Here is a 144,179-nt window from a genome sequence, read left to right as displayed (position 1 = left end):
GGTTTGGGGTGCAGGGGATTGTGCATTTCATGGCACATAACCCCAAACCCTAATGAGTAGTGGCTCATTCCTGGATCTTTTAACTGTTTAACTTGAAATTGTTGGGAGCTGGTCCCCTTTGCAACTCAGAGACCTTGGAAGAGCTTTCACATAGGGTCAGAGGAAGTATTTTTTCCTCTGATTTGGAATTCATCCCCTCCCCCAGACTTTTTCGCATCAAAGTAATCAGAGCCTAAAAGCATATAGGATCTTGGACAGGAGTGGGAACTTAAGGTCTAGATCAGGAGTGTCAAACATAAGGCCCAGGGGCTGAATGCAGCCCCCCCCCCCAGAAGCTTTTTATCTGGCCCTCAGGCTCTCAGCTGCTGAGCAGTGCTGAGGTGTTACCATTGAAACAGTGTCCCACATGAAAATCGGGCTTTCCCTTATCTTGAAATATGAGCAAGATTTGCATATTTCCTCTTCTGTCATTTGCAGTTAATGAACTTCTATATCAAGGTGCTGATTTATGGCCATCAGCTGCTTAATGATGTCACTTTCTGCTTAATGACATCACTTCTGGCCCTCAGCAAGAGCCCTGAATGCTAACTTCAGCCCTCTGTCTGAAATGAGTTTGGCACCCCTGGTCTAGATTCTAATTCCTACCTTCAGGATGCTATACATTCTTGGTAATTGGTCAGGTTACTTTTCAACCCAGCTCAATTCTCATTTTCCTCCCCCCCCCCCCAAACTGAGGTCCTCAACATTCCAGGTCTCCTGAAGACCAAGCTCAGTCTTCATGGGACCATTTGGTTGTGTTTTTTCCTATTTTAATTTTGAAACACATGTTGTTGTTTTTCTCCAGACTTAGAGAAGTTGCCAAGTACAGTATGCCAAACCTCCTATCTCATCCATAAGTGGTACCATTTTGCTGATCTGCTGACAGGGTAGCCCAGTTTGCTATCATATAAGTGGGACATACTGTGAAATATTGCACAGTATTCTCAGGGCTTTTTGTGCCTCCTCTCCACTTGGAGGGCCGGCAGGTGCTCCAGCAGTGCCACCCAGTGTTAAGTAGTATCGGGGCAAGGGGAGGCATCCCAGGGCAGGGGGAGGGCAGGTCAGGGTGAGGAACCAGGGTTAGAGGGGAGTGGGACCAACAGAGAGCTCTGCCAGATCTTGAACTCCATATCGGGCTGGAAGGCCTGACATAGAGTCTCTCAACTCTGCAAAATAGGCGGTGCAGACTTGAGAAGCCCCATTGCGGGGCTTTTCCAGGGGAAGGGGATGAAAGTCCCCCTCAAGGAGACCTCTGGTGGCTGCTGTGGGGCTGCAGGATGCTGCAGTAGCTGCTTTGGTGCCACTGTACCAGGCGGTGCCACCACCTTAAGGATTGGGCTGCCCAACCTGTATCTGTACAATAAGAGAGTTATTTTTGCTTTAAAATATTATGATAGAATAGATGACTGCAAGGTAGAAAATAAATAAGAAAATTAAAGTATTTTTGGCAAATTGGAAATATACTCATCCACAATGCCTAAAAGTAAAAATATCTAAGTTAGTCAATGAAATTTCAGTAGATCTTCAAGAAGACTTCGGGGCAGTAAATGTAGTAGAAATAGAAAGAAGTTATATATGTATAAGAAGTTACATATATCCTTAGTTCCAGCCAGTCTCCTTCTTCTTTTCTCCTCATTTCAGGAAAAGGATAGATAGATAGATAGATAGATAGATAGATAGATAGATAGATAGATAGATAGATAGATAGATAGATAGATAGATAGATAGATTCCATGTGTGATAGAATTGTCCATGTTCAAAACAAAGGGGCAAGAGCAATATAGGTCTTCATAGGATAGCAGAAAATCATTTCATCTTGGCATTACAGTATTGTTGAGATATATGAAACACTATATTTTGAAGAAAAATGTTTAGATGCAAATGTAGTGATTGCATCATGTATGCTGTAAATCATTTAATTCCATGTGTCCTACCCTTGAGTAGCTGAAAAGTCATGGTATGTTATGCCTTTGAATAAACTAATGGCATATAGAAACTTATAGGGGGGAGAATTATAGGATGCTTTCTCTACTTTGAGCAATTGCTTGCTTTTATACAGTTTTGGAGTACTACCACACTAAGTGAAAAAGTAAAAGTTCTGAAACTGGTATAACATATCTGAATTTTTATTTGTTTTTCTCCATTCAGTTTTTGATGTGATTTTTATTTTGATGATGATTGTTCCGATTTCTTATTTTGTATTTTATTTCTTTTAAGAAATTTAATAATTTTATGAAAAGAACTACAGCTGTATAGAAGTACAGGTAATTAACCATTATCCAGTCATCCCAAATCTGAACTCTTCCAAAATCTGGATATTTTTGTCCAACCCTTGTTTTCTATAGTGTGAACACTAGAAGGTCTTGCGCTCATTCCCATGTATAGTGCAGGTACAGACTGTAGGTTCTATTCTGTGCTCTGTGCTTTGTGCTTTGGCATCCTTTAGTCTCGGAAGACTCTGATATCGCGCACATGGTGGTTCTGGAACAGTGTCCTCTCCAGTGCGCGAAGCCTGGGTAAAGTAGGTATGGAGGATAGGCTGTTACCCATGCAGCAAATCCCCCCTCTCCATGTCACTGAAATGGTCCAATGGAAAGGCAGAAGCCAATACGGTTGGTTCCAGCGGCGTCGCAGGAGTTGCCAGAACGTGACTGTGTTCAGCCATGAACTGCCTCAGGGACTCTGGCTCTGAATTTTGCCTTGAGGTTGACTCCTGAAGCCTTTTCCTAACTAGATGTAGCCACAAGGCAGTGGAGGTTTGGGATCAGAGTTTTCCTTCTCTCAGATGAGCTGCCTTCCCAGGCTGACGAATCCCATCTACCTGGTGGCTGTTTAGTCGCCTCTTACAACAAGTACAGCCAAACTGAGGGCCTATTCTTATCCCCAACCCCCAGGGGAATGTGCTTTGTACTTGTACAGATATTGTTGAAATATGTCAAAGAAGCCAAAAGACACCCATACCAGTAATACTAAAAAGAGGAAGTATTTCTCATTATATTTATGCAATTATTCCACAAACCATATAAATTAGGGCTAGGTGAACAGGTGGCATGCAGGGCTAATTAAAGGACATATGGAGATGATTTTAATAAGAAATTCTTCGGAAGAGCTGATATGCAGCTGGTATGTACGTAACAGCAAGCTCTAATTCAGTAACCGAAAGCTGCCACAGCACAATAGGAGAGTTTTCCTTCTGTTTCCTAAATCCACCAAATGGATTATCTAATCATTTACGGATATTTATACTCACCTCTCTTGCCTCCTGTAAGCTTTCTGGGCAAAGCTGAGGCTCTTCTGACCTACTGAACTTGCTAATAATAATATATCTGCTCAGCAGACAGGCAAACTCTTATAGTTTCTTTGACGGCAAAGTTAATTCATTATAGAGGAAGGACTGTCTGAATCCTATTACTGCTGTGAACAGATATTCACCATCTTGTGCCCTCTCCACCATAATAAGTGTTTTTTATTTTATTTTAAAATATATAAAGGTCTGTTAAACAGCAGGAAAACTCCTATGAAAAGATCATTGGATTTATTACCTGTCTACTTTTTTCTTCTTCTTTCCCATTTCTATTTTTCTCATAACAAAGAGCAGATGTGTAGGGACATTTTCAAACTTGATTTGAAGAATCCGTTCTGATTAGTGGAGGCATCCTCAGGAAGTGGCATTCTATTAATGTATTTCTCACCTTCTACAACAGGGGTGTCAAAATCATTTCATACTGTGGGCCGAAAAGCTTTTATGTTGCCTGCCGAGGGCTGGAAGTGACACCATTAAGCAGGAAGTGATTCAGTAGATGATGACCAGAAATAAGGAATCTGTCCTTATGTAGGAATTCATTAGATGCAAATGACAGATGTGAAAATATGCAGATCTTGACCATATTTTCAAGGTATTGGGTTCAAGGAGAACCCAATAATCACGTGGGCTTCCCCTCTACTGAGGCATCTCTTTGCAGTGATGAGCATCAGGTGCTCTGCGAAGATGCACCTCAGCAGTGCTGCTGAAAGTGCAGCCCATGTGATAATTGTCTCTCCTAGCGCCTTGGCAACATCTCCCTTTCTTACTCCTTATGGTCTCAGCCTCCCTCCTTAGTGCCCCTTGCCTTCTTATTCCACCCCTTCCTCCCAGCGCCTCAGCAGAAGCAGCGCTGCTAAAAGCACTGGGAGAGAGCACAATTATCATGTGGGCCAGATAAAAAGCTTCCATGGGCTGCATTTGTTTATTTATACAGGTATTTATATACCGCCTTTCTTTGATCATCAGATTGCTCCTCAGACTTTAATCCAAGGCGGTTTACATAGGCAGGCTGTTCTAAACCCCTATAGGGATTTTTACAATTGAATAGTTCTAGTCTTTCATAGAACTCCTTGTTCTAGCTGGATTCCTTCCCAGTCTGGCCTCTCTCTGGACCTTCGCCTCCCACGCTCCACTTGACGGCAACTCCTCTCTGCCACCGAGGGTCAGCTCATCAGTATATCAGCGTGTCTTCAGTTCTCGGGTACTTCTGGTTGTTTCGAACTGGCAGCTTCCGATCTTCAGGCATACAAGGCGGCAGCTCTACCAACTGAGCCAGACCTCCTGCCCCATTTGGCCTGCAAGCCTTATGCCTGAAACCCCTCTCTACAACATCCTCTCTCTCTCTCTCTCTCTCTCTCTCTCTCTCTCTCTCTCTCTCTCTCTCTCTCTCTCTGCATATTCTTACTGGGTTATGGCTAAAATTGCCACTGACATTTTGCCAGACACAAAGTTTGGTGAAAATTTGGATATTCCTTCACAGGCAAAGCATTTGAAGCATGTTGAGGGAAAGCAAAAGAGCTTCCCTAAGACTGCTGATTTATCTGTAACTGATGGACAGCCCAATCCTATGCATGTCTAGTCAGAAGTAAGTCCCATTATAGTCAATAGGGCTTATTTGCAGGTAAGTCTGGATAGGATTGCAGCATTAGTAGGTTCTAATCAACAAAAAACTCATGCTATATTAAATGTGTTGGACTTTAAGATGCCCACAAGATTCTTTGTTGGTTTTGTTCCATAGGAACCCCTATGGAATTTTACCGGGAGGTTTAGCATAGGATTTGGTTGATACCAAAAAATCATCTACAGCAAAATTCAAACCAAATTTGAAACTTTGTCTTTTGACAAAATATCTGAGCTATTTATTTATTTATGTATTTATTTATTTGAGTTTCCAGAAGAACAGCAGAATTTTGCTCATTCCTAGAACTTGCACATTCCAAGAACTGGGGCTGGTCTGGTCATTTTTCAAAAAAGTTTTTTAAAAAGAAATCAGAATGTTTACTTGAGGTGGATTTTTAGTTTTGTTCTAGGGACAAACTAGGCATGAATGTAATTAAGACTATAGCCTTGGTATGCTGTTTTTTGTTCCTGTAAATATAATGCCCCCCTTCAATTCAGAATGGTATCACAGTGGGGTATAAAGTGGTTTTAATTCTATCCTTTTTTTGTGGTGGCTCCTATCTGACAGTCCAATCCTGAACTGCCCGGGTTGCGTGGCTGCAGTGGTGCAGAGAACGGCCACCACCACATCCTGTGCACCTCAGCCTGCTGCAGGAAGCACCTCGGGAGAAGGGAAGCAACCCCACAATGTGGCTACTCACTCTACTGCTGACCAAAAAGTTGGCGGTGAGGGAAGAGCGTTCGTATAGGGCGCCGAGCCCTACGTGCAGGATCCGGTGGAGCTGAGCTCCACTGGACCCACCTCTTGCCTCCCTGCTCCCTCTCCCCAGCATGCTTCCCACCCGCCATCTCTCTGCCCTCCCTATGCCTCCCCCCTCACTGGAACACCTCCTCCCCGCCCCCCTCCCCACCCTCGCTTTCTGTGCCGCGGTTCGGCAGTCCCATGAGACCACAGAGCAGCGGCGGACGGGCACTCGCCCGGCACTAGCCCAGCGCCGGCCAGCACTGTACTAGCACGGGCATTGCCCTGGCAGCAAGTCTCACAGATGTGCCTTATGGCACGTTTACGGCAGTGTGCTCTGGCAGAAAGCCAGAGTGTTGAGCTCAGGATTGGGCTCTGAATCTGCTACGCTGCACATGCTCTTTGCTCTGGAAAAAAATGTTTTCCATTGGTGTCATGTGATCACCTGAAAAACTAATGACACAATCCTATTTGGCTGCCATACCAATAGGACACCAATGCTGGCGTGACATCTGTCATATCCTAAGCCCATCCAGGCAATGTCGTGCCAGTGCACCCTTCCCAGTAATCTGGTAGAGACCTTCCCAGTAATGCTGACAGGATCCATGGAATCCACAACACAGTCCATTACCCATATAGCAGCATGTGGTGCTGATATGTCATAAGTGCAACACCAGCAAGTCTTTGGGGTGATATTGTCACGTCATTGGGGTGACGTCCATGCATCATTGGTGAGATGTTCAAGGAGCCAATCGCTGCATCCACTTAGCTCCACTGGCAGCAGTCCAAAAAGTGCCAGCAGGGTGAACTGAGCAGGGAGTGCATGGCCAATCCAGGGCCAATGAGCAGCCACCACTGAGAGGACTACCCAAGGACTCGTCAAGCACTAGGAATGAGCAACACAGCAATAGGCACCACTGCCGACATAGGAGCTGGGTAAGATGGATTTGAGTCCACCTATGGGACTTACCCTCACCAGCAAGGCACTTATTTTTTTTGCATGCCTGGCCAGAAACAGCCATGGCAAGGACAAAAGACAAGGGAGAGGCAGGACTAGTGCATATACCAGCTACTCCACAGAGCTGTTCTCACACCACTCAGCCACAGCAAGAGACAAAGTGCACTTCATCTGGTTTTTAACACCTTGCCTCTCCACAATCAGGCACACTGGACTGGGAGGCTGTAGCACATGAACCTATCAGAGGCAACACTGCATGGGACAATCATTGGGCTGGCATGTCTACTGGAGCAGCAACCTGCCCAACTAGTCATACCCACGCATACCCCAGGTTCTTTGTTTCATCTCTATCTCCCTGTGGAATTGCTACCAGCATGCTGCCCTCTCTGTCCCCCTGCCCCATTAACTAATAACAGCAGGGAAGTGGGAGGTCATGTCCATAGAGGAGTGTCTTCCCCCCTGCCCACACCTTGGAGCTCAAGGAGTATGGATGCTACAGACCTTGAGAGCAGAGCACACCCTTCCCCACAGAGTCCAGCCCTGAGATCATCTGAGATAAGAAACAACTGTAATGGAAAGAAGAGGTCCCTGTTTCTTAATAAAGAGACAACAAATGTGATCAGCTCAAAGTTTATATTGCATTACATTAATAAAGATCTGCAAACAAAAGACAGATAAGAAACAACACTAACAGGAAGGGCTTGTGTGGTGCCACAGTACTGTAAATATAGGGTATGCTTTTATCTGTGGTTTCGGTCTCTGTGGGGGGAAGGGAATGGATAGGGGAGGATGCCTGTATACAAAAAATGTTAGTACCAAAAATTTCCCTTTATATCTATATACAGCTATAGAGAGAGATTATATAATGCACAAAAACAACCACAGGTCTTACATAAAACACATGAGAGATGTCACAATAGCAACTGTGTGAATGAACCTAATCAAGATTTCAAGGGAATGGGTCACACTCAGTCCCAGACAGACCACAAAGCCTGGAGGTTTGCTGAATCCTTATTGGGTTGACCTATATTAATCAGCCCCTACATTGAGAGTTGAAAGTGGCAACCTTCACTTCTGCCTCGACTATGTATTTAAAACAGCCATAAAATCCAACAGGCGAAGGCAGAGTTATTTCAAAGAACTGAATACAATCACAATGCATTTTGAATATGTACTTGAGATTAGGGGAGAGAAAATATTGATATGGACCTATATATGGAAACCAAAGATATGGGAGAATCCTATGTAAAACACTGTACAACATGTCCCCTGTGCCTCCCCCACACCCAGTATCACACCCATGCTACCATGCAGGCTACCTGCTTGTTGCATTCCTGTGTTTCCGTGTTAAGTGAGAAAAGAAAAGAAAGTAAAGAAAAATGAAGGTGATGAGCATGGACAGAGGGGGAGAACTGCTGATAAGTTAACCCATGGATATGAGATCCGATGGCATCCATCTTGCCAGAGGGTTTGGCTCCTTTTGGAGCCAGTTGGTAGCAATGTTTTCTGTACCTAATGAAGAGCACAAGCTGAAAATATGTTGGAACTGTTATCTGATTCTACTTAGTATGCTTGTCTCTTATGTTTGCTGTTTTTGGTTTGCAGTACTACCTTTGGTTTGCTTCAAAAATATTTTAGAAGCATCAGAACATAACAGCAAGGTTGATGGTGATTTCATCTTCTGCTTCAGATGTTAATTTGAAGTTGTGTGGTTGCCAGCTCCTGTGTCTTTTAAAATGGTTATATTTTTATCTTAGCAGCTAGCAGAGAATTATGCAATTCATGACTTGTCATGAGTTTTATCACATTTGTTTCAAAGTCTGCCGAATAAGTAACTCACAGGAGTAGACCTTTTGATCCAGCCAAAAGATCTTCATGACCTCTGTGACAACTTGTGCAAAAGGTAGGATTGCAAGGTCAGGCCCTCCGGGTTGCCTGTTTCTGTGTACCAGTATCTAATGCCATCAGCAGAATCTTAAATTCATCTTTAGAATTCTCTTGGGAATCACAGTTCTTCTCTAGAAAAGGGATAATGTGAGGTTTCTTCTTTCAAAATTGCAAAATCAATAACAAAATAGTTGGTATCCACTGAGGTCTATAATGCAAAAACTAATCCACAGTCCAGGTAAGATAAAGTACTTGGATTTAGACTCTGAAACCAATGGAACTAAAATCAGCTTTAAGCCAAAGCATTTCAGCTGAAGAGAATGGTGGATCAGGCTGACTGTCAGCCATTGTGCTTAGCTTTAAGACACACACACACTCCTTAATGCTAAGCACATACGCACAGACTCTTCAGAAAGACCTGCACACTTTTAAAAAGTATTGCTTCTGTAGTACTTATTGTCCATTATCCATAGGCAGAGTGCACACAAAACATTTAGCAGAAGGCGTAACAAACTTAACACATAACACAGTAGGTTTGCCAACTAACTGTTCCAAGTATTTTTCATTCAGGCCTCTGGCTAGCATAGGCATAGGGAGATCTAAACAGCACTGTTATTAATCTCAGAATTAATCAGAAGAATTTCTGAACATGGTATTAATAGTTAGTGTTTGTTCTGTGTTTCTCAAGTATTCAAACTGTTTTACATTCTGTTTCTCACAAATTGTTTACAACAGCAGTGTAAGGGAGTTCAGTATTGGAAACAGCAACCTTGGATCATGTCCTCCCTCTTCTGGTGGGGGGGGGGAAACAAATGTGTAATGAAGGCCACACATATATCATATCATCCTGTTAAGTATTTCCTTTCCTCAGTGTAATTGGTTGCCACTGTAGACCAAGGAAGCTTACAATGTGATAACATCATCTCACATGTTTCCTTAATTACAAGTCATGGAGTGAGCACAGGAACTTGATATGGGGTTGCTGATTAGTGATATATATATCAGTATATCTCCAGGGACATTCCGTAGTGCTCCTGTGAGTGTGCTGAGATGCCCAAAGGCATTGCAATGGGAACCGCTAGGTAATAAATATTACAATGTGTATATAGAGGAGGATATTGGAAGGGAGAAAGAGAAAGTGCATTACAGTGCCATCAACTCTGAATATTATTTCAGAGGTGAGCAATAATTAAACCCTAATTAAAAAGGCACATTTGTAATCTGTCATAATTTAAGATGAGTTAATTGCACAGACCAATTGGTACAATATTCTCAACCTAATTGGCCTTTTCAGCCACACTAGACGCTGTTCCAGAACCACCATTCAGAGCACGATACCATAGTCTTTCAGGACTGAAGGTTGCCAACGGTGTATTACTCTGTAATTCTATAATTCCGCTAATCTAAAATGGGTTTTGATTCATTGCAACTATGGCTGTAACGTCTTCGAAACGAGGAGATCATTTCACTTGCTCTTCCCTGCCCCCTAGAAAGATCTGGATATGGTCTCAAGATGGAGGATAAATGAAATATTTTCCTGATACTACATTTGATCTTTGCCAAAGGCTGAGGTTCTTTTTATCCTATATCTAACTCCATGTAATGGGATTCTTCCTGAACTAGTAGTGATTAATTAGGTCAAATTAGCTACACATATGTTGCTACTAGTTCTATTTTAAGTGTAAAGTTTAAGATCAGAAACTCTTTCATCTAAGGCTCCAGTGCAGCTCTCAGAGATTACAAACTCTGCATGTCTCACATTTGTAGCCATCCATCTCCAAAACCTTTCAGCTGGATTCCTATTTATTTATTTTGCTTTCAAGTTTTCCCTGTCCACCCAAACAATTTACATAAACCCACTTAATGCTCTTTTACATTAGTCTCCACCGTTACTATAAATGAATGAGCTGGGGATTCAGCTTAGGAACAAGCAACTTAATTCTTATCTTGTCTCATTCTTCCTTCCTCCTTTAAATGTGGGTGTATGATAGAACCAGAATAAACCAGGAAGTGTCATTGCACACAACAAAAATAAGTGCATTTTTTTCTTTAAGCTAATACACATGCAAAGGGTAATGCATCACAACTAACTGTTTATAATCATGTCTGGTTCTTCCCCCCCCCCCTAGAGTGGCAGTTCTCAGACTGTGGGTCCAAGACCCACCAGTGGGTCATGACCCAATTACGGTGGTTCACAAAACTGGCAGGGTAGATTAAGCTATGTGCATCAAGGATTAGACAAGCTGCTATTTGGGGGGGGGGGCGGAGCACTGCTGCCCAATCATCATTACAGTCTCACCCCATGGCATTTATAAATTAGGCAGCAGCCTCTAGAGCCTCTCAAAAGTTTGAGAACACTGCCCTAGGGTATTTGTAATATGCGTACAGGTGTGTCCCCTTATACATGGTGGTTCCATTCCGCAACCCCCTGAGAATAGCTGAAATTGCAGTTGTGGGCGAACGCCAACCCCTGTAGTCCAGGAGAGGAGTCTGAGCTCAGACTGAGCACTACAATAGAAAAAGCACAACTTTCGGTTTCATGAAAGGGCACTCCTGCTTTATAAGGCATTAAAAATGTCACTTTTGGTTTATCTGTGAAACCAGAAGTTCCGTTTTTTCTATTGTAGAGCCGAGTCTGAGCCCTGTAGAGGCCAGAGATGGATGTCCCCGGCCTCTGCTGAGCTCAGACTCTCCTCCAGAGGTGAGAGGAGTGAGTTCCCCTTGCTTCTGGAGGGGGTGTGCTCAGGGTTGGGCGCACGAGGGGGGCCAGGACCCGATCCGCAGATAACCCCTGTTCTTTTAAAAACAGGGAAACAGTTTAATTTCTGCTTATAGCACGATGGTAAAAGCAGCTGCAAAACTCAGACAGTATTTGTGTTCCTACATATGTCATGTGTACACACACACACACACACACACACACACACACACACACACACACACAGTAATTCATATGGAACCAAATTGGAGAATTAGCAATACTTGTAGAGCGAGAGGTCAAATTCATCAGTGTCTGACGGTTTTGGGATCACTGACATAGGTGAGTGGTGGAAACAAACCCAAAGTACCTCAAAATTAGGCTACCAGTAACCACAAGACTGAGCTTTTTCAAAAGAATTTTGTTAACTTTGACAAAGCTTTAACTTTGTTAAAGAATATAAGCAAGCAAGAAAAAGACATTTACTTTCAGTTGCTTTGCTTATGAAACCAGTCACAGAGCTTTATGCTGGTGCAAGTACAAGAAACACTTGTGAATAGTTGTGTTAGTTAAGCAGGAGTTAGCTGGAGAATGTGACTGATTGAGCCTGAGCTAAACTGGGTCACCGCCCCCCCCCCCCCATCAGCCAACAGAAGAAGGCAATTTAGCAGGAAATTTTAAAATACATGCACAAGAATAGAGGCTTTTTTTGAGGGGCGGGGGAGACTGAAGGAGAGATTACCAATCCTATTCTGTTAGTCAGGTTTTGAGTGCAAAGTCCTTCTAAGCAGCAAGGGCAGGACTACAAGATTCCAGTTTCCAGGGAAGAAAAATGCAACATAAAGCTGCTCCTTTGAGCCAGGGAGCCAGCTCCTCCGAGGGTGACGGCAGCTACCAGACACAGCAAGAAGCTTCCATAGGACAATGTTGCCAAGCAGAAATGTGGAGGCTTTCAGCAAGGAAGAAAGTGCTATCAACATGGAAGGAATCTCTTCAGAGAAGAGACGATAAAACACACAGCAGGATGGGCGCTTTGGCAAATGGCAAGATGCAGACATTGCTTGGCAGCACAGACACTTCCCCAAGAAAGGTGACCAAAGATGAAGGAGGTTACTCCTAGGAAAGAGACATCCATGTCCACGGACACTTTCAGAGATTTTAGACATGACAATGTTCTGCTTCCAGAGCAGAGGTAGTTAGAGAACTTGGCACAAACAAAAGGATTTCTGAGTGGACAAAGGCATTTGGAGTTTCTCTTTGGTTATGCAGCATAGATAACCTGGACTTGATTGAGTCTGAGCATGTCCTTCCAGGACCAAAGTCTGTGTTGCGCCCCAATCAGAGAAGTTCCTGAAGGACAAAAGTCATGGCTGCACCCAGGCTCTGTTTATTGATGGGAGAGGCTTCTTTACATAGGAATCAGAAAAGATTGTTCAGGTGGCCTGGTGGTTATGGATTGCTTGCTGCCCTGGCAGGGAGACTGTGCTGTTCCAAACAGGAGTTGGAGGCTCGGTATGGTGGAATGAGCTCCAGTGCATGAAAACTGTGCACGGGGAAAAGCCCTCCTGCCCGCCCTGGCCCTCTTATCACTGTTTGTGGAGGCATTTCAGCCTCCAAATTCAGAGGTGACTGGAAATCATCGTCGTCAGTCACTTCCAGGAGCTGTGCACTGCAAAGGCAGTGCGCAGGGATGTTGCAGGTCCCAGGAGTTTGGGAACCGCTGCCTTAGAGGAAAGGAGACATGCAGACACCCCACAGGCTACAGTCTTACCTCCCCCTTAATGGTCCCTAACTAGCATGACCTCACCCCTTGCAGAGTGAAATCCAGGGATGTGCCAGAGTCACAGTGCAGTCTTGAGTCCCAAGTCTCCACCCCCCCTTGACTCACTCATGGGTTATAATGGGAGGCCATTGTGACTCGTCCAGGGCCTTTTTAGGGTCATTTTGCCTCAAGTCCTTCAGAAAAGCAAGTCAAGCCACAAGTCAGGCGTGACTCTGCAGAAAAAACAGAGGTGCTGGTGGGGGTGTGGGGTGATGGAGTTCTCATTTGACACTGCCCTGATGTTCCCATCCCATCCGCCATTAGCTATGTGTTGAAGTCCTTCACTTTAAATAAGCCACAAATTTGGAAGGCATCACAAGGAAATACCTCTCCCCCTGTTTTGCCCACCTCCTTAGCCTCATTTCTGGGCTATCCAGGCATTTTCCTATCACAAGAATCCCCTCCCCCCATCCATTGGGCTCCTTTTCCCCTCCTTTGTCCAGAGGAAAAAATCAGGTCATCCATTCGGCCAAACAAGCATCCATTTCTTCTGAGATGGACAACTGAGCCCACTCCCCCATGTCCTGGCTGCCCATGCCTTCTTCTGGTTCCTCCTACCACCCCTGTACAGCCTCCCTCCTCCCCTCCATCTCCAGCCCTCACCTCACCTCCTGGAGCCAACCTACCCTCTTCTAACCAAGTCTGCTTGTACTGGTTTGGATGCTGGCTTCCAGATCTCCAAAGAGGTCTTTTGGAAGCGGGGGGGAAAAAGTAAGCAAGCACACTCACATGAGTGTGTGAAGCCCAAAATGATGAGTCTTCATGACTAGAATATCTATGAATCATGACTCTTTTTGGGTAAAAATCCTGAATTGTGAGTCAGTGCTCAAGTCAGTGACATGTGTGACTCAAGTTCCCATGAGTCTCAGGAAAATATGTGTTTTTGTGACTTAAGTTGAGTCTGCCCATTCCAAGTGCCCATTCCTGGTGAAATCTTGCCTAGCTCCCAGAACTGCCAGCCAGAAACCAAAATGGGGTAAGGCTAGACCACATGTATTGGGGAAAAGAGGACATTTATAACAACACGAAGAGTGAAAAGTGTGCAAGCTGAAAGTTAACTCCTACACACTGCTGTGTGTGCACTCTAGCACTTTATGTAAACCATCCTCTAATTATGAAGACATTGCCCTAGGAATCTTTAATGGAAGAGGACGGGGCACCTTTCTGGACTGCAGGCAATAATAATAATAATATACAGGTATTTATATACCGCCTTTCTTGGTCTTTATTCAAGACTTTATTCAAGGCGGTTTACATAGGCAGGCTTATTACATCCCCTTAGGGATTTTTACAATTTGAAAGAATGTTCTATCTTACAAGAACCACAACATTCAGGTGTTACTTTCTTGATCTGGTTTCACATTCTGGCCTCCATCCTCCCACGCTCAGAGCAGATGGAATAATTCGGCTCAGCTTGTCAGCTGCTTCAAGGTCACATGGTGCCGGTGGCCTTGAACTGGCGACCTTTGGATGTTATCTTCAGGCAAATGGAGGCTCTACCCTCTAGACTAGACCTCCTGCCCTCCTGCAAGAAACTCACAATGGGCTCCGTCCTTGCACACACGTCCTTGCTGGGCTGGGGAATGGCATCAGCTGATGTAGATTTTCCTTATCAAGATCATCAGTGCTCCAGCATGGGGGGCCAGAGGGAGAGGAAATGGGGATAGAGAATGGGGTCAGAGAGCACAGGCAGGGAAGCTGGTGAAGGTGAAAAGCAACAGCTCTACAAACAGATGCATAAATCACTGTGTCTCAGCTCCTACGCTCACAATGCCACAGGGATTTTAGTCCATGGTGAGCTTACAGCTACTTTCAAGGTTGACCTGAATGTCCATTGACCAGAGAAGCTCTTGTCTTATCCCTCAAACAGAAATGCACCTCAGAGCTCCATAAGGTTAAGTGCTATTTTTGCTCCTTTGTAATCCTGATTAGCCAGGCAGACCTGGAGACCAATGGTGCTTTAAATATTCTAAGTAAGTGGGAGAAAGGTCATCCATCAGCTTTATTTCAAAGGCATTTGGTGACACGAAAGGGTGATTTCCTTTCTGAAGGGATTTTGTCTTTTAAAAAAAAGGAAATACAAGAGAAGAGGCAGCAGCAAGAAATAATATTAATGAGGAATTCAAGCATTTACGTTTTGAAAAACACATATTTTGATGGTTTAATTGCACTTCCCCTGTTGGTAAATTGTATTATTAGCAGTCTATGTATAAGAAATACTGCATTCGTATATAGATACTGTCATAGAAAGTTGCCTGCCAATAAGTATTGCAACATGACATTTGGAAGTGGCAGGGCAAGACTTCCATAAAGATTTCAAGGTCTGTTCTGGACTGTATTAGATAATAAATTGGGGGCGGGGGGGAGAGGAAATAGCAGACTTTAAGAGCATTTTTCATGGCTACTTTTCATATGTCATCATAAATGTTTTTGACATAGTCAGTACATGGACCCCTCTGATTGCTTTTTGCAATAGCCACTCAGTGTTTAAAAACTGTGAATCGGCCAGAGTATTGCTGAGGAATAATCATATTTAGCTTTAAACAGAGCTGGAAGGGGATACGTTCTAGCTGGTGATTCTGTATCTTTGCCAGTACGATATCTCAAGCCATGATTCTATAGGCTGGAGCTGCAGAAGCATTATACTAGAATTGCAGTTAAACAGAAGTGTACGCATGTGTAGGATCAATATAACAAACTAATGGTTAAAATAATGGAAAAATAGACATACTTAACACATAAAGAATAAGGGAGAACCTCTTAAGGGACATTTCAATTTCAAAATAGTGAAATTCAAAACAAATTTCAGGTTCTTCCCAAGGAGAAACATCTAACCATTTTCAAGGGAAGTCAAAGAAGTTTCTATATGACAAGTAACCATCAGCCCAATTGTAACCAATTTTCCAGGGCTGGTGCAGCCGCGCCAATAGGGTGTGTGCTGCATTCTGTGGTGGGTGGCAGTCCCAAAGACCTCTTCAAGGTAAGGGAACATTTGTTCTCTTGCCCAGGGGTAAGCCCCTGTGAGCCTGGTGGGTCAACTCAGACCTGCACCGGTTCTGTAGCAGGCACAAGTCTGAATTGACCTGGAAAAGCAGACCAGGCCCAGGAAGGGGGTCAGGATTTGGTGTGCACTGCCATCACTGAACCCGCTCCCCCTTCCTGGGCCTGATCCACCCTCCTCTTTGCTTCCATCATCATCCAGTTCCACCCACCCCTCCCCATTCTGCCCTCCCCCTGCCTTTTCTCTGCCCCGTTCTACCCCCTGCACTGCCTTACCTGTGTGTGCCAAATCCGATGCCCCTTCCTGGTCCTGATCCACCAACATATGGCAATGTGGACTTGCTCCAGCAATTTCACTGGCGCAAGTCCAAGTTGCCCCATTGTGGCTGCTGGAGTATATCCCTGGACACGGGGACAAATGTCTCCTTAACCTGAGGAGATCTCCTGCAGCCAAAATTCCCACACAGGATGCAGTGTAGCCCACTCCAGGGAGAATTGGTCTGCCCGTCTATGATCTATGCCCGTCTAGGTGGCGGGCTGAGATTTTTTTGCTCCAGTTCTACAAAACCAGTTTCTTAATCAATGTATGTCCTACTCTTTGTATTGTTATGTATGTACAGTGGAATACATCTTTGCCAATATTTTGCTACACCCAATCTGCTGTTTAATTAAACACGGTAAGGAAACCAACACTATACAATAACTCTTAGGGACAAACCAGTCTGATTTTTTTAATTAGATTTGCTTAAGTAAGCGATTCAGCTGGCATTTTTATGAGAAAGGACAAAGAAATGGCTTTAGAGAAAAAATGCTTTTTAAAATCCAAATAACCAAAAACCACCCTAGCAATAAACTGAATCAAGACAGGAGTGCCTGCAACACTGCAAAAGTGGTGAATATGTGTTTCCACCTGTGCTGCAATAGGAATGAAAGTCTCTGCCTAAAATGCCTCACACCCAGGGCCTCACACCCAGGGGATCCTGGGATTTGGGGTACAGCATTGACCAGGCTTATTGGGTTTTTATCATTGCCTAGTGTGACCTGTGGTTGTGCTGCAAAGGTACAACAAGGAAAAATCAATAATCTCTTTGAGGAACCCCAAATAAGTTTCTCAAGAATGCCAGGATTTCCCAGAAGATGTTTTGAAAAGCATTATTCTTTCACAATACCTTTGTTGTTTCAAAACCAGCCTATCTGAATATGGTCTGAATAACCTGAATAAATGACTAGTTCACATTGGTCTCTGGCTTTTTAAGCAACTCAGGGGTTTTTTTAAGGTTGTGGGCCTTAATAAGGTCACAAAGTACTGCTGGAAGCAAGTGATAAACCTACACAGGAAGGGTCATTATCCTAGCTTATTCCAGTTCTAGAAATATCTGAAAATATACTAGGGTAATGACTTGACCTCTAAACCATTTGGTGTGAGAACTATGATTTTCAAAGCACTAATCTCAAGAGTTCTGTTCTCCCCCAATTTGAATAATTTTTGCTCACACCAATATCTGGTTTTACGCTGAGGCCCATCACCTGCTCTGATGTCGGTTGTTGCCACTTCCTGTGTAGGTTTATCACTTGCTTCCAGCAGTACTTTGTGACCTTATTAAGGCCCACAACCTTAAAAAAACCCCTGAGTTGCTTAAAAAGCCAGAGACCAATGTGAACTAGTCATTTATTCAGGTTATTCAGACCATATTCAGATAGGCTGGTTTTGAAACAACAAAGGTATTGTGAAAGACTAATGCTGTGTATATTTCAAGGTACTACTAAATATGATTCTGCTTCTTATTTTGAGATCACTGAGGCCTGTTCATACCCATCTTTTGGGCATCAGGAAGGGTATTAATTTTTGGCCCAATAAACTCCCACCTGGAGTGTACTGATCCAATGAATTTTTTGTACATTTCATTTGGGGATGTTCATGTTAGTTTTCATGTTTTTCTTAGAGCCAATTCTGTTGTTGTTCCTCCCCCCCCCCCCCGCACTGATGCAATGCACTGAAATGGTTACCACTGCATCCTGCAGGGGGCAGTTGCAGAGGTCTCCTCTGGGTAAGGAAACTATGATGCAATTCAAGATGGTGACACATGAGAGAGCCAGGAAGGTCACCATGAAAGAAGGGATCTGTAACCACAGTAAGTTTGGGAACTGCTGGGTTACCCAGGAAATGATCAGAATATGTTTAGTACCTTAAAAACAGCTGCCAATATCTTCAAAATGATGACCCTCCTAGCCCCAGGAAATGAGAATACCATCAAAATGACCACTATCTTCTAAATGGCAGCCGCTAATAGCTTCAGAATGGCCATGGATGCTGCAGATAGTTGAGAATAGACAGCAAATTATACAAGGTTAAGTCACAGTCTTGCCCCATCAAATAAGTGAATTGGCAGGAACAGAGTATGCATATACTAAGGATTGACTTTATGATAAATTGTGCTAAATATTTTCAACTAGCTCGTATACCAATGACCTGCTTCTTCAGACACAAGAAAATCACACATCCTGTCTTCCCCTGACAGACAATGATACTCCTATACATGGGTCATGGTAAAGTACAGGTTTTGAAGGCAAAGTATGGCAAAGACCCTCAAGTGAAACCTGGAGAGCTGCTGTCAAGTCAGAGTGGACTTGAGTTCAGTGAACCAATGGTCTGACTCAGTAGAAGGCAGCTTCATAATATGAGCATCATTTCCATTCAAAGGATTCCTCTGTCATTACTTCCCCATTCCCAAAAGTATACTGCTTTCGTCCAGGAAAACAGAAAGAATAGGGTGGGATTGGCAAAGAAGGCTGGCTAAATCCATTTCAAGTCACACCTGAAAGCGAAGAGATCTTAATCTGACTTGAAATGGGGTGAGGCTTTTTAATGGTGGGAGTTCCTCTTTCAGACTTGTAAATTTGCTTTCATGCTTCCTGTGTACAACAGTCACTCTAGAAAGGCTCTATTAGGAAAAAGTAATTATTCAAAGGGCAAAACAGTAAGGTGTACATCACTGAATTGTGGTATATGGAAATGATTTTTCCTTGTGATCCTAGGAACTCTATACCTGGAAAAAAACAGTGTGAAACTGAAGTTGAGTTTTATTGAAGGGACAGCAGTATTTTACACAAGATCCCCTAATAAGATTCAAAATCATATTAGGATTTGTGGTGTGGCAGTACCACAAAGACTGAGAAGCTTGGGGTGAGCACAGTGGATAATCTATGATATCATTTGAAAGAAAGCAATTTGTTTGAGGAAGTTAAGTGGGAATCTAAAGTTAGCTCAGAAAGTGGTACAGGCTTCTCATAAATAAATCTAAGTTGTCAGGCAGCCACTTCTGAAATGAAGGCTTGATGTCAAAACCTCATTAGGTTTTTCATTCTCAGAAAACAAACCAAACAATTGTGCAGCTGGTAAAGCCCTACTTAAGTCACCCTTATTCCCATCGTAGCACCTCCAAGGCATTCAAAAATGAGATGAGGTCTTCAAATCACAATACTGAAATCTGTTTTCTGAGCACAACCCTGTCAATTCGACTTCTTTAGCATGCACTTTTTCCACTGAATGCACTTCCATGCATAGGAATGGAGAACAGGATTAGAGGCTCTGTCACTGTGTGAATGCAAAGTTTTACCCTTTAGAATTATGCAATGGTCTTCAAACTTCATCCCATTGGAAACCCTTTTCCATATCTGTTGAGAGATCACTGTATAATTGCTTAGAATGCCCTGCACATTGCAAAAGAGAAAGGGCAACACCCCAGGTCAAGGAACTGGGGTGCTGGCTCAGAGCCATCAACAGGCCCAACAGCCCTTGAGGCCCTTGTGAAAAAAAGATGGTGGACAACAATGATTGTTCCAAGCCACTGCCACTAATGCTGCCCCCAACAAAAATTGTTAAATATATTTAATGTACCTAACAGCCGGATCCCAAAGGATCTCCTCTATGGAGAACTCGTGCAAGGAAAGCGCCCTACAGGTAGACCACAGCTGCGATACAAGGACATCTGCAAGAGGGATCTGAAGGCCTTAGGAGTGGACCTCAACAAGTGGGAAACCCTGGCCTCTGAGCGGCCCGCTTGGAGGCAGGCTGTGCAGCACGGCCTTTCCCAGTTTGAAGAGACACTTGGCCAACAGACTGAGGCAAAGAGGGAAGGCCCATAGCCAGGGAGACAGACCAGGGACAGACTGCACTTGCTCCCGGTGTGGAAGGGATTGTCACTCCCGAATCGGCCTTTTCAGCCACACCAGACACTGTTACAGAACCACCATTCAGAGCGCGATACCATAGTCTTTCGAGACTGAAGGTTGCCAACAACAACCTAACAGTCCAATCCATTCTTGTGGAGTACATTGCGAATGCAGAAGGCACTTCCACTGTTGCAAAATGGCCACTGACAGTGCACTGAGTGTTCCTTCTGGAGCCGCTTTTAGGGCAGCAGTGGGGGTAGGGAGGGCAGATTGGGACCAGAAAGGGGCAGGTTCAGTGGCAGCAACACCTGCCAAATCTAACCCCCCTTCCCAGGCTCGATTTGCCTTCATAGGTCCACATGGATTTGTTCACGTAGATTCAAATCATCCCACGAGGCCAAGAGGGGCTTAGCTTGGGGCAGGAGAACAAATGTTTCCTTGCCCCAAGGAGGCCTCCAAAGGCCAAAACGTCCCCTGCAGGATGCATCAGATGCCACTGCATTGCTGTGCAATGAGTTCCAAAGGATTGGGCTGCCAGATTGATACTGAAGGATGCTGATCAAACTGTCTTTCAGGGAAACTTTGCAGCCATTAGTGATCTTTTCATTGTGGAATGCCTGAGATGCTTCTCAAGAACCACAGAATTCTGTGAAACACAGTATGGGAAGCACTGGAATGATCCGATACAGCTGGATTTTTAAAAACTCATACCCTGCATGACCAAAGTTACCTCCCTACCAAGTTTTTACTAGTTTTATCTGATGTACTTTTATCTTCCTTTTGTGCATTCCTGTCACAACAGCTGAATGTTGTTTGTTATTTTCCATGTTAAGATTACATCCATATGGGAGACTTTCTGTTTGTCTTAATCAGGTTGTGACCCACAAATGTAATGCAGGGGAGCAGGGAAAAGGAAGTATGATGTAGTGTGTAGTTTCTCTTGTCAAGGCTGCATATTTGCTACCTTGTGCACCCCTAAAACAGCTCTGGATTATCTCCAAATGCTATACAGATGGGGTAGGGCAGTGGTTCCCAACTTGGGGTATGTGCACCCCCAGGCGTACTTGCCAGGGGTACTCAAAAAAGAATTGAATAATGGCGGGAAAAGGCAGGTCTGTATTAGAATGCCTTGCAGGGGTGGCATTCTTGCCAGGCAGGAAGGAAGGCAGCTAGTTGGTTATGAAAGCCCCACTAACTGCTAGTTTCTGGTCATCAAATTGTGTATTATCAGATATGGATCAGTAGTTGAAAACATAAATTTGAAATAACAGTAACTATATTAATTGCAAACATTTAGCTAATGTGAGGGGTACAATTTATGGCAATGGGCTGCCAAGGGGTACGCAAGTGAAAAGAACATTGGAAACCATTGGGATAGGGCATCAATCCAATCATTGCCCCGGTGTCTTTTGGGCCAGTGCATTTTGGGTATGCCAAGTGAAGAGACCCAACAGGCTGCCCCAACCTCTGTGAAGGTGGCTTAAGGCCACCACATACATTGTTCTGTCATAATGCTGTGCATTTCCTATTATGGAATTTGATATTAGTAGGTTGGTAATCTGCAGTGTAGCTGGGGGGGATCCGGTGATGGGTGACACAATGACACCCCATGCATCATTGCATGGCCCCCATGCCTGCACAGACAACCTCTCCTCCACATATGTGTGACTCTGGCCATGGAAACAGCTCAATTTGGAGCCATGCAGGAGCCAGGATAGGCAGGAGGGCTCCTTTTCTGGTGCTTCTGTGTACCAAAATGTAGGTGCTTGCTCTCACCCCCTTTGTGGAGGTGGCGGAAACTCGCCTCTCCACCATGGAGGGGGGCAATGGACCCCTCCGGCCCCGTCCTAGCTATGCTACTGTTGGTAATGTAAAGGATCAGTAGTCACCATTTTCCACTATGGGATCTGGCTGTTAGCAAAGCCATTTGTATTGGATGTTATTGTGCTAGAACTCTGCTGAACTTAGAGGATGTACAAACCCCAACTTTCTTGTTGGGCAACGTTACTGCTAGCTAGGTTGTGTGCTAATGAATGGGTGAATGCAGATTGCCCAGAGGTACAGCAGAGCTATTTGAACATGGGAAAAGCAGAGTATATATGCAGTAGCCTGCAAATATTTATTGAGGAAAGGTCCACCACTTCCTGTGAAGATGTTTGTTATCTAAACAAGTCAATTTACATTATCAAGTAGCATAAATTATTCAGACATTATAGTGAGGATGAAACTAAGGGCATATCTTACCACACACACACACACACACACACACACACACACACACACACACACACACACACCCTAGCTTGGCTGTCATTGTACATTCCAGAGAACCCTGGAAACTATAGTTCTTTGAGGGGGACTGACTGGGGAGTCTCTTGACAGAAAAATCTCAGCACCCTCATCAACTAACCAACCTACAATCCCCAGAATTAGCATGATCATGGGGGTGGGGGGAGCCATGACAGTTATAATGATATCAAACTGACATTGTTTACTGTCAACATCCCTGAGAAGAATGCTGTTTCTCATTGCCTTTCCATTAGCATCAATGATAGCCTGACATGCAAAGCTTCTGCACCTTAAAAAATGGAATAAAGTGAATACAATCAGATCTCCCAAGGTATCCAGAAATGAAGACATAAATGGAAAGTGCAGGAAAATCAGAAAATCCTCTTGGAAACTGCCTAAGGGCTTGCTGCTTAGATCTCGGATCACAAGGCTTTTTGCTCCCACAGCAGAAAATTTAATCCTCTTTTAAAGTGATAAAATGGAAACTAACTAACATGCCTGCAAGTTGGCATGGCTGACATTCTTTCCCTTCCTTCCACCCCCAGATCATTTGCTTTAAAATATCACCAGGTGTCTGGAAACCTTCCTCTGGATATCATACAAGGCTTGTTGACAGAAATCCATGACAGATGGCACACAACCGAAAAAGAGGGAATGAGCAAAACTTTTGAGAGATAACAACTAGTTAAAATAAAGCAAGAAGTGGCCAACTTCTGGCATCCTGATCCTAATAGGAGCCTAATAAATCCCGTCACATGAAAGGAAACCCACCGCAGCTGGCATAGTTAGTGCAATTAGGAATGTGTCTTGGTAGAAGAAGGGAGAATGAGCTAAAGTGTAGCTTCTCTAAGCAACTTTGCAAATGATATGCTATTTGCATATGCTTGCTACTTTTTCAGTCACCCAGATCAACCCAGCAAGCCACCTGTGTGTGGAACTCCTCAAGACTTCAAATACAGTTCTGTATTAATAAAATTACCCTTTGGCTCACATGCAACAGAATGAAGTAGTGGAATGGACTGCAACACTTTCCACTGTTGCTGAGAATCACACATGAGGCTAGTTGATGCGGGGCAGATTGTGAGGGATCTAACAGAGGCAGTGGATTTGGGGTGTCCTGTACCCTGAGTCCCCAGCTTTTGCCACCACCCAGTGGCGGGCCTGGAGGGGGGACAAGAACCCCAGGCCCCATCCTGCTGTGCCCCCACTGCGACTGCCTCCACCCGCCATGCCTGCCCATTGGAGCCATTTCTCTGGCAGGTGAAGCCCCACTGTGGCACCCCACAGTGTGCGAAAAGCCTTTGGAGGCTTCTAGCACGATCTTAAAGGGTAGTTCCGGTTTTGTCAGGCAATCAGAAGAACCCTTTAAGATGGCACCAGAAGCCTCAGTAGGCTTTTTGAGTAGTGTGGAGTATTGCGTGAGGCTCCATTATGTTTGGATAGGTATCTCCTGGGGGGGGGGCACATGATGCAAGGGGGCAGCATGTCGTAGACCTGTGCTGCAGGGTGCCAGGTGGACAGGTCCATTAATGTCACCACCTCCCTCCAACCCACCACCAATGCAAGCCACAATTATTTGCACAAGTGAGAAACAGATCATTCCCCTCCTCTCAAACTGTGGTCAAATCTAGAAGTGCAGGACTTCTGGTTTTATTTCAAGGACAGCACAAACAAGGGGGCTCCTTCATTCATACTGTCCCTGTAAATAAAACCAGAAGTTTCACCCTTCCAGGTTTGATTCATTGAGTGAGGACCATGGCAAGAGTTTGGGCAAGTATTTTCTGTTTGTTTTTTTTGTTTTTGCAGTGTAGACGCATCGGAGGCATCAGGAGACATTCCAGGTCGCACTGCCCCTGCAATCTCATAAGAATTGAATGCTCTTCAGAGCATGTTAGAAACTCCCTACAGATAGAAGACCAGCACAGCTGGCAAAGGCCTGGGCCAGAATTTTTGACGTTTGTGTTCTAGGTTTCTATTTGCTGGGATGGGGGGGGGGAGTTCTGCATGGATACAGTCCACCTCATCATTCTACCGTATCATTTTGCTGAAGGTGTAGATCCCCGCTTCACATCATGCTTGTTCTCATTGAGATATTACGCCTGTGTGTGGACTATACCATTTCATTGTGCAAGGGTAGGGGTAATCAAACAATGGACTGTTCCTCCATATTTAAAAAAATAAAATCCCTGCTCAAAGCTAAGCAGCAAGTCTGGGAGACAGTTATGCTAAGTCCCCCCATCTCCCGATAAGCTCATTTTTCATAAGCATGGCAAGTTTGAAGTCTGGGAATTCAATTCGGTGGGTCTCTATCTACAGACTGAATGAGAACTAAGCCACATCCTGTCCTGAATGAGAGTGTTGAGAGTGATGAGGTTTGTGATCTCCTGATCTGTGTGCTGTGTCAGTTAAATATATTTTACATTTAATTTTCTTTTTTTCTGAGAAGAAAACCTTTTAAATAAATGATATTTATTTTTAAAGACTATCTACACACACACACACACACACAGAGAGAGAGAGAGAGAGAGAGAGAGAGAGAGAGAATGTACGAACAATACAGGTTTTTAAACAATGCACCTCTCTCGCCATTTGGGGGGAGGAACAGGGGTGGAGCTGTGCTCTGCCAGATCCTGAATTCCATGTCAGGCCAGAAGGTCTGACACAAAGGGCACAATCCTAACCAGGTCTCTCAGAAATAAGTCCTATTTTGTTCAGTGGGGCTTACTCTCAGGTAAGTGTGGTTAGGATTGCAGCCAAAGTCTCTCAAGCTTGTGCTTGCAAAATACAGACAGGAGAAGCCCCATTGTGGGGCTTGGAGCTTTACCTCAGAGGGAAGATGTTCCCTTCCCCCAAGGAGACCTCTGGCAGCCTCAGAAGTCCGCCTGATACAGTGGTAGCCATTTTGGCATCTGCTGGTTTCAGGATTGGGCTTTTAGAACCGAAGGGATCAGCTGGATCATATCATTATGATATATGGAACTTGTGATTCTCCAAGCAGAACACAGCTCCCCAGCCATGTATTTGGCCTGCTTGACAACCATGACCACCCTTTTCACAGCTCTAGGCAGGCAGTAAAAACAGAAGGTTTATGAAGTCCCTGGTAGGACATTGTTCATGCTTCTGGGCCATAATATATGGTGAAGTCCCTGATTCAAATCATACCCAAGATATGAACATACTGCATTATTCTCTCTCAGGCTGAGACCTCTTATGTCCAATATTGCATAGTTTATGGCTTACTGGATAGGGCTGTTATAAGATTACTGAGATCATGTACATGAAGTGCTTCAAACAACACAGGCCTACAAAATTGAGGGTCAGAAAAGATTTTCCAAACTTTATGGTGGTTTGATATGAATTTGGGGTGCTGATTCCAAAAATGGCATCCATTTTGCCCTATCATGTCTAGTTTTGGAGATATAGTATAGCCTCATTAGTGAATGGTTCAAGCAGCTTCCTCATGAGGAAGCCATGGTGTAGGCTTCCTCATGAGGAAGCTGCTTGAACTATTCACTAAAGAGGCTATACTATATCTCCAAAACCAGACATGATAGGGCAAAATGGATGCCATTTTTGGAATCAGCACCCCAAATATACCCAAGAATTGGTGTAACATTTAAGGAAGCAAAATGTGTGTTGGCTTGTGCAATTAGAAAAATCTGTACTATCACAGTGAGGAAGAGATTTTTCTACTTTTTACTGTATGGGGATTTTTTCAGGAGGGTGAATATTCAAACATGCTACCCTCCTCCCTGCCTGCAGTGCAAAGTGAGACAAACCAGGAACAGTTTCACCCTGTGATTTACTGTTTGAACAGATGGGTTACCAGGATTATCACCTATTTGTCACCAGGTTTCCACAGGGAATTAAAATACTTGACTTGCCACACACAACTATGCATGTCTACTCAGAAGTAAGTCTCATTGACTTTAATGGGACTTACTCCCAGGTAAGTGTGTATTGGACTGCAGCATCAATGCAGAGACCCCCTCCCCCCCCCCCAGTTTATGAACTCTGGATTCCACTGATGGATTCAAATAATTAATACTCTCTCTTTGTTGGGTTCTTGGGATTTTTTGAGTTGCATGTGGACTGCATTCAAAGTCTCCATTCTTTTGCCACAGCATAGCCAAGCACAGGTGGTTTGGTGCATGGTTTGAAGTGGTGGTAGCAAGGAATGGAAAGGAGATAGGAGGATGGTAATAAATTCAATGATGCTTTTGATTCTGCAAGTGAAATCCACTTAAGGCTTGATGTTGTGTCTGTCTACATTGCATCCCAGTCTTTACCCTTCCCTTAAGCATATCAGAAGGCAGAACATCTCTCCTCTACCAGCAAGGCTGAGAGTCCGCAAGGCAGTAAACTTGAACTGGGTTGGCTGTAATTAGACTCATCTGGCACTGATTATCCAGTTTCAGGCAATGTAAAGTTCCAAAGAGCTGGAGCCAGTCAGTAGAGAGGCCAATTTCTTCAGGACCTGGGACAGTTCCCAGACAAGACCTAGGGTCAAACAGGTTATTTTTCCAACATGAAAATGGACCAGTGCAAGTGACAGCACTTAGCAGTTCACATGATCATTCTATAGCACAAAGAAGGTGGTATTTAACTAGAGAGACAAATCATCCCCCCCCCCCAAGTCAAACCATGCACCAAATCCACTAGGCTACAGCCTTTATAGCTGTTTAATTCCTACCCTCCACACTTTTCTGAGAGAGAGAGAGAGAGAGAGAGAGAGAGAGAGAGAGAGAGAGAGAGAGAGAGAGAGAGCAGCATGTCTCATCAAAAGCATTTTAGTACCAATCAGAGCTGCTATAAATGATATGAAAAAGCACATTATGTTGTGCCAATTCTATAGCCTATTAACAATTAAGCAGAGTGAGCTGCTCCCATCAAAATTTGCTTGCAAGACTCTGCTTGTTCTGTTAAACTCCCCTGTGCTTTAATGTTTTGACAATGGCACCATTGTCACTTTGACAAATAGCAAGGTACGGGGGGGGGGGGAACACCCTGAGCTAAAAGTAGCAGAAAATCAGTAAAAGAACTGGTTACCCAACATCTCTATAAGGAAGAGCTGAAGCCAAGACAATCAGATGAGTGGGTGTTTGGATGAGCAGTTATCTAGGTTATATCACCTGCATACTGTGAACAACTCCAGTAGCCAGATAACCTCTGCAGGGGAGCAGAATGCCTCATTTGGAAACTCTAAGTATTGGATGTTGGGCCATACATTAATATGGATAAGAAGCTACCATAGTTTGGGCTTCCTCCAGGAATAGGCGACTGGTGGGTCACTGGGCCAAATCAAACCCTATGGGAATTATTGCTTGGTTCTCCCCCTCTACACTATTCCATACTCTTCTTGCCAGAAACAGTACTGATCTAAAAGGCATTTCAACATGAGGACTAGCATCTTCATAGTGAGGGTATCTCTTGTTCTGAGTTTCCCTATTCATCCCCCAGTTATAGGAAGTCAGAGTGGGAGAACTCAGTGCATAATGGCCTCAACACATGAAGTGACTTCCACCTCATAACAGGGCCGAGAGGTGAAAAACTGACTATAAAGATGTCAGTTTCTGTGTTTAAAATAATGTCTTGACTGGCCTGGGCACAGAATAAGAGGGGAGGAGGCAACTGCAAGACAAGGGAAGGAGGGAGGGGGGTAGTGGACTCTTCAAGGTAAGAATATTTGTTCTTTTATCTCAGAGCTGCATTGGTGGAAAGTTGGATAGGATTGGGCCGGCCCTAATATCCATACAACATCTTAACCGTTTGCTCTTTATAGCTGCGCATATTTCTTAACTAGGCCAAGTGAAAGCTTGCATGCCTTCTGATTCTTCCTTTCACTTTCATCGTGGTGCAGTGAGCTCCAGTGAGACTCAAAACCCCCCAAAAATTACCCCCCCCCCCCGCAAAAAAAAAAAAACATTTCCACATAAAGATCCCTGCTGCCATCAACTGCATGGAAAAAAGTAAGGGGGTAATTCCTCACATCTAGTCCCTGGAGTTACATCTGTTTCCCCAGACACTGGTGCCTGGCAGATAAGTGTGTGAGCAATTTTAAAGCTTGCATAGATGAGAGAGAGAGAGAGAGAGAGAGAGAGAGAGAGAGAGAGAGAGAGAGAGAGAGAGTTTCTAGCTGGGGCTAAGGTAGTGGGGGGGGAGAGAATCGTTTGCTTCTACTTAAGTTCTGCTTGTATATGTCCAAAGACAACGAATATTACAAAGGCATGGAAGTCTCCATTGCTACCTAGAAGGCATTTTAATGTGGAACACATCTCATGGGAATGCTGTTAATAGAGAATAGCATGCGGAAGAGAGTCATTTTAATACCTGGCCTCTCTTGCCTTCATTTTGGTCCTGCTTGATGAGCTTGCTGCTGTTGTGCTTTGCATTCCAGAGCTTGGCAACAGCCAGAAGCATCCTCTCATAGGCAGCAGTCCTGCAGGAGTTCCTGTCATGCCTTCACTATACAAGAGGCAGAGTCAGCAGCAAACACTGCAGGATGTTTGTTTGTGAGGCAATAGGGGAACGCTTCACATTGGGAATGCAGCAAGGGGCCTCTCAAAAGTGGGTTATGTGAGGTAAGGATAGTTTTAGCTCTACTTCATTGCCCTTGTTTTTGGGAAATGCCCTGTCAGGGCCAGGTTGAGGCTGGGGACAGCTGGGCCGAGAGTGTAGGGCTTCAAGTGTATGTTCTCCAGTGTCCCTGAGTTGGATTGTGAAGCAACATGTCTGCACATGAATGTTAAAGGCACTTGTGGGGTAAAGGAATGTAAGCCTATCCCAAGTTCTACTGGTCAACTGACGTAAGGGCAGAGTGGATGGGCTGAGAGGGCCATGTCCTTGCATGGTCCTCTAGACCAGCATTTCTCAACCAGTGGTATTCATACCATTGGTGGTACTTGAGGTGGTGTCCGGTGGTATGTGGGGGACCCCCAAAGCCCCGCAACCAACAACATGACAAGCATTGTTAGAAGGTTTGGCAGGCAGAGCTCCAGCATGCACTTTTCATGTGCTCAAGAAAGTTCTCCCATCCACCCCAAACCTCTTACCAGTGTTTGTTGCATCATGTCTGACCTCCCAATCTTGAAGTAACTGGTGATGACATCATCACCAGTTACTTCCTGTAGTACTTTCAATAGGTGGACCATGCAAAGTGGTATGGTGGGGGACAAATGAAGAAATGCTGCTCTAGTCTCCCACCTTCCCATGGATGAGGGTGGGGTAGACATCACTGGTGCATAATCTATTTAAGCCTCTTTGGTTTTAAATGACCTCTAAGCATCCTGAAGAGATTGGACCCTCTTGACTTTCCTTTTCAACTTCCTTTTAACTAATCCTCTTATCTTGGTGAAGTTTCCTCTTTTGAAGTTAAAAGTGACTGTGTTTGACTTTCTGGGAAACTCATTGCTTTGCATACATACTGACTTTGACAGCATTGTGGTCACTGATGCTGAGAGATTTAATAGTACTTACATTACACACCAGATTCCGGCCCCACTCAGGAATAAGTAAAAGGGTGGTTCCCCTTGAGTTGCTTCCATAACTGGTTAAGATACTGTCACAGCTAGAAACTTGGTCTCTTTGTCACAATTTGAACGTAGTTTATGGGTTTCCTGTCAGATTATTGTGAATAAGGCTTTAAGGGATGCCTTATCAGGCTCTGAGAAAAGAATGTCAGCATTCCTTAATGATCGGCTGATGTTTCTGCAGTAGAAACTAATTGTTAGGAAATGGTTTCTGGATACAGAGATCTTTCTAGAATGTTTGGAATAGGAAAGTCATCAGAGTTTGGGGAAGATGAGACCACTCCCTCCAGCCAAAGGAAGGGGGCAGTAGTGTGAGAGTTTGTAAATGAGGAAAAGTAATTTCCAGTTTGGGATGAAGAGAAATAAACAGAACTTGATGTATTGAGAAAGCTGGAGACTAGAAGCACTTTGGAGGGAGAAGAATCTGATGTGAGGAAGGAGAAATGCTGCTCAGTAAGAAGGCACATGCTGCATGCGTTCACTGGATGCTCTTCTTGGATATTTACAAATAAAACAAACATAACTCAAAATCATTACTTTCTAATCTTCTCTCCTCTAAAAGAACTCAAACCTCAGTCGCTCTACTCCTGAAAACTCTCACTGCTTGGGAAGCAGAGAGTCTGCTGCAAAATATTCACCCAGCCAAAGATAGTTGAAATCACCCATCCTTATTTCTTACTGCACCCTAAGATCACCCTCAGAATTTGAGTCGGGGGCAACTGTATGCCCCCAGCACTAAATTATTTTTAGGGACCTTGTATTTCTACTCACCACGATTCTGTAGAGTTTATTCCTTCAAAGTTTTCTATGTCCTCTTCCAGGTACAGAGCAATACTACTGCCAGCATGTCTTTCCCTGTCTTTTCTGCAGAGTTTATCTTTTAGATCAGTCATTTTCAACCACTGAGCCATGGCACACTGGTGTGCCGCAAGTGGTTCATAGGTGTGCCACAGGAATTTGGGGGAAGGTCATTTATTAGTAGGGCCATGATGGATGTTAGACCCCCCCACCAGCAGAATGGTGTGCCTTATCAATTGTCAAAAATCCAGTGGTGTGCCTTCACAGTTTTGCAGCACAATCCTATATTGTACTGGAACAGGCAGGCCAGGAGGCCCGTGCTGTATCCATCCCAAGACAGGGCCCTGAAGTGGCTCAGCCAGAGGTAAGGGGAAACTCTTCCCCTTACTCCCAGGTAAGCCACTGCAGCCCCAGTGGGTCTGCTCAGACTTGTGCCACCTCTGCGCTGCTCAGGAAAGGGGTTGGGATCTAGCATAAGATCAGCCCCAAGCCCCAAACTTGATGCCCCAAGCCCCAAGCCCCAAACTTGATCAAAGATCTAGCATGGAATCAGCCCCACCTCCTGCTCCCCACCTGCCCGCCCCAGGGACCACCCTCCCCCTGCCCTCCTCCTCCCCTTCCTGGTGCTTGAGCCATGAGCATGTCTGTCTTCTTGGCTTCTACTTCTTCATAATGATGACTTTGGCCCCTTTATCAATTTTACAATTATTGTTCAAATACACAGCTCAGATTTCTGAGCAGCGGAACTGTTGGATTCAATCTTACGTATGACTGTGAAGCTACTTATTCACGCTTTTCAAGGATGCTACAGCTGTTCATCTTAACTTCCTGATACTCTCACCTTAAAGAAGTGTGAAGGATGCACTCAGATAACCATGTGCTGTCAAGCATTCTTAAATGCGGAAGTGTCCTTTGGAAATGCAACAGCAACTGTTATTGGGAAGTCAGAATGCTCGTGATTACTTTTTTCTTCTAGAAATAAGTCAATGAAGCAAATCCCCCTGTTCCAACAGTTTCCAAACTTATTGTGATCATGGCACCCTTCGTTTGCCATGGTCTCTTCTCCCCAACTCTCCCAAGCACTGCTGTTTTGGAGCCCACAAGAATCTCACATGATCCAGAATGGCAGCACCAAGGAGTTCTGTTTAGGAACCACTGCCGTATTCTAATTATGCATTCATATTGCTGCTTGGGAGAAAACTGAAATTTCTCAGGCTGGCTCTGCAGATGATATCCAGTTATTCATTTCAGATGGTCATGCCTACGCTGTCTTCTTGGCATTGGGCTTTACTTTTTGTGAGGAAATCTGAAAGATCACTGCAATTTATATAGAAAGCATTTTGTATATAAATGTTCCAAGTGTCTGCAAGTGCATGAATCTGCGCATCAGACCACCTCTTGTTGCCTAACAAGCCTTTGTATGCCTTTTTATTTTAAGTGCAGGATGTGTGATGCACAGTAGTACATGGTGCTGGGTGTCTGCCAGGAGAACATGACCTGGGCTGGTAACATGAGGTTTCAGAACCCACAGAGTGCTGCACTTTAGCTTGTCAGTGCAATACCCCCTCTCCAAATCAGACTGGCTTTGGAAAAAACTTGCCAGCTACTTGGAAAATAACATTGGGAACCACATTTTGCTTGCACAAAACATTTGACCTTGTGAACACCTCATTTCTCTATATACTTCTCACCCCCTTCTTTTCCCCCTCCATGCTTGCACCAGTATGCACCCCTTCCCTTTTAAGGATTTCCTCTTCCTTCTCTTTTCTAACCTCAGAAAACTGCCTCAGTGACTCCAGTGGGAATCTTCAGGCTGGCATATTATGTATTGTGAATATGATGTATCATGAGTTTGGTTTGATTTTGGTTTAATACTTTTATTGACTGGACTGTTATAAACTTGACACCAAGGACTTTGTAATTGTACTATTTCTTTGTATTGTACATTAGTTGCAAATCTTCCACTGTACATATTTGACTGTTAAGTTAAGTCACTTATAATATTTCCATGTCCCATAATTCCCTGTTGCAGGCCAACCAGTCTGCTACTTCGTGATATCACTGGCTTGCAAAATGACCTTCAGTCATATCCTTCTATTTATTTCCCTCCCTTTCTATTAAGTACACAACAGACAGCTTTTTATGCTTTGCTACCCAAGCCTTTAATTTCTATTTCACCTTTGTGACAAGTGTCCACAGTTCATGACTTCATAAATCAGGAATAGAAGAAGAATAAAACTTAGTGCTTTCCTCTGAGTATGACTTAAAGAACTGCTGGTTCTGACTGTTTCCATACAGTGGTCAATAGATGCTTCCAGGACATCCAGAAAGAGGCTGTGAAGGCAGTAGCCAGTGGCGTCACTAGGATTCGCGTCACCCGGTGCGGGAGGCCTGTGTGTCACCCCATGTAGTGGGCGGGGCAACACCCCACTTGGGCGTGGTGATGTACCATCACCCCGCCGCCACCGGTTTTTTGGCTGTACCTTTTGTTATAACACAGATATTTCAATGTGGTTTGTTTCATTGCATTCTTCATGAAATTACACATTGATTGATATATAACATGATGGTCTTATTCCTCCAAATTCTGATTTTAGTGATTTTGAAAACTTGTAGAGTCTCTCTCACACACACCTGTGTCAACTTACTAACACCTTATGGCAGCAGTTCTCAAACTTTTAGCACTGGGACACACTTTTTAGAATGACACTCTGTCCAGGGCCCATTGGAAGTGATGTCATGGCCAAAAGTGACATCATCAAGCAAATTAAAATAAATAATTATAAATAATTCAATTAAAATAAAATAATTAAATAAGGGGGAGCCAGTCCTGTTCCACCAAGTGAATCTACTCTGAAGTAAGTCCTATAGTGATCAATGGGACTTACTCTCAGGAAAGTGTGGGTAGAATTGCAGCCTGGGAGCCTAAGCCTATGCATGTCTACTCTGAAGTAAGTCCCATAGTGTTCAATGGCGCTTACTCTGTAGTCTGCCTGCAATAACACCCCCCAAAAGAATCAGTGGGATTTCCAGCCCTGCCAGTGCCCAGTTTAAAGTTCTTCTATTTCAGGCACATCAGAATAAAGACCCACCTAGCTTCACAAGTGCAAAATAGATAACTTTCCCCTTACCATTCAAGCCTCTTTTTTTGTTCTTTTTAGGCGGGGGGGGGCTGCCTTCTGGAGCAGATCAGGACCCTTCTGGTGTCCTCACATTCCCCTTTGCCTGGCCTGACCACCAGCCAAGGCACGTCTGCCTACTCACGAGGAAACGCGACTGTGAGGCTGCTTTGCTTTCCATAGGGCTCCATAGACTGGGAGGGAGGCAGCTGGGAGGGAGGTAGTGTTTTTGGGGGCTGCACTCATTGGATGAGGACCATTCTGATGTCCTTGGAGCCTCTCAGCCTGCCTCGACTAAGGCAAGTCTGCCTACTCACGAGTAAATGCCACATGGCTTCATGTGGCTTCATGGCCACATGGCTTCATTTCGGGCTCAGACTCACAGCTGGGAGGGGGGAGCTTCTCTGGTGTTTTTTTGGGGCTGCATTCATTGGATCAGGGCCATTCAGGTGGTGTTGGATTTCTCTCAGCCTGCCCTTTCCAACAGACTATGGCAAGTACACCTACTTGCGAGTAAGCGCGCGATACGGCTCGCTTTCACTTTCCATAGGGCTCCATGCATTTTTTCTTTCCTGTTTTTTGGCCATAACATTTGAACAAAAGGGGCTATTTCAATTCTGTTTTTTGCACTGCACTCCGCTGGCCATTCCGCATTCAACAGTGTATGACATGATGGGGTAGCTCCTAATCCCGCAATGATAGCGCGTCCTCCCCCAGGGCGCGTCACCTCCCCTGGATGACCCCTCCTGGGGTGACCCCTCCTGGTGCGGCCCGCATCGCCCAAGCAATGCCAGTGGCAGTAGCTCTCTCCCATTGTCTCACCCCAACAAGTGGTACTTAGTAGCATCACTCTTTCAATAAATGGGCAGCCCAATCCTATTGGGCCACCCCGCTGGCAGAACAAGTTTTCCATAGCGCTGACTGCCTCATGGTAGTTGTAAATAGCACTCTGGCAGCACACGGAGGCACATGTCTGCCAGAGCAGTAGCGGGAATCTTGGAGCAATCAGCAGATCTACAAAACCTACCAAGGCAGGTAGGACATTGGGGGGAGGCGGGAAGGGGTGGAGGGAGGGTGCAACGGGAACAAGGAAGGGAAGAATGAAGCAGTGATAGGGGGATAGGCAGATTGGGTCTGGGAAGGGGTGAGTTTGGAGGCAACAATGGTAGTCAAATCCTTACTCTCTTCCTGGGCCCAATTTTGCTGGTTCAGGTCTGAGTGGATTCCCACTTACCCTTATTCCTGGGTAAGGAAATGAATGTCCCCTTACCTAGAGGAGACCTCTGCAACTGCCGTCCCACAGGATGCAGCCATAGCCATTTTGGCACCACTGCATCAGTAGGGGGGGAAGTATTGAATTGGTCTTAAAATCAATAAATAAATTCCATACATTAATGATTTGTTGTTTGAAGAAGTACATTCTTTTTTTTGATACTGGAATCAACTGCTAAGTAAGTTCACTGGGTGATTTTGAATTCTAGTATTACCTGAAGAGGAGAGAACGATCTTTCTCCCCACTTTCTTTGCAGCATGCATAATCTTAGAAAACCTCCTCCTGTCCCTGTTCAATTGAGTTATTCAAAGTGTAAAGTCCCAAATGCTTTAATCTTCCCTCAATGAGGTTGCTCCAAGCCCAATGGTTTGGACTGCCCTTTTCTGCATCTTTTTCATCCCTAGCACAATCTTCTTGTTAAGAGAGTGACAAGAATGGTACACAATATTCCAAAAGGGGCTCCACCATAGGTACTTATATGGGCATTGCAATATTGGAATTTTAATTTTCAATCCGTTTCCTAATAATTCCTTATTTTTCTTTTCCCCAGCTGCAGCACATTGACAGCTCTTATCTGTGTACGCACATAGGATTGCAGCCTGAGTTGGTGGTTTTATTCAGCTCTCTGCCATGTCCTCAATCTCTCTTTTCTGGTTCTTTACGAATCACATTTTTATATCACCTTTCCTCCAAAGCTACCCAGTCCTTCCTCCCTTTCATCCACTCAACAGTGCTGTAAAGTGGAATAGACTGAGAGGCAGTAACTGGCCCAAGATCACCCAACAAATTTGTAGCTAAAAAGGATTGGAACCCAGATCACCCTGATTAAATCCAACACACTGGTAACCACTACACCAGATTGGCAGACACCATCGGTTCAGATCCCATCAATGTAGATATGGAGTCATGAGTCAATTACGGAGTCAATACGGAGTCGGTTCACCAGCTTGCAAAATGACCTTCAGTCATATCCTGATAGGATATGTCAGGATATAGTTACTACTGCTACAGAATTTCATTTGCCACCTAGATGCTAATTCATCCAATTTGGAGAAATCCCCTTGGAACTCTTTACAGTCTGCTGGGGGTTTCACAACCTTGTGCTTTGCTCTACAAAAAGCTATTGTCTCTGTGTAGTGTAAGAGTAAATGTTGAAAACTAGTGATGGCATCCGAAAAGTCAATCATGCCATTCACAGAAGTTGAAGACAGAGTGCAATTAGTATTGTTTAAGATAGGAACCTGTTAACATTCCAGTTTAGAAAATATAGGGATTCATAATTCACTAAGTAATAAGTGCTAGATAAAGTGAAACTGGTCTCCTTCATATGGAGCAAAGGGGGACAAGCATATAGAATAGATGGTCCCTTTAGGCCCTAAAAGTCTATGAGAATACACTAACATGCAGAGTGAAATTAACAAAGGTCCTGAGTGCTCACAGCGACCTCTGATGTTACATTTAATTGCTAAATGGCCAGCATCTCTAAATTAGACCCTGGGGAACTAATTATTTATTAAAATTCTGCCAGCTGCAGTGGTCCGACAACAAAGCTGCACATTTCACAAATGCATTCCCAGTGAACAATTTTTTAAGAAAATAATGAACTTGATGCTTTGTTGTTAATCATACTTCTTACATATTTAATAATCTACTTTGCACTTCTATAGTGCCCATTCTCCAAGGATTCCTGGCACTTAATGAATGAAGTCCAGCAAAAGTAGTCCAGTTCAATCCTTCATTTTAAAGTTGAAGCAATCCCATTGAAGCAGAAACTGTTCATATATTTTCATGCCACCTGTTAGGTACTGTAAGGTACCGTTGGGATCCCCAACCAAATAAGGGTGCAATCCAGCCCTTGACTTGGGCAGCACAAGTCATCCTCCTCAGGAGTCAGCTAGGCCGGCGTGCAGAGGCTGGAATAAGCCTCTATGCCAATTGAGGCACTGAGGCTTGGGTCAGCCTGGCTGGGCCGACACAAGGCTCTGAAGTAGGCAGGGAGGGGGCAGGGGAAGGCAGGAGGGAGATGTTCCTGAGCGGGGGAAGGGCGGGGGTGGGCGGCGCCAGGGGCGGGTGGGCTGGAAGCAGGAGGTGGGGCTGCTCCGCTCTCAAGCCGCTCTGCTCTTCTCAGAGGTGGCGAAAGTCTGAGGAGGGGAAAGGGTGCCTTTCCAGAGGCAAGGGGAAAAGTTTCCCCCTGCCTCTGGTTTGAGCTGCTTTGGGACCCTATTATGTGCTGGATACAGCGTAAGCCTCCTGGCTTGCCTGTTCCAACACAGGGTAGGATTGCGCCTTAACAACAGGACCCAGGTTTTGCCGGGTATTTTGCTGGGTACACTGTGGTATTTTGCCAGTAGGTAGAGGTGCTTTAAAATATTTTTGTTTTTTGCTCATTTCATTTTTTTTGTTACAAGAATGTGAAGTGCAGAAAGCAGTTGATGTGATTTTATCCCAAGGGCGCAATTTTATAAATTATAATAGCTTGAAAGTGTACTAGATAGGTGATGTAGGTAACAGATGCTGTCACAATCATTACCCATGCAGCCCCCTCAGTCCAGCCCATCCACCCTACAGTGACCAATGTCTAGAGGTATTAGAAAATGGTTTTCCAATTTCCCAATTGGTTTCCCATTTTCCTTACCTGTATCTGTAATAAATAAATAAAATATTTTTTTTAAAAAAAGAAATTGGTTTTTATTTGGGGGGGGCAGATTTTGTTTTGTTTTATTGTTTGTTTTATTTTTTTTTACAAAAATGAGAAGTGCAGAAAGTGGAGTTACATGTTTTTATTCCAAGGGTGCATGTTTTATAAATTACAATTATAAATTATAACTACTTTAAAAGTGTACTAGGTAGGTGATATAGTTAGTATAGGGTCAGTAGATGCAGCTACAGTCATTACCCATGTACCCCCCTCCACCCCAACCAGTTAACAGTGACCAATATGTAGAGGTGTTAGAAAATGGTTTTATTTTTTCACAGATTTTTTCCCCCCAAAATGAGAAGTGTAGAAAGCGGTGTTAGGTGTTTTTATTTTTTTATCACAAAAAAAGTCATATCTCTACCAATAAGATTGGAAACCCTTGACATCAAATAGTCTGATACCTGAGCATGACCTAGGTCAGCAATTTTCAATATTTTTCATCTCATGGCACACTGAGAAAGCGCTAATATTGTCAAGATACAGCATTAGTTTTTGGCAATTTACAAGGTATACCACACTGCTGGTGGGGGGAGCTCACATCCACCAATGGCAGTAGTAATAAATCAGCTCCCCACAAACTCCGTTGACATGCCTGCAGATCGCTCACAGTACACCAATGTATCACAGCACACTGGTTGAAAATTGCTGACTCAGAGCCCAATCCTGTGGTCCGTGGCACGGCTCCGTGCCACGGACTACAGTTGCAAACATGCTGTAAGGGATGTTTGCGGGGCTTACCACTGGGCTCCTGCCCAGTGCTGGCTGGAGCTGGGCTAGCGCGCGGCGGTTGCCTGGGTTCCATGGCTTGGTGGTCTCCTGGACCTCCGGGCTGCGGAACAGGAGGCAGGGGTGTGGCCAGGGGCATGGGGGAGGCATTCCGGGGAGGGGGGAGGCATGCCAGGAGGCAGGCGGGAGGCGTGTCGGGCGGAGGGAGAGAGGCGGATTCGCGGAGCTGAGCTCCGCAGGATCCAGGGCGCTCGTGCAGGGCTGCGCGCCCTACATGAGTGCCTTTACTTTAGCGCTGACCTTTTGGTCAGCGCTAAAGAGAGTAGCCCCATTGTGGGGCTATTTCCCTTACTCAGGGGAAGGGGAAAAACATCCCCTTCTCCCAAGGAGCCTCCCGCGATAACGCGGGAGGTGCAGGATTTGGTGGGAGCCCTCCACGGAGCCACCAAGCCTGGGCGCTGTGGGCAGCTCAGGATTGGGCTGTCAGATGCTGAGTCAAGGTTGGATTGGTGGCAAAACCACAGGCCAGAGTTCAGCCATTTTGCAGACCCAGGGTGACCAGATGTCGTAACTGCAAAAGAGGACAAGGTACCCTGAAATGTAGGACATCCACTGGTGTAGCTAGAGGGGGCAGCGCACCACGTTTTGCCGGAAGCCTCCCTACAGTGTGCAAGGCAGTGTGTGGAAGTCATTCACCTCTGTTTCCCACCCCCCACCCCCACATGGCTCCAAAGGGGAGGGGAGGAGCCGTCTGATCACCCTGGGCAGACCACAGATCACATCTGATCACCCTGGGCAGACCCAACAGTGGAGCCCAACTCAAGAGCTGTGAGCTTTTCAACACAGTGATTTTTCTTTGTTTTTAAAGCTGGAGGGGAGTTTCCCTTTTCTGCGGAGATTTCCCCCATTGACCAGGCTGTTTTAGTTTCTGAGCAATGAGTTAGGAGGCTTTCTTTCTGTAGTGTTTGAGTGACACCAACTCAGCTGAGAGGTCTGGTAATAAATGGAGGATTCAACATGGTCCTATAAACTTTATGGACCTCTGACACCTGGCTCCTTAAACTGGGATATATAAAAGTCTTCAAAAGTTTATCAATTCACCTGATACAACACAAAATCATTTCCCGTTACAGAACTTGCTGTTGCTTCTTCCTGCTTCCTCAATGATCTATTTGGTGACTGCTGTTACAGTTTGCTGTGCTGCTGTTTGTTTTTTATGTTTTGATGGTTTTTATGAATACATTAGTGTTTTTAAACTTTGATGTGAACTACTGGAAGGGTGGTATATAAAGGTTTTTAAATATCTTCCTGCAAGACACCTGCCTAGGTTTAGAAGTGCTTTCTTGAGAGTCCAGGGGTGTTGTGTAAGCAGCTCTACCCCAAATCCCAAACGTCAAACTGTTCAGGATTGTGATATACCTTTGGCTCTTTCACCCTGCCATATATTTCCTTCCTCACTTCATCAGTTTCTATTGAACTATATAAATCCCACTTTTTGGAGTTTTTCACAACCTCCAGCAAAGAGCTTCACACTGCTTCTGGTCAATTTCAAACTGTGCAGCTCTAAAAGCAGAAGATGTACTAAGACCATCAGCTTTGTCCTCTAAAAAGATATTTTCTTTTTATAACTCTACCATTGATTTTGAGACAGGAGTACACCATATTGAGTCATGGGGGTTGTATGTGCCTGTGTGAATCAGAAGAGAGAGTTAAGATTAGAGTTGCCAATGAATTTTGCCTAAAGCAAAATTTGGATGTTCCACTTCCCGTTAATGTGAAACATACAGGCATGTTGAAAGAAGCAAAAAGAGTTTTGATGTCCTCTTGAGAAACTCTCCACACAGCTAGAAAAGTTAGTAAACCTGAGGCTTGAGTTGCCATCAAATTTCACCAAAAACAAAATGTTATGGTAAATAGGGGATTAAAATAGGAGGGGTTTTTTTGTTTTTTTTTTAAAGAGGGTAGGAAAGAAGAGTTTTTATAGGATGAGCAAAATGACTCACAGCCCAGTCCTATGCATGTTTACTCAGAAGTAAGTATATTTATAGTCAGTGGGGCTATACTCAGCGTCCAATCCTATCCAACTTCCCAGCACTAATGCAGCCACAATGCAGCCCTGAAGCAGTGGTGTAGGAGAAGGTGCAAAGCACTACATTTTTCAGGGAGCACTACATTTTTCGTGGTGTGCAAGTGGCCTCTCCCCTTAGGAGCCATTCCAGGTGGGGGGGAGTAAACGGAGGCATATGCCTGGAATGGCTCCAAAGGGAAGGGGCTGCTTTCACACCGCAGTTGAGGCTCCCTGCAAAACGTAGTGCTTTGCATTCCCTCTAGCTCGCCACTGCTCTAAGGTAAAGGAGCAAACATTCCCTTACCTTGAGGAGGCCTCTGTAACACTTAAACACACGCACCTTTTGGCCTAAAAATTAATCCCATCACATCTTGATTCTAAAGCACCCTGGCTTGTCCAGACAATGTAGGTAGGAGAACATCCTTGTTTACACAATGCAAAGATAAGGGATATGCCTAAAAGAGGTGCCCCAAATAGGGGTGCGCAGAAACAAGACTCTAACTTTCAGGGATGGGAACTCGAGTCAGGTGACTCAACTTGGAGTTGTGAAAATGCACTTTTTTGCTGACTCATGGACACTTGAGTTGTGCATGTGGAAGACTGGGAAAAGCACTCAAGTCAAGGGCCCCGTGATTCGGCACTCATTCCCAAAATGCAGACTGAGTCTGCCTGTATCTCGGTGTGCTTGCTTACTGTTTTTGTAACATGAAAAACCTTGTTGATGACCGTTATGGGATCATCATTCAGATGGGGCGAGCAGCAGGGAAATTCCAGCCAGGAGGCAGGGAAAGGTTGCTTTTTCATCCGACCAGGAGTGGGTAAGGTGGGAGCAACCTCTTTTACCCATTTCTGCTAAGAAGGACAAAAAATGGGTGTTCTGATATTTTCTTTGGTTGAGGTGGGGCAGGAGGAGGAGCCAAGGGGGTTCTTGCCTTACGATTGGCTGGAGAGGCTCAGCATGGGGGAGAAGGCAGGGAAAGAGGGAGGCAGTTCATAGCAATCATGCTTTCCACAGCATGGCTGCTGTGAGCTCCATTGTTACTTAGGGGGAGGAACCCTAATTGAATGACCAGCTGAAGTGGGACTTCTTCTGAGTAGAACTGCAAAAGATTGGGTTGTACTGGTAAGCCTTGCAGCTGTTGTGTGTGACCCTCCTCCCTCTTGCCGCTTCTGTCCCTGCTCTTGCGCAGTCCCTCCCACCCCTGTGTTTTTAAAGGGTGTGACTTGACTCAAGTCCTATAGAGTTGTGAAAGGGCAACTTGACTACTTGGAAAGTGCCCCTATTATGATTCGTTTTCAAGTTGAGTCATGGGGGGCGGAGTCATGACTCGACTCAAGGCGCAACATGCTGAATTTTCCCTGCTAGCTTTAGTTTTAATAGTTGCTTCAGTTTTAGATTTTTTTAAAATCTAGTTTTCCTTTTTCATTTAGTTTCAACTGCTCTCTCTGGGAGTAACTACAGCTCTTCTCAACTTGGTTCTCTATTGCTTCCTTATACCTAAAAGGTGGCTAGTTACTCCTAAGTGGCTCACTAGGGAAGTAACTGGCAGAGAGGCAAAGCAGAGAGATGGGCTATTGCTGGCAGTCATTTGTGATTAGAGGTCACCCATTCCAGGCTTTAAAGAGCATTGGTGGATTGTGACACTTGCCAGAGGAGAGGCAAAATGTGCACAGGACAGGACTAGGCATGAGATAATTTTTTTAAAATTAAGAAAATCGCATTGGTCCAAGGTCCAAAAGGTACCCTTACAATGGAAGTGGTCAACAATGTGTGTACACAGCACCAGGGCCCACTTGGAGCACCAGAAATGGTGAGAGTCTTATATGCTCATAGACTTGGAAGGGGTCTGCAAAGGTCATCTAGTCCACCCCATCTTGTGAGTGTGCACACACCACCTCGACTGACTCAACCCACCCCCTACTTACACATTCTGCTCATATTGTCCCCCTTCCTGTTCATCCTCCATTTTACTAGGTGGGAAGCTAGGCTGGGAGCTAGTGAGGCCTGGACATAGTGAAGAGGATTGTGGTGGCAAGGCAGGTGGGCAAGCAGGTGAATGGATCCTCACAGTTCACTTGGGAAATTTAGAGTCACGGGACTTCACATTTACTTAACTCTGTAAGATGGCACTTGTCTGGGTATGCCACCCTTTGAAGCCCACACTGCTATCATCTCGCTCTCCTTCAAGAGGACAGCCTCAGCATGAGGGTGCATGGGTCAGCCAGTCTCTTAGAGAACAGCAACAGCATCACAAGAGCCAGTCTCTCCTGTAGACACACATCTTCATGAGGTCACAGATGCCAGTCTGTCTCCTTCAGGCAGCTGTTATCAGCATGGGGACAAGTTAGCAGTCTCTCCCTCAATGAAGCAGCAAACAGCAGCATGTGGGCATAACTCTGCTCTCACTAACTGAGCAAGGAAGAAGGTCCAGGCTCTTTCTCACTGAGGGGGCATAAGCAGGAATATGTGAGTGCAGTCTCTTTCCTATTACAGTGAGCAAGAGCAGTGTGTGGGCCTAGTGACCATTTTCTGACTCACTGGAATGGGCAACAATGCATGGGCAGAGAAGCAACAGGCAAGGAAAGAAGAAGTCAAAGACAGGCACTCCCTTTATTACACGAATTCTACTGACAGCAAGGACTCCCGAGTGACATAGCACCAACTGTGGAAAGGAGAATGCAGGTGAGTATAGGGGAAATTAGCAGCTTGCCAATTATAATAGGGCAACACTATCTGTAAAGTGTTGTAATGCCAACTGGCCAATCATAATGATTCTTGCTCTCCCTGCTCCCCTTATCCACTCCCCCTTAAAGTTTGTACATAGTTTTGCCTTCCAACATCATGGCAGGTGGCTGTGATGCAATGCTAAAACTGCAACACTTACAGAAAGATCCTGTACATGTTTACTCAGAAGTAAGCCCCACTGCGGATGTTCAATGGGACATACTCTCAGGTGAGTAGGTACAGGATGGCAGCCCTCATTTATTTTCTGTTTAGTTTTGGTTAATGCAATGACTAAAATGAAATTGATTCATTTTGTAATTCTCATCAGAGTTTTGTTGAAGGCCTGTAATTATCATCAGTTTTTCCATTATTTCATTTTGCAGAGCCCATTGTACTAAGAAATTGGTACACAAGCTTAATTCCAGTAATTCTGTTTGTTCCTAACCTTGCGTGAGCCCATTTCCTTACAGCTTTCATTGCTTCTTGAATCAGAGACTGTGTGCCTTCATTAGCCACATGACTGGTCAAAGTCAACAAGTGTAGCTTTTCCCATTAGTGTATCTCCATGCTTGGAAAGAGTCTATATGTTGAACTCCTGCCTATCATGCAGCTGTTAAAATCACAGAACCTATGGCCTTGATCTAGGTAAAGCTTCTTGTGACTATATCCCACTGAAAGCTGATGGAGCTTTTCAACAAAAATTATACTCTGTTATATTAGGCTAGCCCCTTTGTCTAGCCTAATCACATGGGCTGGTTGAAGTGGATTCAGTCTACCAAGACTTTTCCCCAGGGTGCAGCATCTCCAAACAGGGAAGAAAGGGGAGTGGAAAGGGTATGAGCATGCTATACTAGGCATTACTGCCTGGATCAGTGTGCAGTCACTGGGCAGCCCCTCTGGACTTTGACAAACCTAAAAGTGAGTCAAACCTGTTTTGTTTGCTTTTGTTTCTTGTGGGAGGACTGCTGGAAAAAAGACACAGGGCATATGTACACAACAAAAGCTGCAATCCTATACATACTTACCTGGAAGTAATCCCCACAGGATGTAGTTGGGCATACTTCTGAGTAAACATGTATAGGTGTCTGTCTTGCTACCATGGGGCCCCAGGGCTCCAAATCAGAGCCCCTGCTGGCCCTTCTGGTTTATCCACCTATCAGCCTGCCCAAGTCCCCTCCTGTTAGGTTTCCCTCTTTGCCCAACCTGGTCCTTCAAGGCATTAGAAATTTTCCTTGGGGAGGGGTTGTCACCTGTACTCCATCCTGCAGTCCTCCAGTGGTGTCACTAGAATATGCGTCACCCCATGCAGCGGGCGGGGCAACGCCCCAGGTGGGCATGGTGATGTACCATCGCCCCACCCCCACCGGTTTTTTGGCTGTGCCTTTTGTCAGAGCACAGATATTTCAATGTGGTTTGTTTCATTGCATTCTTCATGAAATTACGCATTGATTGATATATAACATGATGGTCTTATTCCTCCAAATTCTGATTTTAGTGATTATGAAAACTTGTAGAGTCTTTCTCACACCCACACACCCCGTGTCAACTTACTAACAACTTATTGCAGCAATTCTCAAACTTTTAGCACTGGGACCCACTTTTTAGAATGACAATCTGTCCAGGACCCATTGGAAGTGATGTCATGGCCAGAAGTGACATCATCAAACAATTAAAATAAATAATTATAAATAATTAAATTAAAATAATTAAATAAAGGGAAGCCAGTCCTGTTCCACCAAGTGAATCTACTCTGAAGTAAGTCCCATAGTGGTCAATGGGGCTTACTCTCAGGAAAGTGTGGGTAGGATTGCAACCTGTGAGCCCAATCCTATGCATATCTACTCTGAAGTAAGTTCCATAGTGGTCAATGGAACTTACTCTGTAGTCTGCCTGCAATAAAATCCCCTAAAAGAATCAGTGAGATTTCCAGCCCTCCCCAGTGCCCAGTTTAAAGTTCTTCTATTTCAGGCACATCAGAATAAAGACCCTCCTGGCTTCACAAGTGCAAAATAGAAAACATTCCCCTTACCATTCAAGCCTCTTTTTTGTTCTTTTTAGGGGGGTGGGAGGCTGCCTTCTGGAGCAGCTCCATCAGATCAGGACCCTTCTGGTGTCCTCACATTCCATTTTGCCTGGCCTGACCACCAGCCAAGGCACGTCTGCCTACTTGCGAGGAAACACAACTGTGAGGCTGCTTTGCTTTCCATAGGGCTCCATAGACTGGGAGTGAGGAACCTCCTTCTCCGGTGTTTTTGGGGGCTGCACTCATTGGATGAGGACCATTCTGATGTCCTTGGAGCCTCTCAACCTGCCTTGACTAAGGCAAGTTCGCCTACTCATGAGTACATGCGGTCACGTGGCTTTGTTTCGGACTCAGACTTGCAGCTGGGAGGGGACTGGGAACTTTTGAATTGGGAACTTTTGAACGAAAGGAGCAATTTCAATTCTGTTTTTGCACCGCACTCCACTGGCCATTCCACATCCAACGGTGTATGGCATGACGGGCTAGCTGCTGAAGCCATGATGGTAGCATGTCCTCCCCCCAGGGTGCGTCAACCCCCGCGCGTCACCTGCTGTGGCCTGTACCCCCCGCACTCCCCTAGCAACGCCAGTGCAGTCCTCCTCCTGGACTGTTCCTCCTGAGCCTCCCATAGCTCTGTGACCTGGCTGCCCTCCAGTTGGAAACTGTTCTCTTTATTGGCCATGTGAGCTCCACTCACATGCTCCTGTTTCTTCAACCACGAATTGGTGGTCATGCTGGCTCCCTCTCCCACCTAGTAAGTTCATTTTCTGGCAATAGGATTGTGCTGAAACGTAATTAGGACTCTCAACGTCTAACACAAGACAGGCTATACAAAATGTAGCGAGAAAGAATCAAAGATCACAGTAAACTCTGGATCCTTTTAGAATTTCTTATTTTTGAGCCATTGTGGCATTCCTGAGCCACACTTTTGAACTTTTGAGAACTAGCATGACTTTAAACTTTAAAAATAAGGGGAATTCAGATTCCTCTGTTCTCCCTTTCAAAACTAACCCAGCACATTTCACAATACTTAAAAGAAATCAGCTAACATCCTCTTATTCTTAAGACGTTAAGAAATAAAGGAGCCTATTTTGGATTATCAAAAAAGGCATAAGAATGGTCCTGGGAAACATGTGTGTGTTTTATCAAGCTAGTTTCATTGTACACTTTAACTACTGTTCAATGGGAGCTACAAGATGGGGCGGGGGGCGGCAGAGTTGCACCCAGTGGTCTCTCTGCACATTCCTGGCTTTTTGCTTAGAAGAGGTGCTGTGCGCTCTCCTTTTTTGTGATTGTTAAACTAGATGAAAACTTGCACATTTAAATAACTTTCCTTAAGAGTTTCATTACAGAAAATTTCCAATCATCTGCTGTGCCATAGGAGTGTATAGATACAGATCATTATTACCCGTGGCGAGGAGCATAATCCACAGTAAGCTAATTGTTAAGGATGTCTGCGGCTGCATTGAAAGCAGCTGAAAGGAAGCCCTCAAGCAGCCAAGATTCTTTGGAATTGCCAGAGCCGCCTTGCTACTGCTGCAGTGTTTCTGATGCCGCTGCCAACCTAAAAATATTTCCGGTCCTCTCCCCCGCCCCCGGCTGCTCCTTGTAAGGTGTAATTTATCTGCCTTCTGAAGGATGTCATCTTGCACTCCAAAGAGCATAAAGTTATACTCAGAATTGCATACATACAGCGTGGCACTTCCCATTCCACAACATAAATCTTGAGCAATTTGCACCCCAGCACACTCTTCATAAATTACTGGCCCCACTTGCTGTTTACTGTACACCACGTGGGTGGAATATTGGCATTTAATTTCCATCACTTAGTGCATCTCGTGCAAAAGGTCCAAGGCGACGAGCTCAAGGTAATATATCCCGAAACAGCAACTAAGAGAAGCTACTTGAGAGGAAGATTTAATGATCTTGCTATTATTTTCACATCGTGTTTTTCAGTATCAAACGAAAAACTTACTTCTGTTTTTCTTCTCTCCTTCCTCCCCATTTTGCCCTGAAGAAAAAGCGTAATTCACATTGGTTAAGGGCTTGGTTTGTGTGAAGTTGATGCCAAATGTCCCAGACTATGTTCCTTTTCTGCACAATAAATAATTTGCTAGAGAGAGAATCTATGGTAGAGAATCACTGCCAGTCTCTTGTTCTGTAGCCAAAACCATAGAAGAAGAATTTTTGTAGAGAAAAATTCCTGTCTTTTTAAGCAGCCTACATGGAGGAAGGAGTGGGACTGCTGCACTCTGAGCACAGTGATCTGGCTCCCTCACCTTCCTCCAGTGCATGCTTTAAAACAGTGGTTCCCAACCTGTGGTCCAGGAACCACAGGTGGACTATGAGACCCTGTGAGACTGTGAGACCTATAGCTGTGGCTGTAGGTAGTCTGTTCTCCTCCCTCTCTGGTGGTCCAGTGCTTGCTGATGTGCCAGCTGTGGGAGTATCCATTCTCCACCCTTTCTGGTAGTCTGTGGAGGAGTGCTCGCTAGTGAGATGTTTCCGCATGGATCACCAGAGAGCGTAGAGAATGGACCCCCCCCGGAGCTGGCATTTCAAGTGTCTTGCTGAAGGCTCCCCCCCCACCCCGGGCTACCAAATTGAATTTTGTGTGTGTGTGTGGTAGGGATGGAGGGGGTTACATGTGGTCCACAATAATTCCAATGCTTGCCTCAGTGGTCCGCAGACTACTAAATGTTGGTAACCACAGCTTTAAAAGAGCCCAGGTTGCTCTTTTCTCCACATGGGCTCTTTAAACAAAGGAAGAAATGCAGGGTGCACTGGGAGCAATCCTGGCATGCTTCACATTTCCTGCTTTGATCCAAGAGCTCACATGGAAGAAGGAGCCAGGTAAGGTGGGACAGTAGAGCTGGGAGGCAGCAGTGGAGCTACGTGATGCATCAGGCTGCCCAAAAGCTTCAGTTGGCCTTGGCAGCCATAATTAGGAAAAGTGTCGTGGCTGCCACTGAGCATCATCTCCACCTGATGCAGAAATAAAACTGGCTCTACCTGTTACAGTGGGAGCAAGAGTAAGTCGTCCCACAGGAGGACTTTTTTTTGCCTTACAATTTCTGTGTTACCTAAGCTCTGTATGTGACTCCCTGTCTCTCTCCCTTGCTGTGGACACAAATGAACTATGTGAATAGGGTAAGGGGGCTGGTGAAAGAGCACGATCACCAGCCAATCCACCACTTGCATATCATTGATTGGTAGCAAGGTTTGACTGCAGACACAGTTTTAAGTTGTGAATATACTCTGGTGCGGTTACTTTTATTCCAAAAAGAGAACAAGAGCCCAATCAAACCACTGGATTAAAGCCAGATTTTTTTTTTAACTTTGATTAACTCATCTGCCTTAAACCAAAAAGAGAGAGAGAATAGTATATGATTTACTGTTGCTCGTGAATAAAAGAACAGAAGGCTCCCGCATCCTGCTCCTTCTCTCAGAGAGTCAAATGAATATTTACCTCCTGCTAACTTTAAGTTAAAAATGATGTCTTTTAACAAGCACAGCCATGCCATCGCAGTGTATTCTGGCTATTGACTGAAGTGCCAGGGATTTGGCAGTATAACAATGTCAGGTCAGGCTTTTCATCTTAACACAGAGCATAATTCACAGAGGTCCTGTGAGCATGTTTAATTTTGGAACGCAAATTGTCAGCTCTGACCTCTTTCTTCTAGTTCTAAGCAAGCTTGTGGTGGATCCTTTAAAGGACATATTAATCTTAAAAGTAGGCAAGTGCACTTCCTTCCGTTCTTCTCATGATGATATGACTGTCCATTGCTCAGAAGGAGATGCACAGCATGCGCGGGAGCACTACTATAGCCACAGACAAGCTATATAAAATAAATACCATCATTTCTTGAAAGGGAATGTACCAGGGTCTGCCTGGTGAATGTTGAACCCCTGGTGTGTTTTGTTTTGCCAGACTTAATTGAAAGGGAAAATGGAGTTGACCAATGGATCTGCACAAAGGCAAGAACCTTACATTGCTGCTTCACATGGCAGGCTGGGGTGCTTACTCATGAGCAGCCCTAATGGCTCTGGGCTGTGTCTCCTGCTATCCACACTGTTTCCAGTGAAGGATGGGGCTTCAATAACCCTGTGGTTGTGCCTCAGAACTGGCTAAACATTTCATTGGCCATAGGGGTGCGACCCTAAACAGCATACCTGCTGCATTTACGTGTTTTTACCAGGTGACTTGGCTCCATTGTGTAGTCAGTGCCTTCATTGCTAGCAGCAGCCCCCATGGATATGGTCTGTGGGGTGGGATGCACACTAGATGCTGGAGTTGAGTCATGTGCTAACAGCTTGTTTTGTTCTATCAGAGAGAGGGTGGGTTCACCACAAGGATGCTGTTTTCAATTACATCTTTCTGACAAGTGTAATGTGTAGCTTGGCTCTTTAAGAATGTGGGCAAACTGTCCATAAGGGGAAGGCTCAGCCAAAGTCTCTGCTGGGGAAAAAACAGTTGTGGTGTAACACTGGAGAGGATTTAGGATTGGGGTCCATGCTGGGAGCTAGATAGAAAGACCCTAGGAGCTGAACCCTCTCAGTTGCCTATTGTTTTGCCAAATTCCTGTTCCAAGCTTGGTCTAGAGAACTTATGCCCACTTTAAGCTAATTAGTTCCCTTCTTCACTCAAAATAGCCCTAATTCTGCAGAAAGCACTGCTGGGTTCTGTCCCATCACCAGGGTAGCTCGCTTGTTCAACCCGTAGAGTTCCTCCTTGTTTCACTCTCCTGCCATCAGCTTCCGCAGCCAATGCAGCAACACCATGGTTCCCAGCAGCTCCTGGGCATGGAAGCCACACACCAGTCTCCAACACAGTGGCGTCAGTAGGGTTCGCGTCACCTGGTGCGGGATGCCAGCACGTCAACCCCATGCAGTGGGCGGGGCAACACCCCAGGTGGTGGGCGTGGTGATGTACCATCACTCCACCCCCACTGGATTTTTGCCTGTACCTTTTGATAGAACAAAGATAGAACACATTCTGCAAGAAATTACGCATTGATTGATATATAACATGATAGTATTATTCCTCCAAACTGTGATTTTGGTCACTAGTCACCCCCCCCCCGGGGGCCAATTTACTAACACCTTATTGCAGCAGTTCTCAAACTTTTAGCACTGGGACCCACTTTTCAGAATGACAATCTGTCCAAGACACACCAGAAGTGATGTCATGGTGGAAGTGACATAATCAGGCAAATTAAAATAAATAAGTATAAATAAGTAAAATAAAACAAATTAAATAAATAGAAGCCAGCCCTGGTTCACCAACTGAATTTCCTCTGTACCCTGCCTACAATAACACTTCCCCTACAAAACCAGTAAAGTTTTCAGCCCTACCCAGTGCCCAGTTCAATTTAAGAACTTCTGTTTAAACCAGATCACTGTCAGGCTTTGTAAGTCTCAAAAAAGTTCACCTTATCAGCTGAAGTCTCTGTTTTGATCCTTTTTAGTGTGTGTGTGGGGGGGGGGGCTTCCTTCTGGAGCATTTGTTGAGCTCCGGTTCCATCAGATCAGGACCATTCTGGTGGCTTCACATTCCCCTTTGTCTGTCCTGACCACCAGCCAAGGTACGTTTGCTTACTTGTGAGTAAACACATCCATGAAGCTTAGTTTCGCTTTCCATAGGGCTCAATACATTCATCTGCTTGGAAAGAGGGACTTCCTTCTCAGGTGTTTTTGGAGGCTGCATTCATTGGATCTGGATCATTCTGGTGTCGTTGGATTCCTCTCAGCCTGCCCTTTCGGACGGACTAAGGCATGTTCACCTACTCATGATTAAATGCGTGATTCGGCTCGGTTTCACTTTCCATAGGGCTCCATGCATTTTTTGTTCTCTAGTTTTTTGGCCATACCATTTGATAGAAAGGAGATATTTCACTCTGGTTTTTTGCATTGCATTCTGCTGGAAATTCCACACCCAATGGTATATAACATGATGCTATTAGTCCTAACCACCGTGATTTTAGCATGTTACCCCCCCCAGTGAGCGTCACCCCCCCGTGCACGTCATCCGGTGTGGCCCGCACCAGCCGCACCCTCCTAGCGATGCCACTGCTCCAACAGTATCCATTCATTTCATTCATTTAGTCAGTTCACTGCAAGCTCCTTCCTTCTGCTTTCAATCTCTCCGAACGCCTTCCTTCTACACCAGGAGTGGGCAAACTCTGCCCTGCGGGCCATTTGTGACCCTTGGTGACCCACAATATAGCCTGCAGGGAGCCCCCAGTCTCCAATGAGCCTCTGGCCCCTCGGAGACTGTTGGAGCCCATCGCAACTACCAGATGCAAGCCACTGGCTGAGTTAGAGCATGGCCTTTTATAGTCTCCATGTGTTTTCTGCTTTTCCTGGGCATTATTTTAACCCCTTCCCCCAATTGCCTCTGAACAACTTATGTCTCCATGTGTTTCTGGCTTAGTCTGTATGTTTTCACTGTGCAAAAGGTGTGTGGCAAACAGCTCAAAGTTATCATGCGATTCTACATGCCTGTATTGCAGTTCTCATGTTTATTATAAATAAGCTCAGTAAAATTTATTAATTCATATAAATTCAATCTCTAATGTATTCATTTATGTAAATGAATGTAAATTTATTCAAATTTGAAATGTAAATTAATTCTTTTCTTCCCACCCCAACACAGTGTCAGAGAGATGATGTGGCCCTCCTGCCAAAATGTTTGCCCACCCCTATTCGACACCCATGCACTCTCCCTGCTCCATGTGCTGTTTATATCCCTGAGGACTGTGTTGCCTCTAGTGGCTACAGCTGTGCAGTACACTTAAGGCCTAGGCTTTAACCCTTTGTTTCCTGGGCCTGTCTGGGCAAGGGGCCACTGCTGACACCACACCCTATCTCCTTGAGGGATCTTGCGCATTTCCATTACACCTATCTGTTGCTTATCCCAGCTGATTTCAACCTTTCTACTTTCAGGAAACCATTTCTGCAGCAGTTTGTCGGCCAAGGAACCCTTGCCTATCAGCCAGACGGCCCTGCTCTGAGGTTTGTTCTAGTGTACAGTTTTCATTCATACAGTGTGCTGGCTGGCCCAGAAATTTGCTGGGCATTTTGCTTTGTGTGAAATTTCGGAGGTAACCCTCAGGGTGTTCAGAAACTCTGAGTATTTTCATTTTCCTTGTAGAAACTCATTTGGATTCCCTTGGAAACTTTCAGGTGTTGCTTTTTCTTGAGGAAAGAAAATACCTCGCTTCAGAAATTCACTTTGAACATCTGTTTTGAATGTTGCTTTTCAAAATGTTGGTGCCAATCTTACAGAGAACTCCAGCGAGAAGTTCCCACAGGCCTGGCCAGCTTCCCCTGCAACTCTACAGATCACAACAGAAAAACACTAATGGTAGGTAAGCAGTCTTTCAGGGTTGCTTCACTGCCACAGCGGATATTATCATAGAGGAAACCCCAGGCTCCTCCCCTTCTAATAGACAACTGGCCGATTCCTAAGGTTCAAGAAATGCAAAAAAGAGACAAGGATGAGGGTCTATGTTTTGTTAACTGGTAACATACCCACCTAGCTTCATGCCTCCTTCCACCATTATAGCTTAATTTGGTCTGCACATAAAATATTCAGAACCATTTGAAATCCTCGGAGATTCCCAAGCAAGGATTTGACTTTAAAGCATCACCCGCATCTTCTGTACTTCAATATTAGCTTTGAAAGAAGCTTTTTAAAAAAAACACAGGATGGCCAGATTCATTATTCATACCATAAATTGTTTAACAGCAGCTGCACTGTGCCAAGTTCTATATAGTAACGTTTCAGTGGCCTACTTTGTTTGTGGCATATATACTTGCTGCTCTGCTGCGAAAACAAAGTTGAATGATAATTATGCACTTACCAGGTTTAACTGCTGGGAGCATTCGAGGTAAAGAAGAAAGGAAAGGAAGAAAGAATTCCAACAAAATGACAAAGAAAGTTAAAAAACCTCTGAGCAAATGTTTCTGTAAAGAGGATTTTTTTTAATAATCAAGAGTTTGGCAAAACCCAATAATTGAGTTAATAGATGAGGTGCTCTTTGCTTGTTTCTTGCTCTGAATGGGTAGTTAGAGAGCAGCCTTTTGGAGTAGCTGGTGTGGATTCTAAACCTATCTTCTTTTGTCCCTGCCATGGGTGTTTCTGGTCAGTCGTGCAAAAGACAGGTACCTTGCTAATTAGGGCTCAAATCCATTTTATCTGGCCCCTGCATCTTTTAGCAATGAGCTACCAGGACCGTGCTTTGTTTGAGTACTGTCGTGGCTCCGCTTGCAACTTGTTCCCGGAGGTATAATGTTCTGCCCCAGTGCCCAGGGCGGTGATGTCATAATGTCATGTGATGTCATGACATCACTTCTGGGTTCTCCCTGGAGGAGGCAGCGCTCGCAGTGGTGGCTTTGCACCCCCATTCTTTCTCCTATGGGGGAGGAGGAGAAGGCTCTGTCAGTGGCACATGGCCTTCTGGGTCTTGCACTGGTAGCAGCACTCCACAGACTGGCAGAGAGGCTGCCATGATGGTGTACCACATGGATGGTACTGGACCACTAGTTTCCAATCCTGATTGAACCATAAAGGGTGCAATACTAACTAATTTTCCAGCACCAAGGTAAGGACATTGCAGCACCAAGGTAAGGGAAGAAATATTCCTTTACCTTGAGGAGGCCTCCATGACTGCCACCTAACTGCAGAATGCAACACATGCCCCATTAGCACAGTTATGTCAGTGTTGGAAAGTTGGTTAGGATTTGGGCCAAAGTTCACTCGGTAGTTTCTGGGCTATCCTAGTTTTCAAGGCTATTGTCTAGATCAGGAGTGTCCAAAGTTTTTGGCAGGAGGGCCACATTGTCTCTCAGACACTGTGTCAGGGGCTGGGGGGGGAGAATTAATTTAAATTTAAAATTTGAATAAATTTACATAAGTTTACATAATTGAATATATTAAAGATGAACTTATATGAATGAATGAAGGTCTTGCAATAGCTCAAGGCCTATAAAAGGCCTTGCACAAAGCAAGGTTGGCCTGTCCTTTGCTGCCACTACTGCATCACAGATGTGAAACAACAAGCAGTGGAGGGAACCCTCATCCCACAGCTCATGCGAGAGGTCAAACAGTCTCCCTCAAGCTGACAGCAGTTGCATCAGGCCAGTGTGGGCTCCAACAAATCTCTGGAGGGCCAGAGGCTCATTGGAGTCTGGGGGCTCCCTGAGGGCCGCATTGAGAGGCCTCGAGGGCCACAAGTGGCCCCAGGCCAGGGTTTGGGCACCCCTGGTCTAGATCAGGGGTGTCCAAAGTTTTTGGCAGGAGGGCCACATTGTCTCTCTGACGCTGTGTCGGGGGCCGGGCAAAAAAAAAGAATTAATTTACATTTAAAATTTGAATAAATTTGCATAAGTTTACATAAATGAATATATTAAAGATGAACTTATACGAATGAATGAAGGTCTTGCAATAGCTCAAGGCCTATAAAAGGCCTTGCACAAAGCAAGGCTGGCCTTTCCTTTGCTGCCACTGCTGCCTCACAGATGTGAAACAGCAAGCAGTGGAGGGAGCCCTCATTCCACAGCTCATGCAAGAGGTCAAACAGTCACCCTCATCCTGAGAGCAGTTGCATAGGGCCAGCTTGGGCTCCAACAAATCTCCAGAGGGCCAGAGGCTCATTAGAGACTGGGGGCTCCCTGAGGGCCGCATTGAGAGGCCTCGAGGGCCGCAAGTGGCCCCAGGGCTGGGGTTTGGGCACCCCTGGTCTAGATCAACTCCATGTTTGGTGCCGAGAGATTCTTGGAGGATAAATAAAACAGTGATGTATCTTCTCTCTACCATGGCTCCCTTTTGATTTGCTTTTTACTTTGAAAACTGTTTTTTTATTTTAATCTTATGCATATACTAAAATATTCAAACAGATCCACGATATGCAAGTGAATTAAGTATGTGACTAAGAATTTTGAAAACAGACTGAATGAATTCCCATGAGAACATCCTACGCAACAGAGCAGATCTGCTCAGGGAATACTGTCTCTCTTTTGGCAAAAGCATTTCCTAAGAAAAATTTTAAATCTCATTTTCATCAAAGAAGATAAAAAGAAATCTGACCTGGAAAGAGTATCAGATTCTAGTGAGCAATCAGCTGGGCTGTCATTGATAAAATAATTTTTAATCATGTAGTTAAAGGCCTTCTATTCAATAATAGATTAATTTATTAATTGTGCAAATACTTTTTGCATATTCCCACAACTTTAATATAGCTACCCTTTCTGAGGTACTGAAAGAAATGTGATATAATGACAGGAGCACTGACAGAACAACAGTGTCCCAGTCAAATGCATCCATTCTTTTTGTGCCTGGGACATTTGTGTCCTAATATATTAGATGAACCTTTTTTTTATTTTTTAAACACAAAGGTCAGGTTAGGGTTAGGATAAGAGACTTAAGATATATAACATGGGGTTTGTTGTCCAAGTATAGTTTTGTTTCAGCCCAACCTGCCTTGGAGGAAGCAGGCAGGCAGGCCAGTAGGCTGGCCCCACACCCAAGGCAGGTTTAGGGCCAAAACTGGCTTAGCCCAGGGCAAGGGGAATCACTCCCCCTACCCTGGGTAACTCCACAGCAGCCCAATGGGGCTATTTGGATCTGCCCCACCTCAAGAGGAGGGAGCTACCTCAGGCTGCCTGAGAATGGGGATATGTTCTGACCTAAGTGCTGGATCCTGGCTCCGCTGCCCACCTTCCCCCTGCCCTGAAATGCCTGCCTCCCTCCCGCCCTCCCTACACCCCTCCAGGCCCCTGAGCTGGCCTAGCTTAGCCAGCACGGTCTTACCTGCTGGGCTGGCCGAGCTGGTCCTGTGTCAACTTCCCTCCTCTCCTGGTGGCATGAAAGTGTTTTACGGCACTTTTGCAACATCGGTGAGTCGATGCAAGGCATTTGCGCCAGCCCAGGTCCTTTTTTTAGATTGCGCCCTTTGTTGCCCAGTTATAGTGGGATGCAAATAACTGGAACATAATAAAAAAGAAAAAAAAACGTTATGAATGTCCACGGACACCATGACTGGGGTGCATTTGACTAAGACACAATCGTCTAGGATGCAAGTACCCTCGTACCATATGTGATAACTTTTAATAAATATAGTTTAGTGAAGTGTAACTGTTAACTTCTCCTGTTGGATATACTTACTGTAGATGGCTGTGTATCTACGGACAAAACCTGAAGGTTCATTAGCTCATACAGTATATGCCTGCCATCAGAGGAACAGGAAAGGAGGGAGAAGGAAGATGTTGGCACTCTGATTATGTCCCATGCAAGTATCACACCAGGTCCAAGTAGGGATGATGCTAGTATGGGAAGCAGCTATGTTGTCCGCATCTTCCATGTGACTTCAGGATTCCTACATTACTGGAACAATATGGAAGCAGCCATGCCACAGTCAGTCCCCCACAATCGGAGTTTTGAACACCAGATGCCTGCCATCTGCACCCTGGATTCCATGCCAATTGAACCCTGGATTCCATTAGGAATGGACCCAGAACCCTCCAGAATGTGGACCTGATCACAATTTGATCTATTTGGCCTTCTCTTTCACACTGTGAAAACCTTTTCCACCCCACCTTTTTCTCTAACCCTTCAGCGGAAGTGGCATTTGGTGGGCCACTGTGAGATACAGGAAGCTGGACTAGATGGGCCTTGTGCCTGATCCAGCGGGGCTCTTCTTATGTTCTTAGCTCCAGAGGTGGGTGAGGAGGCTTGTCCAGCAGCTGGGTAGATCTCAGTGGTGAGTGTAGGTCATAGGGGAAAAGTTCATGGAGGTATTCACAGGCCCATCTCCAGGAATCAATTCAGATAAGCAAGCAATGATACTGCAAACACTTTTACATCTCATTGGAGAATGCTTTGTATGGTGGGTCATTTAAGTGCCGCTACTCATCATACAGATCTACCTAGTTTCACCGTGTTTTTTTTATTTATTTCAACTTTATTTCCCTTCCTTTCTCCTTCTATCATGATATGTAGCCCATGTAATATGTCTCCCCATTCCTTGGGTGCTGTGATAGAGTGTAGGATTGATATAATACTGCAAGACTCAGGAGTCAAGGATACAGGATTAACTAAACTAAGCAATCTTCAGACAGTTGCATTTAAAGTGCCTCAAAATGGCAGCTGCTCATTTGTGTGAATCAGGACTATATCAATGTGAGTTATGGTTGCCAGATCTTCACCTGAAGAGAACGCTTTTTCTTTAACAATAAAACAACTAAACCAACACGATGTCATGAGAACAAAGACTCATTAATGAGGAATGATGAGGCCTGCTCCAGTGCTTCAACAGTTCATTCCCCTCCTCCTCTCCTGCCTGCTGAAGCAAACAGGACTGTAGTTCATTCAGGCAGTCTGTCTTCTGCTAAAGAGCTGAATGAAGGTGGCCGTGACCCAGGTCTTTAAATCTGTCTCTGAAGACTACCAGCTGCTTGGAGATCACTTCAGCACAGGCTGTCTCTGGGGAGCCGCTCATGTGTCACCCTGGGGAGATTTATGGCAGATGGAAAACTAAACCAAACCAAAATGAAAAAAAAAAAAAAAGAAGTTTGTAAAGGAAAAAGAGGCAAACAGGCCACCCCTTCCTTCTTGATATAGGGATGCATAAAACGAACAGATCTTTGCTGCTTTGGGTAATTTAGTCAGTTGGTGCTAGGGATTAGTGTGCCATGACTCCTAACAGATAATTCAGTAAATGGTAAATGAGAGAGATATGATTGCAAGAATCATGATTAATTGTGCATCTCCTGGAGAGAGACGAAGCCTTTGTGGGGGGGGGGGAAGAATAAAGAAGACCCCTAAAACAAAATGCCAGCTTCATGAATGCTCCGACAAGGTAGATAGTGGAGAAAATATTTGCTGATAATTACTTTATCTTCTAAGGAGAGAGTGCTTTAAGGAGTGTTTTCATTGTAAAGCAAGACCCTTTTTCCGGCCTGCATGTTGATGTAGCAGAAACATATATTTGACTGAAAGTCATGAATATCTATAATCCTCAAGAAGAATGTGAATAGTAATCTAATAAGTTCACTCACTATAATGAGCAGGTTGAGATACAGCTCTTGCTGAGAAATTAAACTGGACAGGAAGGCACCTTCTCCATTTGCAGAAAGAAAATAAGCTGTAAGAGGAAGCCTCTTTTTGATAAGCTTTCCCTACACTGCAGAAATTGCAGAATATCAGCACTTTAAACAGATAAATATTCCACACCTGGCTCCACAGTAAACAAAGCATTGTCTAAGCTTCCCCTTTGATAACTTACTTTTGATGAAATCATTCAGCCACTGCAGAAGGCTTCAAGCATCCCAGTTTGAAAAGATCCACTTATTCTGGCTAACATATTCCCCCCCCCCTTCCAATTCTGGTCAAGATTTCTGGTTGAATCAACAGTTGAGCCAATGGCCCTTAGTTAGCTAGTGAAGAAGCATAAAAACAGAACATCAACAAAGAATAATAACACTGATCTACCTTGCAGGACCAATGTATAATTAGTAATGTAACATACGTGGGTTGCAATTCTACCCTGCGCTGGAACAGGCAAGCCAAGAGGCTTATGCTGTATCCAGCACAGGATAGGGGCCAGAATCGGCTCAGCCAGAGGCAAGGGGAAACTTTGCCCCTGGCCCCGGTGGGTCTCCTTGGACCCATGCTATCCCCGGAGGTGGCGCAAGTTCGAGGAGAGCAGAGCAGCTTCAGCCCTGCCTCCCACTCCCCACCCACCTGCTCGTCTGCCCCTGGGCCCGCCTGCCCTCCCCCTACCCAGGAACGCCTCCCTCTCACCTCCTCCCCACCTCCTCCCTGCCCATCCCAGAACCTTGCATTGACCCAGCTGGGCTGACGCAAGGTTCGCCGTGCAAGCCGCCTCAGAGGCTGGATTCAGCTTTCGTGTGCCAGCATGCCCCCATGCACCAGCGCAGTTTGCTCGTGAGGAGGCACAAATGTACTTTACGGCACATTTGCAACCCCCCTGGGCCGGTGCAAGGGACTTGCACCAGCCCAAGTGCAGCTTAGGATCGAGTTGGTCAAGTGCCTTGAGCACTAAAGCACTGTATAAATACAAAGTGCCCAATTCTTTCCAGCACAGGAGCAGCAGCTCCAAACAGCTACTGCCAGATCTTGTGCTGGATCTGAGCAGGCTTGAAGTTTCCCCTGAGAAAGGGGACATTCACCCCCTTACCCCAAGTGAAGCCCCAGAGTGCTCAACTGGGCTTCTTGAGTCTGCATCAGCTAAATCACTGGGGCAGACTTGAGAAGCCCCTTATTGAGCTTGGAAACCTGATACGGGGGATAGGATTCAGCGGAGGAGGCCTCCACCAGTCTGACCCCCCCTCCTGGGTCAGTCCTCCCCCCTGTTTCACATTCCCCTGCCCTCCCCCACCCAGAAATGACTCCCACTGTCCTCCTGCCACCCTTCCCATGCTGCCTGGCACTTATGTGCTCACCACCAGTGGTTGGGGGTTGATCTGCTGCATCGACGGGGCAGTACAGGCCCCACCACAACCGCTACTTCCTCTCAGGGTGGTGCAATTGTGCCTTATAGCACATTTATGATACCCATTGCTGACGCTGGGGCTGCAGTACAGGCAGTAAAGCAGCCTAGGATCAGGCTGCCCCGAGCATTATTATATGAGCCTTCTTCTACAGTGAAAGCCACAGAAGTATTGTGTCTAGTTAATCTGGTAACACAAACATAGCAAGGAAACATAGGAAGAAGAGCTTGCCTGTGGATTAGTAAAATGTCCATCATAAAACTGCAGCGCACTGGGCCTTGCAGATGTGTAGTTAACAAAGTGCTCTCTTAGACTTGCATCTAGTGAATTTGTTGGACAGGTTCTACATATTGAGTTGTATTCTGAGAAACGGAGTTCTGACTAAGCATCATTGAAACAAATGAGACAAGTTAGTATGACTACTTACCCAAGTCCCATTAATTTCAGTGGTGTTTTCTCAGGAATAGGATTTACTGTTGGACTTTAGTCAATGGAATCTGTGGGTGGGGTCCATTGAGGACCACTGGACATGACCGCAAACACCTTCTGGTTGTGTCTGGAGGTGTTCAGAGGCCTCCAGAGGATGCATATGGCCTCTACGGGCCTCAGAACATCTCCAAGAGGTTTCAGAAAAACTGGAAGTGCCTTTCCAACACTTTCAGGAGGCAGTCTGAGGCCCAGTGGGGTTGCATGAGGCATCCCTAGGCCTCAGAAAGCCTCCCATATGCAACCAGTCACTAAGGTGCTTCCAGCTGCATTTGGGAGGTCAGGTGAGGCCCTCCAGCACGGATTCAGAACCTGCACTGAGTCAAATTTGTGGGTTCCAAACCTTCAGACAAAGAGGGCCCACCTGTACTTTCTTTGGATAAAACCCATTATATATATTTGTTTGCCCTAGTAAGGGCCGAGCCTCCTCAACATATATGCATCTGAAACAACACAGTAGGTAAACCCCAGAGTTTAGTTCAAAGCAAAGATCTCCAGGATAGCAAGATTTAGACCATTTTCTTGTTGGGAACAATTAGGGTTGCCAACCCTGGAAATCCAAAATTCTGGTATCTGAGGCTGAGCAAATAGAGTCAGATAAAATAGCCAACTGTTTTTGTTTTGTTTTGTTTTTGCCAGTCTTCTACAAAACTGTCCATATAAGCTTTAAAAAAAATTGCCTGAAGGTAAAATACGGCATTAAAACCTCACAATTATGGCAACTGGCCTAGAAGCAAAAGCACAACCAGTTCAAGTTTTTTCCCTGGCTGGTTAGCAATCCTAGAAACAGGCAGGTACACCAGTAATACAGTACTTTATAAATAGAAATTAGACCAAGAAGAAATGAAAGAAAATGTATTATTCATTTTTAAATATATGACCCATTTTTCTACGACTAAGACCTTTGAAGCCATTCACAACAAACGAAGCAGCTTTGAAGTAGCGCACAACAAATATTAATACAACACTGAAACCCAGATAAAATACAAATCAATGTAAAACCAATGTTAATGATGGGAAGCAGAAAGTGGAGAGGCAAACGGGGAAGCAAAACTGGTTCCCTAGCTTATTTGTACTTGCAGTGCCCATTTTGCCCCAGCATTGCTTCTCCCAGTGATTACTCTGCACATGCCCGATCTTGTCTGATCTCAGAAGCTAAGCAGGGTCAGGCCTGGTTAGTACTTGGATGGGAGACCGCCTGGGAATACCGGGCGCTGTAGGCTTATACCATAGTCTTTCGAGACTGAAGGTTGCCAACCAAGCACTTGTGGGGCATTTCCCCCCCAGAAGCCTCTTCAGAATGCCTGCATGTGATTCTGTAGTGTCATTTTGAAGAAGGGCTTCTAAGAAATAAAAATGGTTGCCAGCTACTGAAGAAGTTATTGCCACTTCTCCAGTTATCAGAGAAGTTATTGCTCCTTCCAAGCTAGGCCTTAGGAGCTGTGGGGCCCAATTGGAACAATTTTTTGCAGGACCCCAGGTTCACAGCCAAGGTGCTAGAGAGATAAATAAAATTTATTATAGAATTTATATCTTTATGGTAGAATGGAAAGCAAACAAAATATGCTCTTAAAAAGTGCATACTGACCCTTGTGATGTAAGACAGAGTCATTAGGCAAACAATCCATCAATCAGTCTCTCTCCAGGGGCTTAGAAAGGCTTCACTCTGAGCTAGCAACCTCTCCCTTCACCAGAGTGCAGCCCTGGAAAAGAATGGACCAAATGGATCTAAGCACATTTTAATATACAATAGCATACATGTAAGCCTACAAGTAAACAAACAAAATCTATAGATTACTGTTGAAAAGTAAATAAGCTACAAAATGACTTGTTTTAGTGACTATGAAATGGTTTAGTCTGCTTTGCCAGATCCTATCCCCTGTGATAGGCTGCAAAGCCCAACACAGAGGTTCTCCAGTCTGCGCTGCAAAAAGCCAGCAGAGACTCGAGTTGCCCCAATGCGGGGCCTGCACCCCTACTTGGGGAAGGGGGCAAACATCCCCTTCCCCCGAGGAGAACTCCAGCAGCCTCCACAGGGCCACATTACAGCACTTGCCATTTTGGTGCCACTGCACCTGGCAGCCCCGCCAGGGATAGGATTGGGTTGCCCAGCTTTGGGCATAGGGTTGCCCAACTTTGGGATAGGATTAGGGTTGCCCAGCAGCACAGTGATTGAGCCCCAGGGACTGGCAACTCTACCACTCCTGTAAAATATGTTAATAATGGAAAATTTTAATTCAGAACCTGGCTGGGGGTTCTCAACCCATCTCAACCGTTGATCTGAACGATTGCTCTTCACTTTGACGTGACCTCACACAGTGCTGTCACCAAATTTACCAAAAACCTGTCAAGCAAGTTGAGGGTTCCTCATCTAACAAAATGACTGAAGAATTGCAAGAAAATCTCCCCCAAATTATTATAAAGCTAGCAAAATTTCTCAGGAAAGGATCAATATATGCTGATAGCAGTCCTCTGTCCACAAATTTGGTCAGAGAGTGCCACTCCCATTGGGTTTAGTACAGTCATCTTAAACCAAATACATTTGTTCCAAATTCTCTAGAGTTTGGGTGACGGCCGATGGGGGGGGGGATTATGTGCTGTCAATATGTATATGACTCTTGGCAGCCGGAAGGAAAATTAAACACTTCATCACCCTTCATTTTGTTAGATGACTCAGTATAATGTGTGGAAATTGTGAATGCTTGAAATTCTCAACGGACATACCTTATCAGCATTACATTTCCTCTGAACTGTGAAACAATGATTTTAGGAAGCACAGCCAGCACCATTCATTGCGTGCCATTGAAATCTTCCAATAAAAGAAAGAAAGAAAAAATTCTGTTCAAACAGACCCACCGTCTATAGCCTACATACCTTCCTCTCCGAACCAGCCATGCTGCTTTCAGTGCTTTGAAGAAAATGATTTCGTAATTGTGGCCAGGATAAAATGTGCTTATATGTGCTTTTACATTACATGCATGCTGTCTTTCTAATTGCACTTGATTCGAGTTCTGATCTCGGAAGCTAAGCAGGGTCAGGCCTGGTTAGTACTTGGATGGGAGACCGCCTGGGAATACCGGGTGCTGTAGGCTTATACCATAGTCTTTTGAGACTGAAGGTTGCCAACCATTATTTGGTTCGAGTGAAAATTATTGTATCCATCGGTTCAAATGTAATTTCACCTATTGCACAATAAGCCTGGTAAGCCTAACACGTTTGCCACAGAGAAGTCATTTGGATGAGGCTCCTGACTTTTGGAACATTGAAGGCCTTTGTGCTATCAACAAACAAGCCAATTGCTAGGGAGGAGGAACAGCTGAGGAAAGAAGGTGACAGCCAGTAAAAGGGTGCTTGTGTCTGTGGGCCAGAGGCAGCCTGAGCCGAAGGGCACTTTGTTGGAAAGTAGGTATGATGGCAGAACACTAGAGGGCAGTGAATTGTGCAGCAGGCAGATGACTTAGCTACCTGTCTCAGACCATTAATCTTGTCCTCTTTTACCTCTGGGGTGTCCCAGTACCAGAACATCTCCAGTTGCGTCCAAAAGTTATATTGGACTGACCCACAGATTAGCTTATCCGCAGATAAGCTGATACCACAGATTTGGTATCCGCCAGGGATCTGGGAATGGATCTCCTGCAGATACTGAGGACCAATTACGTATTTCAAAACGAAAGTCCCAATGACTTCGGGCCCAATTCTATCCAAATTTTCCAGTGCCAATGGGGCATGCACTGCATCTTGCGGTGCGGCAGTAGTCACAGAGGCCCCCTTAAGGTATGGGAACCTTTGTTCCCTTACCTTAGGGCTGCATTTTGGCTGCACTGATGCTGGAAAATTGGATAGGATTGGGCCCTCATTCACTTGTATTGGAGAACATTCTAGTAGATCATGCTCTTTAATTCAACACTGAATTGAATTAATATTGCTCTAGGCCTGCTTACAGATGCAGAGGCTGATTTTTGCAAGTCTCTAGGAAGCAGGAACTCCATAGCTATGGGATGGCCCCTGAAAAGACTCTGCACATCTCCCCAAGATTCCAATAGCACATGCATGACAGAATCAAGAGGTTAGTGTTCGAACATCAGGGCACTCACCAGCAGTGGCATCACTAGGGAGGTGCAGGGGGTGCGGGCGGGGGGTGACATGCCGGGGGTGCCACGCTAACATCGCGGCTTCAGGAGCTACACCATTGTGCCATACACCGTTGGATGTGGAATGTTCAGTGGAGAGCAATGCAGAAAACAGAATTGAAATTGCTCATTTCCTGCAAAAGTTATGGCCAAAAAACCAGAAAGAAAAATGCATGGAGCCCTATGAAAAGCGAAAGTGAGCTGTATTGCGCGTTTACTCGTGAGTAGGCATACTTGCCACAGTCCTTTGGAAAAGGCAGGCTGAGAGGAATCAAACGACACCTGAATGGTCCAGATCCAATGAATGCAGCCCCCCAAAAACACTGGAGAAGGAGGTGCCGCCTGCTGCGAGTCTATTGAGCCTGAAATGAAGTCACGAGGTTGCATTTACTCGCGAGTAGGCAAACCTACCTTAGTCTGTCAGAAAGGGCAGGCTGAGAGCTCCAACAATGTCAGAATGGTCCTGATCCAATGAATGCAGCCCCCACAGAGGTCCCTGCCTCCCTCCCAGCTGCGAGTCTATGGAGCCGGATGGAAAGCAAAGCAGCCTCACAGTCATGTTTACTTGTGAGTAGGCAGATGTGCCTTGGCTGGTGGTCAGGCCAGGCAAAGGGGAATGTGAGGGCACCAGAATGGTCCCTATCCAATGGAGCTGAACTGCAACAGATGCTCCAGAAGGCAGCCCCCCTCCCCCACTAAAAAGGACAAAAAAAAGAGGCTTGAACTGGTAAGGGGAAAGTTTTCTATTTTGCACTTGTAAAGCCAGGTGGGTCCTACCTACCCATACTTTCCTGTGAGTAAGTCCCATTGACCACAATAGGACTTACTTCAGAGTAGATTCACTTGGTGGCACAGGACTGGCTCCCCTTAATCATTTCTTTTAATTTAATTATTTATAATTATTTATTTTAATTTGCTTGATGATGTCACTTCTGGTCATGACATCACTTCCAATGGGTCCTGGATAGATTGTCATTCTAAAAAGTGGGTCCCAGTGCTAAAAGTTTGAGAACTGCTGCAGTAAGTTGTTAGTAAGTTGACACAGGGGTGTGTGTGTGAGAGAGACTCTACAAGTTTTCAAAATCACTAAAATCAGAGTTTGGAGGAATAAGACCATCATGTTATATATCAATCAATGTGTAATTTCATGCAGAATGCAATGAAACAAACCACATTGAAATATCTGTTTTCTAACAAAAGGTACAGCCAAAAAACCACTGGGGGCGGGGCAATGGTACATCACCATGCCCACCACCTGGGGCGTTGCCCCGCCCACTGCATGGGGTGATGTGCAGGCCTCCCGCACCGGGTGACGCGAATCCTAGTGACGCCACTGCTCACCAGTCAGACAATAATAACCACTGGATTTTTATGTAGGCTTTGTCAGGTTGTTTTGGTGTCCCTAAAATTGTGTAAAGTCAGTGCAGAAGCAGGACAACTTCAGAAGTGGACTTTAAAAAAAAAAAACACAAGTCAATTTCTGTATTTTAAAAACATTTTTTATCCTAGGAACTGGGGTGGGAGGGAGGGAGGGCACTGCTCGGCCATACCCTATGTGTTGGGCTGCAAAGCCCAACATGGAGACTCTGAAGTCTGCACTGGCAAAATAGCCAGTGCAGAGTTAAGAAACCCCAGTGTGGTACTTGGGGCTTTCTTTGGGGGAAGGAGACCTCCAGTGGCCCCAGTGGTGCTGCTGGATGCAGCGGTAGCTATTTTGGCCCCGCTGCAGCCCGTGCCACCACTGGGGATAGGGTTTGCCTGCCCATAAGCAGAATGGGCAGCAGAATCGCTTGAACTAGTTAAACCAGAGCTGCCAAATTCATTTCATACAGTGGGCCAAATAGCATTCACAATTCCTGCTGAGGGCCAGAGGTTACACCATTAAGCAGGAAATAACGTTAAGCAGGCCATTCCCAGAAATAAGCACTTTTTACTCAAGAATTCAGCTGCAAATGACAGAAATAAGCAAATCTTGATCGGATTTTCAAGATATGGGAGAGCCCAATTATCATGCAGACTGCCCTTTCAGCAGTGGCATCCTAGCAGAGCTCAGCAGCTGAGAGCAGCTGATGGTGTCACTGGGAGAATCTGAGGGCTGAATAAAGAACATCAGGGGGCCACATCCAGCTCGCAGACCTTATGATTGACACACCTGAGTTAAACTGTTGTTTCTCTTTTTCCTTCACTTGCCAAGCACATGTAGTTGAATTCACTCAAATAAAGTCCAAGTAAGATGGGGCAAACTGTACAATATGGAGAGAACACAGTGATGTTCACAGTATCATCACTGTGAACAACTAGAGAAGAAATTACAGGTTGAGTCTTGCTGTTCGCAAGAGTTCCGTCACGTGGATGACAAAAATTGCATTAAAGCAAATCCATTTAAAAAACAATGTCCCTTTGCTGGGTGATTTAAAAACAGCCTTGCTGACCTTTGTGATGTAAGACAGAGTCATTAGGCAAACAATCCATCAATCTGTCTCTCTCCAGGCGCTTAGAAAGGCTTCACTCTGAGCTAGCAACCTCTCCCTTCACCCAGAGTGCAGCCCTGGAAAAGAATGCAAAGTGAGAATGCAAAGTGATTATCTTTCTTTCATGTGCTCAGGGTGAAGGGAGGGGTCAGTTGCTTTGAAGCTGTTCTAAGTGCCTGGAGAGAGAATGATTGATCAATTGTCACCTGGCTGCCCTCTCTCCCATTAATGAGGCTATTATTAAACAACTCTTTCTCTTTAATTTAAAGGGCCCTTCTCAGACAAAGTTGAGACAAAACCAACTTAGTCTAGCATAAAACTAAGTTGGTGAAAAATTTGTGGATAATTAGGTTATATCTGTAATGTACGTTTCGGAGGGAATTTTGCAACCCACAGACTCCCTATTTCACCCTGAAGTTTCTCAAGAGTGAGCTCAGTTTGGGCAGATCACAGCACTGTGACAAGGTGTGTGAGCTGAATGTTTCTGATAGCTTTGCCCAAACAAATCAAACAGTATGCGACAGCTTTAAAAAAAAAACAGAAACAAAAAAAATGTGCATGAAGAAAGTTATGCACTGAAGGGTGAAAACTAAGGGAGAAAATCTTATAAGAACTCAACCAATGCACATTTGTTTGCATGATTTAAATTTGATATTTTGACATTTCCACCATCCTACATATTTTGGGCTGTATTCAAATTATGTAGAGACAGCTGCACATCAACAAAAGAGAACAGAGAATTCACAAAAGGGCAATGTGTCGTGTTGGAATTGCATGGAAAGTAGTTTCTCATGAAAAGCTTTGAGAAAGAGTTACAGATATCTTCTAAGTGCACTGGAGGTTTTGCCCAACCCAAAAGTAAATAGCAGAAGGAGTCTAATTATAAGGAGGTGGTTGATTGATGGCACATCTTTCTTGCCTTGCTACCTTCATGAAACTGAGTTATTTTTTGGGGGGAGGGGGGTCTTAAACATATATTTGGAAGAAGCATGTTTTATTTCAACTGTTAATTCTCATAGTACAGTGTAGGGCACAATCTTAGCTCGCCCTTGCACCAGCCCGGGAGAGTCACAAATGTGCCGTAAAGCACATTTGCGCCTCCTCATGAGTCAGCTGGGCTAGTGCAGGGACACATACCGGCCCACAGAGGTTGAATCCAGTCTCCACACCGACTCAGGGAGCTCAGCCGATGCAAGTCTCTGGGGTGGGCGGGGAGGAGGCAGGAGGGAGGCGTTCTGAGGTAGAGGATGATGGGTGGAAGGTGGACCCGGTGGCGGGTGGGCGGGGAGCAGAAGGCGGGGCTGGGACCCAGCTCTTATGACGGATCCCAACCCCAGTTCCCAAGCAGCGTGGAGTGGCTTCAAGCCACTCCGCTTTCCTTGGACTTATGCCACCTCCAGAGGTGGCGCAAGTTCAAGGAGACACATTGGGGCTGCAGTGGTTTACCTGGGATAAGGGGAAGAGTTTCCCCTTACCTCCAGCCGAGCCACTTTGGGGTCCTGTGTTGTGCTGGATACAGCGCAGGCCTCCTGGCCTGCCCGTTCCAGCGCAAGATAGGATTGCTCTGCACATGGCTCAAATTGTAAGCTGATCTTGGTTCAGCTGTAAACACCTTATACATACAAAAGAAAGCCACTATTTCTTAGTTCCATCTGAGATGGGAATAAAAACACACCCCTACCTTACATGGTTGTAGTAAAGATTTCAAAGATAATGCATATAATGTGCTCTGAACACTCCCAAACCAGGGCATCCTCAAGGCCAACTCAATTAGTTGGTTCAAGCAACAGATTGGTGGGGGACACCCATTTCTGTTTGCCTTCTTGCCTCCACTTCTTGCCTTCTTGCCTCCACTCAGTGGCGTAGCTAGGTCATTTGACACCCGGGGCCCATAAATTTTTGTCACCCCATACAACATAATTAATTAATTATTTAATTATTAACTTATATTAATTATTAACTAATTAAATAATTCACATTTATATACCACCCTGCCTCTAAAGCAGCTCAGGGTGGTGTACATGCTTCCTCCTCTTATTTTGTCCTCACAAAATAAGACTGAGAGGTGAGACTGGGAGCTAGTAATAGCCATGACATGAAATGAATAATAATAATGGCCAGAAAACAAATGCAATGAATATTTCCCCACAAGCAGTGGATGAAATTCTGCATCAAATTGTTTATAACGTGATGGTATTATTCCTAAAAGCCAGGATTTCCAGAATTTTGGTCACTAGGGCATCACCTCCCCCAGCTACCTGCTACCTGCTAGGTAGACCAGGGCTCCCAGTTGAACCTGTGGCCTCCATTGATTTACTATGTGGGTAGACTGGGGCTCCCAGTCTGGCCGCTATGTCGGATGCCCCACCCAGTGGGCGCTCGCTTTTCTCCTGACTTTGCTCCCCATTTCAGCAGGTACCCTTAAATTTACATACGTTGAAGGTGTTTGGGTTCATAGAGTTGGACATACCATTTATCATCTTTATAATATGAAATCTGTAATACTCGGAATGGCACATTTGCATAGGATATTTTTCAGGGACTATAATCATTGCATCCAATCCTGCATGCCAGTCAAAAAAAACCCACCTTCTCTTCTGGGGTTCAACTCCCTATATTTCCAGTTTGGCATTTGACAGCAACACAGATCTCTCCTCTGTGAATATGCCCAGAAAATGATCCTGCCCTCATATCATATTTAACTCAGACTCAAAACAAAGCTGTAGCTAATCAGTTACAAACACTTCCAAACAGGATCATTTAGCCAGATTTCTGCTTCTTCAACAAGCCCTTAGCACAGTTAGGGTGCAATCCTAACCCCTTATGTCAGTGCTTTCCAGCCCTGGCAATGCAGCTCTGAGGTCAGGGAACAAACGTTCCCTTACTCTGAGGAGGCCTCCGTGAGTGACACCCAACTGCAGGATGCAGCACACGTCCCATTGGCACCACTATGCCAGTGCTGGAAAGAGCTGACATAAGGGGTTAGGATTGTGCACTTTATGTGGAAAGTCTGCTTTGGAAACTTAATGTGGAAAGCCATTAAGAGACACCCAACCCTATGCATGTCTACTCAAAAGCCAGTCTCCTTATAGTCAGTGGGGGCTTCCTCCCTGGAAAGTGGGGAGAGGGAGCAGCTCCAGAGCAAAGCAGGATCCCTGCCTGTCTACTCAGAAGTCAGTCCCCTAATAGTCAGTGGGGCTTCCTCCCTGGAAAGTGGGGAGAGGAGGCAGCTTCAGAGCCCAGCAGGCCAAGAAGCAATGCCTCCCCCCCACAAATAAATCAGTGAAATTTTCAGCCCTCCCCAGTGCCCACCTTATCTGCTCAAGCCTCTGTTTTATTCTTGGGGGGTGCTGCCACCTGGAGCATCTGTTGAGCTCCACCTTCATGAGATTGGGACCAGGCTGCAAGCCTTGCACTCCTCTGTGCCTAACTTGACGAGGAGCCAAAGCATTCTTGCTTCCTCATGAGTAAACACGACTGCGTGGCTTACTTTGCTTTCCATAGGGCTCCATACATTTGCCTGCTTGGAGGGAGGTCCCTCCTTTTTGGGTGTTTTTTGGGGGTTGTGTTCATCAGATTGGGACCATTCTGGTGTCCTTGGATTCCTCTCAGCCTGCCCTTTCCGAGGCACTAAGGCACGTCCACCTACTCACGAGTAAACATGTGATAAGGGTTGGTTTCATTTTCCATAGGGCTCCATGCAACTTAGTCTAGTTTTATGCAACTTAGTCTAGTCCTGGCTGCTTCTTAACCTTTTCATACTGTTGCTGTTTTTGTGCAGAATCTCATTCTTACAGTTCTCCCTTGGGTCCAGTCATCAATTAACTCTTTCTTAAACTGAACATTTTTAACAACCCCAACATATCTATACTTACACATAGTTAAGCTTAGTTACACTTAGGGCACAATCCTAACCCCTTATGTCAGTGCTTTCCAGTCCTGGCATAGCAGTGCCAATGGGATGTGTGCTGTATCCTGCAGTTGGGTGTCACTCACGGAAGCCTCCTCAAAGTAAGGAAATGTTTGCTGCCTTACCTCGGAGCTGCATTGCCCTTAAGTCAGTGCTGGAAAGCACTGACATAAGGGGTTAGGATTGCGCCCTTTGAGAAAGTGAGCTAAGTTACAGCCCAATCCTACTCAGAAGTAAGTCCCATTAGAATCAATGGGGCTTACTCCCAGTAAAGTGTGAATAGGATTGGGCTGTTAATCCTTACATACAGTTGTAATGTAGAATAATACTTAGATACCTTTTTAGATGGAAAAAGCAGGGGGAACACAGATACACTACAACAGACAACTTGGGCATATGAACAGAATATCCCATTTCAAGAGGGCTGCATTTGTGTTTTATTGTGTTACAATGCCTGAATGAGATGAACATTTTTCATTATGAAAGCCTTCAGCAGACTATTGAAAGTATTACTCTAGGTCTCAGGTATAAATTGCTAAAACCCTGTAAGGTCAGAGCACAAATTATATCAGAGTGAAATGACCTAGAACAAGATAAAGGCAAGTATTTGGGCCTTGGCAGCTTCAAGTACAGTTTATCCAAGATGCTTTATTCATTTATTTTAAAGCTCACACCCTGTGCTTCTACCTATCAAGAGCATCATGGTGGCTGGTGGCAACTACTCTTGTTCTTTTAATTAAAAGTTGGGAATTGGAGTCTGGCAAGCCAGTTTAATGGCCCCAAAGGAGTGGAAGCCAAGAAGAGCTGTCCAAAATAAAAAAGTCCACACACACCACCATGCAAAGACCTCAGGGTTTTATGAATCAGGCAAGACTGGAATCGGAGGTATCCACTTCCTAGGCTGATGCTCGTCACCCAAACTACACACTCCCCAAAGTTAAAAACTTTAGATATTGGATACCAGCACCAGATAAGGATACCAGCACCCTTAGCAGAACTCAAACAAAATTTCTTCAGTTAAAACCTGGTAGGTCAGCGGCAGCCAATTTTTCAGGGAAGTCCATCATCAGAAGCAAGGCTGCTTCATATGTTCAAGTCCAAGGTTCCATCTAAATCCCACTTCAATGGGTGCAGCAGTACACATGCAGTCTAGGGTTACTGGCTTGCAGCCCACACCCCAATCACATATTTTTAACCCCATTCACTGACTTTTGTGATGGCTACGCATATTGCTGGTGCTCTGAGCTGCTTCTTGAATCTCAGAAATATGGGAAAGTAGATGGGGATGTCCCTGTTTCCCCACTGAGGCCTTTTACACCCACACACTCTCTCACCTCCCTGCAACCTTCCCCCCTCCAAGGGCCACCCTGTAAGGCTCTTCAGCACTTGCCTTTCCTGAATAGGTGATCTCAGCCAGATATTTGCGAGGAGGTGTTGCTAAAACAAAGAAGATCAGGAATTCCACTTTGACCTGATGAGCAGTGATGACAGCAGACATGTTTTGAAGAAAATATGTTTGGCCTTAGAATGCACATATAAAACAGCTTTTAATTTCTCACACCAAATGGAGAGACAGCAAGTAGTGCTGAGACCAGATGGCTTTGGGTCTTAATTGGCATATGCAGTTGTTATTCTTGCATATCAGATGGCTCTCCCCTTCACATAATGAATTGCTGTTCCATGGGTTTTGTGTTCTGTGTTACCAGGAACAGAGAACTCTTCTCGAGCCAGCACAATTACTGTTGGGACTGTGAGTATTTATTTACTTCTGACTAGGACTCTCCCCTGAAGCAAATCCTAATGAAGCTAAGCAAAAGCATGTAGCTGAGCAGCTTAAAGCAGATTTAGAAGGGGCAGTGGTTCCTCAGGAGGCTTCTGAATTTTGCCAGTTATCATAGGCAGGTGAAGAACAAACCCTGCACTTGGGATCCCTTCTTGAGCACTGTGGGGTCTAGGAAATGTAGCCTACTTTTTTCTTCTTATTTGCAATTTGGTCCCTACAAAGGCAATCAATTTAAAATTCATCTTCACTTACTTCGGCAGTAGCTTTCCAAGGCCGTAAGTAGTAGCTTTTCCCCATCCTGCCGCTTTTTCCTCCTCTGGAGATGCTCAAACCTTGAACCACTTATAATAATCTCTATAAAATGTTCAAGCAAGTCTGTTCATTACTCCTGAACTGCTTCACTGGGGCAAGCAAAGACCTACCATTTTCAGTCTGCAACGGAAGTGAATGGGCTTGGGGAACACGCAGCCTTTTGTCTGGGAGAGGGCTTCTCCTGCACATGCCACTTTTCCCTAGAAAGGGCGTAATAAGTCTGGTTTCATGTGCTCTAAGGGTAAAGCAGTGCCTTTGTGACATCTGCAACCATTACACCAGTCCCCACTCTCCACTCAAAATGGCCTGCCCAACAACTAATGTACCTTTGAAAGAGGAGGGGCAAAAAGGTGGAAGAAGAGTGGGGATTGCTGTAATGGCTGCTGATGTCACAAAGGCAGATCTAAGACCTCCTAGCTCCCGAAGCAGTGTGCCATATGCTTTTCTTGTCCTTACCAGGTGACGTACCAGCCTCTGGTCCTCCCAGCAGAGGCAAGTAGGGGAAACAGAGGCGAATGCCCCTAACCAACCTGCTGCCTGAGGCGACTGCTTTAGTTGGCCTCATGGATGACCTGGCCTTGGGCATAGCATTTCTCCTAAGTCAAATGATCAAAATGGTGTGCTAAACCTCAGTTGAGGAAAGGGGAAGGTGCTAGAGCCTGAGATAATGGTGAAGATGATGTGGCAAGATAGTCCCAAAAGAGGAGGAAGCAGATTGAAGGGAAAGAAAGGTGAAGCAAGGACAGGTAAGAAGGGAGGTTGTGGCAGCGGTTCCCCACCCACCCATGTGTGCTTCTCAGTAAATCCCTACAACCCTGTCGGGAAGGGGGATACATCTCTATGCAAAGGAGATATTTTGCAAGTGAGCAAACTAGCTCCATGATAAGTTATGTCAGATTACCTATCCTAAGCCACTTTTGGTCCCCATATAGAGAGAAAAGCATGATAAACATACAGTAAATCAAAAGACAGTCAGACATGATGAGGTTTTAACATGGTTTTGGATTCTGTGATTCTATCTAACCAAAAACAGCTCACCAAGCATATATGGTGGTCTATCATGATTTCAGTAAGCCTTTTTCTATCTGCCTTGGATGGTATAAGCAATACAGGACAGCTACAGTACATGGTGGGTGGGTATATTTGGCTTGTTGCAAGGTTGCAAGGCCTGCCGTAATCCTCTGAAAGTAGGTCATATCTTTATATTCCCCAAGGATAAACACTTGACCCTAGGTGCAGCTTTGTAAACGCACTAGAAATCATGTCACTTCTAACACTGGCTGAGTGCGATGTTCTATTTCAGTCATTTCTAAAGTTCTTCATGTTTCAGTCCTTAAAAACAAACAAGAAAAGCTCTGGCTGAGAGTTGACTTCATCATGTCATTGTATCTTGGAGCCTTTTCTCCCACTTACCAATTCTGCCAGAGTTCTGTAGCTGCAGATGGTGTAGATGAGCCAAGATGCAGTAGCATTCCAGATTTTGCACATCCCACATTTCTTATAATCCAAATCAACAAAAGCCTCCACAGTACGTTCTATATTGAGAGAGGGATGTATTTTGGGGGGTGATTAGATATTGCTTTTAGGTGCACATACTTCACAAGCAAGAAAGCCAGTCCTGCCATATCTTTCATACATACATCATTTCCATGTTTTATGGTCGCTTGCTTTACCTAATATTTTAATTTTGAAGTCTTTTTTGTCTAGTACTGAAGTGGCATATTGGCTGTCTCTACTCTCCTGTTTTCTTGGCCATTCTCTGATGCTTCCTATAAACTGATTCTACTTTATTGGCTTTGAGCATCAGTTTCTTGTAAAACATAATGGGATGTGTGATAGGGCATATTCAAAATCTACAAATATATAAAGTTGCTGAGATTGTTTGCATTTCCTATTGAAATAGATCTATACAAAAAAAAATGACACAACCAAGCAAAACCAAGTCTAGTCATATATAACTGCAGTTGCTCACATTTTTTGTGGTCTTTCCCTCTCTCCATCTCTGTCATTTGTTGCCCTTGCTTTTCCATTCCTTTTATCAGGTGTCTCCCCCTACTACTGAAATTTAGATTCTGATCTTCTTGGGGCAGGGATTTTTCTTGGAGGGCAGCTTGCAAAGGACCTGCTGAAACTGTGAGACAGCCATGTTGCTGATGCTGGCTGATAAAATGGACTTAAAATGTTTTTCTCTGCCACTGAAACCAGAAAGGTTGCTGCATAATCCTATGCATGTCTTCTCAGGCCCAAGGACTTACAGTGTAAACCTATGTATATATTGAAAAATGGACATGTTGTAGATCTCAAAGAACTTGTCATATGTCACATATTTTTAAAGTGGGGAAATAAGCACTGTTCAAGCTCCTGATCAGCTGCAGAAATATTTTGATCATTTTAACAAAATGGTCAATAACTCTGCTCCTTGTAGTTCCTGAATTTTGTTACAATATTTTGGCATAACGGTGGCAAAATATAAATAAGCTCTCTCTTAAGCGTCTGCTATGTGTATAACTGACATTTTTCTGCAATGTATAATTATGGCTGCTGTTTTTAATAGAGCAGCAGACAGTATACAAATGGTTCCTATTAAAATAACAAGTACAAGAAAAGATGTATTTCCACCACAGAACCTGTCCATCATGAAACTTCAGAAGTCTTTATGATTTAGTTTTGTATAGGTGCTGGTGTAGTCTGCAGACTCCCATCATTGAAATTTTAAATATACAAATAACTAAATAAAATAAAACTGATGATAATAAAATGGACAAACTGCTAAAAATTGAAATATAAAACACCAATTGAAGCACTCTAACTCACTCATTCTCTCTCTCTCCATACGTACTGTATGTATGATCATTATTTTTAACTGTAGGGTCCCACCCCTGGAGGGGCCTGGAGCAGGCTTGTTCCACCCCCAGGGAGACCTCGGATTGGCTGGAGGGGGTTCCAGCACCCTTGTCCTCCTCCCTAGCAGAGCTGCCAAACCTGGCTTGGGAGCAGGAGCTGTTCACCTCACAGCTCCCTGCTTCACACTGACTGCCTCTCATCCGTGGCTTCCCTGTTTTATGGAGCTAGCCCGCCCCCTTTGGCCCCTCCCCTGCCTCCAGGTGGGGCAGAAAAGGTTTTTCCTGTTCCTGGCTTGCTTCCTTCAGTGTTACTTGTTTGCCTCGCCAGCCTCCCCTGTCTGGTTGGGGTTAGCCAACCTTCTTTGGCCCCCTTAAAGGCAGGGAAGCCTGCTCCAGAGTAAGTTGGGGGTCAGGGCATCTGGGGGGGGCCCACATTAACATATGGCAAAACTCCATCTGTTGCCTTCCTTGTCTGAAGGCTCAGTCCTATACATACTTACCTGGCAGTAAATCCCACTGGAATAAATGGGACTTACTTCTAAGTAGACATACATAGGATTGTCCCTCCTTCTCTCTGACTCCACCCAGTCCCCAGCATTTTGCTACAGAAGCTGGTGGAGACCAGCCCCAGCCTTCCCCTGTACTTCTAACTATTACCACTTCTAAGCAATTCTCACAGCAGTGCTTGCTTGCTGCAGTGACACAGGGAGACAGGAAGTGAGGTGCAGCACTCTGTAGGGCCCCAAGTGCAGAGTCCAGGGTGGACGCCCCAGTTACCTTCCACAAGGGACTGTCCTGCTGACTGGAGTGGACCCTCAGCTAGTGCCCATCTGAGCCAAAATCTGATTTCATCACTGACTCAGATTCTGCATCTCCTTTGAATACTTGAAATTCAGTACATAAAAGCAACACTGCCTAACAACAACAACAAAAAAACTGTTCTGGTGCTTTGAAAGTTAGACCTATTCTGGGATATATTTGGGGTACTGATTCCAAAATTGGCATCAGTTTGGCTGTATCAGCTCAAGTTTTGGAGATATGGCATTCCCACCTTAGATGCTATTGTGAAGACAATCAGTATATAAAGTGGCTATGCCATATCTCCAAAACATGAGCTGACAGGGTGAAACTATGCCGTTTTTGGAATTGGCACCCTAAATATATCCAAAAATAGGTCTAACTTTTAAAACACCCAAACGTGTGTTGGGCAGTGTTATTATTGGTGTGGTTGCAGATAGGAACTCTTACTATCCCAGCAGGCCTATCATTAACTAATGATAATTAGTTAATCATTAGTGAGGTGCAATCCTCACATGCCCCAGGGCCAGTGCAAGTCCCTTGTGTTGACCTGGAGGTGTCACAAATGTGACACTTTTGCGCCACCTCAAGAGTTGGAAGGCTGCCTCTGGTACCATTGCAAGCTGAAAAAGGTATTCTACTTTTCAATAATTTCCATTCTTTTTGCTACTACTTTGGTACCTAACTTGTCAAAAAAGCAGGGACCTGTATAGTGATTTCATTGTCATCACAGATATAAGCAGATGGTTTCAGAATTGACACATTACTCTTGCTGGGTCCTGTATGTTTTAAAATTCAAGAATATTATCTTTCTTTTCTCCATCCAAAGCAAAACAAAAATTCAGTTCTTTTTGTTGTGGGGGACACACACAAATTATTGTAGAAGAGGGATAAGAAAAAAATAACTGGGATAATCCAAATAATGTCAGGAGGGCCTGCTGATATTCACCCAAAGAACACTTTTCCTCCCACATTTGGTACACATGGAGATTTCTGGAAGATATCCCAGAATGCATTGTGCAATCTTGGAATGCCTACCAGAGGGAGAACAGAAATAGCTATATTTTGGCAGATTTTGACTACAGCCCACTTTTGTGGGTTTTGCTGATAATGAGAAGTACTAAAGGTCTGGCAGAGTACATGCCACTATAATGCAAAGGAAATGTAGAAAAGGCTTACAGACTGAAACTTATGAGTATGCACTAGGCAGAAGGTGGAAGTCCTTTGTAGACATAGGCCATGACCCAGAGATGCACACATCAGACCTATATGTATACAGGATGGAATGGATCATATTTATTGTTCTTCTAACAGCTGCCCCTGACATGATTGTTCATATTCTTCTGTGTCATATGACTTAAGCTATGGAAGATCAAACTGTTTTAGAAAAAATTCACCAGATGTACTTGATTGTGAGCCTGCATTAGCATGTAGTCACGTACAGCCGTTTATGAGATTGGAACCTATATGTTTGTTTATTTGTTTGTTTAGAATTTTTTATCATGTCTTTTGGCCCCCAAACGAGTTGTCCCTCGTACAGGTGCCAGTAGCAAGACAGGTGTCCCAATTCTAATTGGCACTTGCCGTGGCAGGTCTCACAATCTGCCAACATATGTGTTGCTCCAGTGTTAAAAAAAGCCGATGTCACTCAGCTGCTCTTTGCTTTCTTGCCATTTCCCACCTCTGTACATGTAGCTGCTTTCTTCTTACGAAGGTTCTGGAACACCAGTTTTGGCCACACAAGGCCCATTTAGGATTGGGCTGTAGGTATATGAAAATGAATGAAATATATGAAGATTTCATTCTGATCAATTCAGCCTAATGTATTTTCCCTTGGAGGGCAATCAAACAATCAACTGAAATGATATGCATTAGGAAACTGTTACTGGGATAAACCAAAGTGAAAATGTAATCATTTGGGGTTTGCTTATATGAGAATAGCAAGGCTTTAAAGATTTAGTATGAAATGCAACAGTGTGATTAGTGCAATGACTTTTATGTCCTAACCTGTAATGGGCAATCAAAGCTAAGCATGTAAATAAATTCTGGACTTATTATCTGCCAAGAAGAAACTAATCAAATAATCATTGTTTTTGCCAGCACAAGTACTACAAAGGACTTGGAAATGAGATATTTATCATTTGCCAATCAGCAAGTGCCCTCTCTAGGATAAGAATTAGCTGTTGTACTATTTATAGGGAATCAGTGAGTGCCATTTAGTTCAGCTAAGACAATACAATTTAATAAACATTAATGAGGTTTTTGAGAATGCTGACTGTGGTTCCTGTGAGTGGCTTGGGATTTACTTTCATGCTCAACAAAGGCCAATGAAAACAAGTTGCAATTAGTAGGAAGATAATGGTGAACCTTGAATTATACTAGGAATTATACTGGAGCAGACCTGCAGTCACCATGTTGAATATTCTTTAGCTAATGCTGTCCAGTGCCACATGTATAGAAAGAGAGGAGTGAAAAATGGTTCTCCTGGATGCTTTGTTTACAAGAGGAGAGTCAAGATAGCAATCTTTTAAACAAATACATACATACCTTGTTTATCATGTACAATTTTGTCTGTTGTATTTATGTGGGTGGTTGCTACAGTTGCCACCACAGTGAAAAGAGAAGTAATGGTGGTCAAGTTTCCCTGAAAGACAGCTCACACATTAAACTGTTCCTGAGTACATTTCTGTATCCAGGAACAATAATTGATAGTCTGTACATGGGTACAGCTCTTCATGCGTTTCATTCAACACAGGTACAATCATGTAGAGCAGGGGTTCCCAAAGTGAGCAAGTTCTCATGAGATCCAAGATGACTACACCCAAATCTCACAAAAGTCAGGTATCACCATCTTGGATATATTGAGATTTGGGCACCACCATCTTAGATCTCACAAGTTCTAATGAGATTTGGGTGTCGCTCTCTTGGATCTAATGGAATTTCACAAGGTCCAAGTTGGCAGTGCCTGGCTGAGCCAGGACAAAAAGGCTGTGTGGATGCCATGACTTACCAGGAAGTTTGGGAAGTTTGGGACTTACCAAACTTACCAGGAAGTTTGGGAAGCACTGGTGTAGAGTTTACATGGACAGTTGATTTGTAAAAATTGGGTAAGAAGGTAATTGGGTAAGAGGCACTTTTTCAAGTGGATGCTCCTTTTTCTAGCAGGGGGAGAGTAACTGGCCCACCTCACCCCAGCAGTGTCTGTTCTAGTGGCTGTCTGCTGGTATTCATTTGCATTTTTTTAGATTGTGAGCCCTTGGGACAGGGAGCCATTTAATTATTTGATTTTTCTCTGTAAACCGCTTTGTGAACTTTTAGTTGAAAAGCGGTATATAAATACTGTTAATAATAATAATAACTCGGGTATAATTATTCACACAGAAATGTGAACTCAGGTACAGCATATGGGGTGAGCAACTAATGTAGATGCGGTTAGGAAAGCAAAAACGATGCTGCTGGAATGGTGTAGGAAAGAGGCACACTCCAGTAGCTCCCACAACACTGTTAACACTGAAAGGCCATCGAGTATAGGAAAACCATATTTTGAAATAGAAAGGTCCCAGGGAAGAGTCTGTACTCAGTGATGTAGCATTCTTGTTGAAACCAACTGGGTGTGAACCAGAGCCTGTATGGGAGATCGCTAAAGAGCTTTGTGTAATTTGCTCTGAAATTTTGTGAGGAAATTAGTGATAGACATAAATAAATACCTCACAATCTGCCATCATAAGCCCCAGACTGGCGGTGCAATAGATGTATGGCCACTGCATGCTTTGGGGCTGTCATGCATGCAATGGCCAGAAACCCTGCATGCATAACAGCAGCTCCCAGATGCCCTGGGTGGTGGGGATGGTTCAGGGGAGGATCATGGGCAATTTGGGAAGGAGGGGGACCAAGCAGGGGTAGACTGGGGAAGTTTGGAGGAGAGTTTAGGTGGCAGCAGTGTACACCAAGATCTGATCTCTGTTTCCCTGTCCCAAATCATCACAAGTCTCCTAGGATTTACACCAACAAAACAGCTGGTGTTGGTCTGAAGACACCCATTGGAGCCAGGTTGCCTATGGAGAGGTAAGTAAGAAAAAGTTCTCTGGGAAGGAAGGGCTGGCATTCCTACTGCTGGGATGCCCCTCCTCCTGGGAGGCAGGATCGGACCTTGATTGACAGATACTCCTGCCACGTTGGGGGGCGTCCCATCCAATCCCCAGTTCTGGTCCTGCCTTCCAGGAGTAAGGACGGACCTCAGTCATGCTCCTGCATGACTTTCACTTTCACTTTGGACTTCAGCAGGAGGGGTAGGTTTTTGTGTCCCCCCTTTCAGGCTACGAGCCAGGCTCACTTGGGACAGTGGCTCCAGAGCCCATTTGGATGCGCTGCTCCCACCACCGCAAACTCGAGGGAGTAGCTGCCAGAGGCAGTGCGGGTGGCATCAGGCCCTCCTGCCCCTGCAGTGAGGCAACAGCAGCAGACCCGCACACAGGAAGCCACAACCAAGCTGAGGATGCCATCTTGGGCCCTCCTCTCTCCCATGCAGGAAGATATTCAACCGCGGCAGCAGTCAGAGGAATGAGCAGCGGGCCCCAGCAGTGCTGCACCCTTCTGGAGGCTCGTCTCCCCAGAGCGGCGGGATGCCTCAACAGCCCCTGCTCCCCCCATAGCGGCAGTGGAGCAGAGGCGGCAATGAAGAGGCATCAAGCGGCGGGCCCCCCCTCAATAGGCGCACCCCCCCACAGCCAACCGTTGTCCACTGCGGACCAGCTGCGACCAAGCAGAGGATGCCATCTTGGGCCCTCCTTCCTTCCACACGGGAGGATATCCAGCTATGGCAGCAGTCAGAGGAATGAGCCATGGGCACCAGCAGCGCTGCGCCCCGCTGGAGGCTCGTCTCCCCAGAGTGGCGGAATGCCTGAACAGCCCCTGCTCCCCCCATAGCGGCAGTGGAGAGGAGGCGGCAACAAGGAGGCGGCAAGTCCCCCCTCACTCGGTGCGCCCCCCTGCAGCCAACCGTTGTCCACTGCGGACCAGGTAAGCCCCAGGCAGGTGCTGCCACCCTCTGCCCCAGCGGTGGGCGTGCACAGAGGGGGAGGGAGCTAGAAGGTCAATGCAGCAGTGCACCAGGCACCTCCACCCGCCAGGCAGTCACGACCTCTTCCCCCTCCCCCAAATGGGCCACGCTCAGTTTTTTTTACCTCAGCTGTTTGGGCTCACAGTGCCTGGTCTGCACCTCTCTGAGGTGGTGGCAGGTTTGAGGAGCAGAGGCAGACCCCTTGATCACCAGGCACTATTGCAGTGTCAGGGGCAAATGGGCATGACTCTCCATCAGCATGCCCAGAGCCTGCCCAATGCTCACAAACACCTGCTCTGTTTTTTTACCTCAGCGGGTGCCATTTTATATCTCAGCAGACAACATTTTCCTCACATGCAGTGAGTAACCCAGTAAGGGGTTTGTTTTCCCACTCTTTTTGCTCAGCCTCTGTTTTTCCCTCATAAACAGTCCTGTGGACAGCCAGATGATTATTCTTCGCCTTGTGGCTCGAGCTTCCAATGGAGGATGGGAGCCAGCAGCCCCAAGGTGGAAGGGGGGACCATCCAGTGGCCCCGTTCAGTGCCCCAGCCACCCCAGGGGACCATGGCTCAACCTCAGACCAGAATGGGACAGACCAGGGGGGGCTGTCCGCCCAGTCTCAAGCTCGGATCCTGGGAGAGGCCAGAAGCCCCAGGCACATAGGGGGAAAGAAAAAGCATCAAAGGACCCCCCACCCTCCTCCTCCACTTCTGACTCCAATAGCCCCGAAAGGAAGCCCCCCCCCCGCAAGTGGCACCCACACCAAAGAGTCAAGCAGGGCTACCTCATCAGATCCCTGGGAGTCACTCATGCAAGACCCATCTGAGGACTCCAGGGAGGAGGGGGAGCTCACAGGCAAGGAGGAGGAACACCCAGAGGAAGGCAGGGGCAAGCTCACCCTGCTGGCTAAGGCAGTGGGCATTTTGGATCTAACCCCGAAAGAGAAACTGAGGCACCTGAAGCCTCAGAGCCTCACAGGCCTAGCTCAAAGTTCCTTCTTCCCCAGAAAACCTCCACCAAGGCAGTGGTTCCTTTTCCTGACCCCTGCAGGCAGGTTCTAGAGGCAGAATGGGCAACACCCACCAGATCCCGGTGCACCCATGTGATCGTAGGGTGGAGAGCACCCTTGAGGGATTTTGAGGCTTCTGCCCTAGCCATTAAGGCTTCGGCTGACAACTCCATCATGTCAAGGGCCCTCATGGCTTGGGTGGAGGACCTATTGGCATCAGATAAGTCCCTGTCTAGACCTACTCGTAACACCCTCAAGAAGATGTCACTAGCAGCGGCCTTCTCAGCAGATGCATTCCTGGAGACCATGCAGTTCAGTGCTAGAGCAGTGGCGGCCAATGTGGTAGCAGCAGAAATGTCTGGCTACGCCACTAGGATGTAGACCAAGGTTCCAAGGCACGCCTGGTAGCTTTCCCCTTCACAGGGTCTAAGCTGTTCGGTCAGGCCCTAGACCCTCTGCTAGTAGAAAGCAGGGACAAATGCAAGGTGCTGCCCATGTCCCACAAGGAGGCCAGCAAGTCAACCAGACTGGGCCAGCCCTGTCATTCACAACACCCAGCCTTCAGGGCCAGAGGCTCATTCAGGGACTCTGCCAACTGCAAGCCCAGGTGGGCCAAGTCTAAATTATTTCCGAAGTCTCGCCCCTCAGCAGGAGAAGTCTCTTCTTCCTCTTCCCACAGGCCTGCCAAGTCCAGCCACTCCACGTGACGGCAGGCCCAGGCAGAGGGTCTCCAGACTGGGGGGTGTCTCCAGAACTTTGCGGCGTACTAGAGCAAGATCACCATGGACACCTGGGTGCTGGAGACATTGTCCAGGGGCTATGCCTTGGAATTCAAGACACAGCCCAGGAACCGCTTCTGGAGGGTCCCATGGTCCAAGGTCCAGGAAAAACACCAGTGATATGCATATTCCTGTGCGCCCGGACCATCACCGCTTCCTGTGCTTCTGTTATGGTTCACGTCATCTACAGTTCCGTGTTCTTCCTTTCAGGCTCACCACAGCGCCACGTGTTCACAAAAGTCCTTGTGACCCTCGTGGCCCACCTACACCTCCAGGGGGTTTTCCTGTATCAGTACTTGGACGACCTTCTCCTGTGGGCCCCCTCCAGGATGTTTGCCCTGAGGGACATCCAGATCAAGGTGGACACCCTTGAGGAAGCAGGGTTCATGATCAACAGGGAGAAGAGCTGCCTGCAGCCGAGTCACCAGCTGGAACACCCGGGCCTGTTCCTGAACACTACGAATGCCACAATTTCCCTGTCCCCGGAGAGACACGAGAAGATGTGGCAGCTTCTGGAAGCGCTCCTCTCTGCACAGCAACAGGACATGTTGGCACTGGCCAGGCTACTGGGCATGATGGTGTCTTGTCAGGACATTATCCCATGGGCATGCTTCCATGCCAGAGCGCTCCAGAGATTCCTCCGTAGCTTCCAGTAGGAGAGAGGACAACTCCCACTTCAAGACTTCCATTCCTCCGGAGGTCAGGAAGGAGCTGGAGTGGTGGCAGAGCTACTCCCATCTGGCAGCAGGCTCTGCTTTCCCCAACCCGTAATGGACAGTGATCACCACAGACGCCAGCCTTTTGGGCTGGGGAGCCCACACCAAGGGGACAGTGGCTCAAGGGACCTGGTCCAGGGAGGAGTTCCGCAGGCACATCAATCTCCTGGAGCTCAGAGCCATCCATCTGGCACTGGACAAGTTCTCTCATCTGATCCAGGGCCACCAGGTCCTGGTGAAAACAGATAACGTGACCGCCATGGCCTATGTGAACAAGCAAGGAAGCTTGTGGTCTACATCTCTCCACAGAGAGGCAGTGGCCATCATCACTTGGGCCGAAGCACACCTTGAAGCCATACGGGTGGAGCACGTGGCTGGGATAGACAATTCCATAGTGGACTGGCTAAGCAGGTGTCAGATCCTGGAGACGGAGTGCCAACTAAACCCGCGAGTCTTCACCCTGGTGAGTAAGAGATTCGGGTCGTCACTCGTGGACCTCTTTGCCACAAGGGAGACATGCAGCTCCAAAGGTTCTTCTCAAGGGGCCCTCAAGAAGGAGCAGAGGCCATAGATGCTCTACGCAGACCCTGACCGCAGGGTCTGTTGTATGCCTTCCCACCAGTACTGCTACTGCAGAGACTCCTCAACAGAGTCAAGCAACTCGGGCAGAGATCATTCTGAGCGCCCTGAGGTGGCCCAGATGACCATGGTTCCCAGAGCTCCTACGCCTGTCAACGCAGAACCATTGGACCCTTCTGCTACAGCAGGACCTTCTGCTCCAGGGTCCCACTGTCCACCCTCAGCCACACCTCTTCAATCTGACAGCATGGAGCTTGAGCAAGGCCTGTTAGCCAAGTTGGTTTATTCTGACAGGGTCACGGCCACCATGTTGGCCTCACGGAAGGCCTCCACTAAGAAGGTGTACCAGTCCACCTGGTGCACCTTTACCAGATGAGCGGAGGCTAGGGGGGGTCAGAGTGGTGAGAGCTAAGGTGAAGCACATTTTGGCTTTCCTTCAGGAGGGCCTGGACAAGGGGCTGTTCACCAAGTTCACCAACACTATCAGAAGGCAGGTGGTGGCCTTAGGCAGCATCCTGGGAGTGGGCTTAGGGGAATCCCTCTCATCCCACCCTCACGTTCGCAGGTTCCTGCGGGGGGTTGTGCTCCTGTCCACAGGTTCCCCAGCTGGGATCTGAACAAGGTCCTAGAGCAGTGGTTATTAAACGCTGTGCTGCAGCACACTAGGGGGGCCACGGGGCCAGAGGAGGTGGGCAGCAGCTGCAAGCGAGAAAAGTGGCTCCTTTGATCCGCGGCTGCTTTGCATCTGCTGCTGCTGATTAAGAGGAAGGCTGCAACCCGATCCTCATTTACCTAGAAATTAGGTTGACTATTATGGGGCTTCCTTCTGAGTAGACACGCCTAGGATTGGGTATCATTCATTGTCTGCCCTGCATGCTGATTGGGCAGCCAGAGGAGCCTGGAGGAGATCTGGGCAGGGTGAGTGAGAAGAGAGAGGGGCAGGCAAGCAGCCAGCGAGTCTGCTGAGGCCAGCAACCTAAGAATAGGCTGGCTGAGGGTCCACAAAAGTCCCTTCTCCTTGCCACAGTTGCCTGCAGCTCCCCAAAGCGACCCTCCCTGCCTTGCCTTTGTCTTTCACAGGAGGGGTATTGGGCCACAATCCTCTCCACTCTTTCCTGTGAGTAAGCCCCACTGACTATAATGGAACTTACTTCTGAGTAGACAGGGCTGGGCTGGGCTCAGGCAGTGGGGGGGGGAGAGAATGTGAGGCAAGTGATTCTGAACCTTTGGAAGGTGAGGGGAAGGACAGTAAGAGAGATGCTAATTGCAATTATGAAATGGGGAAAGGGGCTGGGGTGGGAGGGGCTGGGGTGAGGGGAAGAGAAGTGCCAATTGCCTGCTCCTGTTTTTGAGAAAAGAGTGCAACCAAAAGCCCAATCCTAGGCTTGTCTACTCAGAAGTAAGTCGCACAGGCACATCTCCCCCAGTCTTTGGCTGCAATCCTAACCACACTTTCCTGAGTGTAAGCCCCATTGTACAAAATAGGACTTACTTCTGAGTAGACCTGGTTAGGCTTGTGCCCTTTGTCATGTAATGATTTAATTGTATTAATTATATTAATTAAAAATTAATTGTAATATAGTAATTTAATGTAAGTAAAAAACTGGGAGTGTGCCTTGACAATTTTAGTACCTTGACAGTGTGCCGTGAGCTGAAAAAGGTTGAAAATGGCTGTCCTAGAGGCTCTTACTCAGGCACCCTTCGAGCCTCAGTCCACCATTCCCCATCAGGGAACTCACCTTCAAGGTGTTATTCCTGGTGGTAATTACCTCAGCTAGGAGGGTCTCAGAGCTTGGGGCACTCTCCATCAACCCCAAACTCTGCATTTTTTCCCCACAAAGATCAGGTGGTTCTCCACCTGGAACTGACCTTCATTCCAAAGGTCAACTCTTTATTCCACAGGGCACAGGAGCTTATTCTTCCATCCTTCTGCCCCACACCAATCCACCCCAGAGAAATGGCATGGCATACCCACGACATGCACAGAGCTCTGCGTTACTACACCAAGCACACCAGGGCTTTTAGAAAGTTGGAGGCCCTGCTTGAAATCTGTAGGGCGGCAACGTGGTTTTCGGTCCACACCAAGCACTACCGGATAACCTCAGCTGCTTCATCGGACACCGCTATGGGATGTAAGGTGTTGCAACAGGTGGTGAAGCAGTGAGCAAACCCTCGCTGGCCCACCCTCCTGGTTGGCTCTGGTATATCCCAGCAGTAGGAATGCCAGCCCTTCCTTCCCAGAGAAAGTAGGAATTTCTTACCTGAGAATTTCAGTTCTAGGAAAGGAAGGGTGGCATTCCGCCCGCCACTTCTCCAGCTCGGGGGATACACTGCTAGCTCAAGTCCTCCCATGGGGTACAACCATCCTCCCTTCCCGCCCGGGGCAGGGCGGTTTTTCAGTTTATGCAATACTGTTTTTGGTTGTTATCTCTGCAGTTGTTCATCTACAGTTTGTTAGGGTTTTTCTACCAAGTTAGCCCTTGCAGTAGTCACACCGTACATCAAGGGACAGGCCACAGCCAAGGCACAGGGGGGCATTCAGGTTTTTTCCTGCTTCTCGAGTCCAGACTGGGGACCAAAAGGGATGCCCCCCAACATGGGAGGAGTATTTGTCAATCAAGGTCTGATCCTGCCTCCCAGGAGGAGGGGCATCCCAGCAGCAGGAATGCCACCCTTCCTTTCCCAGAGCTGGAATTCTCAGGTAAGAAATTCCTACTTTTTACATACCTCTTGCGCTCTATCAGTGGCACTGCATGTTATGGGCAGGCAGGGGATAGGATTGGGCTCTAAATTTGTGCCAGTTCTCAGGTCTAGTAGAAACAGCATTTGACCTGATTGGTGAGGGCAACTGAGTAATGGAAGCAGGTTTCTACTGTTAGGATTTTTCTATCAGGGTACAAAAACATTCTCTGATTCACACATCTATGAGTGCAAAACTGAAAAGATGGTCAGTGTTACCAATATTGCTGATACTCTGACAGGAGTGAGGGGTGTTAGGCACAAACAGTTCTTGACCCAAAAGTCTACAAAAAATGATCTTCCATAAAGAAAGCCTACAAAGTCAACAATAAAGACCAGGATCTTTATATTCCACCCTCCCCAGCTTTTGCACACTAAACAAAACTTGTGTTTTCCTTTTTTAAAAGAAAAAAATTGTGCATATTCTGCTTAAAAGAGAATGGACACATTTAAAACCTAAATGGACACTGATAATGAAAAATTTAGTTCTGAATCTCATCTCTTTTTAAGATGGGAGGACAAGAAGTGAAACAAAATAATCAAATCAACCAAACCCACATCTTTCTATTTCCTTCCCTTCTTTCTGGTCAGTCTTTTAGAGCCTCCCCTGGTTATATGCCAGTGCAGAATAATAACAACACATTTCTTTTGCTAGGAGTCTGAAATGACCTTTTAATGAAGGGCTGGACTGAATTTCAGACCCAATTACACTGTTAATTAAACTTCTATTTTCTCCTCAGTGCTTTCCTTTTTGCCTGCAGCTTCACTGTTCTCTTATGCCTGCAAATTTTAAATAGCTCCTAGAATTTCTATTTTTTGTTCATTCTAGAGGTTACTTTAACAAATGCCTTTAAAAATAGCATTGATATTAACTTTATTAGATGCTGCTTGCAATAGTAGCAAGAGTAGTTGCACCCTGAGTGCTTCATTCAACAATGCTCATATTAAATATTTGTGAATGCTCAGAATATACACTATGTCAGTAATCAATACAACAGCCCTATGAGGTAGACTTGTATTATTGCTTCCATGTTGCACAGGGGGCTGAGGATACAAAAATGGTATCTTGAGAGAAAATTTAAGAGGAGGAATTTGGTGCTACTTTGGGTGGCAGATTAGCTTGGACCACCCCTGATCATCTCTTTGAAACAGGGAAGCATCTTCACATATATTAACTATGTTGAGAACTCTTTTGTATAAAATGAGCACATTACATAGGGTTACCTAGTGAGTTTGTGGCTGAGGTGGAATATGAACCAATGTCTTCTTTGCTTATATCTCACACTCCTACAGCGCTGCACCATCTCCTCCCAGGTCACACATTCCAGCTCACAGTCACATTTATTTCAGTTTACAGAAGTATTACAAGATGCCTTATTTTGAAATTAGCTTTATTGCAAAGATTTTGATGATTCTGACTGGTTTCCCCTTTACAAGTGCCGATCCAATCATTTTCCATAGACAATTTGAGGCCTAATCCTATCCAACTTTCCAGCACTGGTGCAACCACAATGTAGCCTCAAGGTAAGGGAATAAATGTTCCCATACCTTGAGAAGCCCTCTGTGACTGCCTTCCCAACACAGGAAGCAGTGCATATCCCATAAGCACAGCAGCACCGGCACTGGAAAATTGGATAGGATTGGGCCCGTAATCTACTAATGCAGAGTGCTTCCATTTATTTGTATGAATAAGATACATCTATCAATTTGTTCTTCATTCAAAGTCAGTCCACAATATTTGTAGAAACAGATCTGAGCCTAGGAGCATTTTGAGAATTATTCGTAGGAAATCCACCATGGACGTCTGCTAATAGAAGTTAAATATTTTATATAATTACAGGTATGTATCACTTAACAATGGGGTCTGTTCTCCAAAACCCATCATTAGGTGTATTCGTTGTTGTCTGGGTAGTGCCACAGAATGCCTTGAGGTAGTCATGCAGCACTCCAGAATGCCTTGTGGCAGCTGCTAGCACACTAGAAAGCCTTGCAGCACCACAGTGCGACTGATATGACCCACCAAAAATTGGGTTGTGACCCACTATTAGGTTGCAACCCACAGCTCCACTGTTGTATATGTCGTCAGTCATTGACCAACACATCGTTATGTGGTACGTACCTGTCTTATCAGAGTGTAAAGCAGTAGAATCTTCTGGAATTTCTTAAGGAAAGGCATTAGGCATCCTAGACATGATGGTCATTTTAACTACCTGAGTGCCCAGAGCAGCTCTTCCATGAAGTAAGGTGAAGGGAGCATCTCTGTATTTTTGGTGCCATTAAGGGCAGCAGAATAGGAACTAGAGGAGTCTGGCCCAGAGGGCATAATCCATCAGAAACTTCTCCTCTTAAACCCCCCTGAACTGAATGGGAGTAGGAGGTAAATTAGGGCCCAATCCTATCCAATTTTCCAGTGCCAGTGCTGCTGTACCAATGGGGCATGCACTGCATCTTGTCATGGGCCAGCAGTCACAGAGGTGCCCTTAATGTATGGGAACATTTGTTCCCTTATCTTGGAGCTGCATTGCAGCTGCACCAGTGCTGGAAAATTGGATAGGATTGGGTCCTCAGTGATGTATGCTCTTTTTGAAAATTTAACTTTAGGTTCCAAAATGTCATGAGTTGCCCTTGCCTGTGTCCACTGTCTCACAGCATTTCCTGAATGATAGACCAGTTGTTTAGTACAAAGTCATCCTTCCTCTCTCTTTCCCTTCTCCTGATAATGCTTAACATCATTGTATTTTTAGAGGACATGTTGTACCACCTCTATTTATTCAAGACAGTCATTCCATATTAGTTATCTGTGTAATTGGTTACCTAAATCATGATTTCTTTTCTACAGTCAGATAAAGGAGGAAAAGATGACTTAATGAAGCTATTCAGGGAACTTATCTATTCATTTATTGCCTTGGCTTCTGTGTATGCCATTGTAACTTATCTGTAAATTGCTCAGTTAGTGAAATAAGAGAAGGATGTATCTTGTGTAGCACTGGGCCACAGTTCAGTGCTGCTGACAGCTTTCTGAGGGCTCCGAGGCAAAGTTGTGCACTGGACCCCACATGGTGCCCCTCTGCTAGCACATTAGTACTCTCTGGTACTGAGAATGCAGGAGTCACCATGATCAGATGACCTTAACAAATGCCCTGAACAAATGCCCAACTTGGCCCATCCCTGGCACCACCCCTACCACAAATTTTCCCATTTGGTTATGCTACATTGGTAGTAAATGACTGGGTTGAGTTTCCCCTCCCCTCACCACATCCTTACCCATGTAAAATGACATAAGCAGGATTTAAATTTCCTGCCATAAGCAGGATTTAAAAGGTGTCAAATTTAAAACCCCAATGGCCCAACATAGGCAAATTATCTATGGGCATTGCAAAAGAAGTTCTCACACATTTTGATGAGAAGTGGTTCTCACACATTTTGCATCAGGACCCACTTTTTAGAATGAGAATCTGTCAGGACCCAGCAGAAGTGATGTCATGACCGGAAGTGACATCATCAAGCAGGAAAATGTTTAACAATCCTACCCACACTTACCCAGGAGTAAGTCCCATTTACTGTCATTGTTAAAATAATATACATAGTAGCTTGTTAAAAGTACAGGTCTGTAACATTTCCCCAAATACAGTCACATTCCATGGTAGCATCAAGTCTAATATATCAAAAATAAAATATTGAGATGAATGGGGACCCACCTGAAATTGGCTCATGGCCCACCTAGTGGGTCCCGACCCACAGTTTGAGAAACACTGTTCTAGAGAGTCCTGTGACCTGGCCTGCCACTTTCACCTGTTTCCCTGGTTCAAATGTTACTCAGCTTTTGTCACCCACCCCTCTTGCCCTCTCCCTTCCCAGCCATCTCCCCCTTTTCCTAGGGAAGATCTCCCCCTTTTCCTAGGGAAAATGGTGCCTTGCTGTGGTGCCTTGGCCAGCCTGGCAGTGTGGCAGCACAATGGGTGAAGCCTGCCCACAGCATTCCCAGCTCTTGTAGCAGCTGGAAGCCATGGCTGCTATTGGCACTGCTGCCGGTGTGTGGGTGGTCTTGCCCTAATCTGCCCTGCACTACCCAAGCTGATGCTCAACAGTGCCAGATGCAATCACAGTAGGAGCTGGCTAGGGTGACCTGTCTGGCTTCCTTCAGCAGGAGTAGAAGTGGGTGAAGTCACCTCAAGGAGGCTCTGAAGTCTGGAAGCAATGGGGCAGGTATATGTGCACCCAGATAAAACTATTTTCAATAAGATTTGCAAAAGTCCAGAGAACTTTCGAATACGTAGATTCCAGGGCACTACCTGAGGGCAACGACTTCGGCTACTTTACTGATCAGGGCTGGGGTCTGAGCAGATCTGCGCCTGAATGGGTCTGAGTCTGGATGGGTAACCACCTTGAAAAACAGTGAAAGCTACACTGCATTCCATAATTGTGATGATGATGTAAGAAAGACAAGATATACATGTAACATATCAATAAAATCTCTGTGCTGACTCTGAAGTTTGCCCGATACAGGATGAATCTGGAGGTTCCTAGTCAGGCAAGCACATCTATTGGAATTTTGAGGGAAACTGGAAAAATTCACATTACACCTTTTATTAACTACCCACATAACAAGTTGAAACTAGTCAGAATTTTGGCTGCAGGATTCCTGGTATCAAAACTCAGCATGAACAAAGAAGCATGGTAGGAAATTTGTTGGGAAGTTCTTGCACATGACTCATTGATATGAATGGGACTCGTTCCAGGGCACAGTAGTGCTATTCTGATACGTTTCAATGGGTCTAATGTAGCAGTACTTCCCAGTGGATGGTGCCCATAATCAGTACACATTTAAAGGCCAAGAAAGAGAACAAAGTAGATGCTGTAACAAAGTAACACCAGAACTGGCTCACCAACCATGGGAATTCTGAGGAAGGCCAAAATGTTGCTTTTGTGACTCCAGAATCAAAACTAGCAAGTGAAAGCACAGTCTACCCAGAAACGAATAGTGCTCAAGGCACCTCTGAAGCTAATCCTTATCTGCTCTATTTGCTCTTTCAGAAGATGCACTCCTTCTCATGCTCTGCTGACAATTGTTCCCTCTTGGATTGGATTGCTCTGTAGCCCACACAGAAAAACATAGCCTTTCCTTGGCATTTACTGTTTTGAACTTCCTCACAAACAGGTTGCTCTGACCGAGGAAAACTGCAAACTACAAAAAAAGGCAGGATTCAACATAAGAAGAGCTTTGCTGGATTAGGCCAAGGGCCCATTTAGTCCAGCTTCCTGTATCTCAGTGGCCCACCACTCACTGAAAAAGTTTTGGAGCCCAATTCTATGACCCAGCAGTGACACAGGAGCAGAGGCACCAAAATGGCCACCTCTGTATCCTGCAGGGTCGGGGCAGTTGCCAGAGTCTCCTTGGGGTAAGGGAACATTTGTTCCCTTACCTGTGTCAAGCTCTGCTGGTGGCCTCCTCAGAACTACAGTCATTATTTAGTGGGCGCAGAACATAGGAAGCTTCCAGATGCAGGGGGGGCATGGGATTCAGAGCAGACACTGCCGCCATCCCCTCCTGGGCCTGATCTTGCCCTCCCTCTGCCCAGTTGCAGAGGGCAGATCTTGCCCTCCCCTACCTTCCCCCTGCCCTCCCCCACCACAAAAAACCTCACCGCTGGCCAGCAAGGGAACATACCTCCAGCCACTCCAGCAATTCATCATCATGGCACTGAGGCCCAGTGCCAACTGCACTAGGACTCTCTGCCAGCTCAGTGCCACCAGCAGCGGTGTGCCTGACAGCACATTTGCAACAGCCACTTCTGGGGCAGCATGCCGGCCACCAGTGCTGCTTAGAATTGGGTCCTTAGTCAGAATCATTCTATGACATTGGGTTAATTGATTGATTGAAATTTGCAATATTAGGAGTCTTCATTGAATTTGGAAAAATTGAACCTATTTTAGCCACGCAGCAAGTACAGATGACCAACACTGGTCTGACCTGGTCTGAGATTCCTTGCAAGCTTATGAAGTTTTCCTCAGTCAGAAGATCAGTAATAGCAGTCAAATTTCCCTGAAAGAGAACTTGCCCTACAAATCTTCTGCAGTCTGTGAGGTTGTAGGTGAACAGTAGGATGTATTTGAGGGTGACCATGGTATGTGGATGACACAGTGAGGTTTAATCCCCCTCATTGCTCTCACTGTGACAGTAAGGCCCAGCAGGCCTGGCTAATGCTCCTTATGACTTGAGAGTGTATCCAGAGCTTGCCCCAGAAATCTGCTGCTCTGTTCTGATGTTCCATGACAGACTTTCAGGAACTCCCCAGAAGATATACTATATTGTTCTGGAAAGTGTTCCTTGATAGCTTGTGAAATAAAGCCATTTAAGAGAATTTTGCAGTTTCTGCTCAGATAGGACATCCATAAGCATTTCAAAGGAAGAAAATGATTGTTATAAGATTAACAGTACTTCTCTGGTGGGAAGAATCCTGCTGTTCACCACACATCCTCCTGCTGTTTTCTTATAGCACAAATGTCCCAAGAACAAAAAGAAATACCTTTGGAAGTAGTTCTCCTAAGTAAGGGAGCCCACTCACAAAGTTGTGTTTGGTACCCACAAGTTCTGCCTACTCAAAACCATCTGTATTAACTCATGCTCCTCAGTTTGTCAATCTACCCATAAATCTGTTGATAGGTCAGCCAGTGATTCATTCTTGTTCAACATGATGATGCTGAAGTGTACAACACAGCTTTGCTACATCACCCTCAGAGGGCATCACCACAAGTCGCTGGAGAGGGAGAAAATCTGGAGCATTGCACTTTGAGGACATCAGCCAATTTCACTGGGTTCACTAAAGGGCTGATGCCATGTTACAGCACTCTGTCTCCCCCACACTGAGTGGTACAGTACACATTTGTAATGATGTGTAATGAAGCTCTGACTGCCTAGGGAGATTTTAATTTTATTTTTTTAATGAAAAGCAGCATAAAAACGAAGGTCACAGTTCTATGGGTAAATTTGATCAAGAAGGCATGTTAAGAGCCTCCTGAGCTCACTACCACATGCTTAGCCAGGTGCAAAGACAAAGGTAACACCCATCAACAGCCATAAGCTAATAAAGAAAAGCCCCTTGATTAGGTTACCCCACCTAGGATCCCATAGGGGAAAATCTTGTAAAAACCTAGGTCACTATACCTTTGTGTTTCTCCTTCTTTGTGTGTTCTCTGTCTTAGGGTTATCATGCTTGAAACCTGCTGGTGCTGCATAAATCACCACCATTTTTATTGCCATTCCAAGGACCACCGTACCAGTTAGCACCCAAGATCAATAACCTCCCCCCCCTTCTCTTTCCAGTTTTTCTCCTTATTCCTGTCCCCAGGAGAAACCAAAGACACTGGGTCAGCACAAGCTGAACAGCCAACCTCTGTGGATTACTTTGTTGCAAGCTCCATCTCCTGGAGAAAGCAGCTCCCACTCTCGTGCCCTCCTTCTATTGAATCCAGGGAACTGCCTAGCATTTAGGGCCAGCTTCAAGGCCCTCTTTCTATCTTTGAGCTCTGCTTTGTTCTGGAGAAGTGCCCAGATTTGGCACCCTTGGGCCACGGCTCCTGCAACACAGTGCACTCAAGAATAGCAGATACGGATCAGGGATCTTTGGCACAGCCTCATCAGTGTTCCATAAATCCCCCACTATCTGTCATTGCTTCTATCTCATGTGCAGTCAAATTGACAACATGCTCCTTGCTTGTCATTTTTCTCCTGTAATGTGGCTAATTTTATTCTATTTTGGAAACATTTTAGGGGAGGTGTGAGATTCACCTAAACATTCAAACAAAGTCCCTTAACTGATCCACCAAGTCCTCCAAAATAGGGCTTTTATGTTACCATATTTTGAGGCTTGGGGTATCAGTTAAGAATACTTATTCAGTGGGAAGTCTTATCTCCCTTAGCACAAGTGGGAGAAATGATCTCATGGACTGCCTCTAGACATGGGGTTCAGGCTACAGAAATCATTCCCAGTCACAGCCTTTTGCTGTGGCATGAACCCTAAGAGACCTCTCTCCAATTCCCTGGTTTTCCTCCCCTCTCAGGTCCCTCCTCCCCAGAAAAACCCTTTCTTAGTTCCAGGACATGAATCCCAAATCTGAGCTTCTTCTCTATTGGAGAAGGTACAAAAACACCCCTTGCCATGCAGTGCCACTTTATTTGCTCTATAATCTGGTCACTGGCCTGCTTTGACCATGCTGCTTTCATTAGGCTCAATCAGGGGTGGATCCAAGGGGAGGCCATAGGTGCATGCCCCCCCCCCAACTGTCTGACAGTAGGAAAGGGCTCCCTCTGGACTGGGAAGCAAAATTGAGAAGGGGAACAGCTCCTGGGTATGGCTTCAGCAAGATTGGCTGAAATAGAAGCCCAGGTCTACCCAGCCGGTAGATCTGGGCTCCAAATCCAGGCAGGAGTTCAGGTCTACCAGCTGAGTAGACTTGGGCTCCCGCTTGACCTTGGAACTCAGATCTACCTGCCAGCTAGACTTGGGCTCCCAATTTAACTTGCGGCCTCTGTGATCAAGGTTTGGTGGGCGGGTAGACCTGGACTTGGAGCCCAAGTTAACCCACCTGATTGACCTGGGCTATGGAATTGGTAGTGATCAAGCCCCCCCCCCCCAAACACACACACTGGATCCGCCCCTGGGCTCAGTGCTATACAGATTTACTTGAGTAAGTCCCATTGAACTCAGTGGGAATTACTTCAGAGTAGACATGTGAGGATTGACCCTTTAGACTCCACTGGGCCTTTTCAAATAGTGAGATTCAGAGTGTACCAATCTGAATCCAAGTTTGTTTATTTATTTTTATTTTATTAATTTATACCCCGCCTTTTTGCCCAACGGGCACACAAGGCGACTCACAACACTTTAAAAATACAACATTAAAAACAATTAAAAACAATTTACAATAATTAAAAAATCTAAAAACAAACAAACAAACCCCGTGGATTTTCATATAAAAAGCAAGAACGCCAGCCAGCCTGTCAACAATTAAAAGCTTTTTGAAATAAAAAGCTCTTCAGTCCACGCCGAAACGTTAGCAACAAGGGAGCAGTTCTCAGTTCTAAGGGGAGGTTATTCCACAGTTCGGGGGCCACCACCGAGAAGGCCCTCTTCCTGGTGGCCCTCTTCCTTCCAAGAAGGCCCTCTTCCTAAGTTCTTCTTAGTTCATACCCAACTCACAGCCTGTCACACTGCACTGGCTTTCAGGATAACCTTTCTTGTGACATTCCTTGGCTATTTTCACCTCTCATAATTGAATTGCATCTGAAAGTGGGTACATTTTGGGTACACTTTGAAGATGTGCACCATTCATTTCTTCCCAAGATCTGACATTTCTGAAGCATGTCCTTTCACAGTCTGTCATAGTCTTTATGGAGCTGGCATCTGACTTTGTTCTCTTTTAGTGAGTCGATGAAGCAGTCTATTCAAGTCAGCAAGCAAGCAGTGAGACAATTGTATGACCCTTCGCACTGAGGACAATGTTATTAAACTGGAGAAGAACAGCCCTGTTGTACCTGAAACTACTTACAGATCATTTCAAAAATAACATCACTTGACTTGTGGCCCCAATCCTCTGAATGACAGCTCATAAGTTGCTTTTTGTTTGTTTGTTTGTTTGTTAATCATCTATAATTAGCTATTCCACAATGACAGCCATGTTAGTGTTTATTTTTAAAAGGCTATTAAAAGAGTCCAATTGCATCTTTAAAACTAACTGCATTGATTTTATTGAATATAAGCCTTCAAAGGCAATTTGCATCAGATGCTAGACATGAACTGCAGGCTGCAAGTCAGAAAACAGGATGTTTGCCCTCAGTTTTTTAAGAAGCAGTTATGCACCATAAGACACGTACATGGGAAACTTCAGAGTTCAAAAGCAAAAGTGCCTTTTTTTACTTTTGTACTTTTCTTTTACATGTGAAAAGAAACCATGACCTTATCTGAACCCTGATTGGCACATTCAGTTTTTTTAAAAAATAACTTTATCTTGCTCTCCTATCCCCACCTCACATGCTGTATATATCCACCAGATCTTCAAGATGGTGGTTCCTTCGTGTATCTAGGAGGAGACCCAGGTCTGCAGAACAGATTACTGAAGAGGTTCCCAAACTGGGGCATTGCGATGCCGCAGCCAAGGAAGCCCTGTTGCTGCCCCCTTGAGGGGTAAGGTGAAGGCAATTGCGCAGCAGCCAGGAAGAAAAAGTTTCTTTAGACTCACCTGAGGATTGCTATGGCTCTCTGGAGGGTCCAGGGAATCCACGGTCCCTGCTGCAGTGCCTCAGAACTGCTAAAAAATGCTGTTGCAACTCACTTCAAGTCTGCAATTTCAAAATCAGAAGTGGGTCACGATTGCAGTTTTTAGCAGCTTTGAAGTATGGAGAGACCTACAGAGGGGGCTGTGGGATTCCCCGGGCCATCCAGAGAGCATAACAACCCTAGGTGAATTTTTAAAAAGTTTGTCCCCAGTGCCGGTGGTGCAATCATTGTGTCGCTGCTGTTGCCCCCACCCCCAGGCTTACAGCAGCTCAAACGCTACAGGAGAGTTTGGGAACCACTGGGTTACTGCAGTGAATTATACGTGGGGCTGCCCTTGCAAAATACTCAGAAGCAACATCCAAAATGTGGTTGTGGCCATTGGAAACAAATTTCACTAGTGTTGAAACAGCTTTGCTGGATCTCTATTTGTTTCCATGTACAAACCAAGGTACTGGAATTATCCCTTGAATCCCTAAGTCTATGTCCTGATATATACATGAAGATCTGCCTTCATCTATATAAAGCTAAATATTATAACCTGTTAAGAGGCAGGCTACCTTCCTTGACATTTTTAGGTGTGTGGTGAAAATCTTCCTAATTCAAAAGAGTTTTTCCCCTGCTGCTTAAAGTTATTTTTATCTTAACTGTGTGCATTTTAACTGGTAATATTTATTTTTCTTTTAATAATGTGCTGCTATTTATTATATATATAATGTTGTTGTTCTATGTATATTTATTTAATTGTCGTATTAAAGGCTTTTGTAATCTGCTTAGATTTTTTAAAATAAGAGTGAGATACAAATGAAATGAATTTAGTTTGTCTTCACATGAAGCTGCTGTTAAAGGCATGAAACAAGAAACGGATAATAAATGTTCACAACTCTAGCCATGAGAGAGAACTTTCGGATCACTATTTTTCCTCCACTCCTAATGGACTCAGATCTGCTGCACCTAGATATGTTTGGGGGAAGGCCACATTTCTACATAGCTCATAGCATTTAAATACTTGCTGAAACATACTAGGATCCCTCTGCTTGTAAGGGTCAAATACAAGGTTTGGGATGTGTATTGGGATGTGTATCTCCATTTTGCTTCCTTAAACATTACACCAATTCCTGGGTATATTTGGGGTGCTGATTCCACAAATGGCACCCGTTTTGCCCTATCATGTTTAGTTTTGGAGACACGGCATAGCTTCATTAGTGAATGCTTCAAGCAGCTTCCTCATGAGGAAGCCTACACCATGGCTTCCTCATGAGCTGCTTGAACCATTCACTAATGAGGCTATACTATATCTCCAAAACTAGATGTGATGGGGCATAATGGATGCCATTTTTGGAATCGGCACCCCAAATTCATATCAAACCACCATAAAGTTTTGGAAAAACTTTTTCTGACCCTCAGTTTTGTAGGCCTGTGTTATAAGGGGGTGTTAGCACCATTTAAGAGCATTGGCATCATCAGGAGGACGCAGAAGGAAGTTGTGTGGGGCCAGCTGCAGATGGCCTACCAGGATATGAATGAGAGGAATAAGAATGAGCAGAAGAAAGCCATTTCTGTTTCAAAGGCTGTGAGAATGTTGTGTTTTGTTATTTGTGTGAGGGAAATTGTTACTTGTGCAGGGCAAATAAATCGCAGCTTTTACCTTTTCTCCCACTGGTCTGTTCATTTTGTCTCTGTATCCAAAAAGAACCTTTGCCCTTCTAGCAAAGCATCTGCTCATGAAGAAAACCTGGAGGAATGGTGAGCAAATCTATAAGAGCCACATACACGACCTTCCTGGGGGAGGCTTCGCATAGCCATGCTACCCTCATCACAAGGGGGGGAAAAGAAAACACAACCCTGGTCAGAATTTTCAAGGCTGTTTTCATATGAACTAGAAAAGCTTTGGCAACAGGGAGTGAGGAATGCTGGGCAATATATATTTTTTTCCTTTTATGATTTTTCTCCAATTCCCTTCTTCTCTCATCTAAGGGCCAAACTACACATTATAAAGAATTTGTGAGTTTGGCCTTTGGTATTTTTTAAACTTTTAATTAGCACGAGGGTATGCAAATCATTGCTAAATTATAATGGGATGGGATTTTTTTTTAAAAAAAAATTGCTAACCCCACAGTGGTTCTGATGCTCTGATCATGTACCCTCTATGCTCTAAATACAGTTAGAAAAAGCTTCCAGCAAATGGAAGCTTTCACAAACTGTAAATAGTGCAAGGTGCACAGTTAGTGTTGGAGTCACAGCAGAGGCTAGGCACGAAAGCCTTCCTTGCCATGTTTTTGCAATGTTTTGTGCCCTCCCCACCTTTTAAAAAAATATTTAAAATGTGCCAGGTTGTACATTCGTCATAATAGGCAGTCTGTGCCATTCCCCCTCACAAGCGCTAGAGAAGACGAGTTGAAGTGAGAAGTGACTGGAAATGAGCTCCCCAAGTGAAGCTCAGGACAACTTGACATCTCCAGTGGAAGCTGCGGGGCATTAAAGTATCACTTTAATGAACTCTGCTGAAGGGTTGAACAAGGCAACCTGTGTGTCCTTTTTTTTTTCTATCTATGGCATTTGTAGCCCTCCAAGGGGCTTGGGGTTGCCCTATACATGACAGGGTTGTCCTGTTTTGTCCTTCCACCCTGAGGTCCATAAGGCTGAGAGGGATTAGCCAAAGGTCACCCAGAGAGTTTCATGCTCTCCTTTCCCTCCGCTGCACCACAAGGGACTTCGGCTTCTGTTTTCTTCCAGTGCCAGCTAGTTTCTATGGTGCTCGAGGTACCTTTATCACTTCCTTACGAGAATTCTAATAGTTCTAGGCAGGTGAAACTCCCTGAAGAACAGCTAGCTTATATAATAGACATGTTGTGGCTTTCTGTTATATGCTATTGGTCCCTCCATGAGCTTGATTTAAAGCTGAGAGAATCCCTATGGTGAACTGCTCAAAGCAATAAAAAGCCCGTTATCTGTATTTTCATGGCTTACTACATCATTTTGAGGAAACTATTTTTAGACCAGTTCTGCAGTTGCACAGTTGTTACCGAGGCCCTCCTCTGAGGAAATAAAGTTGCTCTACTAAAACACTGCCCTTCACTCAAGGGTATGCTAAGACCCGTTATCTTAAAACAGTAGTAGTTGTGGGTAGGCCTGCTGTGTACATATTTGCAAAAAGTTACCTATTTTGAGCAGGAAAACTAATAGGCAAATCAGCAATGTTTTCCTTTTCATTAGTCTTCCCACAGTTGTTGTGCGGTTAACATACATCTAGAAGGTATGATAGTTAATGGAATACAGGTATACATTATAATACAGGAGCATTATTTACCTAAATATTGGAGGCTGGCACAAGCAATAGAGAAAGATGGTCACCTGAGTTTCCAGTGGGATAAGGTTGGCCCCTGGTGGGAATCTGAACACCAGGCTAAGTAGCCATTATGGCCCAACTAGACTTTATGGGAAGGGGTGGGCCATCCACAAGGTAAGGTGATGCAACCTGCATCACCAGTGGATTGCGGACAGGTGAGACAGTAGCAGATTCAGGATGTCCTTCAACCAGTGGTGTCACTAGGCTCGGTGTCACCCAGTGCAGTAAGACATGGTGTCACTCCCGTGGACTTCCTCCCATGTACTGTCTACTCAGATTGCTGCCTCATTCTCCTCTCTTGGTTGTCTGCGGTTGCCAAGTTCCAACTCAACACGTGCCCTGGGCAGGCTGCACACACCACTTCAGTTCAGCTGAGGTGTGTTTAAAAGAAGGCGTCACCCTGAGTCTTCCCACACAGATACTGCATGCTGCAGCCAGACGGTGCTATGTGCTCCTACGCTGTGCCCTCTGCACTGAGCTTCTCTGACTTTTCCTTAGGACTCCTTAGGCAAAACAACTGAGGGAGCCATAACATTTTAAGTGTGTAGCCTAACCATGTTTATATATCCCTGCTGTGATAAATATCATAATGTCACACTCTCTTTCAGACTTCACAGTGTTCCGTGGCAAGGCTAATGCATAGCTAGAGTGAATGTTATCAACATTTTCCCATATCGGCTTACTTACAGCAGATGGAAGTTTCACATTTGCAGTCCCTAGAATATGATTTGATTGAACTAGAAAGGACAGCCAGCCATACTGCAGCTAACAGAAAGCACCAAAGACTGTGCAGTAAAGAATACTGAGCGAAAAAGAACCAAGAAAGTGAGTGGGAACTGAGAGCAACAGGGCATTTGTTTTGCCAAATTCCCTTTCCAAACTTGGTCTAGAGAGCTTATGCCCGCTTTAAGCTAATTCGTTCTCCTGGCTCAAATATGGTTAGCTTTAACAGTGCACTAAACTACTGCTGCACCCCAACATCAACGGGAAGGTAGCCAGTAGGTAACTTACCTATGGGGCTGCAGGGGTTCTCCTTCCTCCCTGATTCAGGGCCCAATCCTATCCAGTTTTCCAGTGCTGGTGCTGGTGTGTCAGTGGGGTGTGTGCTACATCCTGTGGTGGAGGGGCAGTCACTGGGTGCTTCTCAAGGTATGGGAACATGTATTCCCTTACTACAGGGCTACATTGTAGTTACACCAGAGCTAGAAAGTTGGATAGGATTGGGCCCTCAGTCAGCAGCTTCTCCAGTTACAACAGTCACAGCCCTTAGCAGTCTCCATTCAGTTAGTCAGTTTGCCAGTCAGTCAGTCCATTAGCTAGTTTGTTAGTCAGTTAGCTAGTCTGTGAGTCAGTCCACCAGTTCATTAGTCCTTCCACCAGTCCGTTAGTCAGTCTACCAGTTCATTAGTTCGCCCGCCTGTTCATTGGTCCATCAGATAGTCAATCAGTCAGTTTAGTCCTCTCTCCTTCCTTCCTCCAACCCTTCCTCCTCCTACTGCCCACAAAACTCTCCCTCCTCCAGGTGCTGCTTTTATCCCCGAAGGCCTTGTTGAATCTAAGTGGTTGCAGTTGTGCAGCACACTCACTATGATCTAAGGCCCTGGTGTTAACCCCATGCTTCCCAGACCTGTCAGAGCAAGGGGCCACTGTTGACACCACACCCTGCCTCCCTGCATGAGGGATCATGCACATTTCCACTACAGCATTTAAGAGAAAAATTAATTCTGATGCAAAAAGAAGACATAAACAAAACAGAACAAAAATTTGTGCTTGATATGTCTCCCAAGAAAGGGAAGGAGGAGTGTTCTGAAGATGCATGGGCCCAGAAGATCAAGCCTAAGATTCTCCTTCTAATGAATCTCCTGTAGGGATGGTGATTTGTGAGATTGGCTCAGAAACAACCTGAGCTTCATCCCCCTGCCCCCCCCACCTGCCCATGACTGAGATTTGTGCTGGAGCGATTTCCCATGACTCACACATTTAACCATGATGTTACATCAGTACTATGAAAAGCCCTGAATGGCCAGTGGAATAGGAAACATTCCTCTTAGAGCCCAATCCTATCCACCTTTCCAGCACCAACGCAGCTGAGATAACAGGTTGTGTGCTGCAACCTGCACTGGGGGGGGCAGTCATGGAGGCCTCCTCAAGGTAAGGGAATGTTTATTCTCTTACCTCAGGGTTGCATTTAGGTCGTTTTGGTGCTGGAAAGTTGGATCGGATTGGGCCCTCACGCCCCACTGCTAGCCTTCCTTTGGTAAAGAAGTGGATATTATCTTCATCTGCGTCAAACTGGTGAAGAAAAAGGGAAAATATCTTTCACAAGTTATTGGGCATTTGAAAATTCAAAGCAGTATTAACGCTTCAGACAGTCTTGAGCCTTCCGAGAGAAGCTTTGCCTCTTCCCCGTCCTATTTGCTCATTCTGATCAGTTTCTACGTGCCAAGCAGTGACAGCAAGGAAATGATGGAATCATGAAAGAGTTCTCTTGCCAAATTCCCAACCCTGTTTTGTGGTCAAAAAGTGTTCTGTGAAGGGTACACACTAGGGAGCTTTCTGAGATTTCCTTAATAGCAATATTAAAAGAATCTCTTGCTAGTCCATTCTTCAAGGGGAGGAAGAGAGGGATGTTGCTTCTTTGTTTCCAGCACCATTTATTATTTATCGGCCCTCCTTTTGCTCTCTGTTAAATTGAGATCTGATTCGAAGCCGATCAGATAGCAATAAAAGAGCAGTGTTCCACTAGAGAGTTGTTAATGTTGAAAGGGGTTGTGAATCCTTTTGCCCTGGCATTTGAAAGGAAAGTGTACAGGCAGTAATTAGATCAGCATCACGGTCCTGTAATTAAAAGCATTATAACATCTCTCTTTCTCTCTGATCAGAAAGAAAAAGAAACTGTATGAATAAAGATCCTTTTCACAAAACACATTAAAACAAAGGGTCATGCGAAGCAGAAGTATTCCATTTTAAACTTCTCCCCCATATACTTGTTTTCTTGTGTGCAAGTGTGTTTATGTGGCTGCGGGCACACATATCCATCTATGGAAGCACTCAGTCCCTTCCTGCAGCTTGATGTGGCACATCTCAGCAGAAGCATGAACAACATGGTTGTGTAACTTGGTCCTAGTAGCTGAACATTACCAGGTGTGCATGAAACCATGGCATGTGCATTGCAATCCACTTGCAAGCCCCTTTGATTTCAGTATACTGTGCAGTCCAATTCCAGGCATGTTCACTTGAATGCAAACCCTATGGAGCAAAATAGAACTTACAGTCCATCCTTTGTGTCTAGTAGTAAGGTCTTAAGATCATTTCAGTTCAATATTTTGAGGTCTCCCTCTAGAATGCAACTTTAAACTCTAGGGTATTCTCAAACTGGATTTGTGATGCTCTTAAAACTCTCATGTGAATGAGTTTAAAAGCAATGGAACTCTTATGAGTGTCAAAGTTATAATATTCCATATTAAGTTTCCAAATGCCTCACATTCTTTTCTATTTTATTATATGATTCTGTTGGGGATTTGGTCAAAAGAATGAGCTCCATATCATCTTGCAATAAAATATTATAAGTCTAGTATGAAAGAATCCAAATCAATAGCAGAAGTTGAGTGAAATGAAACCAGCGTCAGTTTTTTTGCGAGAACCTTAACAGCTTCTTGAATAAAAGGTACTAAGTAATCTTTTGAGTCAACTGCCTTGGAGTTGCTGGTGGGGGACACTGCAACAGAGAAGGTCCAGTAGGCATCTGCAGAATCTCTGATGGTGGAGGCACACAAAACAAGGCAGGAAAATATTAATCTCACAGTCTCCGATTGAGAGCCCAATCCTGGGTTCGATGCGCCAGCTTACTGCCGGGTTGCACTGTCGCAAACGTGCAGTAAGGCACGTTTGTGAGGCTTACAGCCAGCTGAGTGCCTGAGCTAGTCCAGTGCTGGCAGGCGCTGGGCTAGCACTGGGCAGGCGCCTGGCCTCTGCCACTTGGTGGTCGCACGGACCGCCAAGCAGCAGTAAGGTAAGTGGGGGCAGGGGGAGGTGGGGAGGAGGCATTCCGGGGAGGGGGGAGGCAGGGAGAGGGCAGGGAGGAGGTGTGATGGGGAGGCAGGAGGTGAGGAGAGAGCGGGCGGAAGGCATGCCAGAGGGAGGGAGCAGGGAGGGAGGGAGGTGGGACCAGTGGAGCTCCGCTCCACCGGATCCAGAGTGTTCGTGTGGGGCTCGGCACCCAAAACAAACACTCTTATTTCACCGCCAAGCTTTTTGGTTGGCGGTGAATCGAGCAGCCCCATTGCGGGGCTACTTCCCTCACCTGGAAGAAGGGACGAAAGTCCCCTTCACCTGAGGTGCTTCCCGCGGCTGCCATTGGCATGCAGGCAGCCGTTTTTGGTGTCACTGCATCTGCATGCCACAGGAGCTCAGGACTAGGCTGCTCAGCAAAGTCAGAGAACATGTATATAAAAAACCCAGCACGTACTTTAAACACTATATCCTTTTGTAACCTGAGGGTTGGAACATACTCATATGTTTTTGTTACCTGTAATAAAAATAAGTATTTTGGCAGCAGTCTTGAACGTCTGTTGTTTTGTTTCCTTTTATAGCGAAGCTGTATATTGGGCAGTTGCTTTATGTGCAGCTCTAAACAAGATTAAATTGGGAAGTGGGAGGGGGAGAAAACCTTTAATCTTCCTGAGGTCTGATGGGAAACACCTGAGGTTCCATTCTTGTTCAGCACATTGTTCATATCTTATGTTAGAAGGAACGTATTTTTTTGTCCACCTTGTCTTCCTCATTATGGACTATCACTGGGTGAAGTTTACCACTGTTCAAGGTGGGGCTGACAAGACTACTACGCAGACCTCAGAGGGTACGGATTCCATCCTGGAATTACTTAAGTCCAGGTGACCAGAATTACCTGCTGGGAGAAAAAACACTGGCCTGGAACTGACTTGAAGTGAAGCTGAAACAGTAAGAAGGGAGGGATGGCTTCTGTACAAGTCAGGATGTCCAGATAGACGGAAAAGGACTATTTGTTAGTCTTTCCCCAGTACCACAGGGGCTCCCTCCATGTTGGTTGGAACTTAGACCTCCCCCTCCCCGGTGCGACTCGCCTCTTGCCCTTTTCTCTTATATAAGAGTTTTTGTTGTGTGTAGAAGTGCTGGATGATTCACAGCTGTATAGCAGTGTGACAAAACATATGTCAAAAACCCATAGAAAAGATTTATGATGGCTGGACATTGTTCTCATTACAGTCTTCACCATGAGGCTAGGCTGTGTAATTACCAGTGTATCATGGTGATGAAGTCTCTAGTACTAAATAGCCACACTGAATGAATCTCACAGAAGGACGACAGAAGAAGGATCTCAGATTGGCTTTGCTGTTCAAATTGCAGAGACATGCAAAGGCCCTGAATATCACCCTAGCTATGTGGAGTTGTTTCCCCATAAATGGCTTTCACACAGCTAGGGTAATGTTTAAATGAACCCAAACAAGTAGATGGGGATTAATTGGAATAAATACTCCACCTGGGTCCTGCCCAATCAATCCATGTGGTTGGATCATTTAAACATCACACTGTATGCACAGGAGCTGCACATGGGAAAGCAGCTATAGTGTGGCTAGAACAGCATTGGAAGGTCCTCAAAGGTTAGAAAGCAAGGTCCAAACAGGAGGGGTCTAAGTGTTACTCAGATCCTGAGCCTGTGCTCCTACAGAGCACTGTGTGCCAAATACACAACAGGTTGAGAGTGTAGACACCCTTATTGTTTTGAAACTTCAGCTGTGAGTGAGGGACACCTTGGAAGTTGCAAAGCAGTCAAACAAGTCGTATGCCCCCCCCCCCATACAAAGGCAGGGCACAATATTTATACAACAAGTTGTTATCTCTGTAACTAGGCAGATCTACCATATACAGCTTTTCTCTTCCTGGTAACTCTCAGAATGTTTAAACTTTTATTCCTCAAGGTTCCTCTTGAGCTGGTTCTTATCGGTTTTGGGGTGGAACAGCCAGAATTCCCCCCTCTCTTCAGGCTATTTGCAAGCTACAACAGTCATTATGGCTGATTTCTTTTTAATATCTTAAGCAAACAGGAGTCTGGGGGTTCAGATAAGACCAGATAAGCAAGGAGTTTGTGGCCCAATCTTATGCATGACTTGTCTACTCAGAAGTAAATACCATTGATTTCAATTGGAACTTCCACGGGTAAATATAGGATTGCAACCTTAATAGGGTTGTCAGTTTGCTCAAAGTGGTCCTATTTCTTAGCTTCTTTTGTTGTTGTCGCTTTTTTCCCCCTCTAGCAGGTGGGTGAAAAAGATTAATCTCAGGCCATTTTTAGGTTGTTGCTGGGCTTTGCTCTTTCCCCCCTTTTATTAGTGACTCTGGTGCCACATTCTCCCCCCCCCCCAATTTTTCAAGAGTTGGCAGCTGTGACGTCACCAGGCCTCATCTCAGAAATGCAGTGTTTTGGATGCACCTGATCTGGCAAAGGTAGCGCTTAGGGGGTTCAAGAGGAATGAAATGTGGAAGTGAGAGTGGTCCGTACAAATGAGCCGAGAAGGCCAGAGGCAAGAATCTGAGTGAAGAAAGAAAACTGGAATGAACAGAGAAGAGCTGCACATGGCCAGGAGAAAGAACAGGGAGGAATCACAAATTGATTTGAAATTACCAGCCAAATCTTGGTCTAAAGGCCTCCGATTTTATCACTTTTTCTTGTATCCCTCTTTTGCCGTGCCAAAGGCATAAAACCTTTGCATGTTGCTGCTGTAAACAGTTATAATCAACAGCTTTCTGCATTCATCATATTTATTATTTGTAGTATTCTGTTGTGCATGATGATATTTTCCTTCATTTCATTATTCATGTATTTATTTAGCCTGCTAGACCACTCAGGCAATTTTCCTCACATTATTGCAGCGAGATTTTTATTACTCTGAATTGCACCACACCAATTACAGGACTCATTTTTTTCAGGGAAAAGCAATTTCTCCATCAAGGATACATTTATAATGATGCCATATAAACTAGAAAATTAGAAAGAAAAAAAAGAAAAAAAGTTTTCAAGACTACCAGTGATGCTAGACCGTTTCATTGAATACTAAACACATTTACTCATTAATAAATACCACTTAAATCGGTGGCACTTGTAAGCATTTAGAGTCAGGTTTCATTATTTGATGAGAAGCACAATTAAACATAGAGAAATGAATGAACTATAAAGAGACATGGCCTACAGAAGTGTTGATGTGAACTTGTAATTTTAAAACATTAACTGCATGTGATTTTATGTACAGATTTTAAAATTTATAATGCCCTCTTTTATTGAAGCTTTTAAAAACTTTAATCATGTGTTTTACTTGTTTATTTTATTATTTCACTATATTTTGTATGTATGCTGCCCCATTTTATTGTAAGCTGCTTTGGGGACCTTCTTCTAGTCTGTAAATGGGATATAAGTGGAAATAATAAATACATAATAAGAAATAATATAGCCAGGTGTGTTTGTACTCTGTGCCAACCCCACTCTTAAAAAAAAAACAACTGTGCCAAGGCTATTAAATTTGGCACCAATAACATTTGAATTGTGGAACCTTTGTCAGTTCTACAAACTATACCAATGTGCTTGATTTCTTTTTTTAAAAAGCGTATTCTGCATAGCAATTTTTCTCTGTTTTAACAGCCAGCCTAGGATAGTAATCTGGTTAGCTCATAATGTTCAGATATATTACAAATTGAGCATCATTTCTCATAGATGTTCTCTGGGTGGAAATGTACAATAAGTTTCAAAGGCGCAGTGGCATCGCTAGCAGGGTGCAGGGTGTGCGGGCTGCACCGGGTTGACGCGCAAGGGGGGGTGACATGCACTGGGAGGGTGATGCACTAAAATTGTGGTGGTTAGGAGTAATACCATCATGTTATATACCGTTGGATGCAGAATTTCGAGCAGAACGCAATGCAAGAAACAGGAGTGAAATATCTTTCTATCAAAAGTTATTGGCAAAAAACCAGAAAACAAAAAATGCATGGAGCCCAATGGAAAGAGAAACAACAACAACACCAGAATGGTCCTGATCCAATGAATGTAGCCCCCCAAAAGCACCCGAGAAGGAGGTCCCTCACTCCAAGCTGGCGAATGTATTGAGCCCTATGGAAAGCAAAACTAAGCCACGTTGTCATGTTTACTCGCGAGTAAGCAAACGTGCCTTGGCTCCTGGGCAGGTCAGGCAAAGGGAAATGTGAGGCCACTAGAATGGTCCTGATTTGATGCAACTGGAGCTCAACAAATGCTCCAGAAGGCAGCCCCCCCCCCCCCCCATAAAAAGAATGAAACAGGCTTGACAGGGTAAGGTGAAATTTGTTTCTGTTTTAGGCTGCAGTCCTATCCACACTTTCCTGGGAGTAAGCCCCACTGACTATAATGGGACTTACTTTTGAGTAGACAGGCATAGGATTGGGCTCTCAGACTTGTAAAGCCAGGTGGGTCCTGATAGTGTTATGCTTGAAATATAAGAACTTAAATTGAACTGGGTACTGGGTCGGGGTGAAAATCTTACTGATTCTTTTGGGGGGGAAGGTGTTATTGCAGGCAGGCTACAGAGAAAATTCACTTGGTGGAACAGGGCTGGCTTCCCCTTATTTATTGATTTTAATTTATTTATAATTATTTATTTTAATTTGCTTTATGATGGGTCCTGGACAGATTGTCATTCTAAGAAGTGGGTCTCAGTGCTAAAAGTTTGAGAACTGCTCCAATAAGGTTTTAGTAAGTTGACACCCTGCGGGGAGGTGACACCACTAGTGACCAAAATCACTAAAATCAGAGTTTGGAGCAACAATACTATCATGTTATATATCAATCAATGTGTGATTTCATGCAGAATGCGATGAAACAAACTATGTTGAAATATCTTTATTCTATCAAAAGGTGCAGCCAAAAAAACAGTGGGAGTGGGGCGATGGTAGATCACCACGCCCGCCACCTAGAGTGTTGCCCTGGCCTCCGCAGGGGGGTGACGCGCTGGCCTCCTGCACAGGGTGACGCGAACCCTAGTGACGCCACTGCAAAGGCAAGTGCAAAACTACATACAGAGACAAACCTTTCATTGATGAACTAAACAAAATCACACAAACATTGAATGTGCTTCTCTGCTTTTCTTTTCTTCTTCCTCCAGAACTGGACACTAACCAAACTCAAAACTGTGCGGTAGCCTCCAAAGCATGATTTTTAAGGTTGCAGGGAATTGCGTTGTCCCTAAATTACTGGCAGGCACACAGCACAGGGGAGTCTCAAGCTTCAGGAATACGGAAGTTGTGCATTCCTTGAACATGTTTAATCAAGCTTGGGAAAGCTCCTAAATGAATTGCAGGCCTTTTTCTCTCTAAACCCTGCTCCCCCTGCATTTATTTTTTTAAAAATCAAGAAAACTTTAACTTTATGGTGATACTAAAAACTATAGTTGTTGATCTCATACGGTAACCGTTAGTTCTCACCAAAGCAAGCAATATGCTCTCAAATGCATTCTCTTAATTAAATTGCTGATTTTCCCTCTGCCTTGAGCTTCTCAAACTGAAGGCTCTGAGTTAAATGCTAATTATATGCTTCTAATATTAGACCTGTAAACGTTTTTACTATTAGAGCTGGGGGCTCGAGCAGCAAACAACTACAGTCACATGGACTGAGGGAGGGGCAAACAAGAGTATATTAATTTTGCCCAGCCCACAATTGTACACATTTGGTCCCTGTTGCGTATATGCAACGTTGGATAGAAATGACTCAAAAGGTCTCCATTGTTCAAGGTGGGAACTTCTTGAGCTTGATTATGTAGGGTAGATCAGTGGTTCCCAAACTTTTTAGCACCATGTCCCACTTTATAAAGTGACACTGACCCACCTAGCTTTTCAAGACTAAAAAAAAGTCCCCTCGAGGGGGAGCAAGCAGAAAAGGATCGATGCAGTACCCTACTGTTGCCGCTACAATTACTTGTGGCAGTGGTGCTCAAGGAAGATGTAGGGTGCAGCTGCCCTGAACCCCCTCGCATTTGCTCTAAGAGTGAATAAGAAAATTAGTGGAGCAAAGGATGAAGGCGCTGGGTTAACAGTGGGCCAGGGGAGGTGGGAGAAACACATGGAATGCATGCACCTCCCCTTCCATTCACAGCCTAATCCAGTCTACCACCTCAATTCTACTCATGTTTGGGCCAGCTTTGTGTGTGTGGATATGTGTGTTAATGTATCTCTGTCTGGGAATGGTAAATGGAACCCCTAAACCCTAATGGGAAGTCCTAGTTTGCTCAGTCCTATCTCTTGATCAAGTCTTTCCACCCAAACTGTGGTCCAGGGTAGTTCTAGAGGACTGAGCTAGAGTTTCCTACCATTGGCCATTGGAGTAGCCAATAGAAAAGGAGAATTTTGTTCTCCCAAAAAACATAAGAGGCAGCTGGACTGAAATGTGCATTTTGTTCCTGCACTCAGAGAGTTAACTTCAGATTACTGACATCCCTCCAGAACAGGGGTGTCCAAACATTTTGGCATGAGGAGGGCCACATCATCTCTCTGACACTGTGTGTGGGGCCAGGGGAAAAAAAAGAATTAATTTACATTTCAAATTTGAATAAATTTACATAAATGAATTTATTAGCGATGGAACTTATATGAATGAATGAAGGTCTTGCAGTAGCTCAAGGCTATAAAAGGCCTGCACAAAGCAAGGCCAGCCATTCCTTCGCTGCCTCTGCTGCATCACAGATGTGAAACAGCAAGTAGTGGAGGGAGCACTTGCCCCACAGCTCTGATGAGAGGTCAAACAGTCACGCTGAGAGCAGTTGTGTCAGGCCAGTATGGGTTCCAGAAAGTCTCCGGAGGACCAGAGGCTCATTGGAGACTGGGGGCTCCCCGCAGGCCAGATTGGGAGCCCCCAAGGGCCACAAGTGGCCCTCGGGCTGGGGTTTGGGCACCCCTGCTCCAGAACTAGGAGACAAACAAGGGAACTGCAACTAAAGAAGTGATCCTTGCTAGGACCAAGCCAATGTAGGCATTGAGAGGTTCCCCGCACTCCAATTTCAAATGCCTATTTGTTGTGTTTTTAAACCTTGCCCATTTTAAAAAATAACTTCTTAATAACTTTTTTTTTTTTTACTTACTGGCCTGTTTCATTCCGACCAGAGTGGAGTGCCAGTGCCCCACACTCTCTTTCAGATTGCTTATGGTTAATGCTACAAGCTATGTGTACTGTGTGTGTAGATGCAGAGGAGGTGGAATTAGGCAGGTCAGTTGGCTCTCTGGCCACTGTTCTCACAACAGGTTTCCATGCTGGGAACTCTGATAATTGGGCTCACCCCAGGAAAAAAAGACGTGGAAAGTCACTGTCCTTCTGCTGTTTCCCTTCCTGGTGGCACTAACATACCCCTAACTGTGACAGGGTGCCATGTCTGTTACAAGTCACCCAGTAAGGTATACACGGACACCCAGTAACGGGTAGACTGACTGCAGGGCTGAATGCCTTGCTTCTCCCATTCTGACCCCACTGGGTCACTAGGCTATATATATTCATCAATAGCAGTTTATTGCTAGTGAGTATAATCTTCTGCAGTACTGGACTTCAGAAGCCAACAGCCAAACCTAGCCCTTGAACCTTACTTTGGTGACCTGGTGTCACAATTACAATTGTACCTGCAAGAAGGAAGCTGCACACTGTACTCTCCTTGCTCTCCACCCGTAAAGCCTGGGGGAATGCAATCTTTTGAGATGGCTGAGGCCAAGTTTCTCATTTGTTGTTCTCTGTTTTTCATTATGTCTGACATTTCTGAAACTGAAATCTGTTATTAACCACTAAAACTATGGAAGTGGGCTTGGACAGATGAGCATCAAATGTGAATGAGTATATAGCAGCAAGGGGGAAAAATAGGTGGAAATTAAAATGGCATGGCACTGTTGATAAATTGTTGTGGCTGGTGATATCAAAGCAACAATGATCCCTTCCAATTTAAACAGCAGCAGCAAATTGTTATCTTTTCTCCCTGAAGAACATATGTCTATGATGTTTTTTTTCTGACTTTTTGCTGCTTGTGTAGATTACATTGGTACTAAATGTTCCCAATAAAGCAGCAAGGCAGTATCAAACCGGGGTGGGGGGGTGGGGGAGGATATGCAGATTATAAAGTTCTGTGTTCTTTAACAAATCTCTTTCCCCAGTGCTATTTTTCTGTTCAAACCACATTGCCATTTAAACCACATTTGAATTTCTATATATACGATTAGGTCTAGGAAGACAGGAAGGTGTGTTGAGCAACTTTGGGCGCAATCCTAACCCCTTATGTCAGTGCTTTCCAGCACTGACCATAAGGGCAATGCAGCTCTGAGGCAAGGGAACAAACATTCCCTTACTTTGAGGAGGCCTCCATGAGTGACACCCAACTGCAGGATGCAGCACATGTCCCATTGGCACCGCTATGCCAGTGCTGGAAAGCACTGACATAAGGGGTTAGGACTGCACCCTTTCTGAATTAAATACTGTTTCAATAGGTAGCTTTGTCAAATGGTGGGGAAGCCATTTGTATCCTCTAGGTCAGGCTTTCTAAAACCCCTTATAGATACAGCTGCCCCATGTCATATTTGCAAGAGAGTAAAGTTTTTGGGGTCTACATGATTTGGACTGCCATTTTTGAGCACGTATGTTGAAAACTACCCTTAGAATCAGAACTGGTCTTAGGAGCTGTGGGGCCCAATTGGAAACATTTTTTTTTTTTTTTTGCAGGACCCCAGGCTCATAGCCAAGGTCTGTAAAATCTGCAGGCCCCCCCCCACCTGGAGGCAAAGGGAGTGCTGCTCCCCTTGCCTTTGGAGGGCCTTCTGAGCCCAGAATAGGCTGCGCAGGTCCGCTCACGGCCGCTACCAAGCTCAGAATGACTGTAATAAGAGAAAACATGTCACTTCTGGGTTTTTTTGTCAAAACCAAAAGTGACTTTTTATGCCTTTAAAAGGCATTTTGAAGCCCTCTGGGGCTTCCCCAGCCCTTATAATGCCTTTTAAATGCATAAAAATGTCACTTCTGGTTTTGCAAAAAAAAAAACAAACCCCAAAGAATGTTTTTTTCTCATATTACAGTCATTCTGAGCCCAGAAGAGGCAACAGGAGGACACACATGACATTTGCTGGGCTCAGAAGACCCTCCAAAGGTGAGGGGACCCTCTCCATATCTGCAGATTCACATATCCATGGGGGGGGGGGGTTTCCAGAACGGAACCCACACGAATACAAGGGTACACCTGTACAAAGTGTTATGATACTCATTCAGATTCTATTGAACTGGCTGGATGCCTCTTTTAACATGGATCAATCGCCATTTTGGTTGACTAATAAATTCAACTGAAAGTGATGTGAGTGATGATGTATGTCCTTAGCAGGATGCCTGTAAGTGCAGCTAGATGTGCACTTTGTTTTTAAAGAGCCATTTGCTTGCTTGTAATAGGTAAGGGCCAAACTACAAGTTGCATTAAATGTACCATCGGTCCTGACGTGCTTAATGTTTGTTTACGAAATGGCTTGGGGGAGTGGGCTTTAGAACTTGGCTACCACCATGGTTCTGAACTGGCTCTCCCTCCCCTTCCCCATAACTGCTGTTTGGCCCAGGAGGAAATCTCTCCAATGAGAACTTGGTGCAAGTAGTGCCAATGAGACCTTCCTTCACAGAGTACATAGTAGCCACGGGGGCCTCTGCAAGGGCTACCATGGCAGGACAATCACCCACTGCAATCACAGTCCAGATCATTCTCCCCTGCAACCCTATTTGGCAACGGTAAATAAAAGAGGTCAGGGCCACAGATTTGTTTAATGTAGTATGTAATTTGACTTTAGAATCACATCCAGAAAGAATCACTTCCACTTCCAGATTAGGAAGCATTACAAAAATTGGCTCTTTGATCACAAAATAATAATATTAAAAATGAACCAATGGGCTGTGAACAAGCAGGCATCTACATTTTTTGGTGAGTGTTAGAATCCTCATACATGACAATGATAACATGATAGTGTTTTATTTTATTTTCTGAGGGTAAGTCCCGAAAGGGGCCACTTTCTTTTAGATCAGGGGTGCCCAAACCCCGGCCCTGGGGCCACTTACGGCCCTCGAGGACTCCCAATTCAGCCCGCGGGGAGCCCCCAGTCTGGCTTCTGGCCCTGGCCCTCTGGAGACTCTGGAGGGTGGGGAGAGGGTGCAGGAAGGCTTGCTCGAGGAGGGACGGAGGCGGGACCGGTAGTGCGACACTCCACTGGGTCCTGAGCCTTCTCATCAGGCTCAGCGCCTGATACAAAGACTCTTACCTCACCGCCAACCTTTTGGTCAGCAGTGAATCAAGTAGCCCCATTGTGGGGCTACTCCCTTTACCTGGGGGAAGGGGACCAGAGGTGCCGCCCGTGGCTGCTGTAGGAGCGCAGGATGCAGCGGCAGCCGTTTCTGGTGCTGCCACAGCCGCATGCCATGGGAGTTCAGGATTGGGCTCTTAGGCTGCAATCCTAAATACATTTACTAGGGAGAAAGCCCCACTGAACACATGCATAGACACGGTTCTGAGTAAACATGCATAGACAAGGTTCTGGTTTCATTCAAAGAGGATATGCAAGTGTCTATAGTCACTGCTTAACAAACATCCAGTTACAAAATGAGGTCTGTCTCCATTGATTACAGAGTTAAGATTCTGAACTAAATGAAGAAAAACAATCGTCCACACACACACATGTACATATACATTGTGTGTTTGTGTGTGTGTGTGTGTGTGTGTGTGTGTGTTTTAATGAGTGGCAATTTTATTGGAAAAAATGTCATTTTTCAAAATTGTGAGATCTATACATAATATCTGAACCACAAGATTACAATAATTCTAAATTAAGATCTCCATTTGTTAGCAGCGAGTAAGATAAGAAATCTTCCCCAAGCAAGTAAGGTAAGCCTCTTGTTCTGAAGTTTATGTATGGGGGAGAGGAATAAATAGAGATTCAATTAAAACCAGAGGTGCTTGCTAGGAAAAAGTGCACTGTGAAATTTTTAAAAAATGGTTGGTAACCTTCAGTCTCGAAAGACTATGGTATAAGCCTACAGCACCCGGTATTCCCAGGTGGTCTCCCATCCAAGTACTAACTAGGCCTGACTATGCTTAGCTTCTGAGATCAGATGAGATCAGGCATGTGCAGGATAACATGATCTTGTCTGATCTTGGAAGCTAAGCAGGGTCAGGTCTGGTTAGTACTTGGATGGGAGACCACCTGCAAATGCCGGATGCTGTAGGCTTATACCATACTCTTTCAAGACTGAAGGTTGCCAACCACAATTTTTAAAAACCTCCTAGGTTTAACTACCAATATAGAAGACCTACGCTGAAGACCTATTTAGATCAGGTCTGTACATCTTGTAACTAGTCAAGCTGAATGCAGCCCATCAGCCATGCATTTCAGGCTCAACACCCCTGTCCTACTTTATAGAGTTCTAGGCAGGCAGCAAAAATGTTATCAAGCTACTGGTGGACCACAAGCTCTGCATCCTGAGGTAGATTTAAACAGATACATACCTATGTTTAATGATCCATGAGCATCATCCACTAATGTTCCACTGCATCAGAAATATTTCAGATTCCACACTGGGGCCACTGCCCCAGTGTGACCAGTTTTGGATTAATGAAAAATGTGTAATTTGTACCATTGTTCCATTGTATGGGAAGAGAAAAGGGCACGAGAAGCAGACTTTATTTAAAGTATCTGACAAAGGCCAGTTAAAAACGACAGTTTGGAATATGGGATGAGGATTTCAGACAAGGCCCAACTCTTTCTTTGCAGAAAAGCGTGCACACAAAAGCGATGGTACAATGAAGATGGAAGTCTCTGTTTGAAGCTGATCACATTCACCTCCTCTCAGTTAAAAAAGAAATATTACCAGTCGACTCTAAAGTACATTACTTCTCCTCCGCCTTGCTGTAAAGTTGCTGGAGGGAATCTGTTTGGAATCCCACACACATTTCTACAGTAGTGCTAAAAAGGTTAGTCAGCCTACTGCCTAGGAGCAAAGGCATGTTTCTAACTCCCCAAGAATGAGACAACATGCTTTAGAGATCTGAATGAGACCACACTGATCTGGTAACAGTGAGGAAGCAGAGCCTCATTTAAGTTGTGATGAATGGTTAAATAATATTTTTGTTTAATACTGTACTTGAGAAATTACAATCATGTAAATTGCATAATTGGAAAGACAAATCATCTCTGAGCAAAGGAGAGCCATGCAAATGGAAACGGCTTTTCCCATTGTGCTGCTGCTGTAGGTACAAATCAGTAGATGGATATTCATGAGCATCCAGATTGTAAAGGTCATCCAGGTCCCACTGAAGTGGTTGGATATGTATTTAATGTTCATCCAAGGGGAGGGACTATAGTTCAGTACTAAAGCATTTTCTTTGCATGCAGCAGCAGGGTCAGTGTCAGGTTGTGCCAGACCCTCAGGGCAAGCAACGAGGGAGGAACCCTTCTGCATGCATGAAGTGAACCTGCTCTGGCATGCATGCATGCTCTGGCCTATGTTTGTAGTTGGGGTCCTGTCCCCCCATTCCTTCTGTAATCTCCAGTTTATCTGTGTGGTCTTCAGCCAGCTGGGCAATTGAGTGAGGGGGTAGGTGGGTGCTTGTTTCTCTAGATCAGGGGTCTCCAAACTTTTTGGCCAGAGGGCTGCATCAAATATCTGGCACAATTTTGAGGGCTGGAAAAAAAAATCTAAATATAAAATTTATTTAAATAATTAGAGATGCAACTTAGATGAGTGAATAAATGAATGAATGGGCTCATTCATTCAACCTCTCTAGCCCTTGAACACCCTCCAGACGCAACCAGAGCATAGTTCCAGTCATGTTTGGCCAAGCAGGCCAGAGGCTTTCAGGGGACAAGAGGCTGGCTGCAGGCCAGATAGAGGCTTGCCGCAGGTCGCATCTGGCACCCGGGCTGGTGTTTGGAGACCCCTGCTCTAGATGCAGAGAACTCAAGAGGATCAACCCTCTTGGTTGGGGGCTGAGGTTAGCATCACACCGGCTCTTCTGCTTCCTCTACCCCTGGTCAATTGTCTTTGACACTGATAGAGTGACATGTACATTGCTCCAGTGCTTCATCATAGAGGGGGCTTCAGGTATTTGCTGTGTGGATTCCTCATAAAGCATAGGTACAACAACCTGGCCAGCCTCTGATGCCATCATGTGCAGACACTCCCAGGTTCAACGTGTGACATCTCCAGGAAGATCTCAGGAAGGTTCCTACCTGAAACTCTGGACAGCTGCTGAGAGCCCATGCAGACAATACTGAACCAAATGGATTGTGATTTTCTATAAGGTGGCTTCAGATGTTGATCCATATCTGGGACTACTACTGATTGCATGCAGTTGGTTGTAAAAAGCTAGAGATGGATCAAGGTCAAAGACTAAGCCTCCCCTCATAAACAGTTTATACAGGTTGAGTCTCATAATTCAGAGTTCCTTTCCCAGAACTCAAAATGGCAAAAATGGATGGCAAAAATTGCACTATAGCAAATCAATTTAAAAAACAAAGTTCCTTTGCTCCTGTGATTTAAAAACAGCCTTGCTGACCTTTGTGATGTTAAGATAGAGTCATTAAGACGACAACCTAACCATCAGTCTCTCTCCAGGCACTTAGAAAGAATTTATCTTTCACGTGTTCAGGGGGAAGGGAGGGGTTCCCTTGGAGAGAGAATGATTGATGGATTGCTAGCTGGCTGCCCTCTCTCTAACTATTGTAAAGGACTGTTTTCTTTTAATTTAAAGGGCCCTTCTCATTATGTTGAGATAAAAATCTCTACAACAACAAGAAAAGCATTTTAAAGGGGTGCATTTTTCCCCTTCTCCAGGGATCAGCACATTCCTTCTCATTTGCAGGGGCCATTTGTGTTGAGTCAAATCCCTGTATAAAAATTCAGTGTATAACAAGGTTGGACCTGTACTAACATTTCAAACTCAACACTTTCATCTGGATTGTAAATACTGTATCTACAAAGGACACCAGGATCCAGTAAAGTCCATTATAAGCACACAAGAAGCTCTGTAGTTTTGTATGTTCTCGCTTTCACAGTTCAGATTTTATTATTATGTATTATATCTTTATATACTATTTGTACTCTAAATGAACCCAGGGAAGCAAGATCAATCTGAAATGTCAACCTGCAGTTTTCATGATTTTGATGTGTATGAAATGCATTTACATACAAACACAATCACTGAATTCTTTGCACTGAATCTGAGACATGTTTTATTTATTGAATTCATTTTCCAAATGCGACCACAGCTGCGATTAATAAAATACATAGAGTCTAAACTTCTAGCTATCAGATGCTCCTTAAATAGTAATTTACATGACTATTGCTTGTCAGTAACTCTCATCACATAACTGTTACCCTCCACATGCCGGATCTTGTCTGATCTTGGAAACTAAGCAGCGTCAGGCCTGGTTAGTACTTGGATGGGAGACTGCCTGGGAATACCGGGTGCTGTAGGCTTATACCATAGTCTTTCGAGACTAAAGGTTGCCAACCATATTTGAATATATTGTTTCATATTTTTATCAGCTGCTCCTCTTTTATTGAGATTCACAGCCCAATCCTATGCATGTCTATGCAGAAGTAAGACCCATTATGGTCAATGGGGCTTACTCCCAGGTACATGCCAATAGGATTGCAGCCTCAGTACAAGAGAACACTGCTATCCTTTTAAAGAATTATCTCATGCTATACCCTCATGTATGCCCTGTACAAAGTGAGAATGATAGCACTGTTGGAGCAGTTGGAGTAAGGACCTCAGCAAATGCTGCCCTCTGGAGTCAGCCCTGTCTAGCTCACATGCTGGCACCCACAGAATGTTCCATCTCATTCAGTGGTGCACAGAGACACTGAAGACTTGTCTTGCTTATAGGTGAGTGGCAATGGCATAGCTAAGTCAGGGCAAGGGATGGTACATTACCCCCTGTGGTAAAGTGGTGGTTTTCCACCATCTATGCTGGTTACTTAAAGGCATATGGCAAATGCCACCAAATCAGACCTCTCACCCACCCTCATCCCCATATGGCTGCAAATGTAGCTGTCAGGATTATGCATACATGAAGGAGGGGGTGACAGTGCAGATGCAGGAGGTGACATGATGGCACAGAGGGAGTCATCAAATCATCCTGCCCTGAGTACCCACCCACCCCAGCTACGCTACTGGCAAGTGGAGAGGAAGTTAGGTTTGGGACTAGGGCTTGTTTGTGCACCCCTGGAGAGACACTGCTTATCCCTCTGCGTATTAGGGCAGCAGTGCCAAGCTACATGTTTGCAGGTGGCTGAAGGTCACTATGTTATATATATCTGTGGGGTGAGGGTTGCAGTGCTAGATTGTGTGTGCACATACAAGTAGAGTGTGTGTCTGAGTGTGCCTGACAAACAGCATGCCTAGCTGTTTGCTGAAAAGGTACTGTGTGAACATGCAAGGTTATTAGTTTTTTTCTACTACAGTTTTTCTAGCACAACCAATTTTCAAGTTCAGGAGACTTGAAAAATGCAGTTTGGCATTGGACTGCTGAATTGGAAGGACAACCAAAACCCTAGGTGTGCACAATGGGCTTGGATCATCACTGCCACTTTCTAAATGTTAACCAGACAGCCAGGAAGAGGTAGGTAAAAATATTTTTTACTATCTATAGATATAGGCCACCTGGCTGTCCTTGACCTACGCCAGCTCTTTTGCTGGTGTAGGTCTAAGGAGATTTGGGGCATGTCTGGGCTGGGAAGGAAGCACAGGATATTGGCATGTGCCACAATCACCCAGATCCTCCTCTTCCAGCCCTCAAACCACTCCACTGCTTTGCTCAGTTCTTGCACTGATCCTTCCCCAAACTGCCCCCTGCCTGTCCTCTGCCTGCCCCCACCACCATCTTTCCTGCTCCAGTGTAACATTTGGGAACCACTGGCATGCGTGTGGGGCCTTCAGTCATTGCACCAGCAGCTCTGAAGTGCAAAACAGTGCTGCAGCTTTTATAATGCTATAAGAGGACTTATGGTAGCAGATACTGAGTGCCACTGCTATAGGCCCTCGTTAAGACTCGGCTTCCCATCCATGTGTTTATGTGCACTTCTATATAGTTTATTATGCAAATAGGCTTCATCATAAGTTTTTTTCCCCCTTTAATGATTCATATTCCAAGTACAAAACTAATTTTCATTTTGCACAGCACCTATAATATAGGTGGTTACCCTATATAATAAAGGGTTACCCCCTTTAGAGCTAGCCCTGGAAATTCTGGTATCCTAAGTAAAACTCTGTTATGTTCACCAACCCTTCTTCCTTTCTCAGGTTTTCTCACTCACATTTGTGTCCAGAGTTGCCAAGAGCTGACATCAGCCCAGGGCAAGATGCTTGATTGCCCTCCCCTTCCTAAATTCATTGGAGTATCAGAGGTGCTCTGAAAGGAGATTAAAGCTGTAGTGGAAATGCAGTCCTGGCTAGACTGAGATTGTGGTACCCAAATTTATTTTGTAATACATTTGCTTTGTACTGTATAGTTTTGTCATGGCATGGGCCCCCTGAAAGCCTGGCCCCCAGGGATTTTGCCCCCCTGCCAGCCTTCTCATCGGGCCTGTTTGGGTCACCCCAAGTGCTTTATTGAGTCATTGTTTAGAGGCAAAACACATGCTGTGCATGACCAATGTCCCAGAATTCCACAAATCTCTGAGAATCAGAGCACCTTCAAACAATTAACTCCCCACATAAAGATCAGGTCTACTTTGAGGCTACTGCTGCTTTGGCGTCTAGAGCCGAGGAAGGGAGGCAAGTTTCTTTACTCTCCCACTGCTTTTATTAAGCATGTTTTTTTTTATTTTAAAAGCTGGCATGAACATATATTTGTAAGGAGTTGCAGCCTGATATTCTTAGATAATTAAAATACTTCCCACAATCTTGGCATCCTCTGGGTTCCAACCACAACAAATAAGAAGAACCATCTTCCGTTCCTTTAAAAGTCATTTTCAACACTTGGTGAAACACAGATAAAATGCGCTATTGCTTAAGTAGGCCACAGCAGAAGCAAATGAGGTTACTGTCCACAAGGTTGACCTACATTATAAATCCTATACCTGGCACGGACTGTAGCAGACATACATCAGAAAGCCAGGTAGTAACTCAGAAGGAAGTTTGCATGTAGTACAAACAGCAAGAGTTGTCTCAGCAGGAAGGAGGCAGAGTGGGATATTTTACAGAAGGAGAACTGGAGCTGATGCTGACTGAAATCTTTACTCTCTCCCAAACCCCCATAACATATTCCAGAAAAATTCATTCCCAAAAAAGAACAGAAAGTTCAAAGCATATGATGTCCTATCTTGAATATACCATCTGAACAAATTCTCACAAGCTGTAGAAAGCAGCTTAAAAAAAATAGTTATTTCTAATGAATATGAACATGGTGAGGATCAATACTTGGAGGTGGTTGTGGGGGAAGAACACTTTTAAGGCAAGATGTTTCCTCATATGGTAGATTTTTCTTTAGGAGTGGTTGTTAATAGAGTTTGCTTACATGGTCCATTATTCTTAGTTACCCTTTATGAATGATGACCTCCATCTCCATTCTCCTAAGATTTTATTTATTTATTTATTTATTTATTTATTTATTTATATTTATAAAGGTATTTATATACCACCTTTCTTTGGTCATCAGATTTCTCCTCAGACTTTAATCCAAGGCTGTTTACATAGGCAGGCTGTTCTAAACCCCTGCAGGGATTTTTACAATTGAATAGTTCTAGTCTTTCATCGAATTCCCAGCTGGATTCCTTCCTGGTCTGGCCTCTCTCTGGCCCTTCACCTCCCATGCTCCACTTGATGGCAGCTCCTCTCTGCCACCGAGGGTCATCAGTATATCAGCATGTTGTCAGTTCTTGGGTACTTCCGGTTGTTTCGAACTGGCAGCCTCAGATCTTCAGGCATACAAGGCGGCAGCTCTTCCAACTGAGCCAGACCTCCTGCCTCTATTCCAAGATGCCTATTCCAAGATTCCCTCAGTTTGGCTGTACTTGTCGTAAGAGGCGACTAAACAGCCACCGGGTAGATGGGACTCATCAGCCTGGGAAGGTGGCTCATCTGAGAGAAGGAAAACTCTGATCCCAAACCTCCACTGCCTTGTGGCTACACCCAGTTATGGAAAAGGCTTCAGGAGTCAACCTCGAGGCAAAATCCGGAACCGGAGTCCCTGAGGCAGTTCATGGCTGAACACAGTCACGTTCTGGCAACTCCTGCGACGCCACTGGAACCAACTATATTGGCTTCTGCCTTTCCATTGGACCATTTCAGCGATGTGGAGAGGGGGGATTTGCTGCATGGGTAACAGCCTATCCTCCATACCTACTTTACCCAGGCTTCGCGCACTGGAGAGGACACTCTGTTCCAGAACCACCATTCAGAGCGTGACACCATAGTCTTCCGAGACTGAAGGATGCCAGCAGATTCCAAGATTAGCTTGGAATAAGTCATGATGCCCCTCCCCCCAAAAAATCAGAGTTAAACTGAACCCAAATGCATTCCTGATCATGAACGTAAACAGGCCCAATCCCTCACACCCCTCCCTGTGAGATTTCAACCTTCCTCCCAAACTAACCCACTTGCTTTGAGGCTATTGCTGCTTTGGTGTCAAGAGCCGAGGAAGGGAGGCAAGTTTCTTCACTCTCCTAGTGGTTCCTGGTTTGCTGTTATAACAATGGATGGAGGGGGAGAGAAAAGAGAGGTCTCATTCCCTCTCTCCTGCTGATGGAGCTACAAGGTAGGTGGGTGGGAAAATGGAGAAGAGCAGGAGCACAGGGGTTGGAGATAGGTGAGTGGGAGAGAGCAGTAGCGTAGGTAGGCTGGGGCCAAATGGTCCATTGCCCCCCATGTCAGAGTGATGCTTTTCCACTGCTGGAGAGATGGCAGTTCCCAACTTTTGGCTTGTGGAAGTGCCACAAAATGGGCATTCCTACCCACACTGGCTCCTGTACATCTTGAAATGGAACTGTTTCTGGGAAATATAGATTTTGGGGGGGGGGGAATATAGATTTTTATTTAAAAAGTTTCAGGGACATTCATGCATGGAAGTGGGGGGAGTCTGTGCAGGTGCAGGGTACACGATGGTGCAGGGCTGTCATTGCATCACCTGGCTCCAGGTTCCCACCCCCCAGCTATGCTATTGTGAGGGGGCAAGGTTTGCAGGAAAGCAGGTGGTGGTGGAGACGAAGGCCATTCTTCTATAACGTGGATTAAAATTCAAGCCAGAGTAGAATTTATGGGGTTGCACCATTCATCACATATTTTCCAAGGTTTATATTCCAAGACAAGGAATTATGAAATTATGTGACAGCCCTAGTTATCTTTGAGTTTGTTCTTTTGATAGGAGCAGGGGGTTCAATCCCAGGCTGATGCAAGTAAAATTATGGGACAAAGTTCCTGGATAATTAGGGGTTTTACAGAAATGGTTCAGAAATGGTTTTGATGCCAGAGACAGAAAAAACAAATGATGCCCCCTGCCAGTGATGGCAACAAATATAATAAAAAAGTAAATAATTGACAATCTGATGCTTCTTAGTACTTCAAAATCTGACAGCTGAGGCAGTCCACTTCACTCTCTCTAACAGTCAAAAATACTCTTGTTTCACCTTAATAAGAGACCCATGCAAGCAATGTCATTTATCATATTACTTTAGGTGGGTGACCTTCTGAATTCATTAAACAAGATGAATTCCTTAATTTGGATAAAACAATGCCAAAAGAAAGGAAGCCCACTTCTTCACTTTGAAACCAAATGAAGTTAATGAATTTGCTCCAACAGCTCAAGCCAAGACCTGAAATAGTGTACATGAAATTAGAAAGAGGACTACCATCACTGATTTATTTGCAGGTTTTTATACTGCCTTTTCCCAGGTAACAAAGCCTGGCACCCATGGTGGTTTACAACAACATAATAATACATAATAAAATCACAATATTAAAACCACAGTAATGTAAATTTAAAAAACCTTTAAAAAGCAGCTAAAGCATAAACATATAAAGACAAAGTAAGAAACTCCACAGATTCCACCCCATATCCCCACCTTTCAGATCTTCCCCCACCCAACCCACCACCAAAAAGCACTTGAAAAAACAGTCTTTAAGCCCCATTTGGAAATGACCAGGAAGTGTCCAGGCTGATTGTAATTCCCTTGGGAGGGAATTCCGCATAGGGTGATCACCACTTAGATGAGTCTTCCTTTCATCGCTCTTCCTCTCACCACCCACCTTGCTTCAGTTGAGAGGCACCCAAAGAAGGGCCTCTCTGAAGATCTTAGTGGAGATCCGGTCTAAATGGGAAAAGGTAGACCTTTGGCACCAAGCCATTTGAATGGCTTTACCAGCACTTTGAACTGGGCTTGGAAATGAACCAGCAGCCATCACTGGAGCAACGGAACAGCAGAGCTGAATCTCATGACCATAGTCTCATTGAACATGACACCAGTGGTAGCGGGAGTCATAGAACTCACATCATCATTGCATGCAGATAAGCCAGAGCACATTAGAATTGGAGTTTTACTTGGTATTTCTAAGTTTACACATTTCAATCAGCTTTGTAGATAGATTATTATTAGTTATAATTGGTTGGGGTTGTCTTTTCCTTTTTTTTTTTTTTTTTTTTTTTTTTGAGGCTATTTTGGTTCCTGGCTGTTATGTAATAAGAAATGAAAAGAAATATTAAAGGTGACCTTTCCTTCTAACAACTAGTGGTAGCATTCAATTTTTTTAAACTGTAAATTATCTCACACTTCACTTTAAAGGAGCATATCCTGTGGGTGTTGGCAGCATGCAGATTTACAGCCCAATCCTATGCATGACTACTCAGAAGTAAGTCTCATTAGATTAAATAGAGCTTACTCCCAAGGAAGCGTGGATAGGATTGGGCTGTTAGTTGCAATCAGATCATTTTAATCATTTCAAAATAGTACTTAATCAACTACACGTTCTGTAAATTTTGGATATCCCTAGTGTTTACAGTTGTGAAGGATTTCAAGGCACAATACCCAAGTCTAGTACAGACTTGAAGCTTTGCAGACTTATGTAGACTTGAAGCTTTGATCTTATAAATCAGTGGTTCTCAAACCCTCTGGGAGAGTTTGAGAGCCAGTAAGTCCTTGCAGGGGCGGGGGGAGGAGGCAGCGGGGGCGGAGGAAGGCAGCGGCGCGATCCCCAGGATCATGCCGCTCAGGGGGGCTGCAGGGAATTGGGTGCACTTACCCAAGCCTCCTGCAGCCTCCCCGGGGTGCGGGGAGCCTGGTGCGACTTCTGGCAGGGCTCCCCGCAGCAGGGAAAGTGGATGCGGAGCGATCGCGCCCTGCCCCCGCTAAAGCGGAGGTGGAGCGCGATCGTTCCACATCCACTTTCGCTGCTGCGGGGAGCCCTGCTGCAGGTCACACCGGGCTCCCCGCACCCCTGGGAGGCTGCAGGGGCTTGGGTATGTGTACCCAAGCCCCTGCAGCCCCCCTGAGCAGCGCAATTCTGGGGATCCTGCCGCTGCCTCCTCCCTGCCTCCAGGCTGCCCCCGCCCCTTAAGTCGTGGCGCCCCAGTTTGAAAAGCCCTGTTATAAATGGATGTTAGGAGGATAGATTCATTGTGGCCACCCTACTTCCAGGGGCCATGCCTTTAACAAATGCTAGATATGAAGAAACCAACAAGTTAAACTCACCTCATGACTTGATATCTATGCCATGCTAGCTTCCCCTGCTTATTTCTGCCTGACATGAGGTTGCTGAAGGGCACAGGACCTCCGTGTATTAAAAGGTGGCAGTTACGTTCTTCAAAGCTGTATTCAAACTGGGATAGCCAGCAAGAGTCCCACAATGGATTTGGACTAGTTTTGGAAACCATCTTTGTCATTCACAAACACACTTTTGTTTCAAGCAATGCATGTTAATTCAGCTGCTATTTCTTTCTTTTGGGAGTTGTCCCTTACCAGACTTGTGATGTTCTCTGGAAGCTCTTATCGATTTTATCAAGTCATGATTATGCATAATGAAGCAGGCTTTGCAGAATAAATCAGACAAGAGCAACACAGAGACCTGACTGTAAACTATCTGTTTGCTGCCATGCATAATAATACTGGTCAGCCTAGAGGTGAACCAGCTTTGTTGTTGTTATTATAATATAGCACCATCAGTGTGCAAGATGTCACTTTATATTAGAAGAGAAGATGGGTCCCTGCCCCAAGGAGCTCACAGTCTGAGGAAGGGAAGGGGTGCAGTATCACAGTAAATGGAGAAGAATTTGTGTTTCAGCTTCAAGTTCTGAAGCTTAGTTGCAGTACAGTAAGGAGAACAAGGGGTGGTGGCAGTGGCGGACCTCCCAAGCCCACGCTTCAGGACAAAGGTCTGCAATGGCACCCCCATGGGCTGTTGCCACCCCCCTTGTGTGCAAATCTGCCCCCCTCCTACTCACCTGCAGTTCACAGAGCCACACCAGACTGCAGGCTACCTCAGGGAAGCTTCTTGAGGCTTCCCCAAGACTTTAAACTGTGCTTCCACTTTTTCGGAAGCACAGTTTCCGACCCCATCGGGAGCCTCAGAGAGGCTTCCTAAAGAAGCCAGAAAGGTGTCCTAAAGGCTCATGCCTGGGGCATTTGTCCCATCAAATATAATGGGAGGTCCACCATTGGGTGGTGGTGCAAAGAGTTTATGAGAAAGGTGGGGGTTTGAAAGAAGTAAGAGAGGAGGCATCCCTCAGATGAGCAGGGAAGCTTACTCCCAGGGGCTTACTCAATGGGGCTTACTCCCAGGTAAGGGCGGATAGGATTGGAGCCTCAGTCAGGAGCAGCTTCCTCCTGCCTGCCTGCCCTGAGTTCTCCTTCCCCCTCAGCCACTGGGAGCGAGCAGGAGAGCTTCTCCACAGCCTCCTCTCCCCGCCCTGCAAGGCAGCCGTGGGCCTGAGCTCTGCCCGCCAAACGAAACGGCCACCTGGCGGGGGGCATGCCCCGACCTCCCCTCACAGGGGCGCAGGGCTGGCCTCAATGTAGCCCATTGCCCCCTGTAGTTCAATGTCCCTGGCTGGTGGGGCGCACATGGTGGCAGACAACCGCTTCTCCCCCCCCCCCCGTCCAGTGTGCCTGGTGGGGCTGCAGCAGCTCAGTGAAAGCCCTCAGAGGGAATGGAGGCAGGGAGCGACCTCTTCTTCTGGAGAAGTGCCAGCAGCTTGGGGGTGAGTAGGGGGGAGCTGGTGCTGGGGGGAGGTAGCAAGCAGCTTGGGGGATGTGGCAGATTTTGTATTTTTCCGTTTTTTTAAAAAGTGGGCATGAAAGCAAAACCCGGGAGTGACGTCACTTCTGGATGTGACATCACTTCCGGGGCATCGCCTTGAGCTCTGCACCGGGCAGCAGGATCATTAGCTACGCCACTGCATAAGAGAAGGTGTGGAGTCATTGGAGGGAACTTGAGACCTGAGAGTGGTGGATCCAGAGGAATAAAGATCACAGAAAGAAGTGTAGCAAGATATAAGAGCAGAGAGGTAAGGAGGAGCAAGGTAAGAACCAGTAACTCATGCTGGATTCAAGAGTGAATTGGATCTGGCACCACTTTTGGTGCCTTGCCTGTCTGCATCTTCCTGGGCTGGGATGAAGGTAGCCAACTTTCTTGCGGTTGGGTGGGTCCATCCCTGGACAAGGTAATTAGAGCTTCATGGCAGATGCCTGATCTCGTCTGATCTCGGAAGCTAAGTAGGGTCAGGCCTGGTTAGTACTTGGATGGGAGACCGCATGGGAATACCGGGTGCTGTAGGCTTATACCATAGTCTTTCAAGACTGAAGGTTGCCAACCATGTTAAACACAAAAGAGCTGGCAATTGCATGCCAGCCCAAAACCCCTGGGTCTAGAAACATGAAATTTGGGGAGTATATGCCTTCCATGATGTCAGGATCCACTGATTTTTAGAAATTCAACCCCTAAGGAAGTGAAAAGAGGTAAAATGTGCTTTCACAGATTCCTCAACGTCTCTCAGGCCTGATGAGATACTGACTTGGTTTTTGCTTACAAAGGTTACCCATATAAATACTTAAAAATATAATTCAGGATTTTACCCTAATCAACTCCTAAAGGGGTGAATCTAAATTTGGGGGTGAATTATAGAATTTGTGCTATTGCCAGCCTTTGCTCTACTTAGCCCTGTGTTCCAGTGAGAAGGGGGTTAGGGAGATGCAGTGGCTCAAGAGTTGTGTGGTGCAGTCTCACTTCCCTCATAGGAGGCATTGCTCTACATATCCCTGTGTTCCAAGGAGAGGAGAGTCCTCATGACACATGAGGAGACACATGAGGGTTCCCACATGAGGGAAGTCTGCTTCTCACATGGGCAGCTCTACATGGCCTGTTCCAGAGTGAGAGTGAGTTCACCCAGCAACCTGGTGATGCTAGCACCTGGGGGGAGGACCACCAATGTGGTCTACAAAGAGGTCCTTAGGTAGAGAACCAAAGGTCTAGCTATTTTTCACATTATTTTTTCACTACATTCTTCTCTTTGTTATTTCTTCATCAAACATTATATTTCTCATTTCACTTCATCATTTTTCTGCAACAACACACTTAAACTACATATACTTTTTCTTTATTTGTTTTCCTTTACTTTGGTGAATACCTTTGTGAAGCAAGGGTACTATGCTGTTATAGCACAAAATCAATAAATAACAATTTATTAAACAAGAAAAAAAATTGATGGAACCAGAACTTTCAATCATTACAGGGTGCTGCCTGACATGGGGTAAAGTTGTGCTAAATTGCAATTGTTCAAAGGAAAGTTTATTAGAGCCAAAATGGGTTTAACTAAATACTGTAGTGAAGCACGGGTATCCTGCTTGTGTGTGTGTACATGTGTGAGAAAATGCATGGACACACACATGTATGTATATGCATATACATTTATATATACATCTGTTGTGTGTATATGCACACACACACACACACACACACACACACACACACACACACATCTGTTGTATAATGCAACAGAGAGAAAATTCTTTAATAATAACAATGTTTAAAAAAAGAAGTTGCATGCTGTGGCAGCTCCATGGAGAGCACGCCCACACATGTGCTAACTGCAGCAACACAGGCAGTGATAAGTATGATAGGGAAACAGAGGAGAGAGTGAGCATGGTGGAAAGTGAGAGAGATCCTGGTCCCCAGAGCCTCTTTGAGCTCCTTAACCAAAATGAAATACAATCTGATCTTAAATTATTTTCCAGTACTATTTAAATGGACAGTCATTGACACATAGTGTAGGGTAGTGTAAGTGAACTGTCCTCTAGCAAAGCCCCAGATCAAATTGTCCTTCAGTGGTGAATACCCTAAGTAAAGGGGGCCTAGGTCAATGTCTAAGCGGACATTATTCATGCAGTACATCCCTAGCAATACCCAGTGGCATCGCTAGGGAGGTGCAGGGGGTCCAGGTCACATCGGGTGACACGCAAGGGGGGTGATGCGCACTGGGGGGATGATGTGCTAAAGTCGCGGTTTGAGCAGCAATCCCATCATGAAATACACTGTTGGATGCAGAATGTCCAGTGAAATGCAGTGCAAAAAACCAGAGAGAAATAGCTCCTTTCCTTCAAAAGTTATGGCCAAAAAACCAGAAAGAAAAAAATGCATGGAGCCCTATGGAAAGTGAGCCGTATCGTGCACTTACTTGCGAGTAGGCGTATTCGCTTTAGTCCATCGGAAAGGGCAGGCTGAGAGGACTACAACACCAGAATAGTCCCTATCCAATGAATGCAGCCCCCCAAAAATGCACTCCCTCCCAGCTGCGAGTGTATTGAGCCCTATGGAAAGCGAAGCAGCCTCACTGTCGCATTTACTTGTGAGTAGGCAGATTTGCCTTGGCTGGTGGTCAGGCCAGGCAAAGGGGAATGTGAGGACACCAGAATGGTCCCAATCCTATGGAACTGGAGTGCAACAAATGCTCTAGAAGGCAGCCTCCCCTCCCCCACTAAAAAGGATGAAAAAAGAGGCTTGAACTGGTAAGGGGAATGTTTTCTATTTTGCAAGGCCAGGTGGGTCTTTATCTTGATATGCTTGAAATAGAAGAACTTTAAACTGGGCACTGGGGAGGGCTGAAAATCTCACTGATTCTTTTTTGGGGGGTGTTATTGCAGGCAGACTACAGAGAAGATTCACTTTGTGGAAGAGTGCTGGCTGCCCCTTATATAATTGTTTGTTTTACTTTAATTTATTTATGATTATTTATTTTAATTTGTTTGATGATGTCACTTCTGGCCATGAGATCACTTCCAATGGGTCCTGGACAGATTATCACTCTAAAAAGTGGGTCCCGATGCTAAAAGTTTGAGAACTGCTGCAATAAGGTGTTAGTAAGCTGACACAGGTGTGTGTGTGAGACTCTACAAGTTTTCAAAATCACTAAAATCAGAGTTTGGAGGAATAATACCATCATGTTATATATCAATCAATGTGTAATTTCATGCAGAATGCAATGAAACAAACCACATTGAAAGATTTGTGTTGTATCAAAAGGTACAGCCAAAAAACCAATGGGGTGGGGCGATGGTACATCACCACGCCCACCACCTGGGGTGTTGCCCCACCCACTGCATGGGGTGATGCGCAGGCCTCCCTCACCGGGTGACGCGAATCCTAGTGATGACACTAGCAATACCCAATCCCTAGCTTTGGGATCCTAAATGAATTCCATTGAGCAGAACTGGGACAGACCTTTGCTCTAAGAAAGGAGGTCTTACATGCATAGAGTAGATGCTTGGCATGCAGGTCCCATGGTCAATTTCTGTCATCTAGCTAGATGGAACTCAGGTAGCAGACTGTGAAAGATTCCTGCCTAAAACCTTGGAGAGACACTGGCGGACATAGTGGACTATGCTACACTAGATGGGCCAATGATCTGAATCAGTATAAGGTGCAGTGATGATGCTGGGCACCCTAGGACTAAGTACTTCACCGGACCCCCCATTACACCCTTACTCACCACCCCAAAAGTGCCCTGGGGTCTACCGCTTCCTACAATTCATGGGTTAGACTTGACCCTTGGGACCACCCCTGAGAAGACACCTTTCTGTGGTAAGATTTTCATTGGGTGCCACTATTGGCAAGTCACTGTCTCTTAGAGGACATCCACTAAAACTGAGTGGTGGAAGAGTTAGAACAAAGAAAATATTCATTGCAGAGCTCTTTGCCATAGAATATGGCGATGGTGTCTGGCCTAGATGCCTTTGAAGGGAAAATGGACATACTTATGGACAAAAAGTCCATTATGCGTTACCAGCCATGATGGGTATACACATCATCCTGGTTTTAGAAGTAGCCTATCTCTGAATACCAGATGCAAGAGAGTGGCAACAGGATACAGGTATCTTGTTGTCTTATGTGCTCCCTGAGGCAACTGGTGGGCCTGTGAGATTCAGGAAACTGGGCTAGATGGGCCTTTGGCCTGATGCAGCAGGGCTTATGTTCTTATATTAGTCTCAGCCCCTCATCTGCATCATAGGGATAATATTGGCCAACTGGAGTACTGAAAGTGAAATGATTAGCGTGCTTGAAATGTGTTGCTTAAATACTGGTGCTGCTACAGTTATTTTCATGGCTATAACTCAGCCGTTGTCCAGTCTACACTGAAGCCAGTGGGGTTTCATGAAGCAATAAAATGCACCAGCTCCCCAGGCACAAAGCAGCCATTCAAGACAACATAGACAAATAAACTAGGAAAAAGGCAGGGGGTCAGAAATTCAATTAGGCTGAAAGGGAGAAGATATTTCCAGAAACATATGCAGTATGCAACTTGCTGGTCATCAGATGCAACAGCAACTATAATGGGAGACAGAGATCAGACTGCAGAGCTGCCTGAATTCATGTCCATATGGAATGAAATAACTTGCAAGTGACCTTTGAAGTTTTCTGGCTAGTCAAACTGGGAGACGTGGTTTTTTCTTAGTCAGGTCCATATGGCATATTTTCCAAACCCCCCACCCCCCGCCCCTTGCATCTGGGCACTGGGCCCAAGAAGTGTCCCATCGAATCATGCCCTTCTGGTTTGAAGAGATCTGCTCCAGCAAGCGACCACAAAGACAGCAAAATCTAGTCTGTAACCCCTGCTGTTCCCTTGGCTGTGAGTAGAGCATTCATTACATGCCAGGGGCTGGTACTGCCCAAAATATATTCTTAACAGGCCTTAATTGCTTTAATATTGAGGCCAATTCGCTCTGGCCATGCAAAGAGGGCCAAAGAGAAAATATTTATTTATACGCTCAGATTTTAAGACCCATTCACACCAGCAGTCTGGTCAGTAGTGATGACAGAATGCACAAAAGGGATAATATGTTTTGCAAAGAAGGTAATAAACCTCATTGTTATTACCTTCCCGATCACATTAAGATACATGTCACATCTCTCTCATCCAACCTTTTGCTTTCTAAGAAGTTAATAACAATAATTCTTGCAGGTACATGTGCAATATTAAATTTGCAGTGCTCAATTATCACAAGAGTAAATCTGCATATGAATCAGTAGCATCCCTTGGGGGGGGAGGAATAACTCTGTGAAGTCTCTAGATCAGTGATTCTCAAAGTGTGGGTCGGGACCCAGGAGGTGTCATGAACCAATTTCTGGTGCGTCCCCATTCATTTCAATATTTCATTTTTAATATATTAGACTTGATACTCCCATGGTATGTGACTGCATTTGGGGAAATGTTACAGATCTGTACTTTTAACAGGCTATTCTGTATATGCTTTTAACAATGGGGCTTACTCCTAGGTACGTGTGGGTAGGATTGCAGCCTAGGATTGTTAAAAATGTTCTTACTCAGTGATGTCACTTTCTGTTATGACATCACTTCTGGTGGGTCATGACAGATTCTGATTCTAAAAAGTGGCTCCTGGTGCTAAAAGTTTGAGAACTACTGCTCTAGATGAGTTTAAGGCTGCAGTTCTAAGCATGCTTTCATGGGAGTAAGTCCCACTGATCATAGGGAGATGTAATCTTATGCATGCCTACTCAGAAGTATGTTCTAGGAGAGTGTTTCTCAACCAGTGGTACTCGTACCACTGGTGGTACTTGAGGTGGTGCCCCTTACTTGTGGGATCCCCTGCCCCCTGGCAGCAACACGTGACAGTAGGAAGCTCAGCTCTGTAGGCAGAGCTCCAACATGCACTTTTCACAAGCTTGAAGAAGCCCTCCCATCCACTCTCAGCCTCTTACCACTGTTTGTCACATTGCGTCCCAATCAGGAAGTAACATCAGTGCCAGTTATTTCCAATGGTGAACCATGAGGAATGGACAGTGGGGGACAAATATTGAGAAACACTGTTCTAGGAAACTTTTATATGATTTATCATTAGCTGTGCATAAAACTTTATGTGTGACTACTTGCCCTACAGTGAAGTTTCACCAAAATAAATGTCAGTGAAGATGCACACTGGAATCCCATTAGATGCATCAGAAGCTCATTCGATCATGCCATTGAAAGCAACAAGACGCAGGTAGACAGCATGCCTTCATGATGATTTATCAAGCAGCAACTGACCATGGTATTCATGCAATCCCTGGTAAGCTGGGTAATCAGTATTGTCCCTCCAAGTGCTGAGGAAATTTGGCACTTGACCAGCTTACTGAGTGGTTATTGCATGCTCATCATGGGTAAGTTGTGACTTGGTAAATGGCTGTCTGAATTCTTCTATCATTGCTTCAAAATGGGGGAAAAAATTGTCACCCCATTTGGAGAGTTTCAAATGCAAATTCTACAAAAGGGATAACTTAGACACCATGGACCAATATAATGCTTTGAGGAATCCTAGTTTCACCCTGAAGGAGGAATTAAACAGTGATAAATGATTCTGGAGAATAGCAATATCACAAATGGAATAATATTTCCGCTTCACTAGTTTTACTAGAAAGATCTTTCTGCCATGCAGTAGCCTCTGGTTCCCATAAGGATATCACAAACCAGCACAGAAATTGATTTAATGGCTTATCCTGGAAATTCAAAGTTTAATTCCTCACATTTGTGATTGTCAGATTCAAAAAGATTATCAGCTGTTTTGAATCACAAGCACTGTAATTTAAACCACGAGGCGTTAAAGCCCATGTTTTCCAGCAGGAGAAAAAATGCTTAGAACAGAAGCCTAATTTTTCCAATGACATTTGAATTTTACAATAAATAAAATTAGCATTTTGAAAGTTCAAAAAACGCACAACAATTATCTTGACTGAACTTTCAAACTTAATATAGAGATGTCTTCTCCCTTCCCTGGAATATAAGAGAGAGGTACAACTATGAGCATGTTTAATACAGTGGCAGGACCATTGTGTCTTGGCAAACTGTGTCCTGGTCAAATGTGTCTCGATACTGGATATTTGTGTATGTTCTTTTTGCATTCCAGACATTTGCTTCCCAATATATGTGTTGTTTATATTAGGTATACTTTTTATTTTTAAAATGCAAAGGTAGGGTAAGGGCTTGGGATATATAACATGGGCCAGGTCGCCCAGTTATAGTTTGTTTGTTGCCCAGTTTTAGTGGGATGCAAATGACCAGGATGAAAAAAGATAATAATAAAATTGAATGATACCAATGACTGGGATGCATTTGACCAAGATACAACTGACCAGAGCACAAATACCCTAGTACCATTTAACATGCATTGCACACAATGCATGTAACAAAGCCATTTTTTTTAATGGTATGTAAAAAAAAAAAAACGGAAAGCAGCTCCAAGAAGGGGAATTTTGACTGGAAGAGCAGCGGGGGAAGAAGGTGCCTTACTGGACTGCCCACGTTGTGATACAGTGGTGCCAAAATGGCTGCTGCTGTATTGTACGCGGGTAGAGCTGGAGGTCTCCTTGCGGTAAGGGAACATTTGTTCCTCTGTTTCGTGTTGAGCCCCAGCAGCCGCTAAGGGTCTACTCGGTTCTGTACCAGCTAAATTGCTGGCACAGAACTGAGTAGCCCTGTGTAGGGTTTTCAGGCCTGGGAGGGGGGATTGGAGCAGTCTCTACTGCTGTCCCTGCCCCCTTCCAGGCCCAGTCCAATAACCCCTGCCTCCACACCACCCTCCCCTGCCCAGTTTCACCCCAGAATGTCTCTGCATTTCTCGGTGGCAAACTCACTGCTGTCAACTCCCAGGGCCTCTCCGACCAGTGCAGAGTCCCTGCAACCACCTGCACTGGCCTCTGTGCTGGCGCCCACCACTTCCTGGTCACGACAAAGTGCTTTACGGCATTTTTGCAGTGGCCCTTGCCAGGACTGCATGTCTGAGACCAGCACGGCAGCCCTGGAGGATTGGGCCTTAAATCTTTTCCCTCCAGCCATTTTTCTTTCTTTCTTTCTTACATTTTTCTTACAGGTCCAAGTACATGTTTACCTACGGGGAAAAATACCCTGAAGTGGAAGAATGACCAGTGATGAAAGGGTCAAGCACCCCATCCCTCCTGCTGCTAACATTAGCCTCCCCCAGTTTATTTTCTTGACGCGGAATGGCCTTTGTTGCATGCATGTGCTTGAAATGCGTAGTCCACCCCTACGCCCGCAGTGCTACTGAGATAATTACACATTGTCAAGAGGTGAACAGAGGTCCCAAAGTTCTGACTTGTAGATGGAAACTAGTGATTAAAAAATAATTAATTTTGAAGTCTTGATTGAGAATATTGCAAAAAATGTCTTGTTTTGATCCATGTTCAGTATTCTGAGACCTGGAATGAATAAGTACAGGAGTCCCCCTGTATCCATGGGGGATAGGTTCCAGCTGACACCTCGGATTCAGAAAGCCACAGATCGCAGCAAACCCAATTAAAAATGGTTCAAATATCCCCATTATGCAAATGACATATCTGCTTGTGACTGTAGCCCTCCTATCACTATCTTTTGTGTCTCACTGACTCTTTGCTGTCTGCAGATGCTAACAGGAAGTGCTCACAGAAAGGTTGGGGGAGTGAAACAAATGCAAGGCTAAGCTCTATGAACTCTAGGATAAGCATCATGCTGTTTTCAGCCCTCCCAACTGACTTCCTGTGAGCGCTTCCTGCTTCCTGTTAGCATTTGCAGACAGCAAAGAGCCAATACAACACAGGAGACAGTGACAGGAGGGCACTAGTCACAGGTAGATAAGTCACTTGTGCAATGGGGGGGATTTTTGAACCATAGATAATTGAAATGGGACCCGTGGATACGGGACACCTGTATATATGTATATTTATCTCTGTGTGCCCATGAATGCCTGCACCAAGACTGTTACTATGGCCCAATTGCTACAACACTTGAGCAGTGTGGGAACCACTTCCTCGTGGCTGTTTCTCAAGCCTCTCCTATAGTATGTTTAGTAACATGGGAGGTTTCGCACATGGAAAACCTGCTGATTTCCATACCAATATTGCCAACCCTCACTCACCTGACCGTATGGAGATGAAAACTTGTCAGTGTTACAAAATAGTAAATCTTGCCATACAGCTGTGATAAAGGAGGGTTTGAGTTTTGTTTTTTTTTAAATTAATGTATTTGATTGGAGGTCCATTTATAGCAGACTTTTTGGAACAAGTGGTAAACGGAATCCAGGATATTACTGCAATTCTATTACTTTTAGACCTACTTATTATTAATGGCCTCAAGTTATCTTAGAACCTGACTCAAATAGATAATTGGTTTTTAATCTCTTAACTACAGACAAAAATACTGTTCTAAGAACAGGGGGGAAAAAGAGATTAATTCATACTATGAACATTGGTTATCTAAAATATGGGCTACTGCAGGAACGTTAAAATTGCTGTACTTGATAAGATTGCGGGACAAGAGACACGGTTGTTACATGCTGAAGAAAAACTAGGCTAAGGGTATTCGGTGAAAAGGATAGTTCTTTCTAAGTAAAAGCATGCCGTGTTTTCATCTTAATTAAGCTTTGAGGTTATTTTGATGCAAAGAAGAAAAGGTGAACGGCTGCACGTCATGTGCTTCTATGTTCATACAGGTCTGAGTTTCAGAACAAGCTTGGCAGACAAAATATTCCTTTCCTTCATAGTCGTCATTTAGGCTTCTGGGAAAGAGAAGAAGATGTAACTGACAGCATAGCCCAATCCTATCCAGCACTATGCCCACACTGCATCCAGCTCTGGGAAGGAGCAGGCTGGAGGTCTCTCCTTGGGGTAAGGGAACATTTGTTTCCTTACCCCAAGTTGATCCCCAGCCTATGCAATGGGGCAGCTCGGATCTTCACCAACAACATTGCTGGTGCACGTCTGAGAAGCTACATGTTGGGCTTTCAAGCCGGGGGGGGGGGGGATAGGATACAGTGTAGGCCAGCTCCACCAATCCCATCCCCCTCCTGGGCTTGAACTGCCACCTCCGCCCTCCCCCTGCCCCATTACACCCTCTCCCTGCCCCAGTCCACCCTCCCCTGTCTCTGCGCCACCCAAGAGCTTACCTGCTCCGCTGGGCACAGCATCTGGATTCAGCACTGGTGGGATGGCATAGGCCTTCCCTGCTGGCAGAGCCTACTTACCAGGTGCAGCAACTATGCTTTATGGCCTGTTTGCGATACCCAGGCCTGCACAGTGGTCACTGTGCCAGCATAAGGCACAATTTTTACTGAAAAGGATCCCAAATTTTAAGCAACCAAAACAAACCCCTGCGTGTATGTGCAACTGTTTCTCTACACAGTTTTAGATGAAAGCAAACCTTAGATTCACACACCTCCCTCCCTTTACTTTCCCCTCCTTGGCAGAAAATGATCTCCATCTCAGTGCAACACAAGATGCCACGATCTCCATGACTCCACAGTCTGAATCTTTTCAACCCACAGTTATCAGGATCAGGTACAGATGGTGAGATGTTTCTTTTTACTTGGTGAGAGCAAGGCAGGGTGAGACCCATATAAGCCTCAACTTTGCTCCTCTAGAATACTGATTAGAGAAATGCTTATGTGCTGGTATGAGCAGGTTCAAAGACAGCAAATATTGAACATGGATTTTTTTTTTTTTCTCTTGTGAATTGAGAAAATCTCAGTCTATGGAATCTATGGCATAATGGTTCTCATGTTGGACTTAGACCTGGAAGATCCAGGCTCACATCCGAATTAGCCATGAAGCTTCCTGGGTGACTTCATGTCACTTCATGACTGAGACATAGTGATAGACAGTCACTATCTCTCAGTCAAACCTACCTCACAGTGCTGTTGTGAAGACAAAAGGAGGGATGGATCCCACCCTGAGCTCCTTGGAAGAAGGGAGGTATAAAAATGTGAAGTGTCTGAAAAATCAGATCCATGGTTCAAAGAAAAACTATGATCCTGGGATTCAAGAGAGAGAAATTGTACCTGAGCTTCAGCTTCTGAATTGTATCCTTCATCATGGAAACAAAATTAGAGGTAGAAGTTACTTCAGGGGGTTTTGTTATCTGAGGAATACTGATCACATAAACAATCCCCAAGGAGATCAGAAACCTCTAAGCAACCGTTGTAGGCACTGTCATTAAACTGCAGTCCTCTGCATTTCTTGGAGGAATAGATAAGGGCTTGCATCAAAGACACTAAAGGGGACAGATGCAATTGGGAAGATAGGAGGGTACAAGAAGTGCTAATTAAATAAAGATTGTTTTAGAGATGCCCCAAATTTAGCATCTGCCCTATTTTCCATATCAGCAGAACAGCATTTAATAAATGTATGAGCAGATGTCCAAACAATTGTGCTACAGATGCCAACATGTACTCTGTATTGAGGGGCCAGATGTTGCTCTCCCTCTTTTGGAGTGGGATCCTTTCCTGTCTGAGTTTTCTTTTCCTTCCTACTTTCAGCATTTCTTAATGCAGTTTATTATCCAGGGAGCAGTTAAGGATTTATTGTGTGTACATAGCATGCATGAAAAACCAAGAGCAGTTTGTCTTTCCTGAAGTTTTTTTTTTTTTTGCTCTTTTCCAAAACATCCTAAAGAAATCTGAAAAGTACTAAGTTTTAATTTCAGTACTGATTCCCCCCCCCCCCAAGAATGTACTCTGAAGTGCTTGTTAATCCATTGTTCTTCTAGCCTGCACTGTTGCAATAACAAAGTCAGTACAAGTCATTGAACACCACTGGTACCATCATGAAAGATGAAATGCAAACTCAATATTTTGTTTTCTTCCATTCCTTTAGGTGACTTAGCTCAGTGTTAGGGGTCCTGGTGACCCTTTGGGTCCACTGGCTCATCAGCAGGACATTCTGACATTGACAATCTTTTGATTGAAAACTTGTACTTAAATAAATTGCTACACCTTTCAGATGATGCCAAGTTGCCCTAGTTTTGACTGTCTGCTTCAAAGGGTGCTGAGATCGAAGGGTAGTGTCAGCAATTGGTCAGTCCAGGCTTGGGAGAGGGCTCATACTCAACATATTGGCCAGTCCAATCCCTGAACCTCAGTACCAGAAGCCATGCTAGCACCTAATATGCCATCAGGAGTATGTGGCTGGCTGGATAACCCCTGCTAACTGGGCAAAAGGCACCTTTTAAAATAGTGTTCTCTTCTACTTGGAAGAGGGAGAGCAACTGTCCCTCTCCACTTCATCATGGTATCTTTTCCATGGCTGTTGCAGGTGTCTCTTCTGCATCTTGATGAGCTCTTTGAGGACAGGGCACCATTTATTGATTTATTTTGCAACACAAACTGCTTTGTCAACTACTTTTTTTTAAAGAGAGGTATATTAATAATAACAACTGTAAACACCAGAAAAGCGGTATAGAAATCTTTTAAAGAAATATATAAACACAATAATGGGGGGAATGCCATGGAGGTCAAGTGCAGGGCAACATGTTGCTGGCATTGGCGAAATAAGGGCGCAATCCTAACCCCTTATGTCAGTGCTTTCCAGCACTGGCATAGCGGTGCCAATGGGACATGTGCTGCATCCTGCAGTTGGGCGTCACTCATGGAGGCCTCCTCAAAGTAAGGGAATGATTGGTCCCTTATCTCAGAGCTGCATTGCCTTTATGTCAGTGCTGGAAAGCACTGACATAAGGGGTCAGGATTGTGCCCTAAAGCATTTACTTAGTCATCAAGACATCAGTTGTGCTATTATTTTCTAATTCCACAGGACATGTACAATTGTTATGGGCAAAGGTAAGTGTAAGAAAATTTTTGATCTTTGCAGCATACTTCTTTGAAATTTAAGGAGCATACAGAGGGTGCTGCATGACGATCCTGCCCCCATACTAAGGCTGGCATTGCTGCTAGGGCTGTGGAACACCCTATTCTTTCCTAAACACCCCACCCAGACTGCAGTTTATGGGGGCTTTCTCCTGCAATTGCTGTTGAGGCACCAAGACCATGGGGTCAGGATTTGCCCTTGAAGCAACCATCATGTTCCACTTTTCTTTTCACAAAACATTTGCTTGCCTGTAGATTTTCCTAGGGATGCTGGTGTGACCAGTAGTTTGATATCTGTTTGCTACAGCAATTGGAGAGATAAAACCAATTTGTGGACCACAAAGAGACTGGAAGCAGGGAGCCAAGGCTGCCTTTTCTTCTGCTTCAGTTAGACAAGTAAAAGGGCAGTGTGTGATGTTTAGGGCAAGTGATGGCAAACCTATGCTCAAGTCTCACTGGTTTTGAGTCACTTCAAACAACCTATTGCTCCTCCTCGCATTGGTGACTATTCTGCTCTCATTGCCTGAGGCTCCTAGGAAGGCCGGGACAGCAAGAAAGAGACTCTAACTGCTTCTGAACTTCCCAAGAGCTCAGCACAAAGTGGAAGTGCTGTTACAATTCACGTAATGGGCGCTCTACGGACCTTGGCAATTGCTTGATCCAGCCTAGGAATATCCTTTAATTGAGTAGTCTATGGCTAGGTTCAGCTTGTGTGGCCTACTTTTTTAGACTAAAATCCCTGTAGTTCACCAATATGTTTCAAATGTATAAAGTAAGAGTTCGACCCCATAACCCTTCAGCAGTACCTAATCTGTGTGGCGATGCTGAATGTGCGCTTTTGCTTAAGAACATAAGATAAGAAGAAGCATCCTGTTTGATGAGATCAACATTCACTAAGCCTAGCATTGTTTGCATAATCCCAGTGACCAGCAGCACTGGGTAATCTCACAGCTATTGGTCAGTGATCCATCAATATACTGTACCACAAATACAGATCCATCAATATACTGTACCTGCCATCCACCAATCTATCCCCTGCTCTACAACAGCATGATGAATGGTCATTGTTATAGTACTTCTTGCTTGCCTCCCCAGCAAACCAAACATTCTTTGGTTCTGCAGATTCTTACCCTGAATTCATTCTCAATTTCTGATCTTGCTTCAGTGCCTAGCCCCCCACAGAATATCTCCCTTGGCAGAAGATACCCTCTCCCTTCTGGTTACTTGTCAGGTGAGCCAGCCCAGCACACCTAAACCTCCACTGGTCAATTTCAATCAGCTAAAACTGATGCAAGCACTTGTGAGTCTTCTTTCTAACACCATACATCATTTAAACATGATAATCTCTTCTAATTCCTCATTTTCTCCATGCATTACAATATGTCAAAGGCTTTTTCTATGTTTATAGAAAAAGGCCCCAATAGGTTTTTTGACTTCATGTTGCATTAAGAATTCTGATCAGTTCTCCTTATGTTGTCTGGCAACCAGAAGCCCTTTGCAAATTCCTACCTATTCTTATTCAATTAAGCTCCTTCATACTCCCTAGGGGAATTTCACCTTCTCAACCAATATATCACATACAAGTATTGATTTGTGGTACAGAAATGTTGCCACAATAAGCTTTGTTGGGAAGTTAATTTAGTAGTAATTATTTTAGGAGGTTTAAGGCATGATCAACAAACCACATAAACCCGTAGACTTGCAATTAAATCGGTTTACACTTGAACCTCAAAACATGACTTGGAAGTAAGCATGATTGAAATTAATGGGGCCAATTTCCAAGCAATCACGATGAACCAGCAACACACTGGAATCTGAGATGCTCATGAATCTCTGCTGTGGATACAGGATACCTCATTCATTTCAGTTGTAAGACTGCAAACATACATTTGCATATTCAGAACTGCATCCACTGCTGAAGTGAAAGGGATTGAGTGAGTATATACTCTGGAGCACACGTGGGGGCTTCAGAGTGGGACACATGCAGGGTGACCAGAAGTCATAACCGCAAAAGAAGACAAGGCACCCCAAAATGTAGGACATCTCAGAAAAATGTAGGGCATGACAAAATAAAAGCTAAAAGACTCATCTATTGATTTCATATGGTTAATTTAAACACTATACTATTTATTATTAAATTTAAAACTATATTACCTATAATTTATTACATATAATTTATTAATTACAAGAAGGCTATGTGCAGCCTGTAGGGGCCCACTCCCAGGAAAAAGGAGGAAATTTAAGTTCTTTTCCAGGACACAAGGCTAAAGAAGAGGACATGTCCTGGAAAAAGAGGCATTTGGTCATTCTGGACACATGGGTTTTAGCAATGTGCAGGATAGTATGTGAACCCAGAACCTATCCTAAAAATGTTAAATTTTTAATTTCTTCTCCCAACAATCATCACTTTACATTCACATTGAAGCTCATCTGCCATTTTGCCACCCATTCCTCCACCCCAGCAATTTCCTTCCATAGCAGCTGAGCTGTCAGCCTGAGGATAGTTCCCAAACATTTTAGCACCGGAACTCACTTTTTTAAATGACACACTATTGGGACCCACCTAGTTTTACAAGACTTAAAAAAAAAAAGTTTCACTTTACCGACTGCTCAAGTCTCTGTTTTTATCCTTTTTACTATGGTGGGGGAGGGGTGCCTTCTGGAGCATTTGTTGAGTTCCACATTGATTAGATTGGGATCATTCTGATGGCCTTGCTTTCCCTTTGCCTGGCCATTGATAGGAGATGAGGTGCAGTTGCCCATTCATGAATAAGTGTGCATGTG

The sequence above is a fragment of the Tiliqua scincoides genome, chromosome 5, assembly GCF_035046505.1.
Source record: "Tiliqua scincoides isolate rTilSci1 chromosome 5, rTilSci1.hap2, whole genome shotgun sequence".
Lineage (NCBI taxonomy): Eukaryota > Metazoa > Chordata > Lepidosauria > Squamata > Scincidae > Tiliqua > Tiliqua scincoides.
The sequence above is the reverse complement of the archived record's forward strand: the minus strand, read 5'-3'. Positions refer to the sequence as shown.